The 128,161-nt window shown below is 39.6% G+C and overlaps 4 protein-coding genes across 6 annotated transcripts in view; 2 read left to right on the forward strand and 2 right to left on the reverse strand.

Annotated features, from left to right (window-relative positions):
* abce1 (ATP-binding cassette, sub-family E (OABP), member 1) overlaps positions 1-25,240 on the reverse strand; it is a 32,055-nt gene extending 6,815 nt beyond the window's left edge. The window contains exons 1-14 of one of the 3 annotated variants that reach the window (XM_056248764.1): positions 25,100-25,240; positions 18,863-19,030; positions 17,885-17,970; positions 14,605-14,702; positions 13,083-13,200; positions 12,810-12,947; positions 11,430-11,499; positions 10,838-10,934; positions 7,045-7,134; positions 5,961-6,082; positions 4,268-4,489; positions 3,002-3,061; positions 2,303-2,361; positions 2,058-2,168 (exon numbers count right to left, since the gene is read on the reverse strand). In XM_056248764.1, coding sequence (XP_056104739.1) covers positions 2,058-2,168; positions 2,303-2,361; positions 3,002-3,061; positions 4,268-4,489; positions 5,961-6,082; positions 7,045-7,134; positions 10,838-10,934; positions 11,430-11,499; positions 12,810-12,947; positions 13,083-13,200; positions 14,605-14,702; positions 17,885-17,970; positions 18,863-18,965 — 1,374 coding nt within the window. In that variant the 5' untranslated portion in view covers positions 18,966-19,030; positions 25,100-25,240. The remainder of the gene's footprint in view (positions 1-2,057; positions 2,169-2,302; positions 2,362-3,001; positions 3,062-4,267; positions 4,490-5,960; positions 6,083-7,044; positions 7,135-10,837; positions 10,935-11,429; positions 11,500-12,809; positions 12,948-13,082; positions 13,201-14,604; positions 14,703-17,884; positions 17,971-18,862; positions 19,031-25,099) is intronic. The other 2 variants (XM_056248765.1, XM_056248766.1) reach the window with 2 other exon arrangements.
* Positions 25,241-25,302: 62 nt separating this feature from the next.
* anapc10 (anaphase promoting complex subunit 10) lies at positions 25,303-30,210 on the forward strand. Its single transcript, XM_056248773.1, has 5 exons — positions 25,303-25,430; positions 26,134-26,253; positions 26,343-26,433; positions 27,737-27,857; positions 29,840-30,210. Exons 2-5 carry the CDS (start codon positions 26,139-26,141, stop codon positions 30,068-30,070), a joined length of 558 nt encoding a protein of 185 aa, XP_056104748.1. The 5' UTR covers positions 25,303-25,430; positions 26,134-26,138; the 3' UTR covers positions 30,071-30,210.
* Positions 30,211-60,843: 30,633 nt separating this feature from the next.
* LOC130083739 (E3 ubiquitin-protein ligase TRIM21-like) lies at positions 60,844-108,648 on the forward strand. The gene is made up of 10 exons (XM_056248747.1): positions 60,844-61,386; positions 62,431-62,542; positions 62,728-62,781; positions 72,535-72,861; positions 75,678-75,838; positions 77,280-77,354; positions 77,468-77,680; positions 78,568-78,715; positions 107,961-107,987; positions 108,110-108,648. The coding sequence occupies exons 1-10, from the start codon at positions 60,844-60,846 to the stop codon at positions 108,646-108,648; spliced, it is 2,199 nt and encodes a 732-aa protein (XP_056104722.1).
* Positions 108,649-118,285: 9,637 nt separating this feature from the next.
* LOC130083740 (aquaporin-11-like) lies at positions 118,286-120,591 on the reverse strand. The gene is made up of 3 exons (XM_056248748.1): positions 119,955-120,591; positions 119,514-119,630; positions 118,286-118,542 (listed from the first exon to the last, which is right to left on the reverse strand). The coding sequence occupies exons 1-3, from the start codon at positions 120,550-120,552 to the stop codon at positions 118,286-118,288; spliced, it is 972 nt and encodes a 323-aa protein (XP_056104723.1). The 5' UTR covers positions 120,553-120,591.
* Positions 120,592-128,161: the final 7,570 nt, after the last annotated feature.

The raw sequence follows: 128,161 nt of genomic DNA on the forward strand, positions 1-128,161 counted from the left end.
AGCTTTTAGATATGTCTAAGTCAAAGTGTCATCTAAAATTTAAGACCTTTCATAAGTAAAAATAAGACTTTATAAGACTTTTTATGGTCTTAAATTTTAAAAATCTAATTTAAGACTTTTTAAGACTTTTTAAGGATCCGCGGGAACCCTGTCCACACAGCAACAGAGAGGGCTCGGCTGAGCGAAAAACACTTAACTGCATCACTATTTTTGTTGAATAGATTTTTGTACCTTAACTGGGTTCCGGAGGCAGTTTATAACTTTCGGGAAGCGATTGACGCGGCGCGGGACTAGATCTGATGGCCGAGCGCGGGCGCGGGCGGTAATGCACTCACTCTGTGTGTGCGGGTTGCGGGAGAATAAAACGATTCGCGGGACTCCCGCAAACTAGAAATATCTATGAATAAAACATATAAAGACTAATAGATTTGTATTCATCTGTTGCAGAAAAGTAACAAGAACAACTAAAACAAAATAGAAACGATTTACAGGCCAGAGTTTCTATTCATAACATGTTTGCAGCGTTGAGCGATGTAGCCAATCACAGACATATGTGTTGATTTCTGGAACGCAATGGCCAATCAGAAGCATTTAAGATAGACTCCCCTCACCGCTCAAAACGGACTTTTTGTTCAGTGCTGAATTATGTATGCTGGTACATCCTCTAATTATAAGTTAACAAACAAAGTGTGGATATTATGAAAGATTCATTGATAATAACAGAGATGTGTGAGATCGCGATGAACTGTCAGCTTTTTAGGGATTATTAAGGGAGCGCACTTTGAGCGCATTCAGTCATGCCAGACCATGCACGCAGTAGCTGCTTGCTTTTATGTTAAATTAACAGTGGTTTGTGTGTTAATGCTTTAATAAAAAATAATTTATCATAGGGTAGGGTCAGGTTTTGTTTACATCCATTTTATTTATTGTTTTTGATATTTATTCAAGTGCTTTTTTTGTTAACAGAGACTGAGAGTCCATTGCTTTTATTGTTTTTGGTTGTTTTGTTCATTTATTGTGGATATTTAAAATGTTTTCCATTTTCAGTGTTAAATAGTCTTTAGAAATAAAAGTTTTTTGATCTTTGAAAAGGTGTAGGCCTACCTGCATTATTATGCCATTATCATTATTTTAGATGTAAATGGTCTCAGAACGACAATATTCTTTCTTGGTCCTCCACCAGCCAAAAAAACTTGCTCAAGTTCTGTGTGGAAGCATTTTATTATATCATATTGTTATTATCTTTTCAATGACGTTCCTTGTTACATGTTCATTGCTGGATTTATGGAAAAACATCAACCAATTTTGCATATCCATAATTATTATAATGGATATAATTAAAGAATACTAAGTATTCTTAGTATAAATATATAATGTAAGTCTTACACTATAACGTAAATTAGAAGTGTAACGCAAAAAAAAGTATTTTTACGCCTATTTGGAATTTTACTCGAATACAAATACAAATACCGGCTGCTTTGCACACCCCTAATATATATATAAATATGCACAACAAAACCACATAAGATTACTAACAATTAAAATATACATTTAAATTGTATATATATATATATATATATATATATACACACACACACATATACACACACACACATCCTCACATAAAAAAAAAATATATATAAATAATAATTTCCCAACATATACATTGTCAGTTATTTTTATAATTTTGTTGCTTTGAATAAAAACTACACAATGGACTCAAAAAAAAAAAGAAAAAAAAAAATCGAACAAAAATTGTAATCCAAATTGAAAATTTTCTTTTTAGCAATATTGTTATGTGCTTTTGTTGTGTGTGTGCACATATATACATACACACACACACGTCAATCTTTGGGTAGACTGAAACTCGAGTCGATTGAGTTTTCTAGACCAGCTAGGTAGACGCGCTACTTCAGATCGTTTAGGTTGTTGCTCCAAGCAACTTAAAAGTAAACATTAAATACATGTACATACAGGATACTTCGAATATATCAAAGAATGCAAAGTGGCGATACAATATTTTGGCTGCATCCTGAATAATAAGCTGGTTTACTCACGTCTTGGTCGATGATGCTTTCGATCTGCATGGGCTTCATGACGTCAGTGACGAACTGAGGGTGTGTGTACGCGTCTCTGATCTTATCGTGCAGCAGGGCTCGCACGCTGCCCTGAAACACACACACACACACACACACACACACACACACACACACACACACACACACACACACACACAGAGAGTGAGGATTCCTGCAGTTTGACCGATAGTTTACAGCCCAACACTCACAATGTTCAAACTCACTTTAAATTTGGGGCTGATCTTCTGTGGTTTGTAGCTGACGTTCAGGATGGGCACATCACCTGAGAAACACAACACACACTCTCACACCACTAAAAGGCATCTAAAAATGTGTGTTTGCATGTATAAATCAGCCTGTTTGTGTGTCGATTTGATATTCCTGTGGGATGAAAATTCCCAAATGTCCCAAAAAAGAAAAAGTAATCATATATACATGTGTATTTAAGCTACATTAGACTCTAATAATTATTATTTGCATTAATAATAGAATTTAAAAAAAATCGTTGACGCCACGACAGATGCTCTGGCTATTTTAATGGCAAGTAACAGAAATACTATAAAATGAAACTTTAAACACTATATAAGGCTTTTAAAAACAATTTGCTTTGAATAAAAACTCTAAAATGTAATTCTGTTAAAAAATTATTAAAAAAGAAAAGTTAGCGAAATAATTTCACAATAGACCTTAAACCAGCAGAGTTTAAAAATATGTTTAAGAGATGCTGGACTGATATTCAAGATTCATTTTTCCTAAAATATTTTGAAACTAAATTGGATTAACTTGATTTAAAAAATATATATATATAATACAATCTAGTACAAATATTAAAAACCAATAAAATAAATTTAGTAAAAAAAAAAGGTTTAAAATGAATAATCTCATTTCCGATGAGCTGAAATATGCTGAATATTAATGTTCACCTCCGGCATCTGGTTTGAGTCCTCCTGCAAGCATTCTGATGAACGTGGTTTTCCCAGTTCCTGAAACAGGAAAAACTTGTTTAGTGGAAAATAATGCAATCACAATAATCACGTCCTTTAAAGGTGCTCTACGCAGGATTCAATAATAATAATAATAAAGTATTGATTTGTGTGTGTTTGTGTCTCCAGAGCCTGTATTTTGCTAAATGAATAAATGTAAATGTATTTTGGGATGTCTCTGGGATGCAACCTTTGGCTAGCGGGTGTGTCCTGCTAAAGATGGCTAAAGTCATGTAAATTCTTTCATATACACAAAAAAGGGTATTTATGCATGATAAACAATTAGGACTGTCACGATTCCAATTTCCCCGCGTCGAGTAACCAGCAAAATACACACATTTCACAGACGAGAATCCATGAACCGCATTATTAGAGCGTTTTCTAAGGCTGCACGATGTATTAAAACCATTTAAAAACCATACATGGTGAGTTCACAAATGCGGCGATTTAATTAATTAAATATATGACCTGTGTTTAATATACAGGTGAAACTCGAAAAATTTGAATATTGTGCAAAAGTTCATGTATTTCAGTACTTCAAACTAAAAGGTGAAACTAATATATTTAGTATATATAACTATATTCATATGCATTATTATAGGCCTCAGAGGGCCGACATTTCTCTATTTCAAATTCTTTTTTTATTGATTTCATGTAATATTCTAATTTTCTGAGATTTTGAATTTGTGGTTTTCATAAGCTGTAAGACATAATCATCAAAATTATAACTTTTGCACGATATTCAAATTTTTCTAAAATAATTGATAAACTAAAATTGTACATGTGTTCAATTAATAATTACATAAATATTATCTAAATTTTACAAAATTATTAATTCTAAATAAGTGTTACTAAAAGCCAGACGATTTTGTCTTTAAAAATCACTTGCCGTGTAGTGACGTTTAATTTGGAGTAGAAACATGTGGAGTGACTTTATCCGTTGCTCACAGCTGATTGGTCCAATTTCGGTTTGAGATCTCTGGAACATCACCTGACCCAGACCAGGTTACTATGGCGATGAACACGGCTAAAAGCCAAACCACTTTCATGGTGCCTAAAACCCATGGCTAGCGCAAACTAAACTGAAACATAGCTTGCTAGCAACTTAACCGGCTTCATGGTACCGGCCCCAGGCGAGCGCTTCTGAATGTTGTTTACTAACAGTGACTGAAAATCCTGCATAGTTGCACAGACGTCTCCTCTCACCGTTCTCTCCGAGCATGACCATGATCTCGGAGTCGGTGAACTCTCCTTCAGTGATGGTGAGCGAGAACTCTCCCATGCACTTCTTCATGTTGGGATACTGGTAACGGCACATCTTCTTCACCTCCTCCTCAGCCGCCGTCTCAGCCACCTTGAACACCAGAGACGTCTCTCTAAAGCGCAGGTTCTCCGTCGGCACGAAGCCATCCAGGAAAATATTGATTCCTGAAATTAAAAGAAGAGGAGAATATTATAGCAGGGTTCCCACTAGGGCTGGGTATTGACACAAATTTCACGATTCGATGCAATATTGATTATGTTGGATATCAGGTACAATACATGGCAAATTTTCTCAAGGAAAACAAGTCTCTTAACTAATGCTGTAAACTATGGGAGTCAGTTGTAGCCAATAGGCTTCATTAGCCTACTATAATATTGGCAATTATATACTGATTTGTATACAAACACTTAAATTACACTATTTTTATATATAGACATTTAAATGGTGGCTGTCATAAAAACTTGCCAGATTATTTCAAACATGGACGTAAATAGAAATCTGAGACTTTTTTCATATCAATAGTAACAAAGCACAAAGATTATTGCGATTTATTGGATGGGATGAGCGCTACAATGCTCCATTCATTCATCAACTGAAAACAGGATGACTAGCCTAATCGATTCTTGGGATTTAAGAATCGATATCGGTTCGTAAAAATGAGAATCGATTAAAATCGAGAAATCGATATTTTTTTACCCAGCCCTAGTTCCCACACTTCGCTTAACTTCAAATTCAAGGACCTTTCAAGGACTTTTCAGGTCCAATACCCTCAAATTCAAGGACTTATTGTGGGGACACATTTCCAGTGAGAGCAAGGCTACATCACGTTACCTTTTAAGATACATTGTTACAGTTTTGCGCGTGTGAACGCCATGGCAACGTACAACACAAAGTACCTCACGCGGGAAACACTTGACGCAACGCGTAAATGCGCGTAACTAACGTAAATCAAGCTAGCTAGTATGCACAGGCAGCAAAGTGTTGACAAAATAACACATTAGTGGACTGGAGGGAATAATATTCTTGCACAAAATAAATTCAAGCACTGTCAAGGACCTGTATTTATTTTCAAAAACATTTTTTTTTTTTTTCACAAAATTAAGCATTTCAAGGACCCGTGGGAACCCGTTATAGTCAAAATATAAAATTTCCTATAATTTATGACACAACTCGCATAATTCACCTGCTATATTGGCAAATGTACACGATTTTTCATATCAACAGAAAAATAACCTGCTTCTCTCGAGACTACCTGTTTCAGAGAACAGTTACTGATATGCTAAAGCCCACCCACACAATGATTTGATTGGTTACAAGGTTGTTTGTGACGTCAGAAACACCAGCGATTTCAAACCGTGTTTTTGAGACTGTCTTTGGTTCACTGCAGTTTTAAGCAGAAAATACTCAGCAATGCTGTCGACTTATGCTTTAAGACAAACCATGTGCAAATTCATATTAATAACACCACATAGACGTATAAACAACATTAAAAGCTTGATTTTCACCACAGGGGGACTTTAGGACTTTAATAACCTCAAATTTGATAAAACTAAATGTAAGACTTTAAAGAGCCACAGGGACCCTTTCAAAACACACACACCTGAGCATCACATGCATGTTTCGAGAGGCTCGTACCTTCTCGCACGCTGAAGGGCATGGTCACCACACCATAAGCGCTGGGAACGCCATACAGACAGCAGATGAAGTCCGACAGGTAATCCAACACACTCAAGTCGTGCTCCACCACAATGATGTACCTACACAGACAGAGCAATGTGAGGTTCAGGGTTTAGTAAAGAGAGGAACTATGATTGTGCTTCCTCAACATTAAAGGATTAGTTCACTTCAGAATAAAAATTTCCTGATAATTTACTCTCCCCCACGTCATCCAAGATGTTCATGTCTTTCTTCAGTCAAACAGAAATTAAGGTTTTTGAGGAAAACATTCCAGGATGTTTCTCCATATAATGGACTTCAATGGGGTCCAACGGGTCGAAGGTCCAGATGTGAGTTTCAGTGCAGCTTCAAAGTCTCGATACGATCCAGCCGAGGAATAAGAGTCTGATCTAGACAAACCATCCGCCATTTTATACACAAAATAAACATTTATATACTTTTTAACCACTAATGCTCATCTTGCGCTAGCTGTGATGCGCCACACATTATGTAATCACGTTGAAAGGTCAAGTGGGACATAGGCGGAAGAACAGACCTAGTGTTTACAAAGCGAAAGTCAAACGCCCTTTACAAATAAATAAATAAATGAGGTAAAACAACAATTTCGGGCGAATTTTAAAGTTAAAGGAGAAAATGAGATTGAGTTTTTCGCCCTATCCTACATTTTGAACCGGAACACGCGTGACCTTTGACTGTGATTACGTGCAAGACGAGCATTACCGGTAGTTGTTAAAAAGTATATACATGTTTTTTTTTTTTTTGTAAATGGCCGCTGGTTTGTCTAGATCAGACTCTTATTCCTCGGCTGGATCGTATCGAGACTTTGAAGCTGCACTGAAACTCACATCTGGACCTTCGACCCGTTGGACCCCATTGAAGTCACTATATGGAGAAACATCCTGGAGTGTTTTCCTCAAAAACCTTCATTTCTGTTTGACTGAAGAAAGAAAGACATGAACATCTTGGATGACGCGGGGTTGAGTAAATGATCAGGAAATTGTAATTCTGAAGTGAACTTCTCTTCTAAAGGACTGAGACTCACCGGTCTGGAGAAATAAGGGAGCGGATCGTGATGGCGGCTCTCAGCCTCTGTTTCACATCTAGATAACTGGACGGCTCGTCGAACATGAAACTACAGGGAGAGAAGACACATTAATACCAGTGTTATTGTTAACCAAAACTATTAAAATGTGTTTTCATTGATTGAAATAAAGGTGAAAAAAGAATACGATATTTAATGAAAAACTTGAACTTAAAAATGCTGCCTTTGCAACTACCTGAAAATATAACAATTATAATTTTTTTTTTTTTTTTAATCTAATAAAACTGGCATAACAGCACAAAACAAAATTACTAAAACTGATTACTAAAATGAAAATTTAATATATAAAAATCATAGCCAATTTAAAATATTACAACAATATATATGTCAGCATTAAACGTATCTTTTTAAGTGTATAGCACAGCAGTGTTATTTAAATATTTATATTCCATTATAGTTTTATTAATTTGATTTAATTTAATATATTTTCAGTTTTCATTTTAGCAATTTTGTCATTTATTTGTTTTTAATTTCACTATTTAGGTTTGTTTTATTTATATTTCAGTTTTAGTTCATTTATTTCCAGTTAGTAAAACTTATGTCAGTTAGTTTCCAATTTTCATTTTGTTTTTAATCTAACATTTATATTCTATATCATGTCGGTTTTATTTTTAAAATAACAAATGTTCTTAAAGGGGTGGTTGATTATGATTTCACTTTTCTAACTTTAGTTAAAGGTGCCTTGTGTAAAAAAATCAATTCAAAATCCACATATTCCATACCAGATGGGGGCAGTATACCTCCAGAAAGTTGGCCTACTCTAGTCTGTTTTTTAGTTTCGGGTTGTTAATCTTCTAAAACCGTCAAACCGTCCGCTTTGTCCCGCCAAAGCCTATTTTGATCGGTGAGTGATGTAGAATATAATGACTGCTGTGCTTGACAGGGCTTATAACGAGCAGAGAGAGAGAGAGAGCGCCCCGGCCGCGCGCGCGCACTCTCACGTCTTCAAACAACACGAGCGCAGTCCTCCTGCTCTCTCTCTCCCTCGCGCATACTAATCAAATCAATTGACACGATCGTAAGACCGCAGTTAATTTGGAGATTTTTAGAGATTAGAGACTTAATGAACAACATCTCAACACTAAATTATAAAGGCCGGTCTCATATAGACGCGATTGACATCAGGTTCAAGTACGCCCACAAGCCGTGCGAGTTATTCGTGTATTGGAGTTTGGCTGGTGGTTATGTTGCCCGCATACCGCCTCCCATGGCCGAAACTGGTATTACGACACCAGTCGGGCCGGGGCTAGTAATTTAGCATGCTAATTCAGGTTTATATCTCGGCAGCACTATAACTTGTCATTTTTTTAATGACATCATTGCATTTATTTCTTCTCATTCTTTTGATACCAGGGTTCCTGCACACTTTTGAAAGTCAAATTTAAGGCTTTTTAAGACCTTTTTAAGACCTGAAGAAATCAAAATTAATACCGTACATTAGGGCTGTGCAGTATTGACAAAAATATATCTTGATATTTTCAACGTTTTGTTGATAATAATTAGATGATATTTTACTGATTGTGTTTTTGTGCTGGTGCCATGGCTGGTTTAGGTCTGTTGTTGACAGCTGACTCACGAAGATATTAATGTTTTTCATATTCTATGCAGTGGTCAGTTCACAGCAGTGACAGAAATTAATATTTTAATTAAGGGGCAATATTTGCCACCTTAAATTGATTTTTTCAGGGGCATTTTCACCTATATATGGAAATTTTTTCTAAACTTATTTAGAGTTATGCATCACCTTTAATGTCAAATACTATCATTCAAATTAAATTATACAGTAATTATACAATAATACTTAATTATATAATAATCATACAGTACCACTGTTACAGTCAAATTAAATCATTTAATCAAAATCCATCTTTGCAGTGCAGAGGTGACAGAAGCGGCATCAGAAGTGGCATTAATTTATTTACACTCCATTTACAACTGCATAAATAAAGCTATGAGATATATATTTTTAAATCAATATTCAATATTTAAATATGAAAGGATTTCTAATTTTAACATTTTATTTAAAAAGTACTTTAAATATGAAACCGCAGCGGCAAATCACTGTCTTAATAAGTGAGTTGAGGGAGTCATTCATTCAACCGATTCGTTCAAACGGCTGATTCATTCGGGAAAGAAGCAAGTGATTCGTTCAAACGGCTGATTCATTCGGGAAAGAAGCAAGTGATTCGTTCAAAACGCGGATTTCAGTAAAGAAATCATCGCTGTGTTGCATTGAGACTCTGCTACGGTTTCATTTTGAAATTATAGTCGGCGAAATAAAGGGAAAACAAACAATATTGACAATATTGTGTCTAAAAAGTAACTCAATGTTAACTTATTGTTAATTTAACTGTTGTATAACATAAATATCACACTTGGAATTGTGCACGGGAAAACGGCACTCTTTCTGATGTGATATTCTAATATAAGAACATAATATGATATAAATATAAGACAAAAACTAACTTGGGGACATAACAGTTACACTGCACACATCACGCAGTGAAAGCACGAGAGACAAATGCGATGTCAGCTCGCAGTGCCTCGTACATTGTTAAAACAATGATTACAATATCATAAAAGACAATACACATCGCACACCATACGCACATAAAGAATGAACTTACAACTGAACTGACATTTACCACCTCTCTTCTCCTTCTCTCCTCTCGCGTGCAGGAGACAGTTATGCTGCCGCGACTCGCGAGTGACGCGAAATGTCACGTGAACTAGCAAATCCACAAAGATAGAATAATAAATAAATAAAAATACGTACGCTAATTAGATGGTTTTAATTTGGAAAGCTTTTAGATATGTCTAAGTCAAAGTGTCATCTAAAATTTAAGACCTTTCATAAGTAAAAATAAGACTTTTTATGGCCTTTAATTTTAAAAATCTAATTTAAGACTTTTTAAGGATCCGCGGGAACCCTGGATACGTGTAGCTCATTTGTTGGATATTTTTACCTCAATTTTTACATATGGCACCTTTAATGTTTCTGTTTGAGCATAAACAACATCTGCAAAGTTTCGTTATTGTCTCTTTTTATCATTGCTGTTTATTAAACTGTTTATAAAAATGAGTGTATCTTACAAACTAATTTATGTAAACAGTTCAAATCAATTGTGTGTAGTTTTAAAGTGTTTATGCAAGTTTTTTACATTGACAAGTTTGAGGTTGACATTTGTGATATTTCTGTATTTAATAAAATATGTAGAAAAAAAAAACGATTTTAAGACTGAATTGTTCTATGGCAGGTCATAAAGGGTTAAGGACTATAACAAACGGCTAGTAGGGACTACACGAGATTCCTCCGTTTATGTAAAATTTACATAACCCCCACCCCCAGGAACACGATTTATAGACAGAAAATGCTAATCAATGACTAGAAGATGGTTAGTTGATGAATTTATGGAGTTAACCATTTAGAAACGTTCTACATGTTGTCACTTCTTGAGTCTCTTCATCTTTGTCAGACTCCGGTTTGAACAAAAGGCTAAAAGTTTTAAGGTAATCGGATCGAATTTAAATTTGCATTTAAAGGGACACACAAAAACAGCGCGTTTTTTCTCACCCTCAAAAAGTGACAATTAACATGCATTTTAAGCTAAAACTTTACGTACACACTCAGGGGACAGAAGAGACTTATTTTACATCTTGTGAAAAGGGCATTAGACCACCCCTTTAATGGCTTTAGTTAAGGATAATAACCCTGCAGCACAGAGGGACTCACATATCAGCTCTCTGAATGCACACGACTGCGCAGGCGAACCTCTGCAGCTCTCCTCCTGAAAGGTCCTCCACATTACGTTCACGCAAGTGCAACAGATCTGACCAATCAGGGAACAGAACAATCAGTCACATGATGCAACAAAACTATTATAACATTCAGTTACATTTCTAAATATATAAATAATACCAGAGAATTTAGATATACCGCAGGGCACTCATATTACTATGAATGGGAGAAAAAGCGAAGCGTTTATGGTGGAATAAGTCCCGGCTTTTAAATAAATGAGCCAATCGACGTTAGAAGCTCCGGTTGCTATAAAAACAGTCAGTGTTTTGAGTCCGTGCTTATGACTGAACATGTTTTACATTTTCTTTGTAATCATTTGAGTGTTTAGAAACAATTTATGAGACAGTTGTTGGTCATTTCATTGGTGATTTCAAATATGAAGCTTTGGAGAATTTGATGTTTCCTCAGGATCTGCACTTGCATGACTGAAAAAGCTGCCCGAGAAGCGTTTCAAAGATGGCCGCCGAGTGAAATGTCATGCTTGACTTTGATAATACTGCACATAAACAAAAGCATGTGTACATACCCAGCTGTCCACACACCAGCTCCTCTGTCTTTGTGTCATCCTTCCTGCTTAGGATGGCGCCTACTGACCCCTACAGGACAAACAGAGAATCACAACACTATCAAGTCAAACACTAAAATGACCTCATATTTACATCAGCTTCAATGTATCAGCTGACATATATCCATTTTTAATGTTATCATTATCAACCCAATGAGAAATTTTGTCCGATATATATATATTAAAGCCGATAAATAATGGATTATTTCCTTTATCTGAGACATTTCAGATGTGACTGTACGGCATGATGGTTTTGAATTGCTTGAAATATGATTGGAATCACTTTATATTATAATAAAAATGTTGCTGTAAAAGAATGTTGTGAATGCTTTGTGTGCTCGTGTTTCAGCACATGGTTAACAGGAAGAGCACATCCAGAACGGAGTTAAACGTGCGGGTGTGAGTAGAATGTAAATGAGTAAATGTGTAGAACATGGAGAACGTGCTTTCTCCGTGGTAGGTCCCAAACTTTGTGATTCCATGTGAGGTCAGATCCATCGATTACAACTTTTAAGTCTTATTTAAAAACGTATTTATTTTCTTTAGCTTCTGAATAAAGTATGTCTGTTTTGCTGTATGACTTTCATGTTATTATTATGTAAAGCACTTTGAGGCAACGTCTGTTGTTTAAAAAATGTGCTATATAAATAAAGTTGCTTGCTTGCTAAACATTCATGACTATAAGTTTGCTTGTGCATTCGCATTCCTTTTGTTTTGTGCAATAACAAGTTGTAATATTATGTTTATTTTGTGTATATATCGGCTTTCTCTCATATAGGATTCGCTTGATTAAGAATGAATGCGTTTGTTTTTGTAATCAGGCTCTGAAAAATTACATAATTTTGATTTAGATTTATCGGCCAATATATCGGCGATCTTCTTTCAAAATTAAAGAATTATCGGTTATCGGCCAAAATTTTCATATCGGCGCATCCCTATCAGCTTCCTTTCATACCGACCGGGGTTATCATCATTAACTAAAACATTAATCACATTTCTGTTAACTGAAATAAAATAAAAATATTACTTGAAAAACTTAAACTAAACGAAAACTAGAAATGTTGCATTTGAGTTTAAGTTGAAGCAATAAAATGTTTAATTGGAAGTTTTTAAAAACTAAAACTGAAATAAAATAAATTAAACCTAAATAGAAATAGAAATATATATATATATATATATATATATTAAAACGAATAAAATGACAAAGGCACAACGAAATTACAAAAAAAGTAAACTAAAATTAACATGAAAACCAAACATATAAAAATAAAATGCTAATTCAAAATATTAATAAAACTATAACAACCCTAAAATAAAATCTAAAATCAGACTGATACTGACCTTAACGGTTTTGGGGATCTGATCAACATACTGCGGCTTTACGATGGCCTTCAGGTCGTCTTCCAGGATCTTAGTGAAGTAGTTCTGCAACTCGGAGCCGCGGAAATACGCCAGGATCTCCTGCCAGTCAGGGGGAGCCTAAAACACACACACACACACACACACACACACATGAAACAAGCGCATCTCAAACATGAAGATACACACATGCACACAGACATGTGAACTAGGATCAGATCTGGATTGTGTTTGTGAGTGCGTTGAGAAACTCACATCAAATCTCCCCAGGTTTGGTTTCTGTTTTCCCGCCAGGATTTTGAGAGCAGTGGATTTCCCGATACCGTTAGTACCCACAAGCCCCAGCACCTCACCTGGACGAGGGGTGGGCAGCCTGACAAACACGAACACTCATGTTAGGGCTGTCAAATAAAAATTAGAATTTTTGGTGTGTCGAGAGGGGCACGAGCAGGGCCTGAAGTTAACTCTTTTGGCCACCAGCCACTGTGGCAGGTGGATATCAAAATTCACCTGCCACAGAGACTTTTTACCAGCCTTTTTTTTTTTTTTTTGCCTCATAGCCTAAAGGTGAAAAACGGGAATTTTACAATATTGTTCTTTAACTTGTACACATTTAAGTGCTGTCAAGTTATTAACGAAATCAATATAAGTAATAATAACTCTTAGATTTTTTAAAAATATACATTTTTAAAAAATCTTTTTATTCATTGATTTTGACACACACACGCACAACAGATCTATAGACCTACCGCAGCCCGTATGTAAACAAATCACCAGCGGCTGTGTTGATGGATGATTTAGTCACGTAGACAGCTAGGTCCTGACAGCTTTTAGTTACAGCGTTCAGGAACCGTTAAGCAGAACTAAATTAATAGTATTACTGGTAAAGTTACCGGGTACCGGACCGGTTCCCAACTCCCAACATGTACTACAGTTGCACACGCACACATCTGTGCAACTGTCATTGTTCTGGAGCCTACGTCAGGGTTACATTATCTCATCCCATCTCACCAACAGTTTAATACTCGCACATCCAAACGAAGTCAGAAAAGGGGCTCATCTTCTTTCTGATCGCATAAACGTTACGAAACAACAGTCGCTGTCATAAATCAGCCGCTCACGAAGCTTGCCGTTGTCGCCAATTGACCACTTTGTATTAAAATGTCTTCTTTTACTTTTCTTTGACTCATCCTCATCTTTTTGTTGGTTGTTTGTTTCAGCTGGCCTTTTTACCCCAGTAATGTGCCGCCACATTATAGCTAAGGTCCAACGCAATGAAAATGAAAACGTAAAAAAAAAAAAACCCTAATGAATCACTCAATTCTCATTGGCTACCTGCCAATGTGGCAGGTAGATTGAGTGTTACCCGCCAATAGCAAAATTCACCTGCATTTGGCAGGTGGTCGGGTGTTAATTTCAGGCCCTGGGCACGAGACACGATGATGACGTAACTGACACTGTTTGTTTTTGTTAGCTTATCCAGTACAGCACGGTTCGGCTGCGTTGTTAATTTGAAAAATGACGGGAAAAGGCGGAAACTCTCTCAGTTGGTGGCAAAAATCGTGCAAAGACATACTTGTGGGCATAGGAGACAATACCGTACTTTTTGTAACTAAGAATTACCTTTAGAATTCGAATATAATTCAAATTTTGCTAAAATTTAAAAAAGAAATTCGAATTTAGCTTTTCAGCCATTTTGACAGCCCTGACTCAGATTAAATGCACAACACACTGAATCGTGATTAAGGTATGACTCGGGCGAGATGCGTGTTCGTACCTGTGCAGCTTGAAGGAATTAGCACAGTATCTGTGTGTGGTTTCCTTCTCCAGGTTGCTTGGCAGGTTCACGATGGAAAGAGCACCAAACGGACATTTCTTAAAAACAAAATAATTAAAATCAGATTAAATGCATGATAACTTAGGGTTACGACCATTAGTAAGGTATACAGTAATTATTGAGCATTTGACAACTTGTTTTTGCATTTTTAACCCTATAAAGCATACATACATACATTTCTGAGGCCTTTAAATGATCAAAAGCTTGCTGTAAAACCGGATGCACACAATCACATGCCTTCTGTCGTCTGATTGATAGTTTAAGTAAAAGTCGTTCAGTATAATAGCATAAACGTCCACCTTCAGCTCATGTCTTTATGCTGCGAAGTCTTATAAAGTAAACATAAGAATCACTTTTATATTGTTGGTAATATTTTAAGAGGAACACTTACTGGACCGAAGCAGCTTAGTTTTACTTGATGATCCAGACATAATTTATATGCGAGTATCACATATGATTTGAGGAAGGTTTATTTGTTCATCTCTTAATCATCATTATATGTTTAACAATACAGAGCTATGATCATAAAACTAAGCTTTTTTAAATATCATCTTACTAAGACATGTAACTGCCAGATATTGAGTGATGACTAATATTTATATGCATTTTATGTCAGTAGTCTGCTTAACAGATAAAGATCTCATTATAAGAAATATCAAAATACTTTTTTCATATATTTTTACTCAGTTTAGGCCTCTGAATAACTCATTATATCACACTATATGATCCATAAAAGCCTGATATATAAAATATTACACAACAAATATTTTTTTTAAGATTTTGTCTAAAGGTTCAATAAACTGTTCCCCTTCAAAAACATTGCAATTTTCTGACTATCATTTCCCAGACAGAGATCAAGCCTAGTCCGAGACTAAAATGGCCTTTTAAAGCAGATTAACAAAAATCTGCATTCTCTGTCATGGTTTTAAAAAGTCCTAGACTTAGTCTAGTCCAGAGCTTAATAAGATGATTATGTGGAGGAAGACTAGAGCTACTCCAGGACTCAAACTGAAGCTTAAATTAAACCCACCAGGAGATTAATTTTGTTGTTTTCTTTATAGTCCAGGTGTTTGTGTGTTTCAGAAAGCCATGACTAACCCTGCGTCTCAATGTCCATACTATCCATCCTAAATCATATGTGAGATTAGAGTAAGTGTGTCCCAAAGCATAGTATGTTGAAAAGAGGAAGTTTCCAGATGGTCCGATGGATTTTTGAAGTGTGGATCCGTGCTCACTATAAAGGCTAATATTGCCCACAACCCATTGCACTTTGGAGGAGGAACTACAAACATGAGTAAAAAGTGTTAAAAAAAAACTACAAAACATGGTGGATATGCGCGACCGACGGTAAGAGGTTCAGATAAAGGTTTGAGTAACTACTCAAAGTTTAACCTGATAAAAAATATATTTGAAGAGTTCAGATGCAAAAGCCATTTGAAATTTTCTTCTAGAATGATAATTTTTATCAAGCTTGTATATTTAAGTTCAGTAATTTCACTTAAATGACAATTAATAGGTAATCTTCATTCCCATTTAAGTGAAATTACTGAACTTAAATATACAAGCTTGATAAAAATGATCATTCTAGAAGAAAATTTCAAATGGCACTTAGAGGCTTTTGCATCTGAGGCCGTATTCACAAAGAATTTTAAGGCTAAAAGTAGCTCCTAACTGGCGAATTTAGGAGCAACTCCTAAAAATAATGGGCGTGTCACTCCTAAATTTAGGACTCCTAATTTTTTTCACTAAGAGTAATTCACGAAGCATTTTAGCCCTAAAAGTAGCACCTAAGTCTGGGACAGCTTAAAAGAAGTCGAGAGGACTCCTAACTCACTAAGACCTATTCACAAAGGATTGTAGCGCACACCACCGCCTCTCGCAGTCGTCCGGGGTCCGCGACACAAGCGGGAATGCTGCATTGATCTGCAAAAAAATCCTCTCCCATGTCTCACGCTTAGTTTTGCTTGATATCCCAGTGCCGAATTTCACTTTTATTATGTTTTTTTTTTTTTTTTAGCACCAACTCGGCCAGCAGCAGTTACTGACCCTGCGTCCAGTTGGGCTTTCTTTTACGTTTTGGCGACTTCATAATCCACTGTCATTCAACTATTACATTACTTCAATAAGAGCAACATTTCCTTGCTTTAAGTAGTCCATTTAGGCTAATAGGATGTCAATTAACCAAGCAAGTGTTAATGCAAGTGTTGTTTTTCATTATTAGGCAAGTGGAGGTTTTCATTAGGGTATTAGGCTACCTTGATTTAATTTATTTTAATTCACGACTTTTCTCTCTCTCTGCCTTTTTAGAATTACACTTCACTGGGGCCTGCACAAACATGTCATTATATATGCATTTCGATGACATTACTATTATTATTTAGTGTAGGACACAGACATATTTAGATGTCGTAATTCCATGATTTGTTGCGTCTGTGTTATGATCCGCATGATGGCCCTGTCATCTAACAACCAATCACCGTGATCATTGCGAGGAAGCTCGTGCATGAGAAGTGACGTCATCCATAGCAACGAAGACTCACTCTTAGTTTAGGAGTTGTCATTTTTCCTTACTAAGAGTAGGTCTGAAAGGCGCTGTGAATAACTTTTAAAAGAAAACTCCTAGCTAAAATATTTTAGTGCGATTTAGGAGTACTCCTAGTGGTAAGATAAAATTCTTTGTGAATACGGCCCCTGAACTCTTCATTTATTTAATGTTATCCGAGTTATATTTCATCTGCAAAACAATGTGGACTTTTATAAAGATCCGTTCGGCCATTAACTTTTAAATGCATCAATATGCATTAATATGAGGAGAGTCTCGTCATGAAAGACCCGCGACTGCAGATCAACTCGCGCTGCATTTCTCTCTGATTCGGTAGGAAATTAAATTAAACGTGGAGGATTTTAAGTGTGGCAAGATGATTGACAGGCCAGTTTACGTGTCAGGATGACAGAGAGCAACCGTTAAAGACACAATTGTATGACGTGATCGTATGTCCCAAAGCTTGCCTACTCTTCTGCTACACACTCAAAGGGATCTGCTTTTTCTTCACAAAAAGAGTACATACTTTTAGGGTGTAGTTTAAGTAGGCGAATTGAGACGCAGCAATAGCTATTCAAGATTAAGGCCTTCATTTTAAACCCTATCTGGGAAACCTCATGCTTTACAGGGTTAAGCTATAGTGAAATGCTCGAGGGATGCGATGGGTCCTTCAAATACCTTGATACAGATTCCACACCCGATGCAGAGAGACTCTGAGATCCAGACGATTTTACTCTGAGGCGAGACCTCAATACACAGCTTCCCTGAGAACACACACAAGTACTTCAGGACTTCAGATGAGGCCAACTCTGAATCAACATGCACCAATGCTACATTTTCTCTAAATGTCATAATCATTTGTTAACAAACAAATATTCATTACTTCAACGTAGGGCTGCACAATATATATCGAAATTATCGAAATATCGCAAATGTATATATCGCGATATGCATAATAACTGGGGTTATGAAGAGAGATTCACTCACTGCTGTTTGCTGAATAACTTTTGTAGCTTTAATACGAATCAGGATATATTTAATTCAAACAGTGAAAACTAAGTGTTTTATTTTTAGATTTGATTATTCAGTTTCTGTTGTTAAATAACTCTGATGTAGGATAACCTGAACCCCGTGTTTTACACTGATCACGTCTTATGTGACAGTAAAACACTGCTGTTCACTTTCAGAAGCTGTAGGGATGTTTTCTTGTCACCAAAAGAATGTGAAACACGTATGTAGGATACATAATTTTAAATATATTTTAAAGATCATTTAAGTTTATTTTACACACTTTAAGCATCATTGTATCGCATATCGAATATTGCATTATTTAATGAGTTATCGCATTTTTCTTCAATATCGTGCAGCCCTACTTCAATGAGCTCATTGTTTCTCCCTTAAATTATTACATTGTTTAAATTATTACATTTTAAGACAACTGAGATTTGTATATGTACATATTTCTGAAATGCATAACATTTCCTCTGATAACAGATCACTCCAAATTGTAACGTGGACTCATGCATTTTCCGTAAAGCTGCTTTGAAACGATGTGTATTGTGAAAAACGCTATACAAATAAATGTGAATTGAATTGAGAACACATCAATAACGCACAAAGCCTTAAATTAAAGCGAATTGGGCGTGCGATTCTTACCCATGCGCACCACCGGACAGCTCTTCTTGCACTCCTGACGGCATTTCTTGGGCTTGCACTTGTCGTGGTTTACAATAGCAATTCTGGTGTTCTTGTCGGCCATTTGGCTGGTTCGATGTCGCACACCGGCGACGCAGATCTACAGGAAAACAGGAGGCCTAGACCTCACTAGAAAGAGAGAGAGATATGAGCTGCGTACGAAACAAAATTAATGTTTATGCTATAGGCCTATACTATATGCACTATAAAACTCTACTATACATTAGAGCCCGACCGATATATCGGCGGGCCGATATTATCGGCCGATTTTAGGCATTTTCCTAACTATCGGTATCGGCATTTATAATGGCCGATAAATGAATATTTAAAAAAATGCGGGTGCGGTGATTCATGTAAGGGTGGCGCTGCCAATAAAGCATCTAAAAGCTGTCACAAGAACTGGCAAAAGTAATGATTATGAATACAACAAATATAGCAAGGAGACATTTTAATTGTTTATTAATAAACAAGCGTTTTCAGTCAGTGTCAGCCAAAGATGAAGTTGACGATGCTGACTCGCGATCTTCAGTGAACGCGTGCCAGAGAGAAATGCACATTTCGATTACATGAGTCTGTCTGTCTTTCGTTTTGAATTGTTCTGTTTAAAAGTAGACATTTCAATATAGATATATTTCAATTCTCAGGTCTATACGCTGAGTTTCGGTTCATGAGACGACTCAGACGAGCTCCAGTTCACCCGCAGGCGCCTCTATGTCGAGATTATCTATCGTCATATTTACTTCTTATAAAATAAATCCAGGCAAATGGTTGATGAAACATTGATTAAAATTAAGATACAATTAATACAAAACGAAATTCACTTTGAAACGAAAGGTTTTGTGCTTTCTGTTTGATGTCTATGTGAAAGTTTCAAAGCATATTTTAGTGCCGCTTTCAGAGCGCTCACGTCCGTAGTGCTGAACTGTCGCGTCTGTAACATTGTTTTTTCCTCATAAATGCGAACACGAAAAATAAAATAAAACGAATATTTTATGTAGCCTGTGGAGACTGAGAGCCAACCCTTCTTCATCCGGTGGCTAGTAGCCTACTTGTGATTTGCGCAGTGTAATTCACAGAATTGATTTCTCTGCTACAACCCTCTGTCACGTATTGTGTGAGCTTGTGACTATTGCAAGCGCGCAGCTGAGAAGTCCTGATTATATTGTTTGCTATATTTAGGCCTACTTCTTATTTATTAAGGTAATTGGTTGATGAAACATTGATTAAAATGCGTGGCGCGAGCGATCTCCGACAGTAAACTGATTCTGCTTTGTCTAGGGTAAACAGCTGTTGCGACGCGAGCAGTAACGGCCGCGTCCGGTGTGTAGACACCGTGTTAAAGCTCATTCTGCCTAACGCTACGTTACAACATCAAGCAATATTCCAAAAATGTATATAATTATAACACTTTATATAGGGCCATTTTGCATTAAGAGTAGCCTAGTTTCACGTTTAGTATATTTTGGTTACTAATTATTTAAAATAGTATAAAAGTACTGTACATATGTAATTAAAAACGTTTTCATTATGATATTATTAATTTTACTTTCGTAAAAAAGATCTGAGTTCTTCCTCCACTGGTAGAGTTTAGAGGAATTAAGAGTAAAAATAGAAGATAATAAGGTTTTGTCAGTGACACTTTTTATATATTTATTGATAGGGTTAGGAAGATTTATGACTAAATTAAAAGACAAAGTCGTTAGTGAAGATTATGCAACAGTATTTAGAATTTAATATAATATAACATGCAATGCAAACTAGTTTGGTTACAGCTCAGCTGTATAATTCTCATTCTATCATTCCCCCTGCCTCCATTACATATCTGTGTCACACAAGTGTTTGATCACCACATTTGAGTGATCATTGCAAAACGTGTTTATAAAATATATTTATACTGTTTATAGCTACTGTGTAAAGTACCCATCAAAAATTTGTACACACCAATAGGAAAGTGTTCAAACTTTTGACTTATACTGTACTATAATACACATAAATAATATTGCTACTGTATTATAATATCAGGGCTCAACATAAAAAAAAATCCCCACTGGCCCCCAGGGCCAGTAGATCAGAGTTTTACTGGCCCCTTCTATATTTTTACTGGCCCTGAAAGAAATAGAATGAAAAGCACTTTTCCATTAAACTGTATTTATTGTATACATTAGGATTAATTTTTCTTGGCCCCTCACAATGACAGTAAACTAATTATTACATGACATGAGTGATGAGTTACATAGGCTATATTTTCACTTCAAAATGGCGAAATTAGACAAAAGTATATTAGTTTGCCTGATTATTTTTGTCATACGTTTAACATTTATGACCTAAAAAACTGTCAATGAAGAAAAAATGAAGAACACGCTGAATCTGATTATAACAAGACTGAAGCGAACACAAATTTGTGTAGCTTACACTTAATCACACATTTTTAGGGGGGCTAGGCAGAAGTTTAGGGGGGAATTTGATTACACTATTTTTAGATAGCCCGTCGGCACTCGGCAGGCCGGTTATGCATTTTGCATTTTGGTCGGCTTTTATTGTAAATTTCCGGCAAACAAAACAGTACATGCCCTCATCGCCTTTCTCCACCCAGGTGTGCTGCATTTTCCATGACACTAGGAATTAGGACTGGGCGATATGGCCAAAAAATCATATCTCGGTATTTTTTGGTTAAATGGCGATATACGATATATATCTCTGTACTTTCTACGTTTTTCTATTTGGATAAAGAAAATCTGTATTTATTTAAAAAAAAAATATTTCACATCCTGCTTAATGATATCCAAACAATGTTGATATTGAAGGATATGGAAACAAATATAGTGAATGTAATGTAGGCTATGCAATATATTACGTGCAAAAAGGTGGTTAAAATCACATTACATTCTAACATTACAATCTAAAAACAAAAATAATGCTTTTGTTTTTAAAATGACTAAGGCTAAACTAAAAATAAAATAAAAACAAAAGCACAACTAATTATATTAGCCTGCATTTGATTACCCCGTTATAATGCTCACTTTCATAAAAACATAGGCCTACTTGTATGGTTTAAAATTCCACATATGGCACATTTATTGTCTCCAACAACAAATATTTTAGCAATATGTATCTTTTAGTCAGAATTATTGCGCTACTCTTCTATTGTGCTCGTCTGTTAGGCGCACGTGCTCGCGGCGGCGCTCATTCACGGAAGCTTGAATATTAGGGGAGATTCACTTGCAGAAGCTCGTCCTCTCCTGACAGTGAAATGGACATATTTGTTTGACTTTCTAACATTTACAGATGGAGAATATACCTCTAAAAATGTAAGTTAAGCACTGAGGAAAGCACCACGTCTCAAACGCATTAAACAGCGCAAGTATTTATCTGTCAGTCAGCTACAGTATCTGTCAGAGCATCTGACAGGGCAAACTGCTTTAAACTTGTTAACTATATCTTACCAGTTATTTTGAAGTGCTTAATATAAGCTTGTGTCATGTTTAGGACAAATTGTACTATGTTGTTTCACTGCAGGAGCTCACACTGCGTACTCCGCTATTTTTTCAGATGTGCTCGTATCAAACTACTGTATCGATATAAACAGTATTGCCTCATTCCATATCGTTTAAAAAAAAAATCGATATATTGTACATTCTCGATTTACCGCCCAGCCCTAAAGGAATGTCCTCTTTCTCGTATCAGCCTCGTAGTTCTTTGACATTTTAACACGTTATTACCTGAAGTAACATTGACACTCTTCGCGCCACTGTATGTTTGCTGTTTGTTTTGCTGATGGCCATTCACTGGCCCGCACGGGCCAGTGACTGGCCAATCAACTAGCCCGACATACTCTTTTACTGGCCCCGGGCCATCGGGCCATTGCTTATGTCGAGCCCTGAATATACACATAAATAATATCGGCCGATATATCGGTATCGGGCTTTTTTTACTCCCTAATATCGGTATCGGCCCCCAAAAATCCATATCCGTCGGGCTCTACTATACATTCAAAAGAAACTGTTTATAGAGGGTATGCATTGAGTGGTGGCATTTGTTTTCAGCGTGAATGCCACGAAAAACACATAAAACACATCTAAAATGGGAAAGAGCTTTGAGATTGACTGAACAACTAGATTTGACAAGAAATCTGAGGTATATTTTACATTTTTACAGATTTTTATGAAATCTACAGAACAGAGACGCAAATCGATCGCTGCGATTCACAGAAACAACTGGATCCGGGCAGAGAAAGCTGGATTTGCAGTTAATATTTTGTGTCAATATGCTGAATTTAGGGCTAAAATCATACCCTAGTCCAGCCTTTAGTTTAAACTGATTGTTTTACTTGCGTTTTCCCTACTTAACCCAGTCACACAGCAGCTCTTTAATAAGCATTTCCAAATTCATAGCACTCATAAAAGTTCCCAGATGGCCTACTACTTCCAGTGAGATTGTGACGTGTGCATACGATGGACTCTTTACTGTCCCATGATGCACCGGGAGAGGATTTATCAATGGCAGTGAAGCGACGCTGGGAGGTCATGGGATAATGACAACATGGCGAATGTAGTACATCCGGATTACATTGACTCATACTATATATAATGTACATTAGCAGTTGCAAAATAGCCTAATTAGCCTACTATTGACAATAAGTACAATAAGTACCTACTCAAGAGAGTATGCAATTTCGGACGCAACCAGAGATTAACACCAACAAAACACTTTTCACCAGGGAGTAATTAGGGGTGCACAATATCAAAATTAGACGAGTATCAATGCAACTGAACGCAATCCAATTACAAATTAACAGAGGACTTTAAAGGGATAGTTCACCCAAAAATGTAATATTCTGTCATTAATTACTCACCCTCATGTCGTTCCAAACCAATTTCGGTACACAAATTAAGATATTTATGGCACACAATACGATTGATTTTTGGCGCACAAAAAGTATTCTCGTCGCTTCATAAAATTAATGTCGAATCACTGTAGTCACATGGACTATTTTAACTATGTCTTTCCTACCTTTCTGGACATTCAAAGTGTTAATTAAATAGCTGTCAATGGAGCAATTTGAATCTGAGCCATCGGATTTCATCAAAAAATATCTTAACTTGTGTTGCAAGGATGAACGAAGGTCTTACGGGTTTGGGACGACATGAGATTGAGGAATTAATGACAGAATATTCCATTTTTAGGTGAAGTATCCCTTTAAGAAACCACCTAGAACACCCTTGCAACCCGGCACTATTAAAACCAGTTTATCACTTGTTAACAGGCATGAACTCATGCAAAGATCAGATTTAACGGACACCAGCTGTTACACTCCCAACAAAATGCTTTCCTGAAGGCAGCCGTGTAAAACGAGATAAGTCTGGCGAGCAAAACCTGGTCTGATGTGGTGGTTTCATGAGTCAGAGACAGAAAGATGGATGGATGGATAGATGGACAGCTCAAATTCAGGATGAATGAAGTTGCTGAGCTGCCATTTTTACAGTGCAGAGCTGGCATCACGTGACAGCTCGTTTAAACATGCATAGACTGCACTGTCATCCTATTGAACACATATAATATTAGTAATTTGATAATTAATGAGTCATTTATCAGATGCAGTGACTCACTCTGCACTTGTTAAGCTGGAATAACCTGAGGTTTATCGTCTTGGACAAGGACACGCTTGTCATAGTTTATGAATCCATTGATGGGACTCGAACCTGCGATGGTTAAATTACCAGACCAGATCATTGATTAATGGTTAGTACACCGCAGCACCCTTTGAATCCGAGCCGATCGGACTAGTACACTCCATAACCGATGTTATATACAAACATTACATTCAGATCTACGTTTAAAACGGCTATATTGTGCACGTGCACGCGCTCATCGTGACTCTTAGTCTCACACACTTGTGGGAATAACGACCGATGACGCAAGACTTTCCCTCAGAGAATTCCCTGCTTTATTTTACCCCCAAAACACTAGATTATGTGACATGGTCTTTCTAAAACGTCTGCTTAGTTGTTTTCCACTTTGTTCAGAATGACTTTCATTAAATATTCGTTGAAACCGGGGATATTTTAATGAAAGAAGAAAAGGCCTCGCGCATAGGGCGGCATGCGCACAGACACAGCTGGTGCGTTTTTTTGTCTGTCTTTCAAACTACCTATGAATCTGCATTTAATTATTAGAAAATGTCAATAAAACGCTGCTCACCTCCCGCTGATGGGAACAACGCAGTATAACGCGTTAATAAGCGTTGAGTTTCTTCTTTACTGTGTGAAGAGACGACCAGCGCGTGCTGCTACGGCGCGCACGAGACAACACCGGTAGCAAAGATGGCGCCAGAGCGCGCGACGCTAAAGGGACGCGACACGATCCAAGAACCGTGACGTGATCAGAGTGCGCCAATGCCGGGCAAATGCGAACAGTGCGTGGATGTTTACGATTATATTTTACCTTTTTTTAAAGAAACTATTCCTAGACGTGCGTTAGTTGTGGAGACAGATGTAAGAAGACACAGTGGTGGGAGTGTTTTTTAGTGCCGGTGAGTAACTGTGGCTTTGTTTTGATGTTAAGATTAAAGGTAGATATTTTTAATTAAACAACCGTGTGTTATTGGAAAACTCAGATAGGTTTTTTACTTTGTAAATGTGTTTATTAAGTATATTAAGTATATTTGTCATTGGCACTATGATATATATAGTATATCATACAGTTGAATATTACATATTATTATAAGACGCTATGTAGTTAAAATTATGTTCTGGAACAAACACACACACACACACCTATATATATATATGTAATGGAAAAAAAACATTGTATTGCCATAGTTTTAGTGTTTTGGACATGGAGCATTTACATTTTTTTTAAGTGAAAACTACAAATTAATCTCAATATTAGTTGATGTTGTGGAACACACACACACACACACACATATATATATATATAATGAAATAATATTTTTAAAAATTATCGGAAAAAATAAAATTGTATTACCATAGTTTTAGTTTTTTGGACATGGAGCATTTTTATTCTTTTAATATTAAGTGAAAACTACAAATTAATGTCAATATTACTAATAAAATGTGTATGTAAAGCAATTGCAAATTGCATTGTTTAGGGTTAGTGTTAGGTTAGGGCTACTCCACATTGCACTATTATTATTATTTAATAAATGTTTTTATGCTGTCTGTAAGTGTTTTTTAATTCCATCCCATCTGTCTGTCCTCTTTTTCTTTCCTCAGTAACCATGGCAACCGCCACTAAAACCCCCCCAGGTGCCGACCCGAAGCAGCTGGAGCGCACCGGGACTGTCCGAGAGATCGGGTCACAAGCCGTGTGGTCGCTGTCCTCGTGCAAGCCAGGTGTGTGTGTATATTAAATATGATCTGTTTTTGATCATTGCACACCTGTGTTTAGTTTTTCATTTGAATCATTCCCTTTCTGTGTGAAGGCTTCGGAGTCGACCAGTTGAGGGATGATAATCTGGAGACGTACTGGCAGTCCGATGGCTCTCAGCCGCATCTAGTGAACATTCAGTTCAGGTAGAGCCACAAAACAGCCCCTGTATGATTTATCTATTGAGTTATTAATAGATAAATCTGCCATTATTTAGACATTTTGAGACTATTGTTTACAGCTAATAAATGTGTTTGTGTGATTGACTGGTTGACATAAATGCAAGTCAGTTACGAAACAAACACCTAATTAATTACACGATGTGGGGATTAATTCATCTTATTAATCACAATTTTCAAATCAAATGTGGCTGAGAAATGAATCCCAAAATATCCTTAAGTCCTTATTGTGTTAAATGCGAAAAGCTTTTATAGACAACATTACAAAAAGTAGCTTTAGAAAGAAATATTTAATTTTATTCAACAGAGTTTATTACACAAACTTTCAGGCTACAACAGCCACGAGGGTGATTTAATTATGACAGAATTTTAATTTATGGGTGAACTTTACCTTTAATGTTTTTTTTATTAATATGGAAACTGTTATTTTTTTTTTATGGAGTGATACTCTAAATAAGAAACTAAAACTGCCAGTAGGTGGCGCTAAATGCCTAAAGTCATCGAGGCATTCATTCATTCATTGTCCAAATAAAACAGGAAGAGAAAAACTTATACAGATTTTATTACATATACATTATTGGCTCCATCATGCAGTGAGTTGTTTCTCAACTTCATGTTAGTCAGCAATCAACACACACACACACACACATATATTCCTTTTAACCTTGAAATAAGGACTGGAAAAGTGGAAAATTATTTATTATAGATCAAAGAAAAATCATTTAGGTTTATTTTGTAAATATATTTCTAGTTAAGCTCCTAAATATTGAGGTGATTACTTAGTGTGTGTCTATAAGCACAATGTGAATGAAATCATTAAAAAAAAAAAAAAAACTTATCCAGTAATAATATAACTGTAAAGGTTATGGTACCTAAGATTTGGGAAAGCACTGTAATCATTTAATCTCTCGTTGGATATTATTACATTTTGTTATATCAAATAAAAGCATTATGTCTAATCACAGAAAAAAAATCAAACAATCTTTACATTCTCTGCTCAAATTATGTCTCATATTGGATTGAAATTTCAATGCTTTGCTGATTTGTTCATTAAATATAATTTAAAACAAGTCTGTATTGGAAACAGTGACAGACACTTTAAAAAGTTCTGACCTGAGATCAGTGCATACGTTGTGATGTTTAGAAAACCGTAAACTGGAACGTTTTAAAGTGCGCATTCATGTTTTATGATAAATATTATAATATATATTTGGGTTTGTGACTGCTTACATGTTCTAGACACTGAAAGGCTGTGATTGTGTCCTGTTAGGAGGAAGACCACTGTGAAGATGCTGTGCATTTATGCGGATTATAAATCTGATGAAAGCTACACTCCCAGCAAGATCTCGGTCAGAGTGGGAAACAACTTCCACAACCTGCAGGAGATCCGGGTGAGAGACGCAGATCACGAGCACAACTGACTCCAGAATAACCACACTAGTGCTTTCTTCAATAGTTGCTTCCGGAAGTAAAAACTACATTCATTTCTCCACAGGGAAATCGATTTTTAACGATAATTTATACAGGTGAAACTAAAAAAATTAGATATATCGTGCTAAAGTTATCATTTTGATGGCTTACAGCTTATGAAAACCCCAAATTCAAAATCTCAGAAAATTAGAATATTACATGAAATCAATTAAAAAAAGGATTTTAAATACAGAAGTGTCGGCCCTCTGAAAAGTATAATCATGCATATGTATATAGTTATATATACTAAATATATTAGTGTCACCTTTTAATTTGATTTACTGAAAACATGAACTTTTGCACGATATTTAATTTTTTTGAGTTTCACCTGTAGACTTTAAAAGAGACAGCCTTACTGTGAGCTACGAGGTTGTTAATCAAAAGTATTTTACTGCTATGGAATTTTAAAACATTTTAAAAGGTAATTGCGACAATTTTTTCTCACAATCGCGAGATTTAAAGTCAGAATTGCGTGAAATAAAGACGCAAATGTGTGTTATAAAGTCAGAATGGCAAGATATAAACTCACAATTCTGACTATATCACGCAATTGCAAATTTATATCTCATTATTGCGTGATGTATAGTCACAATTGTGTAATAAAGTCAGAATTGAGAGATATAAACCTGAAATTCTGGGGGGAAAAGTACTTTACATCATGCAATTCTGACTTTATATCTGACAATCTCACAATTCTGACTTTATATCTCACAATTCTGACTTTATAACACACAATTGCGACTTTACATCACACAATAATGAGATATAAAGTCAGAATTGCGAGATGTAAATTTGAAATTGTGAGAAAAAAAGTCAAATTGTGAGATAAAAAGTCACAATTACTCTTTTTTTTATTATTATTCTGTGCCGGAAACAAGCTTCCATAGACTGCATTATTTCGATTTAGTTTTAAAATAATCGTGTTTAAAAGCAGAATTCACTAAAATTCCACTGTTCTAAACTGTGGAAAAACTACATTACCCATAATGCTGCTGTACAGAAATCGCTATCAATCGAAAAGACAAAACAACCACTCTAATGAAACACTGTGAATTCTCTACGCTCTCAAAAAACATATTTGAATATGACAGCTTTAAATATAGTGTTTTATATACATAATCAACATGTTTTTAATGAGTAGGTTTATATTTCTCCATATTTTGTCATTAGAATACGCTGTTCGCAATGCTTCATGGGATTGTAGTTCTTTCCCTCAGTAAAGCAGTTAAGTTCACAGTCTTGTTACTTTGTATTTTTGTCAGATTTTCAAAACCTTTTTCGCTTCTAATCAAAGTTTACAATGTTATGATTCACCTCGAGGCTGGTTGGCTTGGTTTATGACTTATAATGCATAAACGAAGATTTTTTTAAAAGCCCTATATGGGAGAAATGAATGGCAACTGCGCTGTAAAGGTATACGAGCATTAATGCACTCTATAGATGAACTTCACACAGTTACACAGCTGATTTACTGCTGAAATTAAATTAGTCTCATATTTAATTAAGTTTGCATCATTGATTCTGTTATTTTTTCTGTTAATCAGCTACTTTGAAACATTCTGTATTGTAAAGCACTATAAAAATAAAGGTGACTTGATGTTATAGCCTTAATCTATAAGCTCAAATACTTGATTGTGATTGGTCGTTTGTGGCATTCTATGGTACATTATTTGTATGTAATGATGTTAAACGGTATAATTGACTTTTTTTTCTCTCTCAGGCAAGTGAGAATCACTCTGTGGTCTCGTTGTTCTTGCATAATAAACGTATTCATCATAACTTAAATCAATCTTTCGTGTTCATTTATGTATTTATTTGCTAAAAACCATGTCTAAACAATCAGAATAATGTGCATTTTCACAAAATAAACCCTTGATTGTAACACGAGTGTGTGTGTGAGCAGCAGCTGGAGATGGTGGAGCCCAGCGGTTGGATTCACATCCCTCTGTTGGATCTAGTAAACAATCCCATCAGAACCTTCATGATCCAGATCGCCGTGTTGGCAAACCACCAGAACGGACGAGACACACACATGCGGCAGATCAAAGTCTACACGCCCGTGGAGGAGAGCTCCATCGGCAAGTTCCCACGATGCACCACTGTAGACTTCATGATGTACCGCACCATCAGATGACCCGAGGTGCCTTCCCATAAGACTCAGTTCTAGAATTAAATGTTTTCAGTTGTTTTAAAATGTGCCGGAGGTGTGTTTTGTAAAGAGAAGAGTTCAAAGTTCAGTTTATGTACATGCAAATAAATAAGAAATAAATGTTTGTTTGAAATAAAGAAAGCAGCCTGTATTTCTTGACGCTGTGTAAGACTGGAAGAACCGGAAGAGAGGGCTACTCTCTGATACCCCTTTTCCACCAAAAACGAACTGGTTCGGAACTGGTGCTGGTTCAAATTTGGTTCGGAGTTGGTTCAAATTGCGAACCTGCTCAGAACCTGTTTGTTTTTCCACTGACTAGAGCGCCCAGCGAACGACGTCGTTACGTCACTGTGTACGTCGCCATACATCTTAGCTAGAAACGCTTGCAAGTACAACATTACTTTGGGATTATCTCTAACTCGTGAACCAAGAAGGCTTTAAAAACAATTGAAATATGTAAGTCTTTTAATCTTTTCCTTTGATATGTAATCTTTTCTGATTAGTTATGTACTCCTGTCTTGTGTCTTTTTTGTCTTTCCATTTATTTGTTCTATATTGTGACTGTTTTCTCCTTTGCTTACACAACGTTTTCAATAAAAAAATAAATAAAAAAAAACTAGAAACGCTTGCGCCAACTTCAAGCTTAACAATTACAATGCATGGCGGACTACATCGTGTTTCTGCAAATGTTTCTCCTGGCTTTGCGATCCTATATTATGTCAGAAAATATGTTATCTAAACCCGCCCCCAGCCCCCGAGGTAAGCATGACGTGGTAAAAGAACGGTTCTAGTCCAGCAAAGAGTTGGTGCCGCTTTGGAACCAGTTTTCCTGGCCGAGAACCGGTTCTTTGGCTGTCGAAACAGGCACCGGCTCCGAACCGGCTCTCAAAATGCGTTGGTGGAAAAGGGGTATGAGAAAACAAAGGAAATTAACATTTGAACTCTTGCTATATTACCATCCCCATTCGAGACACGATCACACTTAAGTTGATCACCTCCCAATTTACACATCATTCCCTTCACCCATCCTGACCTGAATTCACCCAAAAATCTGTATGGTTTAATATGTCAATTTATCATTTATCAGAGTATTATACATGTTTGGGATCATTTTAAATGTCTCAGTGCGACTGGTACAAAGGTCTCATTCCCACAGAAGTAAACCAGAAAGGTCATAGGGTGTGGAGAGTTTCGAGATATCTTGTTAACTGTGGGTGTGCCCTCATGTAAATCAGCTTCTGTCCCCAGTAAGTCTGGGATGGTGATTAATGCAAATTCCCACTGTGAAGTTGAACTCATGTTTACATTTGAAAAAAGGTTTCTGCCTTGGTCTGAGTATTTAGGGAGATACTGAAGAAGGCTTGGCACGATTTGTAACTCAAATTAGCCTGTGATGCCTAGTGTATGCAGGCACTCTTCATCATATATTTATAATGTCAGGTTCGCATCTTCTCTCTTTATTCCAGAGCATTTGATGATTTGTATTTATTATCTTTGAACTGATTATGAAATTGGCATGATACATTTACCTGACATAATAAATTGTTACATTTGATTTTATTCTGACTGACTCTGAAATTGTTTTCCCAAGTAATAATAATAATAATAATAATACATTTTATTTATAAGTAGATTAAACTGATTCGTATGTTACCGCAAGTTTTGCGTCAGACTAGTGACGACTAATACTTTGGCGCTAATTCAAGTGTACGTGTTTTGCAAAGACAAGAGGTGAATTTCCGTGTAGGGCAGCAAATGCTGCTTGATCAGCCTAAATCTGGGTGTGTCTTACCTCTGTTTTAATTTAATGTTACTTTAGATAAGTGTACGTGGGAAACCACGGCATGGCCAATCCAAAGTCAGCAAGGGATCGAGGCCTTTTCTGTACCTCAGATCAGCCCGTGAGGTTGAGAGTCCCGAGACTTTCAGCCTCATGTAGACTATTTCTTAATGTCGGGTTTGCATCTCATGTTATTGTATTGATTATCTTTGAACTGATTATGAAATTGGCATAATACATTTACCTGACATAATAAATTGTAAACATTTGATTTTATTCTAACGGACTTTGTTATTATTTTCATTAAAGAATTAAAAATAATAGTCAAACATTCGCTCACATTTAATGATGCACAGATATCATTAAAACCTTTTCATTTATGGAGCCAGATGAAATAATGAGTTAATACATGAGAAAATGTATTGCATTTAATCAAAAATCCCTTTGCCACGCGGAAAGACAGTAACACGCAGAGACTTTCCCTGCTAATCGAATGCCGCCATTGGATCGATTTAGACGGCCTTACAATATTATATTGTTATATTATAATGATATATTCTGTGCAGGCAATTAACTTACTTCGCTGTAAATAGAAAAGTCTAGCCGCCATGTTTCTCACTGACACGCCCCCAACTCTTCGTCTTCTTCTTCAAATGTATTGTTTGGGGTGTGGAGCTTCAATGCGGATTTACGCTTATATAAAAAAAGAAATATATATATATTATTGTTTGATCTTAAATTCTATCAAATAGACCTGTTTTTTTTAGGTACCTCATGAGAACTGGCCATGCTGATGGTTTTAATGTAGAAAAAGAAAGTAAACCCTCCACTGATAAATGTGTATATCCTAATTCTTTGACGTTTTCTAACAGTTTGAATCTCTCTGTGCTGTATGCTTCACACTCAAGCAATACATGTTCTACAGTCTCTCTTTTGTCACAATTTATGCATATCCTGTTGCGTGTTTCCCTATGCAAATTTCTCTAAAGTAATGGAGAAAGTAGTATACAATAGACTCAGTGATTATCTTGATAAACTGGATATTCTTGTCCCCTCTCAATACGGTTTCAGAAAAAAGAGCACAACATGTATGGCAATACTCGACCTAATAGAACAAATTAATGACTTTGACCCCATTGAGTTTGATATCTTATTGCACAAATTGCATCACTATCGTATCAGATGTCTAGCACTTGAATGGTTCAGAAGTTATCTATATGAGGGGGAACAGTATGTCTATGTCGATGATCATAACTCTACTTGAAAGCCCATAATATTTGGGGTCAACCAAGGCCTCCATTTTGGGGCCACTCTTATTCATTATATAAATTATTTTATAAATTCCTCTAAAATTACAGGTGGTAATTTAAAAACACTGCTCACTGCCTGATTAAAATGAATGTGCAGGTGATAAAAAGAGTGCATTCCACTAAATTTCTGGGGTCCTCATTGACGACTCTCTTAACTTTAAATGTCATATTGACCATCTTGTAAACAAACTATCAAAGTATGTTGGCTTGTTCTATAAGATCAGACATTTCCTTCCTCTGTCTGCCCTTCTCATGTTGTACAAAACTCTCTTTGAACCACATCTTAACTACTGTAATGTGATAATATGCCAGACTCTGTCCTGGTCAGAGGTAAATTCCCCCACCCGCCCTCTATTCTATCGCTTTGAGTTATTCAGTTATTAAGACTAGCTGAGCTAAATGAATATCATAATGCCTGCCTTATGTTTCAAATTGTAAATAGGCTGAACTCTAGATTGAGTAGTCTTGTTCCTATCTCCAGCACACATACCAAACGAGAATCAAACCACTTATATTAGGAAAATGTCACCGACATGTGTGCGCCAGTTTGAGTGTTGTCTGTAGGGGCCGCAGATCTGGAACGGGATTGATGATGGCCTCAAGGTGTTGCCCTCTACTTCAACTTCAAAAGACATCAGCATTTCATATTAACCTATATCTAATATAAAACTGTTTTCTCATGGATTACTGGGATGGATGTATTGTTATGTATGTTCTGGTGCGCTTTGCGTGCATTTACTCATCATCTGGTTACAGGTGGTAACTGTGTATACCTTGTCTGTACCACTATCCTTTCATAAACCATGGGCCCCCACCTATAAGCTTTCTTAGCTTCTTTGGGAGACCCATTCACTATACCCAATTGATTCTGTACCCCTAACTGTATCATTGTAATCATGTTTGAAGTGGTATTGTGAATAAACTTAAACTGAGATTGTGATTGAGACCTGTATGTCCAATTCTTAGACTCTTGTGATCACCGTTTCTCCCCTTCGCTTCCTAGGGCTACCCTGCCTCCTGTCCTTGTAGTCACTTGCTTCTGTACTTTATATAAAAAAACGACCTTTGGTCTCCTTTTCCCATTGTCCTTGCCATAACTTTTTCACTTCTGTTTTAATGACAATTTTCATTTACATTTTATTCCGCTCCCAACTCGTAAAGATCAGGGCCTAAAGAGCTTCCCACTGGTATTTACGAGTACGACTTTGTGTTGACGTTCATGTGCGTTCAACTCTTATATACGATTTTTACGACATGACTTGAACGCACAATAAAGATGTGAGTTAAGAGGTTTTTTTTTTTTTAAAGCTGAAAAAAAAAAGTGTTTTAGAGGGGCGGAAGAATCACCCAATCACTGATTGTTCTGCAGTGACTGACACTTCGATGAGCCAATAGCAGCAGCGCATTCAGGTCGCGCCCGCGGCTCTGTCAGCGTGAGCAACAGACGAGAGAGAGAGCGAGTCAGACGAAGCGATCTCCAGAAACTCTCCGCATTAAACGAGTGATTAGATAGAAAAGTGACTAAATTTATAGAAAGGGTTGGATTTTTGAGTGGACGCGATACCTTGGAGAAGCTGTCGTCGGAGTGAGATGCAGATCAAAGCGCTGCTGATGCACTTCCTTGTTTAAACACACATTATTGTCTTGACTTGGTGAGTCATATTTCAAATATCAATTTGATGTTATGCAAGAGAAGTGTTGTAAACTCGGCAGCGAACTGATATGAGTGTGATATTAGTGTGTTTGCATAGGCTGCGTGCACAGCGCACAAGTCAGAGCTAATTTGCGACGTGGGGGACTCTCTTTCAGCTCAAGTCTGCCCAGTGTTGGCAAATATTTTCAATGGAAAGTATAGTAGGGAGGTTAAGCCCAAAAAATAGGCCTTTGACTTCAAGTCATGATGCAAAGGTCTCCTTTGGTATGGAAGTACCTTAGGGTCATACAAATAAATTTATCCCAAGACACAAGTGAGATCACACTTTGTATCAGAAATAAACATGTTTTTTCAAAAATGCCCGCCAATGCGCCGAAAATACTCTAGAGCCCATATCTTTGCTTCTGTTATCGCTATAATGACAAATTTGGTGTCAAAGTGTACATTTTTGGGGTCAAGGAATCCAATAAAATTGGTTTCAAGTTTAAAAAAATATTAATTTTCCCCATACCATGACAATTGGGGGTAAATATGCACATTTCACAAAAAAATTGTCATCAGAGTGACTTTACTTATCTTTTCGTTCAAAAACTTTAATTTTGTATTTAAGCAGTGCAGCTACTTCTGTACAATACATTTGTCCTAAGTAGCATGAGATTTCGACCAGTCAGGAGTAGCCTATAGCATATCAGTTCCTGCAACAACACATCCCATCTGCACCAGGAGCTGTGACAGCTGTTGAAGGTCAGAGGTGACAGGTTAACACTTTGAGGTTCGTATGACTTTCTCATTAAATAGAAAACTGTTTTTAATGTTAGATAACTAATAAATAGCTAGCTAGTTGACTATGGAAAAAAAACCTTAGAGGGAAAACCTCTTTTCTCGAGAATACTGAAGCCAAAAATTATCCTTATAATTTGTATTAATTTAAAACACACTTGCTGCAGCTAGCAGACCTAGGCGAGGCAGCTCGCGCGCCTATTGGATGCTATGCGGCAACTGCTGCAACCTATCGAGGCACTGCTCGTGACATAAGCACCAATGAGTGGGCGTGTGGGCGAATGGGCGTGGCTTATGCCTATATAAGCCAGAGCTCGATAAGATGCTCCTTGGTTTTCATCGACTGAAGCGAAACCAGATGGTAGCACAAGCACGGCAGGGTTACGCAACACTCATTCCCTCTTCTAGAGAGAACCGAGGTTACGTTAGTAACCGTGACGTTCTCTTACGAGAGTACTCTCGTGTTGCGTAAGCTAGCTTACGCTACGGGAATCCAATTTAAAACGCTGTGCGTGCTAAATCTACCACAACACTGACCCAAGGGCGAGCGCCCTGAGTTCATATGATATGGGGATATAAAAAGCCGACATTGGGAATGGATGTATAAGCCAGTGAGATAGCGTCCACTATCCACCTGGAAAGGCTATGTTTCGAGGCAGCTAGACCTTTAGATCGGCCACCAAACGAAACAAATAGCTGTCCTGACCGTCTGAAAGCAGCCGAACGTTCCACGTAAATTCTAAGGGCCCTAACCAGGCAAAGGAGATTCACGTCAGACTCACTGTCAGATCCGAAGAGAGAATGTCAGATTGAAGAGGCGGTGGTACCAGTACCAGTCGGTCGTCTTCCAAGGTTTCAGAGCTGCGACGCATTTCTGATTGACCCTGAGGCGAAACAGATCGGAGGCCCAAGCTTGAGCCACCACTGCAGTGGGCGCATGCGCAGCAGACCCAGCTGGAGTACTGATGATGATGAGGCCATAAGGCCCAGCATTTTCTGAAATCTCTTGAGCGGGACTATAGTGCTGCAATGTTCAGTATGCGCTCTGGCGATAGTCGCGCTGTCATTGACAGCGAGTTCAGCTCTGTGCCCAGAAAGGATATTTCCTGGCTGGGGGACATCGAGCTCTTCGCCCAATTGACTGTGAGACTAAGATTCTCGAGGTGTTCGAGTAATATGGTCCTGTGTTCTATGAGCTCTGAATGAGATCGAGCTAGAATCAGCCGATCGTCCAAATAGTTCAAAGCTCGCATGCCCTGAAGTTTCAGGGGCGCGAGAGCCGCGTCCATGCACATCATAATATACAGGATGCCAGGGACAGGCCGAACGGTAGGACTGTGTATTGATATGCCTGGCCCTCGAAGGCGAATCTCAAAAATCGCCTGTGACGAGAGAATGTCAGACTCGCTGTCAGATCCACAGAGACTTGTGCTCTGAAAGGAGTGGCAAGTACTTTGGGGACATAATCATGTCTTGGTTTGAGGATGACCTTGGAGTCATTAGGCCCAAACTCAAGGCACGACGCGCAAACAGAAAGTGCGTGTAAGTCACCCACCCGCTTGACTGAGGCGATAGCCACCAGAAAGGCGGTTTTCAATGAGAGATACTTAAGGTCCACAGACTGTAGAGGTTCGAAAGGGGCACCCTTCATGGCCTCCAGGACCAAGGAAAGGTCCGAGGGGGGGGCGAGGAGGGTTCATCCTTCTAGCTCCCCTGAGGAAGCGGACTACAAGGTCGTTCCTACCCAGTGACTGGCCATGCGAATGTTTGACAAACGCAGCAATAGCCGCCACATATACCTTGAGCATGGATGGGGATCTACCCTTATCCAAGAGCTCCTGTAGGAAGGAGAGAACCTCCAACACCCCACAATATTGTGGATCCAGGTTGCGAGCTGAGCACCAACCTGAGAACACTGACCACTTGGAAGCATAAGGCCGTCTAGTAGAGGGCGCTCTAGCTTGCGTAATCGTGTTTAACACTCCGTCGGGGAGACTGACGGGTACCCGTTGATGGCCCACACATGCAGAGCCCAAAGCTCGGGTCGTGGGTGCCAAATCGTACCCCCGGCCTGTGAGAGGAGATCTCTCCTCAACGGGACAGGCCACGGAGGCAAGCTCTGAAGCTGCATCAGCTCCGGAAACCAAACTTTGTTCGGCCAGAACGGAGCTACTAGAAGTACACAGGAACCGTTCTCCCTTATAGGCTTGATTACCTGTGGTAACAGCATGATCGGAGGGAAAGCATAGAGAGGGCGGCTGGGCCAATGATGGGCGGCCCAGCCGCCAGTGATGGGCTGGGCCAGTGATGGGCGCTGAACCCATACAAGGATGCGTTCTGCCAGTGCATGAAGGTTCCGTGATCTCAGACTGCCCTGGCGATTTATGTAGGAAACCACTGACATGTTGTCCGTGCGGACAAGGACATGGTGGCCCTTTAGAAGGGGAAGGAAGAACCGCAAGGCGTTCTCGACCACCTTCATCTCTAGACAGTTTATGTGCAAGCCCTTTTCTTGGCTTGACCACAGGCCAAAAGTCGGTCTGCCCTCATAGAGGGCGCCCCAGCCCGAATTGGAGGCGTCTGTCGAAACCACTATCAGTTTAGAGATTACTCCCAGGTTTACACCTGTCTGATACCAGTCGACCGCCTTCCAGGGCTCCAGAGCTGTGACACAGTTCTTAGTTACCTTGAGACGTAAACGACCGGATGCCCATGCTCGACGCAGGACCCACGTCTTCAGCCAGTGCTGTAAAGGGCGCATGCGAAGCAGACCTAAACGAAGAAATTATTAAGTTGTGAATGGACTGTGTGTTTGGCATGCGTTTTTTAATAAAAAAATTGCATACTTCACCTCCAATTGTCATGTTAAGGACAACATTATTGTTTTTTAGTCTTGGAACCTATTTTATTGGACTCCTTGACCACAAAAATGTACCCGTTGATACCAAATGTGTCATTATAGCTATAACAGAAGCAAAGATATGGGCCTCTCAAGTATGGTCGGTGGCCATTTTTTAAAAATGTGCGTATATAAGATACAAAATGTGATCTCACTTGTGTCTTAGGATAAATTTATTTCTATGGCCCTAAGGTACTTCCATACCAAAGGGGACCTTTGCATCATGACTTGAAGTCAAAAGTCACTTAACCTCCCTACTAGTAGTTAGCCTGCTCGAAAAGTAGCTAAATGTCGCCAGATGACGTCATGCGTCATTAGCATATTAATGACGTCATCGCGTCGTATTTGCATTCTGCCTAATTTGTTGGTACTGTAGCCTACTTCAGTTTATAATAACGGTTATCTCCCCTAAACCGTGCTTATACTGTTTTTATATAAGTATATAGCCGAATGTCCAGTAAAACGGTTCTCAATTACATATTTTCTGTTAGACAACGAAACGGAACGGAACTTGCTAACGTTACATGTTAACCAGCAGTTACTTCCACAGCACTGACAAATTTCCAGATTTGTAACCTCGACGTCGTTGGAAAAAATCACTATACATGTAAGTTGAAGACAGCATATCTGCTGTGATATTATCAGTTATATTTACATGTACATTGATAACTCATAGAGATTCCACAGAATGTGTTTCTTATTCTCTCACAGCGCAGACCTATAAGTTACAACAATGATATTCAGTTCCAGTTAGAGACGTTAAGGATAATCTGCCCCTAGAAGGTAAACCTTAGGTTGAATTAATTACATATATTTACAAACGAACCATGTGCATATTTACAAAAAAAAAAAAAAAGAAAGAAACTGCACATTTACAAATTATGTGCAGATGTACAAAAGCAAAAGCAAACCTGAGCACATTTACAAGCAAACTGTGTTTATATTTACTAAAACAAACCTGTGCACATTTACAAATCAACTGTCTATTTTACAAAAAAAATCTTGGCACATTTACAAATTATGTGCATATATGTACAAACAAACTGTGTGTATATTTACAAAAAAAAACTGCAGTTACAAACTAACTATGTGCATATTTACACAACAATTCTCACAATTCAGTCAATCTAATCTTATTTTATACTAATCTGATAATTTAAACGAACCACACATTTATATGTTATAATTTGGCAGACACGAGTGCCACAATTATGTACATAGACAATGGAAAATATTTGTACATTTTTTTACAACTTTTCTTTGATTCATTCCATATCACATCATTAGAATGTTGAGACAGAATTCATCTTCATCCACAAGATCCACACCCTCAGTGCTCTCCTCCTGTGGGGTGGTATTGGATGCAGAGGATGAGCTAGAACCTGGACAGGACTTAAAAGAATAAGCAGCTGAAGTTCCCAGTGCTTGAAGTGGGGGGAAAAAGGTGCCGGTACTCTCTTGCATTGGCAAATCATGACATTTTAGATTTCTACAGTGAAAAACAAAACTTGGAAATATTGCTGGTACAACAACAATTTATTGTTATTTATTAAAGGGCATATTGCAGGTTAGAGGACCCAACGAGTCAATGTATAGAAAAACAATGTAGTAATTAGATTTTCTTTAAAATATACTCATAAATACGTTACATTGTCTTCTGGAGTCGTTTTTGTGAGAGAATTTAACTTCCGCATCTGAAAATGGGCGTGACGGGCGTGATGTAACGGGCGGGAGAGCGGTCGATTCAAACCATTCAAACAACAGGAAAACAATGGATCGCAATGACATTTCGGACTTACTCGTATGACAGACCACGGATGACAGCCTTACAATTATGAGCCTGCTATGCTGCCGAGAGAGCAGGGACCGGCCAGGATTAATGTTAGACAGAACAACGGTCAGAGGAGAAACACATTATTGCAAAAGTATTATTATAAAAAAAACTTGTGTGGAGTGAGTGTGCGCAGCCGCAGTTTATTGCATCACTTAATCGCGCATATTTTTGATTAGCCTAGCTGTCAGATACTGAGTAAACATTAAAAGAACAGGCCTATTCAATCTTCCCTGGATGTTTTTTTAACGAAGAAATTAAATAATAGCAATCAGGAGAATGGAAGCAGCAATAAAAAAATGAGGACTAGTGCTGTCGGCAAAACATTATACCACTGCAATAAAAACTGCACTGCAACAAAAAGGTAAGGCATATGTGTTTTTATATTTAATGCCGTTCACTGTGAGTTTTAATTAATAGTGTAAGAGTTAATAGTGCATCGTTCATTCTGTTTGGTAAAATGTGAGGTGTATATCGTTCGGTAATGTCGTTGTTCTACATGCACAGAGGGGAATGCCATATTTGAAACGCCGCCACGGCAGGTGTCGTGGTGAGAGACCACTGCTAACTTATAGATATAGCCTATAAACGTTCGTTAACGATATACATTGTGCTCACAATATTGTACAGATTATTACCATCGTATATCATTTAATAGCAAAGCTATTATTGGTCATCTAGGAGTATTGGAATTTACCAATAACAGAATAAACTATAAGCTTTGATCAGGCGCGTATGTCATGCTCATTAATATCCGTCCAGACTAACGTTACGTGATATAACTTAGCGTTTTCTCATCGAGAGACAGATAGATATTTTTATTCCTGATATACACGTTTTTGTTCCTCCGATCTGGTGTACGCTACACACGATCGCATTTTTCGAAGCCGATGCAGAAGAGAAATCCTGTCTCTACAGCTGCACTAACCGCACACAGGCACGAAAGATATACAGCACCGTCCCTTTACCATGACGATGATAAATTAAAATACAAAAACTACCGAAAACACTGATTCACGACCGCTCTTACTGACTTTTTTTTTTTAATTCGATGCCACAAGAACAAGAGGTTTTACATAATCACAATATCACATTAACATTAGCTGCCAGGAAATAAAAAATACAAAAAAAGTTTTACATAAAATCCTTTGCTTTCAAAGCATTACATGTTTTCATTGCTTTTTTGTTTTTAGTTTGTTCCAAAAGATGTACTGTGAAGTCATTTATAAAATGTGAAAAAAGCCCAATTCTTTTTATGTAGGCCCTATATGGTATTTTCCTAATAAAACAAATAACTGTATTATATGTTGTTCTTTACATTCCAAATTGTCATTCTGAGTATAAAAAAGCAAATTTACCCGCTCGTACTGAATACAAACCTATCTGCGCTGCTGAGGCTCCCTCCCTCTGGTGACGTAATATGACGCGATGTTGAAAAAAAAAAAAACGTTTTTTACGAGCAGTCAAAGAAATGCTCACTTTATCTACTAAATTTGTGCCCTTATGTCGTTTTAAAACATTTTAAATCCTGCATTACCTTTTCATATGGTATTTTCTTACAAGGTTATATATTAATTTAGATTTTTTTTTAACCTGCAATATGCTCTTTAACAACACAAACGTGCGTGTGTGCGCGCATTTATTTACAAAGGAACATTCTCTTTTTAGAAGTTGGTCATTAATAAACTTGATTCTTGAAGTTTGTTAAGATGAGAGGTATACAACAATTGCATGTAAATGGTAAACAACAAAAACAACCTAGTAAACAGCTCTGATATTGTCTTTTCAGTCATATGTTTACAAGACAGCAAACATTAAAAAAAAGTAAACTCGGGTTTGATTTGGGCATGTACTTGTCTGTGTCTATTACATAAACTAAAAGAAAGCTTATATTCTGACAAGTTTGCTCGTTTCATTTATTAATAAAACATATAGGGCCCTATCTTGCACCCGGCGCAAATGACTTTGTACACTGACGCATGTATCATTCCTATTTTGCACCCGCGCAAAGCGGACTTTTCCCTCCACAGACGCACGCCGGTTAACTAAGAAATACACTTGCGCTCCCCGGGGCGGTTCAGCGCAAAGAGGAGGCGTGTTCCGGCGCAAACTTTCCATCATGCTATTTTGCTGTTCTATAAAACAATTGCGCCACTGACCAGAAAAAACCTAGTCTAAAGTCAGTGGCGCGTTGCGCGTTGTTCATTATGCTATTTTAAGGGCGCATGCTTGGCCATAATCAATGTAGCGTGTGCACAACGCGCATACACTTTGATTCTCTCATCTAAGCAGCAGTTTTCATTTTAGCAAATCATACATTATTACGATAGATAGATAGATAGATAGATAGATAGATAGATAGATAGATAGATAGATAGATAGATAGATAGATAGATAGATAGATAGACAATTTATTATAAAAGCATACATGTAGCTTACACATTTACCCAAATTATCATACGCCTGTTTAACAGAAGTTAATTTGGGTGGGTTTCTCCATCCCCAATGTCACTTCTCTGTGTTTTACGGCCCTGACGAGAACGTTGCTCTCCTCGGCTGTGAACCGCTCCTGGCGCGCGCCTGGCAAATCCGCCGTTATAATAGGAATCCGCTTTAGAACAAGCGCGCCTGCTCTTAAAGGGAATGTGAGATGACGCTCTGATTGGTTTATTTCACGTTACGCCCAAACCACACCTATGAATAATGAAGCTACTTCAGACCAACCCCTTTTAGATTTGCGCCTGGCGCAAGAGTAATTTATCCCGCCGGGAAAATAGCAACAGCGCCGGGATCCGCCCACAAAGTTACTTGAGCTTTGCGCTTTGACACTTGCGTTTCAGATCGTTAAAATAGGGCCCATAGTTTTACCCAAACTGAATAATTAAGACAAGTTTAAATGGCTAAATCTTGTATAAATATTTTTGAGTCTTCATTTTCTTTTCTGACGTAGCCTACTCCAGTTCTTTGTTAAACCACACTAGACATGCAAATTCTGTGCATTTTGGGCACTTTTTGTGTGAAATCATATTTATTTTCTTAATCCAAAGTGTGCTTTGCTTTCACTTTAAATGTCGTGAGTAGCACAACAATAGATCGGCGCCGAACCCCCGCTTCACTGCTTCTCACGCGACGCTCCTCCTCGCGGTGTGAATGCACTCATTGATTAACATGCAAGCCGAAAAAAAATATGCGCTGCTCACGCGTGCGGTGGCCGTGATCAGCTCCGGTAGCCGTTTCGCAGTCGTAACGTGCCGCAGATGTGTGCAGTGTAAATAAGGGGTTAAACGGCTGTCACGCTTTTTCTGTCAGTAGAGTACCGGCTACATGCGAGAAGTAGCGGTACGCAAGAAAAAGTGCAGGTACGCTTAAGAGTAAAATGTAGAAGTGCCGGTACTGCGTACCGGTGAGTACCGCCCCACTTCGAGCACTGGAAGTTCCAAAGAGCTGCAGCACTTTATCAGGCAGTTTGTGCTCATAGCATGCTTCTCCAGCCAACCTCAACCCATATCGGATGTAGAGAATAGAGCTGAGGGTCTGCAGGGACATGCGGTTCCTCAGCTTGTTTTTAACAACACTCATTTGACTGAACAGCCTTTCTACCTCAGCGTTTGAGTGTGGGAGGGAGAGGACAGAAACTGCAGCAGAAGCCAGGTCTTCAAATGGGTTTATGCCTGCTGAATCTCTGTACTTTTTAACTTCGGCCCAGAATGCCAATGTGTTTGTTGTTTCCTCCCATTTCTTAAGGTGAATAGACCTCCACTGATTGATAATTGTATCAGTTGTGTCCGAGCAATATCCTAAAAGATTTGCAAATTTTACCATGTCTGTCAGGCTCTTGGTGCAGTTTAGTGTCTCCCCCACATTGAACAAAGACATGTGCTGCAGTATCTCCAAATTATCTGGGAGCCTCGCTCTCAGTTCATTTGCTAAGGAGATGGTGTAGCTCACACATCTCCTTCGAACACAGTCCTCGTCCTCTGGAGAGAGGTTTAGCTGTGTTGCCTTGGACTCAAATATATAGCCAAGGTATGGCTTGGGAGAAATGTGGCCATCTATTGAGTCTTTTAGGACATCAATTTTTGCCATTGGGTTAATGACCCTGCTGCAAACAGACTCTATTAGCCTCATTAAACAGTCAAGCAGCTTAAGCGGATCTGATCGTTCCCCCTCAAAAGCCTTAACAGCGGACTGCACCTCACTAATAATAGATTTAAAAAAAGTGAGATACAGTAGGTTCTGTGGGTCACTGTACATGGAATGTAGAACATCTGCCATGTAACGGTGTTCACTTGACATGGTAAGGCTGAAATGCAATTTTAGCTCCTCCCACTGATCCAGGATTCTGGACACAGCAGGCTCTATGGAAAGCCAGCGTGTGGCACAGACCTTTGTTATCAGCAAAGGCTTCTCCCCACAGTTTATTGTCTGATAGACAGCCTTGTATGCCTCTCTGCGCTTTGGAGAAATAGAGAACCAATTATATGTTTCTCTAACAAGAAATTCCACACTACGTGGAAGAGTGTTTTTGGAGGCAGAGCTTACAGCTAACTGCAGTGAATGACACACACAGCGGATAAGGACAAGATGTTGTAAGCCTTCCTCCTCCCTAAGGATTTGTACACTCCTGTCATTACAGATGCGTTATCTGTGCCAATGCCAAGCAAGTTCTCCTTCTTGAGGCCACACTTCCCAAGAAAAGCTAGAACTGCTCTGGCTATTGATCTAGCATCCCCTCCCTCCAGCTCAACAAGGCCTAGGTAGGTGGCCACCACATTTGCTTTCTCCTCACTAAAATATCGAATCACGATTCCGAGGTATTTAGAGACACTTACATCTGTGCTCTTATCAAGGAGGAGGTTGTATTTGGAGTCCCCAATATCAGCCACCAGTCTTTGAATAAAATATGGGGCCAACACACCATTTATCATTTCTGTACACTTGGTACGGTGCATCCGAAAATGTTGGGCTGCAGTAGAATCAGAAAAAGCAGCTTTGCATGCCTTACCAATGTGGTCACAGGAAAGAATGGAACAATGCTCTGCAATCGCCATTACCATGGTTGCCTCTGCATGTTTGCAAGAGTCTGCATTTTTAGGAGCAAATGTTAAAGTTTTTTGCTTGGATTGATTGAAGGGCTTGGACTTTTCAGTGGGCTTTTGAGTTGAGGCATGCTTTTTAATATCGGACAACTTGGCACAGAATTCTGTCTTGCAGTACAGACAGTCAGCCCTTGTGTCATTGCTCACATAGGGCTTCAGCCACCCCTTAAATTCAGGCATTAACTCCCATTCTTTCCTGTACTTTTGTAAATATACCTTAGAGTGTGACATGTTTGCTATTTAAAATGTTTGTAATGTTCTAGCTGTGTGTATGTGTATTTATATTTGCTTGTGTATATATCCGCCTTTTATATTTATATTTATATTATGTTCATATGTTTTATAAAGTTGAATTTATATTGTGTGTATATGCGTTTTTGCATGTGTATAAGAGTTTGAGGGGAAAAAACGGTCAAATTAAATGTTTTGAATTAAAACAAAGGAGAAGGCAGCTGATATGTGATCACTGATTGGTTCCTGCTTACACAGCGTGCACATGCACAGCTCATTTATGTCTAAGTCCGCTGGCGTGCAGTCAACGGAATGTGCTGCTCCTCTCAGCCGCTCACTGACTGAACAGAGCAGACGCAGAGAGATGTGGCAGCAGCGGGGAAGTAAGACCTCACGCTTGCAGTACTGGCGATATTTGGAATTTGGAAAGTTGCTAAGGTTTGGCCAAAAAGTCGCTAGATTTGTCGCTAGTCTCTTTTTTGAAAAAATGTCGCTCAAGGGGTCTGAAAAGTCGCTAAGTTGGCAACAATGAGTCTGCCTCACAATCTTTTTGAAAAATACAACTTAAATGGGCGTGGCAGGGCAAGGCAGGAGAGGAAGAGGGGGGCGAGCAACTGTAGTCTATCAGTGGCCCATGCCGACTCTCAATAAAAATCAGGGGTGAAACGTGAAGACATACAAGGTTTTTATGTTTTTAAAGTCCAATGAAATACACTAACCGCCTGTTTATCCTTTCAAAAGTAACTGAATGCCATTGCTACACATTTTAGATTAACACTTTGACGCGTACGATCTCACCGGTGTGATTATTAGATTGTTCAGTGCATCAGTAGCCTGGGAAAACCCAGACAACTTCCGGCAAATTTAGATTTGCTCTGCAAGTAAGTGTGGCAAAGAGCTCATTCAAGCCCAATTTTAATCCGTCGAAATCGAGGCACCAATCAGAAACGTTGGGGTGGGCTTTACACGATGACGACAGTCACCTAGTACACATAAGTACTAGGAAAACAATGCTTATAGTTTGTAAAATAAACACTTAAAGGGTTAGGCTAGTTCACCCAAAAATTAATATTCTGTCAGTAATTACTCACCCTCATGTTGTTCCAACCCCGTAAGACTTTCGTTTATCTTTGGAACACAAATTAAGATATTTTTGATTAAATCTGAGAGCTGGATCACTCCTCCATAGGCTTCTAAGGGATTGAAACTTGCCAGCCCAGAAAGTTAGAAAAAACAATGTTTAAAGGGTAACTTAACCCTAAAACAACTTTTTTTAGTTAATGATCTGTAAAACTGGGGCTTTATTAGTGCTGTTCATTGATTCAAGTAATTTTTTTTGACATTTGGGTATAAAGTGTTTTAATTCTACAATATATGGTGTAAAAACGTTTGAGTGCTGCCCTCTTCAGGTTGAACGGTGGCTACTGCAGTTGAATTTTCCTATTGGAAGTTGTGGTGCCCTGTAGAGCCCTGCGCGGGACTGTTTTCTTCTTCCCGCTCCCGCCTGCGCCTGCCGAATTTCTGACCATTACCGCCCGCTCCCTCAACGTATGTGTTACACTCCCACGATATGCATGTTCACTCCCGCCCGCACCCGCAAAATTCTGAGAATTTATTCCCGCACAATAATAGAGATGGATTGATTTTGCGTCTTCTCCCGTCCCGCAGGGAAAAAAACACGTATTTGCTATTACTAAAGAGATTCATGGGGTTGTTTGTTTCGTTTCCCTGGCCTGCATGTATTCTGGCGCACTGATCAGGAAGATGAATAGTAGCCTGGCTATCGCTTATACACCGAACGCGAATTTAAATATTTGCGCGAGTAGATTACATACAAAGTCAATGCAAAGACGCGAATAGATGCATCATTCGCGCCGGGCGTCGCAAATGACGCGAATTGGGCGATACGTTTGCCGCGAACGTCTTCCGCGCAAGTTGGAAATTTTAACTCGAGTGAATGTTCAAGCGTCTAACTAGACGCGTATTTGACGCTCTATTCGCGTTCGGTGTGAACACACCAGGCTACCGCGCATTTTTTTTTAGCCGCCCATTCCCGCCCACAGCAAAGTTCAAACCGCCTGCTCCCGTGAGATTTGCGTTGGGTCCCGTGGGACCCGGCGGGACTCAATCCCAATGCAGCCCTCTAGTGCCCTGTGACGTAAGAGGATACCAGCTCACCAGCCCTTGCCTACAGAGAGACGCCCCTCCTCCGCTGGGCTCTGCCCACTTTTCAGTATTTTTCAAATATTGCCATTGTGGGGAGTCAGGCTCTGAACAGGGGTTTAGTTACCCTTTAAAATAGTCCAAGTGACTATAGTGGCTCAACCATAAGTTAATCAAGCGACGAGAATACTTTTTGTGCACTAAAAACACCACAAAATAACGACTTTATTCAACTATTCATTTTCTTCTCTGTGGGCCTCTGAGTGAGTTTATGTAGTGTTGCAGCATAGCGCTTCTGTGTTGTACGTCTGTGAGCCTCCTTGGAAGCTGGCCTGAATATAGAACGTAGTTAGGCCTCCTCTCTTTTAAAATCATCCTGTTGAGGCCTTTATTCTTTAGAAGCTCCGCCCTATGACAATATTCCCTTAAAGGTGATCTTAGAAATACCAAGCTCTTGAGCTTTGTCTGTCTGGGTTTTGTAGCTAGGGCTCTGGCCGTAGAGAGTTAGTCACGATGCTGGTGTGCACCTTAGGGATGGGGACTCCTGAGTCTTAACTTTATGTCAGCCAATAATGCCCTCATCCCTTCAGCATGGGTATTTGTTCCCCATTGGCAGTGCGAGTTCCCATTGGAAAAGTAATGGTTTAGGTTATGTATGTAACCATGGTTCCTTGAGAAGGGGAACGAGACACTGCGTCTCTTTTCCATGCTTCAGGTATTCCTGCACGTCTCCTTCAGACAAGTATATGACATATTCTACAGGTGCCGTTTTATACTTAGTCTCATCAGTAGTGGCGTAATAGGCGTCGCAGGAGAGAAAATGGTAAGTCATGTAGTGATGTTACAGCTCCACCTATTCAAAACATATTTCAACGAGGTTGAACGAGGTGAAATATGGTAACATTCACAACAAGCACATGGAAAAATGTCACACATGGAAAGATTATAGGGTACATCAAAAAAAAAAATACCCGCATATATGAACAGAAAACACTCTACAAATCAATCCGTGTCTACTGTGAGCAATCCTTTTCATACAGTGTCAAACATTTGATATGAAAAGGCATATTTATTAACTTTTAGCGTGTAGCTACAACAGAAATGACTCGCCCACAGCAGTTTTCTCTAGCTCTGCTGCCGCCTGCACAGCCAATAGGAACCGCGATCTGCGGGATTTATTAACTTAACGAACTATATTTATCTCGTTACACATGTGCTGACATAGCAGACAAATGTCATGAAAAGATAAAACATTAAAGAAACTTGAATAATCTTGTAAGCCCGTTTATGGTCCAAATGGGGGTTTCCGCCAGAACTGGTGAAAGTCTCTGCGTGTTACTGTCTTTCCGCGTGGCAAAGTAATTTAATTCCATTTAAGCTTTTATCTGACATTTTATCACAACCTCAAATTTAAGTTAGATTGCCAATTGGTTATTGGTCAATTATATAATAGTTTAGCTATACTTTTGATTGTTCTATTGAACTCTTTACTATATTTTACCCGTTCATATTAGGAAGCTATGTCGCTCAGAGGTCCTCAGTCACGCCGTGTTTAACGTGGGTCTCACGATCACAATCTCGCCAGCTTTGGTCACCAAACAGAGGTAATTGCTATAAACCTGAGATCAGTCGGATTCACACTTACACAATCAAAGATACTTTGGTATAGCCCCTGTATAGGGTATCAGCTCAGATGAGGGGAATGTATAATTAATAATCAATAATTCACAATCAATAATTAATCATACAGGATATGAGACATTTTCACCAACCAATTTAAATCGCCCAAAAAGGGAATATATAGTCCATGTATCTGCATTCATAAATATAGATAATTAACCACGACGAATCATAATTAATTATGAATATATACAATATACAGACAGGCTATATATTAATAACATATACATTTTCAGAATAACCTTTAATAGAAAACTATTACTCTTTATCAATTCTCAAGAAGGGTTTTTCTTAGGCCCAATCCCAATTCTACCCCTTACCCCTTCGCCTTCCCCTACCCCTAACCCTTCCCCTTGACCCTTGAAACAGAGTGGCAAGGCGTAGGGGTGAAAATATTCCCCTAAGAAATGGGACACCACTACGCCTCCGTTAGACGTCATTATAAGTCGTCGCTAGCGCCCACGTCACAGGAGATGCGCCGATGTTTATCACAACTTCCAAGATGCCGTCGACAGCTGCAGTCATCTCAGTCGCGTGGGTTACCGCTATTTTCTTGCAATTGTCTTGTGAAGTTCGGAGAAAACAACGGAGACGACGATATCTTCGACGCCTAAGTTTGCTGGTGGTTCAGTTTGTGGTATGTATGATGGCTGCAAGACGTTTGGTTGCAATTTTAACGAAAAGTTAGTTAACCACAACTCTGTAAGAAGCTCTAAGTTACATGTAAAATGGTGTTGTATAAATAAATTGGAGGTACAGACCTATGTTTTTATCAATTTATTTATTTATTTACTGTGTTAAATGTTTACAGGGTTTATACGACTCGATAACCACTTAATCGTACGTGATAGCCTATTGCTATAACATTATTTGTTGTGTTTAGGACGGCCGGTGAGTTTAATTTAAATTTAATAGACAAAAATACAAGCAAGGGTTTTAAACTCTAGTTCTTAAAGAAAATCCCGAGCTTCCCACTCCTATTTACTATATGGCGTTAATTTGCCTTCAGCTCGTAAATACGATCTTTACGAGATGACTTGAATGGACCAATAGCTTGTTTGCTTTGTTCGGGGAAGAGGAGACGTACAATGTAGTGAAAGTGTTTCCAATGCAGAATAATGATGTGAATTCTTTTTTCAGGCTGGTCGTCCAGTAACGTACGGTAGGTTAAACCATAAAGTGCCCATCTTGCGGTTGTGGTTTGATGTGGAGCTGAAGCTGAAGCAGGATTTCCGCCTGAGCAGAAGAGCAATGAATGCTTTGCAGAGGACCTTGCAAAGAGAACAGGACCATGGCTGGGGTCATCAGCTGGAAACTTTAATATATGTTTACTGGCTGGCTCATAATAATAATAATAATAATACATTTTATTTCACCGTACAGAAATGCAAGACATTAAAAGCAGCAAAGACAAAACAATAGAACATTAAAACAAGATAAAAGCAAAATTTAAATCACATGTGGTAGGCAGTTTTAAACAGATGCGTTTTGAGTTGTGATTTAAAATGAGAGAATGAATCGATGTTTCTAAGGTGAGGTGGTAAAGAGTTCCAGAGGCGGGGGGCAGAGCGGCTGAATGCTCTGCTCCCCATAGTGGTGAGACGAGCAGGGGGGACAGACAGGCGTATGGAGGAAGAGGATCTAAGGGAGCGGGTGGAAGTTGGACCGTGCAGGAGATCAGATAGGTATGAAGGGGCAAGGTTGTGGATGGCCTTGAATGTGAACAGAAGGATTTTGAATTGGATACGGGACAGGACCCGGAGCCAGTGAAGCTGTTGGAGAACAGGAGTGATGTGGTGGATGGAGGGTGTTCGGGTTATGATGCGGGCAGCTGAATTCTGGACCAGTTGAAGTTTATGAAGGTATTTGTGAGGAAGTCCGAGAAGCAGAGAGTTGCAATAGTCCAAACGGGAGGTGACTAGACTGTGAACAAGAATGGCGGCAGTGTGGGGGGTAAGGGAGGGGCGAAGGCGATTGATATTACGTAGATGGAAATAGGCAGATCGGGTAATGTTATTGATATGGGACTGAAAAGATAAAGTGCCGTCGAGGATGACTCCCAGACTCTTAACCTGGGGGGAGGGTGAGACGGAGGAATTGTCAATAATGAGAGAAAAGCTGTCAGTTTTGGATAAAGTGGGTTTACTTCCAATGAGAAGGATCTCAGTTTTATCACTGTTTAATTTGAGGAAATTATTTGTAAACCAGGTTTTTATTTGCGAGACACAGTCAGTGAGTGAGGTAGGGGAGAGAGAGGACGATGGCTTGGTCGAGAGGTAGAGCTGGGTGTCATCGGCATAGCAGTGGAATTGAATATTAAATTTGCGGAAGATATTGCCCAGGGGAAGGAGATAAATGATGAAAAGTAAGGGCCCCAGGACAGAGCCCTGGGGCACACCTGAAGTGACAGGGGAGGGAGAGGATTTTAACCCTCTGGGGACGGATTGGGCGGTACCGCCCAAAATGGCATACTTTTACAAATGTGTAATTATCTTAAAAACTATTAATGATAGAGAGCTGCGGTCTTTTTTACCGTCTTCCTCGGATTCCGCTGAAAACAGTGATACCCGGCTTTGTAAATATACACACTTCCTTGTTGCGCAATACCACTATGTAAAAGGCCAATGAAATCGATGTTGTTTGGCAGATTCCGCGAACAACAACCAATTGAAAAATTGCCGCTGGAGAAATATTTTTCTTCCCAATCAGAGGAAGGTTACCATGACGTTTCTAGCAAATCAGAGGACTCTGTAGCTTTGCAAGGAATATGACGCAATCAGCGTTGAATGGAGAGAAGGAGAGAGAGCGAATGGAGGCTTATGGAGCGGATTATCAGAGATTTATATATGAGAGAGAGAGAGACAGAACAATTATAATACATATATTTATATACACATACATACAATTATAGCATTATTTATTGTTTTAGCACTTTTATGATGGCAAGCAGTAAACGATTTACGGTGGAACAAGCTCTGGAACAATTACTGGAGAGTGACGAGGAGAAAGCATTGCTTAGAAAATTCTAAGCATTCCTAAGAAAAACGCCTGGGACTATTTGTAAATAAAGTTACATTTTTCATTGTTCTTTACACATTTTATTTAACAATTACACATGTCTGTCAAGCAAAGGCTTTGACAAATATATTTTTTGTTCAAAAACTGTTCACTATTGTTGTGTGATTTGTGATTTTCAGAAATAAATGAGAAAAATCTCATTTTCGTTTTTGAAATTCTCTAGTTTATAGTACATTTTTCACTCATACTTCCTTTATAAACACATTACATGCATGCTTATGTTAGCTTAGGGTCTTCTGAATCCATAGATACCAAACACATAGTGATCCATCTCCATTACATATGGTTTATAAGCCCAAATGTAAAAATAGAGAAAACGGACCAAAAAGGGCTTAGTCCCCAGAGGGTTAAAGACTTAAGTTGAATGAACTGAGTACGGCCAGAAAGATAGGATGTGAGCCAGTCTAACGGAGTGTGAGTGATGCCAATAGAGGATAACCGGTTGAGGAGAACAGAGTGACAGATGGTATCAAAGGCGGCACTCAGGTCAAGGAGGATGAGAATGGTAAGTAGTCCAGAATCAGCTGCCACGAGGAGGTCATTGGTGATTTTAATAAGTGCTGTTTCAGTGCTATGAAGGGGACGGAAGCCAGACTGGAACTGTTCATACAGGTTATTATCCGAGAGATGAAGATGGAGTTGAGAGGCAACTGTTTTCTCAAGAATTTAGGAAATGAATGGTAAATTGGATACAGGACGGAAGTTATTTAAGTTAGAGGGGTCTGCGCCAAGTTTTTTCAAAATTGGGGTAATGGCGGCTGTTTTGAATGATGAAGGGACAGTTCCAGTGGTGAGAGAGGAATGAATGAAAGCAGAGATGACGGGGAACCAGGGAGGGAAGGCAGGCTTTAACAAGTTGTGAGGGAATGGGATCAAGTTGACAGGTGGAAGGCTTCGATTTTCTGATGAGTTCTATAATTTCTGAGGTAGTGGGAAGCTGGAAGGAGGAGAATGGATGTATGAATGGGTGAGAGTCGGCAGAGGTACTGAAGTGAGGAGTAGATCCAAGGTGCTGGTGGATGTTTTTAATTTTTTCAGTGAAAAATGAAATGAGAGAGTTGCAGAAAGATGTTGTGTACAGGTGAGGGGGGAGAAAGTCCTTGGGTTGGGTGATATTGTTAAAGGAGAACTCCGGCGCAAAATGAACCTTTGGTCTAATTACACATTGTTACCTAGTCGACCGTTATCTGAGATTTGTTTTCATGATTATCGAATGTAAATAGTTTTATCTCTAAAAACAGTTTAGCCTATAAAGCTAGTATAACGCTAGTATATTGGGCATAGTGTAATGACAAATAAAAATCGCTTGTTAATACCACTAACAAGGCTGAAAATAGCCCCACACTAACACGGTAGCATAATGAGGGTCCCTACCTTCAAACCGAAGCATTGAGAACTTGGTAAGTGTACAGACAGTTTAATAAGAAGATATTTTAAACATACAGTCAACTTCGCGAATACAGGCAGGAGCCATCTTTGAAATACAGCCTTTACCAGTCGATCTACGAACGCCGATCCAAGCCTGCTGTTCGCGCTCACCTTATCACAACTTATAGCTCGTTCACATCTCACCAGCGCACTTGGATCGGCGTTCGTAGATCGACTGGTAAAGGCTGTATTTCAAAGATGGCTCCTGCCTGTATTCGCGAAGTTGACTGTATGTTTAAAATATCTTCTTATTAAACTGTCTGGACACTGATAAAGTTCTCAATGCTTCGGTTTGAAGGTAGGGACCCTCATTATGCTACCGTGTTAGTGTGGGGCTATTTTCAGCCTTGTTAGTGGTATTCACAAGCGATTTTTATTTGTCATTACACTATGCCCAATATACTAGCATTATACTAGCTTTATAGGCTAAACTGTTTTTAGAGATAAAACTATTTACATTCGATAATCATGAAAACAAATCTCAGATAACGGTTGACTAGGTAACAATGTGTAATTAGACCAAAGGTTCATTTTGCGCCGGAGTTCTCCTTTAAGTAGGGAGAACAATGACTTGGAGTTTCCTTTATTTTCAGTGAATAGTAGTGGGTTTTGGTGTTAGAAATAGAATCCTTGTAACAAAAGATGTGGTTATTGTACATTTCTTTGTGAATAGTGAGACCAGTTTTCTTGTAGAGACGTTCAAGTTGCCGAACCAAGTGTGAACCAGGGGGCGGAGACGGAAAAGGAAACAGATCTATTTTTTAACGGAGCAAGGGAATTAAGAATGTTAAGGAGTCCAGTGTTGTAATGAGAGACCAGAGCATCGGGGGTTGATAGGTTGTGAGTATCAGGAAAACAGAAGGAGTGAATACTTGAAGTGAGAGTGGCAAGATTAATGTTCTTTATATTCTGAAATGAAATAAGACGGGATATTTTAGAAAAGGAGAGAGTGAGTTTCAATGTAAATGAGAGGAGAAAATAGTCAGATATGGGGAGTTCAACGGCTGTAAGGTCAGAAGGGTGTGTGTTGGGAAAGTAGTAAATTGTTGGCATCCAAAACTTTCTAAGCAGGAGGTGAAGTCTTTAGTAAGAGGCAGATTGACATTGTCCATGTGGATATTAAAATCGCCCAGCAGTAACATATTTGGTGAGAGGGAAGATAAGTGAGTGAGAAAAGCAGTAAAATCATTTAAAAATTCACTCTTTAGTTTAGGAGGGCGGTAAACAGTTGCAATTATGGTTGGGGTGGGACCAGATAACTTGCAGACAGCAGATTCGAATGTGCTCTAGACAGGTGCAGACACCGGCGAGATTTTCCACTTCTCGCGATACATTATCGCGATACCCCCCCCCCTCGGCCGGAGCCGCGGGGTTTACAGATGTAAACAAACCCACTAGGAGTGGATTCATTGAGCTGGGAAAAGTCGTTGGGCTGTTGCCATGTCTCGGTTAAACAGAGAAAGTCTAGCTTACGGTCGGAGATGAGGTCCTGGATGAGATGTCCCTTGCCTGTCAATGAGCGGATGTTGAGCAGAGCGAAGTTGAGTGTGGTGTTGTCACAGCTGGTGGTGGTGCTAGCCGACCGCGCTAGGCGGGCTAACACGCTGTGGTCGACAGCCCAGTTGTTGATGCGTGGTGGGCGACGAGAGCTGGACCATATAGTCTTTATAACTGTAGAGCTGTTGTGTTGAAAATTCCGGCGGGACCCTCGGTGGATATATCTCGGACGAGGCTGGAACGCGATGTTCGGATGAAGATGGAGAGCCTCAGGCGCAGGTCCAGGCAGGTGAGGGCGCAGCCGGAGCAGGTCGGCGGCCGAAAACTGAAGTTAACCCGTCACTAGCAGGTGAGCAGGCAGTAGAAAGAGCCAAACACAGACAAACAAGATGTATGTCCTAGCGGCCCACATTATAGACACAAGATGTGGCTCAGACCAGAACGGTGGGTTAACTGTGAAGGCTCAGACAACAGTAGTGCAGTAAAATCCAAAAAAAAGTTATGAAGCCATAAGATGAGTCCGAAAGTTAAAAGATACAAGTTTTACCGGCGAGCAGCGGCAGCAGGTTGCGCCAGCGTTCACTCGCACTCGATTATTGGACTTCATGGACTATCATATCGAGTAGTGTCCAGTGTTTTCAATGTGCCGAAAGCAACAGTCCATCGTGTAATCCACAGAGTGGCACAAAACATATGGGTAAACCTGAAGAAAGCCATCTCTTTCCCACAAGCAGAGGAGCTGCAGGCAGTGGGGCAAGGATTTGTCCAACTATCCAGAACTCCTGCATTTAACAACGTTATTGGTGCAATAGATGGCACCCACATCAGGATCAAACCCCCATGGCGGCACCAAATAGATTATTTAAACTACAAGGGCTTTTATTCCATCAACATGCAAGCAATATGTGATTCCAGTGGACGATTCCTAGATGTATTTATTGGCTATACAGGGTCAGTTCACGACACACGCATACTGAAAAACAGATAATTTTATAGGGCACAACGTTATCCCCCTACAGTGTACATTATTCTAGGTGATGGGGGCTATCCCTGTTTAGACACCCCACTCTGCTTGATCACACCCTACAAAGAGCCAGTGATTGGAGAAGTCCAGGGGCGCTTCAATTACTACCAGTCCAGGGCCCGCAGCATAATTGAAAGGGCTTTTGGTATCATGAAAACAAGGTGGAGGTCTACACTTTTCAGAGCCTTGGAAGTCAAACCAACATTTGCACCCCAGGTCATTGCTTCCTGTGCCTTTTTGCACAATGTGTGTTTGGACAACGGGGACATGCTCGAGCCAGATGACGACATTTCAAGGGAACATTTCGACTTTCAACCTGCCTGTGAAGCCATGGCATTCAACGAAACATCTGGGAATGCTACAAGGGACAGACTGGCTGCCCTAGTTTCAGGCATTATGCAAGCCCTATGAGGATGACCCAGATGTGTATATAAATGTTTGTGTGTGTGTGTGTGTATATATATATATATATATATAGGCTAATAACTTCTATATGTGTATTGTATTAACCTATGTATGTGGTTAATACAATACACAGATAAAAGTTATTAGCCTATATATATATATACACAAAGTTCTTTATCTGTATGTTATTTGCAATATGTGTGTATAATAACTTTTATCTGTGCATGTTATTAACCTATATATATATTTTTATATATTAGTTCTTACAAAAAAGTATGTTAGTTGCAATAAAATGTTTTCAAACATATTGCATGGTGAATTATGTATCTGTTTCAGGTATTTTACTGTTTTGGTACTGTTATTGATGCCCAGAAACACCTTTTTTAAGAAACATTTTTATTTTATTATTAGAAATATATATAGAAATAGATAATACAGATGAATACAGAACAGCATATAAAACAAAAATATTGTGCAAAATTGAACAGCATATAAAACATTTGTGCAAAATTGAACCGACTATAAAACAAAAACATTTGTGCAAAATTGAACGGCATATAAAACATTTGTGCAAAATTGAACGGCATATAAAACATTTGTGCAAAATTGAACAGACTATAAAACAAAAACATTTGTGCAAAATTGAACGGCATATAAAACAAAAAACATTTGTGCAAAATTGAACAGCACATGAAAGACAACTACATTTTGTCTATCAATTTTTCAAAGAGACAAGAAACTCTCAGTCTTGGCCTCACTCTCCTTGTGGCGTTTCTGCTCCTCACGGGACTCCTCAATTAAAAATTCTAAAATTGGATTAGTTTGCCGCTTTCTTTTCCTGGGTGAAGGAGTTAACGGGCTTGGTGTGGCCATGGAGGATGCTGCACTGGGAGAGGCTGTGGCTCCTGTATTTGGCAAAGGTGAGGAGGCTCCTATGGTGTTGGATGCAGTACTGGGCTCAACAATCTCCTAGGAGAATGAGACAATACAGAAGTAATTACAATACAGAAATGGGTAATATTTCATCAGAAGTATATCAACAATTAAAACCTTACCATGAGGATTGTTACTGGATCCTCATCATTGAATGATGCAACAACCACAGGAGGGTCCACTGAAGGCCTGGGACCCAGCACCTCGTGCATATCCTCATAGTACTGCCACGTAGCAGCTTTTGCTTCTCCTGCATCTATCCCTGAACCAGTTTTAGGTATTTTTAGGTCCTAGAGGGAGATAATATTCATAATTATAATACTTATAATTATATAATCCTCATAATTACTCCTTTCATTTCACTACATGTTTTACATTAGTAATTAAATGAAAGTGACAAATACATATTGTAAGAAATGACAGCTTCTCCTGCTAAAATGAGTGTGTTCATTTAACAAGGATAAATATAAACATGTTGAGAAAATAAATGACTAGTATTGAGATTGTGAAAGATTTTCATAACACCACGTTCCTTACCTTATATTCTCTCTTCAGATTCTCCCACTTCTTGGCTGCTTGTTGGCCGTTCAGCTTTCCTTCCAACCCCATTTCTTTTGGCAGAAGCTTCCACAGCACAAACAGAATGAGTAACAAGGCATAAGTTAGATAATTAAACGGTATATGTACAGGTACAAACGCAATGAAATGCAATAAGAAGTATATGTGTTAAATAAACAAATTTAGGCCTATAAATAGTGTGTGGTGCAAATTATATCTAACGAGTCAGACGCAAGCACAGTAACGTTTAACAGATTACTCACTCCCAAAGTTGTTTTGCCCTGTATTTGGACTTCAGAAAACGTTGCTCATTTTCAGCTCGAAAGCGAATGATCCTCCGTGTTTCCTCAGGTGTCCCTGTTTGATAAAGACCATACAAGACTGGTTGATCTGATCATGTTGCAAAGAGCGCGAAACTGTAAGCACTGTTGTCGTGTTCACATATAAGTTAAACAAAAGAAAACAATGCGTTCATAGTAGATGTATGGTAAAATATAAGCCAATTCCCTTCAGCAATTACATTCACCAGTTGTCAGACATGAAAATATGTTGCGGTACTATCGTTAGCAAACTATAGTAATTTTAGCGATTTTTTTTACAAACGTTTCTGTGAAGAAACTGACCGTAAAATATGAACACAATATTGAATGTAACATAAAGCAAATCATTATTTGTCGTTAAAATACTTAATTAAAGGCAAAAATACTTACATTTATGAGTCTCCTTCTTCGCTTGGGCAGCCATTTTGCATCTGTACCCGGTGTATACAGTGACACTTCTCATACCCCTTCGTTTGAAGTGTGGTACCGAAAAATCTTCGTTTGAAGGGCTATGTGGCCCTTCCCCCTAGCCCTCCCCCTCCAACCAAAAGAGAATTGGGACAGCCCTACCCCTTCACGTGCACGTGCAAAACGGAGGGGAAGGGGAAAGTGAAGGGGTAAGTTGTAGAATTGGGATTGGCCCTTAGTATCACTCTCGAGAAAGGCTATTCTTCTTGTTATGTAGAATATCTTTCTGTTCTATAAGATTACTAATCGAAGCACTTAACAATATCAGCTTGTAGCTTAAGATCACACATTAAAGAGGCTTTGTTCAATGAGCAGTAGACAGAGACAATCAAGCGTATAATGGGGTTTTAATAAAATGAACTATAACATACAGCTACATTTAACAATGAATCAATTTCTCATTAATGCAATTATCTAATCAACCAATCACATGGCAGTTGCTTCAATGCATTTAGGGGTGTGGTCCTGGTCAAGACAATCTCCTGAACTCCAAACTGAATGTCAGAATGGAAAAGAAAGGTGATTTAAGCAATTTTGAGCGTGGCATGGTTGTTGGTGCCAGACGGGCTGGTCTGAGTATTTCACAATCTGCTCAGTTACTGGGATTTTCACGCACAACCATTTCTAGGGTTTACAAAGAATGGTGTGAAAAGGGAAAAACAGCCAGTATGCGGCAGTCCTATGGGCGAAAATGCCTTGTTGATGCTAGAGGTCAGAGGAGAATGGGCCGACTGATTCAAGCTGATAGAAGAGCAACTTTGACTGAAATAACCACTCGTTACAACCGAGGTATGCAGCAAAGCATTTGTGAAGCCACAACACGCACAACCTTGAGGCGGATGGGCTACAACAGCAGAAGACCCCACCGGGTACCACTCATCTCCACTACAAATAGGAAAAAGAGGCTACAATTTGCAAGAGCTCACCAAAATTGGACAGTTGAAGACTGGAAAAATGTTGCCTGGTCTGATGAGTCTCGATTTCTGTTGAGACATTCAGATGGTAGAGTCAGAATTTGGCGTAAACAGAATGAGAACATGGATCCATCATGCCTTGTTACCACTGTGCAGGCTGGTGATGGTGGTGTAATGATGTGGGGGATGTTTTCTTGGCACACTTTAGGCCCCTTAGTGCCAATTGGGCATCGTTTAAATGCCACGGCCTACCTGAGCATTGTTTCTGACCATGTCCATCCCTTTATGGCCACCATGTACCCATCCTCTGATGGCTACTTCCAGCAGGATAATGCACCATGTCACAAAGCTTGAATCATTTCAAATTGGTTTCTTGAACATGACAATGAGTTCACTGTACTAAAATGGCCCCCACAGTCACCAGATCTCAACCCAATAGAGCTTTGGGATGTGGTGGAACGGGAGCTTCGTGCCCTGGATGTGCATCCCACAAATCTCCATCAACTGCAAGATGCTATCCTATCAACATGGGCCAACATTTCTAAAGAATGCTTTCAGCACCTTGTTGAATCAATGCCACATAGAACTAAGGCAGTTCTGAAGGTGAAAGGGGGTCAAACACAGTATTAGTATGGTGTTCCTAATAATCCTTTAGGTGAGTGTATGTGACAACTGGACAGAGAGAGATTGGCAGCTCAACTTCAGAATGAGAAGAACCACCTTCAATCATCTCTGTGAGAGTCTTCGTCAAAGGCTGACTCGACAGGATACAAGATACCGCCTGGCAGTGCCGGTGGAGTTGCGTGTGGCGATATGCTTGTGGAGGCTGGCCACCAATCTTGAGCTCCGATCTATCTCTCACCTCTTTGGTGTGGGAATGTCAAGTGCCCCTGCCATCAACGACATCATAAAGCCACAATACCTACACATACCATCAGCTGCAGAAGTCAGAGAAATAGTCAGAGGATTCAGTGACAGGTGGGGGTTTCCACAGTGTGCAGGAGTTGTGGATGGCACTCATATTTGCATCATGGCACCACCTCACAACCCAGCTGACTACTACAACCGCAAAGGCTTCTATTCAGTAATCCTGCAAGGTGTTGTGGACCAAAATATGAAGTTTTGGGATGTCAACATCAGCTGGTCTGGGAGGGTTCATGACGCCCGCGTCTCAAACTCGTCTCTTTATGAACGAGGGCAGAATGCAACACTATTGGCAGGATGGCAAGAAACCATTCAGGGTGTGCAGGTACCTCTTGTGATACTAGGAGATGCCGTGTATCCACTGCTACCATGGCTAATGAAGCCATACCCGGAGGGCAGAGGGATAACACCGGAACAATCTGTTTTCAATCACCGCTTGAGTCAAGCCAGAATGACTGTGGAGAGGGCTTTTGGACGCTTGAAAGGAAGATGGAGGTGCCTACTAAAGCGATGTGATTGTCATGTCACCTTAATCAGTGACTTCATCTCTGCCTGCTGTGTCCTTCACAATTTTTGTGAGAGTCACAATGAAGAATACATTGGCAATGAAGATGAAAATTATGATGCAAGACCAGACCCTGCAGACTGTGTCATTGCTGGTGACAGTGGGGCAAATATTAGGAATGCATTATGTGCTCATTGTTCAAATATGTAGGTATGGACATTGGTTTGGCACTTGCAGCCTTCGCATTGCATTATTGCCTAAAGAAACACAATTTGTATTGCCTGTTATGTTCTGCAACCAACGACAGTAAATGTATAATTGTTTTACTAAAGTTTATTGCTGAAAATAGTTGTGTTGATTTTGTGTTGATCTTGTTCTGTTTATAATTACATCACACTTCAGTATGTAAGAGAGAGATGACACACTGTTAAATTTGGTCAACATTTATTATAGAGAAATAAAATGTTGAACACTTTAAGGAATAAACTTTAGCACATATTGCAGACTCAAACAACAGAGCTGAATAGGCATTAACTAGGATAATATGGCTCTTTTGCTGCTTGCAACACACTTTCTGCATAACTTTTTTTCTTTTTCAACTCCAAACAGACATGGCCATATAAAATATAACTCAATACAGCTATACCATATAGGTCAAATAAAAAGTAAAACCCAAACATAAATAAAGCATACAAATTAAAAGTGCTTGGTGCTGTTCAGTAAAACGAATTAGCATGCATACCTGAAAATAAAAAACGTACAACTAAAAAAAAATCTGCTTCTCCTCGCTTGGTTCACCACTATCATTTTGATACAGGGCGCTTGGGGTCAGATCAAAGGGGTTTGTGGGTTGGGCCTGCATAGTTGGTAGGTGTGGAGACCGCTGTGCAACCCAGTCACCAGGAGCTGGAGGTGGTGGATGGTATTGAGGATTTTGGGGAGCACAGGATGCTGAATGGTGTAGAGCTTGGTTTTGGTGAGACATGCTTTGCATTAAGGTCTGCATCAAATTCCTGAACACAGTATTTGTGGCTGCATGCTCCTCCTGCAGCATCCTGAAGCGCCTCTCCTCAGTCTCCTGCTGCATTTTCCTCCACTTTTCCAGAGTGGCATTCTCCCTCTCCTGTCTCCTGTCTCCTGCGTGTTGAACTCATCCTGCAGCCTCTTGTACTCCTGAATTCTTCCAGCATCATTGGCCCTCCTCTTTCTGCTATGGTAAGGAGTTGCAGTGTTTGGGCTAGCTTCCTCTTCGTGGCTGGCATTTCCTCCTGTAAAATTATACCTAGTTATGTTAAATAAAAATTGTATGCACACGTATGATACCAGCCTACTGGTCTGGCACTAATCTAACGTTACAATAGAATACAAGCCATCTTGATGAACATTTCATTCATTGTTTTCAACATTTTATTAGTGTTTTTTAGCTACTGAGTTAATAAAACAATCTTTGTCAAAGAATAGACTTGTTTGTTCATATCTGAACGTTTGTTTAATTTCAAGACCTGTGGTGAATTATCCATTGTTGCTTTTACATATACAAAGCTGGGAGAATTAAATGATATTCAAAGTCACATTACACGCTTTTAACATTAAATAAAGCACATAAAACAGTACCAGAGATTATCGTGGCACAGTTTGCTATTCCAGCCGCGACGTCGCAGAAAAATAGAAACCGTTTCCAAAATAGAATCGTTGCGTGTCGCCGTCGCGGCTAGTTAGGACAAACACTCTGATTAACATGGAAAAGATACCTTGACTCACCAGTTTCGGAAGTGTTTACTGTAGTATTGCACTCATCAGTAGCACTTGAAGTTGAAGCTGATGGGGAAGACTCCACCACCTTAATGGGTAAGCTTGTTGGGCGAGTGCCCAGATTGCTATCCAGGTCGTCATAAAAAGGACATGTGTCCTTCGCATTTGTCGATGCACCACTTTTTTAATGGCATCACGCGCCTTTGTATATTGCTGCCGCAGTTTCTTTATCTTCAGGTGGCATTGCTCTCCCGTCCTATCATACCCTCTCTCTCTCTCATCCTCTCCGAAAATATTTGAAAAGTGTCTGCATTTTTGAGGCGATAGGAATTCTTTTGAAGCTCACGGTTCTAGTTTGAGTGTTTGTTTTAATTCACACCCGCCACAAAAGTGTCAATAGGAGCAATTAGATGCAGCCTCTCTGGCGCTAGACCTGTGAGTTACTGGACAAAAGTCAATGGTTAAATGTTTTTTTTCAAATGTTCGAATGAGTGAGTCATGTGAGACTGTCCAGATACGCTACACCCCCTTTATTGCATACACTTGAAATTAAAGTAACGTTTACTTCAGTAGAGGTATGGCCACTACTACAGATATAAGCCGACCAACTTTACTTCTCTTATTATAGCTTTGCAGACTGATCTCATGAAATGGCGTATGTATGACACGCCAATTCGTATTTCCATTTTTGGCGTGCTATCAACACGCATAATCGCTTTTCAGCGTGTTTATCAACGCCTTGACTTAACGTTATATTACTGTATATATAAATATATGACCTACCCCAACCCCGTCCCTAAACCTACCCGTCACTGGGGTTAATACCATTTATGAGTCTTCTCCTACCATCCTAGGAAAAAAAATATTGCTTGTAAGACTGGAAAACTGGAAACTGGGTGAAGAGATAGACCACTGGTCTATGAGACAAAGGACCTTGGCAAATTAACATTTGAACTCTCTCACACACACACTTCTTCCCCGCATCCCCCACTCTCGCAGTGACACATAAAAACTCACATAAGAATATCTATGGTTTGATGTGAATGATTATCATTGAGTATTATGTTTGGTATCATTTGAAATGTCTCAAGAATGAGTGGTACAAATGTCTCATTCCCAAAGTATAAAACAAAAGGTAATAAGATTTTTTAGAAGTTTAGAGAAACTGGCACACAAAGAAAGGTGGACAAATGGCCTTTCTCCCCTACCCCCAAAATAAGGTGTAACCTGAATGCAAATTACCATTGAAAAGAAGTTCTGGCTATTTAATGGAATGCAGCCAGGGTAGTGGCTCTTTCTGTATCTCAGATAGCCCGTGGACGCTGAGTCGCCGAGACTCAGCATTCATGTATTTCATGTCGGGTAAAAGATTTTCCTCTTTGTTCTAGAACATTTGATGATTTGCATTGATTATCTTTCAATTGATTATGGAATTATTATAATACATTTACCTGACATAATAAATTGTTATATTTGATTATTCTAACAGACTTTGACTTTATTTTCATTGGAGTTAAAACGAATAGTCAAACATTAACGTATATTTAATGATGCACAGATATCATTGAAAAACACTTTCATTTTATGGAGTCAGATGAAACGAGTTAATACATAAGATAATGTATTGCATTTAATTAAAAATCCCTTTGCCATTGGAAGAGACGGAACGCGTTGAAACCTTCACCTCTAATCGATACCGCCATTGGATCGAATTAGACGGACTTACATGCTCCACAGATGTAAATATAAATTTTTCTTCGTTTCGCTCGTACATTTAACAGCGTACACATACACGCGGAATCACTCGGACATTTAATGGCGTAGACATACACGCAAAACATGACGGTTCATTTCGGCGTGGACATACACGCGGATAGCTCAAAATGCGTATAGATAACACACCACTCGACTTGAAAGTGGCGTGTATGTTTACGCAAAGTCATGATGTCATGTTGAGCTTTGGATCATTGGCCATGCCGTGGTTTCCCACGTACACTTATCTAAAGTAACATTAAATTAAAACAGAGGTAAGACACACCCAGATTTAGGCTGGTCAAGCAGCATTTGCTGCCCTACACGGAAATTCACCTCTTGTCTTTGCAAAACATGTACACTTGAATTAGCGCCAAAGTATTAGTCGTCACTAGTCTGACGCAAAACTTGCGGTAACATGCGAATCAGTTTAATCTACTTGGGAAAACAATTTAAGAGTCAGTCAGAATAAAATCAAATGTTTACAATTTATTATGTCAGGTAAATGTATCATGCCAATTTCATAATCAGTTCAAAGATAATTGAAAACATACAAAACATCAAATGCTCTGGAATAAAGAGAGAAGATGCGAACCTGACATTATAAAAACATGATGAAGAGTGCCTGCATACACTAGGCATCACAGGCTAATTTGAGTTACAAATCGTGCCAAGCCTTCTTCAGTATCGCCCTAAATACTCAGACCAAGGCAGAAACCTCTTTTCAAATGTAAACATGAGTTCAACTTCACAGTGGGAATTTGCATTAATCACCATCCTGGACTTACTGGGGACAGAAGCTGATTTACATGAGGGCACACCCACAGTTAACAAGATATCTCGAAACTCTCCACACCTTATGACCTTTCTGGTTTACTTCTGTGGGAATGAGACCTTTGTACCAGTCGCACTGAGACATTTCAAATGATCCCAAACATGTATAATACTCTGATAAATGATAAATTGACATATTAAACCATATAGATTTTTGGGTGAATTCAGGTCAGGATGGGTGAAGGGAATGATGTGTAAATTGGGAGGTGATACACTCAAGCGTGATCGTGTCTCGAATGGGGATGGTAATATAGCAAGAGTTCAAATGTTAATTTCTTTTGTTTTCTCGGAGCGTAGCCCTCTCTTCCGGTTTCTCCAGTCTTGCAATCTGATAACTATAAGAATAGCTGCCAAGTAAACTTATGAAATATTTGTGTGCTCACTTTTTTGTTGTTGCATGCCTTCATTTATTTTTTTTACCTTTTCACAAGACCTAAAAAATTATCAGAAGATTTCACTGTGAAACATGTTTAGTGTGTCGTTTCTATCAAGCTGCAGTTGTGTAAACTGTGATAAATTGATATTCTATAAGTTTCTTGCACTGTTTACACACTCAGCAGGGATAAATTACAACCTGTTCCATATTTATGATTATGGGCGGAGCTATATGACATCACTGCAGATGAGTAAGTAAAACTAAACCGATGAACAGGAAGCTTCACCAAACGGCAGCATTTCATTTCAGAAGAGGACTGCGACTGACTGAGGCAGCAGCAAAACTGTCATGTCACAAAAAAGGCCACATCCCACCACTGGTGAAGAGAAAGGAAAAAAGAAGAAACATGAGGAAGAAAAAACACAAGATAAAGGTATGTTGAAAAATTGAATGTTAACTAAATTAGGTTATGTTGCAAGCTAACTTTAGTTGGCTAGTTAATTAACAGCCTAGGTAGAATATCTAGGTACAACTCAACAGACATTCACATCACATGTAAGGACAGCTGTAGAGTTACACTCATGGGACACTGCACTTATTTGCAATCAATTTCATTCACTCGCTTTTTCTGAGCATGTACACTCAAAGGCGTTAAAGTGGTTAACTTTTTAGTGCATGCACCACATGTGGGTATGTGGGTGCGTGTACTTTTCCATACTCTTTTTACGGATGCGCTCTAACAGGTGTGGTGAAGAGATGAGGTTCCACCTTTTATTGTAATGGATTTAGTGCCTGGTTACAAATCAGACAAAATTACTTTATTATGTTAGTCTTTTAAACTACATTATAACGACCATTAATGTTTTTTAACTTGTATGTTTCATATACTAGTATGTAACTGAAGCTATAGATTGTGAAATTAAACGTTTCTCGTTCTTAGTGTTTTATTATTTAGCTTACATGTACAATTCAATTACTATACAAAAGTTGTGTGTCCTGTAAAAAACGCTATACAAATAAATATATTACTTGATGGCAGAAAACTGCTAGATTTCCTGCTTAAAATGTTTTTACAAACTGCTTTTATCTTATCTTGTACATAGTAGGGGGATTTAGCATGCTACATAAAGCTACCACATAAAGCTAAAACTGCTTACATTAGCTACAACAAGTTATCACGAGAACAGCCTTAGATCAGGCATATTACTGGGCTCCTAAGGTGGGACTCATCACTTCACCACACCTGCAATGTGTTCCAGAAAAGCAAAAGAGCAGAGGTGGAGAGTAACTCATTACAATACTTGAGTAAAAAAATTATAATAATTGTATAATAATTATAATAATTAAAAAGTATAATTAATTGTGGTACTTTTACTTGAGTTGAAAAAATGAAGTTTTAAAAGGATTCTATGAAGGTAAATCAGTAGCTAAACTTGAGAGCACGTAGATGTGAATTTGAGAACTTGTACAATATATATTCGTACTTGTATGTGAACATTTACACTCACAGCTCCAATGTGAAAACCTGTAAAATAAAAATCTGAAGTTGAATGTTGAGATTTGCACTCGCAGATAATAGTCACAAACCTGTATTCTGAATCTGAAGCTGCAGACAAGCAGTCACAAATGTGTCAAATGCCATTCACAGAAATACAATGACAGTCACAAACATGTAAAATATATTTGCACTTCTTCTAACATTCAAATTCGCAGTACAACCTCAAATTGGCACTTGCAACTTCTCAAATCTGTCACTGCAAGTTCAAATTTCACGCCTTGACTTTTGCTACTCTTTTCGCGATATATGAGGTGCACAACTGATTTGTGCACTTGTAACTCAGTGGCGGTGAGAGCGAAAGGGGGGCGGGAGCGGGGGTGTTCGAAGGAGTCGTTTTATTGGTTGGCGCCTAGCCAATGAAATGGGACTTCTATTGTACGCGATGATGTCACGAAACCCGCCTCCTCGTGGATGTTCTGAAACGCTAACATGTCTTAATGCATGATTAGACTAATTTAAAAGACATTTAAATGATATTATCAAACTTATTAAACACAATAATGCATACTACAGAAAAGCAGATGAGCACAGAATATGACGAAAGAAAGCAAATTTGTGTTCAGTGCAAATAAACCAGCTGCCTGTGTTTTATTAATAATGTATAACGATTTTTTTATATATATATATATATATAAATGTTGGTCCATTAAGCCTCATTAAGCGTTTTCTTGGTTTTCTATGAGAGGAAAATGCTTAACGTACAATTAAACGAGTTGCGTTCATTTTCTGCTCTATTGCTTTTCTGTATGCTTTATTTATGGTGTTTCCTGAGTTTGGTCTTTTAATACCACTGTCTTAAGTTAACGTGTTGCGTTCATATTCTGTGCTCATCTGCTTTTCTGTAGTATGCATTATTGTGTTTACTAAGTTTGATAATATCATTTATGTCTTTTAAATCAGTCTAATGCATTAAGACATGTTAGCGTTTCAGAACATCCACGAGGAGGCGGGTTTCGTGACATCATCGCGTACAATAGAAGTCCCATTTCATTGGCTAGGCGCCAACCAATAAAACGACTCCTTCGAACACCCCCGCTCCCGCCCCCCTTCCGCTCTCACCGCCACTGAGTTACAAGTGCACAAATCAGTTTTGCACCTCATATATCGCGAAAAGAGTAGCAAAAGTCAAGGCGCGAAATTTGAACTTGCAGTGACAGATTTGAGAAGTTGCAAGTGCCAATTTGAGGTTGTACTGCGAATTTGAATGTTAGAAGAAGTGCAAATATATTTTACATGTTTGTGACTGTCATTGTATTTCTGTGAATGGCATTTGACACATTTGTGACTGCTTGTCTGCAGCTTCAAATTCAGAATACAGGTTTGTGACTATAGTCTGCGAGTGCAAATCTCAGCGTTCAAGTTCAGATTTTTATTTTACAGGTTTTCACATCGGAGCTGTGAGTGTAAATGTTCGCGTACACGTACGAATATTTATTGTACAAGTTCTCAAATTCACATATACGTGCTCTCGAGTTTAGCTACTGATTTACCTTCATAGTATTCAACCTAGCTACATTTATTTTTCACCAAAAGTACAAAGTATTTTGAGTGGCGTAGACAGAGCAACAGGGCGAGTTGACATTTGACAGACTCGTTTCAAACTGCTGCGGTGGAGCCCTGCGTTTCAGGCAATAACAGACAGATCTGACTCTGGCGCAAAACCAATCTCAATTTCCAGTTAAGCTGAGGGGCGGGGGCGTTCAACTTGACAGTCAATGGCGCTCGCGTTTTGAATCAGTATCGCTAGCGGTTCAATATTTTAGTGTTTAGTGAGTAAGCTATGCTCATATTCTGATTTTAAATGAGCCTCCAAATAAAATTCTGCTTTGGGCCCCATAAAGGCTTGGGCTGCCCATGCCTTTTTATGTTGTATTTTATATATAAAAATTGAATTTCATGATTTTATAAAATTGTGTTGTAAAAAACGGTTACATTTGCTGTACTGTGGCACATTTAGTTTCTGTATTTAGATTCTTCTTCTGCAGCCCAATAGATGTAACTGCCGCCATCTGAAGCACATGTGCTGCGTCCCAATTCTCATACTATCCATCCTAAATAGTATTCGAAAATAGAATTAGTACGTCCCAAATCGTAGTATGTTGAAATGAGTGTCCCAAAGAGACCCGGATGGTCTACTATATCCGGTCAGAATCCGAAGTGCAGATCGATGCACACTCTAACGGCTGATATTGCCCACAACCCATCGCGCGTTGGACGAGGATTCGATTACAACTACAAATACAAGTGAAAAGTGTTTAAAAAAAAAAAAACGACACACATGGAGGACCCGCGCGAGTCCGGCGGTTGTGTAGAGAGGTTTAGATAAAGGGGTTTGAGTGATTATCAGTATCTAACCTGACGAAAATGTATTTATTCAATGTTGTCTACATTATATTGCATCTGCAGCAGCATTGTGAACTTTTGTAAAGATACGTTTAGCAGATAAGGAACTCCCGCACACTATCGTAACTAGGCATGTGCCGGTATCAAATTTTCATGCTGCGGTTAATTGATTGAGCTTTTATCACGGTATATGGTATTATCACGGTATTTTAATTGCTCAAGAGAAACAGATGGATTGTGGGTATCTAAAAAAACAACAACTTGCATCACAATGTGTAATTGTGATTTTCAAAACATATAACAGAATTTTATTAAGTTTAGTGACAACATGTTACAATGACTGGTAGGCTGTTTTGTATTATTCAATTCAATTCTTGGATTTGATTTCAATCTTAATTCAATATTGACTCATTTGGATAAATATTAGGTAGGCTACAGTCTACATTTAAATTGTTCTCAAGAAAAAAAAATATCTCACATAATGCTGTAAACATACAGAGAGAAATTAAATATAATGGGGTTTTCATTATAATACCAATTATGTAATGACAAGTAAACATATAATAAATATGTAATATAGTGCACATATTTAGCAAAATACTCCTCGCTATTTTTTTCTAGTCAACTAATGTGCTGGTCATTAAATGGCTTTCCTGAGGTAAATGTAACGTTCTGTGACATAACTGTTCTCCTGCAGTTTTATTGACCTCTTTCCGTGTTTGGAAAACACTGATTGATCGATATTATGTATGAGGCACATACATTTCGGTAAGTTGTACTGTATCTTTAAATAAAAAGTAACAGATGATCGGTTTACTTGAACTGAGGCGCAGCGATCTGTCACAATGGACAGAACCTAAGAGCTGATTTTTATTATTTTTTTCATATCAAAAGTAACCTGCGCTTTCTAGTCTGTCGGTGTCAGTGTCCTCTTTGCTCCGCGATTTTTCTCTGTGTCAGAGCGTGTGAAAAGTGTCAATTGCGTAAAGCGCCTTTCAGACAGGTCGCGGAATGCGCGGCGCTGGCCGCTGGGTTCAACGTTGCCCTTCAGATACAACGCGATTTGCTATTTTGCAAATAAAAAGTTTAACTATTTTGAACTTTGACCCCGGCGTGCTTTGGTCGGCGCAGCAACAAAACGTCCCCGCGCATATTCCGTGTCCTGTCTGAAAGCTGAATGCGTGAGAGTTGGCAGCCCTGCGGGGGATAAATCGTCGGCAGCGTTCCTCCTTCCGCCATGCTTCTACTCCATATGAGGATTGTTTACATTAGACTAGAGTGTGCACTGCCGCCGCATGCACACAGTGCTTATACATGTGGGGATTGTTTACATCAGAGTGCGCACGTGTTTTGCGCAGCATATGCAGTGTTTAAGCGGTTGATGGAAAATAAGCTAATGCACGTTCTAAAAGTCTAAATTCGAATCTATTATTTTTCACGGTATTTTGAAGTGCCCGCGATAACAATATCGTGCATATTCATTACCGCGATTTATCGCATTACCGAATACCGCCACATGTCTAATCGTAACTTGCAATTTAAAATGAATGTTTATTAACACACAACGTTTCGGTCACACGACCTCATGAAGAGATGAAGGTCGTGTGACCGAAACGTTGTGTGTTAATAAACATTCATTTTAAATTGCAAGTTACGATAGTGTGTGGGAGTTCCTTATCTGCTAAAACGACTAACTTGTTTGGTCCTATTATCCGACGCACCTATCACCTGCAGGTGTGCGATGGAGTTTGTTCAGTAAAGATACGTTTAGCCATTAACTTTTAAATGCATCATTACATTCAAATTGCAAACACATGAGGAGAGTCTCCACATGAAAGACCCATGACTGGCAGATGATCTAGCTCTCCGAAACGGTAGGAAATTAAATTCGATTGAATGGAGGATTTTAACTGTGACGAGATGATTGACAGGGCAGTTTACGGTGACAGGATGCATGCTACAAATTGTCCGTTAAAGATGACTAAGTAGTATGTCCCAAAGCTTGCCTACTCTTTTGCTACACTCTTCACAAAAAGAGTACATACTTTTAGGGTGTAGTATAAGTAGGCGAATTGGGACGCAGCAATGGTCTCAGACTGGCAGTTAGAGGCGGAGCTTTTTAGCGCGACTTAAATGCAGTCGGCCCCGCCCATTTCGGTTGGCTGAAAAGCCATTTGTCTGTGCAAAGCACAGCCGTGAACCAATCAGGCTTCAGTATTCTGAGAAAACAAAGTTTCCCCATACGCATACCCCGTCTGACGCAATGCGAGTGAACCGTATCGAAAGGGAACTATTAATATAAAAGTTGCTCTATTCAGCAATATAGATGTTATATTGTCATTTGTTTTGTCAGCCGTGGCGTCCTCCAGTGATCCTCCAGTGTTCTGTGACATCTGTGATGAAAGAAAGCAGAAAGCTGTGAAGACCTGCCTGACGTGTCAAAGCTCTTACTGTGACTCTCATCTGGAGCCTCATCACAGAGTCCCGCGTCTAAAGAAACACACACTGATCAACGCTGTGGAAAATTTGGAGGATTATATATGCCAGAAACATGCGAGACCTCTGGAGATGTTCTGTAGAGATGATCAGACGTGTGTTTGTCTGTCCTGCACTGAAGGAGAACACAGGACTCACAACACTGTTCCTATAGAGGAGGAGAGTCGAAAGAAGAAGGTAAAGAGTTAAAAGCTAAACACTTAGTTATGTTTTTTACATAACGTTAACTCGTCAACAAAAATTTAAGCAATCTCAACTTAGTTGAGTTATACGATGTAACTTTTTTTTTAAGTCAGTTTAATATAATTTAATTTGAAGGGACTTGTACAGCGATTTGAATATACTAAAAAATTTAGTCAGCAATGTAACTTTACAGTTACATTTACAGTGTAGTAACAATAAAATTATGCACTTTTGGGGGATTTTAAGTAATTTAGTAAATTTCTCTATTTCACTATCATTTTTATTAAAAAAATACTTAAATTTTTGGAACTTAACTACAGTATAAATCTGCACTTCTATAAATTTAAACGCATTGCTGCCATCTGGTGAAAAAAGAACATCAGGACTTCATGTCAGGTTATGTTATGGCAATAATGGCCAGTAGATAGCTGAAGTGTTTTATTCAGCTATATCTGCTGTGAAAGAATTCTAGATTTCATTCTTAATAATTTGGATGTTTATTTGGTCTTTATCTAACTATTATTTGTCAATCCGACAAATATCTTCTGTGAAAGTCTCAGGACCGATTTTTTTTTTGTCTAATCATTGCATTCGGTCTGATACGATGTCCTACCTGCCTGTCAACATATGTATTTCCATACCTCCCCACACCCTGCTCATGCAGACCTCACACATCATCAGTGTGTTCTGTAAGACTGTCCAGAGTTGTAGACACTTAGGCTGTGTTCGAAATCGCCCCTAATACCCTCATTCACTATTTCCGACATTACTCCTTTCATAAAGTCCACTTGAAGGAGTGAATGAAAACAAGTGAGTGAATTTGGTCACTGAGTGCAACGGAAGGGCTGTTGCTTTTGCATAGTTTGTGCTGGCTGTTTAGTAATAATTTAAAACTTCGCAAACTGGCAGCTCTAGTAAGATGAAAAGATTTATCTTGAACTCTGTCATGGACACTAGCATGTATAAACCTTAATTAAACAGTTTAATTATCAGGTAAAAAGGAACTTATACCTGTTTGATATTACGCTGTTGCCACATTGGACCAGCGGTTTGGAAAATGGATGGATGATTCTTCTGAAGAGACGCACAGGATTTCATTCAGCGCAATTGTCACAGTGCATTATTGGTATTCTCTAGCCGTTGAGTGTACATTACTCACACTCAGGGCTGGACTGGCCATCGGGCATACCGGGCATTTGCCCGATGGGCCGACGTGCTTTGTGGGCCGATACATCTCATACTTAATTTTTTTTTTTTTTGTCTGAACGGCCCATAAAACTCGTACATCGGCGGCCCATTGCGTTTAGTTTTGTTTAATTGGCGGCTCTGGGATCTTTGTGCCGCTGTAATGCATTGGACAAAAAAGTCAGCGTAGGTTTTTCTTTTTCTCACAGACCGGCGCATGATGAAACGCGTAGATCAGCGGCCCATTGGTTATTTTCTTGATTGACACTGGGCTGGTCCAATCACATCTTTAAACTCCTCCCCCTTTGAGCTCTGAGTGAGCGAGCAGTGTGTATCTGTCAAAATAGTCAGAGCGATGGAGAAGAAACGCAAGGAATGTGCAGTGAAATAGCGTGAAAAAAGAAACTTCAAAGGCCCTTCAAGTGTCTGATGAGGATAGTGAGGAGGATAAAGGAGAGAAATAAGTGAGTGCAGAGAACTGTGGTAAGCAGAACTAGGCTACTGTCACAACACTTAGGCTATGTAGGAACCCACTACCCAGTTACGCATTATTTACACATCTGCATATTTGACGATTACGCATTTTATTTGAATTGTAATAAGACGAGTTTGTAAACCATGTTTTTCTTCAAAATAAAAGCTTGATGCCGTTTCCGTCAAAATAAAAGATCATGTGCTTATCTCTGTATAGAAATTAGTACGAAACTAATTATGAAAGTTGCTTTTATTTTTCAGTGCATTTGTTTTACAACATATGGCTATTACTGCCATGGGATTAATATTATAACTATTATTATGTTGTAGTGTAATGTAGACAGACACTATATCACAACTAAAAGAGTTTTGAATTTTTCTTTGTTCAATTTGCACTGAATATGGGTTGGAGCTCTTTATTTTTAACTCTCAAAGTGCACCAGATTGATGAATTTAACATTAAAAAGCACAAAATTTTCTTACGGGGGAGCATGCCCCCGAACCCCCCTAGAGGGACAGAGGTGCACTCACCACAGATTTCCCAAAATCCTGTGAGAAAAACCGGTATTGCTATCCCAGCTTATAGCTTTCTTTAGGATTCATCACTGTGGAGTAGTTCAACTTAGTAGTTATTTAATCGGTTAACTCTTACTCACTCCTATTCACTTATGGCATTAGTGGTTTTAATAGGAGTTGGTATACATATTCAAGGGCGTGCAAAGTTCGGTTGTGTTATATGGTGGACCAGTCTGGGCCAAAATGCCCGGGCCGATTTTTTGTCCCAGTCCAGCCCTGCTCACACTCGTTATTGCGGTGCATTTTGGGATTGAATAAATGCACTCGATAACGTCCACTATGGTTTTGGACACCACTACAAATGGGTGTCCCTTCAAATAGTGCCCAATTTAAGGGTATAGGGGGCGATTTCGGACACAGTCACAGAGCACTGCAAAGAAACCGTAGTCGCCTTTTAAAGTTCCTCCTGAACCAAAACAATGAGCTATGCTGTGTTCACACCATGTCATTGTCACAAACTGCTCCAAGACTTGGGTTGATGATCGAAATGCAGATTTATTGGTACAATCCAGAATCGTAATCCATATAACAGTCTTAGGGTCAAACCATAGAGCAAACGTATGATATAGTCCAAAATCTCAGGCAAACAAGGATATCAAGGACAATGGGCTGAAGAACATGGATACAGGCGCTCAGAAGCCGGTGGAGCCGGCAGAGCTGGTGACCACAACGACGAAGCAGAAGACCACCAGGACAGATCAGACTGGTCTGATGATCCCCATAGCGGATCAGCCAGAAAGTTGGTTAGGGTTGGCCTCTGGGGCCGTGTCAAAACAGGCAGAAATTTATTGTAAGTAATTGCCTCTGTGGCCATAACAGGCAGGACATTCAGGAGTAATGTCTGTGACAAAGCAAGCAGAGTCTTTGAATGTTCATAGGCGACCTCCATGGTCGGGACAGGACAGACAGAGAGCTAAGGGACAACCACTGTGGTTGTTTCCAGCCAAGCAGTGTATTCAGTGATGATCTCCGTGGTTGTTGTTTCTAGGCAGACAGGGTGTTCACAGGCGACCACTGTGGTCATAACAGCACAACCAGACAGTTTACAAACAGAAGGTGAAGCAGAGACTTCATCAGTGATCTCCTTGACAATAGCAGGAAATACCAAGAACAGTAGTCGCTGTCTCAGTTAAACTAGGTCAAGTTTCATTGCCTCCTGAGAAACGGAAGAAACGTACATGGCCCAGACATATAAAATAACCATCGCCGTAACTGGGAGTGCAATCAGCGGTAGGAAAACCTCTGAGACCCCTAGATTCGATACCATCGGATTCAGATGCACTGGACACAAAGATGATGTCAGGACCACTGAGATGCCAGCTGCTCATATCGACATCAACATTAGGTCCTCCAAACGGGAAGCCAATCTCAAATGCCTAAGACCTTCTTTGTAGCTTTAGGTGCAGCATCGATGACGGCTGAAGACTGGATTAGGGACCACCGGACTCGGAAGCGTGTGAGCACCGGACTTAGGATCATCAGACTTGCTGAATCAATTGGCCACCGGAGCTTGACACACTATCCCGCTCAAAATAGAAGTGTAACAGAAAACAAGACTACGCAAAGTGAGAATGAAAACACAGGGCTTAAAAAGGCAGACTTTTAACAAGGGTAATTACACACAGCTAAACAAAATCACTCAATCATGAGAACAGTCAAAGGATACTGGGATGTAAAGTTCATGGAAAAGCCCAGGCGTCAGCTGGCGGATGTTACAGTTGTAACCGTAATTAAGAGATGGCAACCCATGACGTTCTACCGGGAGCTGTTCACGTCCTCAGACTCAGAGTTATGCGTTTCTGTGTCAACACTATCAATGCTGAAATGAATCTTTGGCAGTTAGGTAGTACAATAAAGAGCTCTGTTAGTTGTTTGTTCATTAATATTGTAATGTTATCTGCTTTGAGACATAAGGTTATTTAACGCAGACTCTCTTCTGATGCCTTGGAGACACACTGGAAGGAGGATGCGATTTCATGCTTTCAAAGCTAGCTTGTTATTGCTAGCCTCTCTGAAATGGCCAACCCTACCTTTAAATTCCAACAAAAACATTTTTTTTTACTTTTAAGAATAAAAATGTTATCCTCAAAGACATTTACTAAAAGCCACAGGAATTGCGAATTCATTTGGTATTTTAATACGAATCATTTCAGAAGATGAAGTTATCTGTTTCGCTGTATGTAGACTGACGTTCCTCAGATGATCCAGGGCAGAACAAAGAAGATTCAAGACATCCAGCACTCAGTAGATCTGAAAAAGGTGAGTGGAGGTTAAACATTGTAAAATTGATAATGTATTATACATTTTCAATCGGCTTAATATGGGTTCATAATTAAATGGATAAAACTTAATAGATATTTATAATTTATCAGAAAAACATAGAGAAAAAGGAATCCTCCAATGTTGAGCTCTTCACTGATCTGATCCACTCCATTGAGAGATCCCGGTCTGATCTGCTGAAAATGATAGAGGAACAGCAGAGAGCAGCAGAGAAACAGGCTGAAGATCTCATTAAAGACCAGCAGCAGGAAATCACTGAGCTGAAACAGCTCTCACACACTGACGATCATCTCCATGTCATACAGGTCTGTCAACATCTGTCTCATCGGTCATCATGTACAATAATACAGGATAAACCCTTGGTTCACAAACCTGATGAGCTGCTTGACCATATTACTTGTAACAGTCTTTTAGAAATTGTACAATAGAAACTGAAACAGTAATTGTAGTATACTGAGTAATATTTTAGCCATTCCAGTTGTTACCGCTAGGGAGTGAATATGCTTGTGTTGTGTGGGAATTACCTGTTGCAGTAGAATGTTCTGTCCTGTTGGATAGTCAGGTCATGCTGGTGTAATCCTGTTAAATAAGCACAGTTATTAGTAAACCGACCCTCCTGCATTCCTCTCTCTTGTGTGGTTTTTTATACCAAGTTACCACAGTAATAAAGTCCAATTTGAGAAATGAGTTAACCCTTTAACGGACAAGGTGCACCACAGGATACATATTCTTTAGTCTCTAGTAGGAGAGAAACAATTTTTCATCCACTACTGTTGTCAATATCATAGTTGAGTCTGTTTAGAGTATGTGGGTCACATGACTTGGTTTAAATTTTCTGTGCTCGTTTTGTCAGTTTGACCTAAAGACAACCTGTCCACCCATAGTGTTGTACATGTTGGCTTTGTAGAAAGTAGACCTATATTAATCAATACAGTAGAAATCTCGTTCCAGGGCCGGGGCCCTTGGAGACGATCCTTATACAGGTCCTTCTCAAAAAATTAGCATATTGTGATAAAGTTCATTATTGTCCATAATGTAATGATAAAAATTAAACTTTCATATATTTTAGATTCTTTGCACACCAACTGAAATATTTCAGTTCTTTTATTGTTTTAATACTGATGATTTTGGCATACAGCTCATGAAAAACAAAGGCGTTTCAGAGAATTAACAGTCTTCTCTCCTGCTGTAGATGTGCTCATCCCTGGACAGTCGTCCACACACTAAGAACTGGACTGAGACCAGGATTGACTCTGATGTGAATGTGAACTACCTGTATAGAGCTCTGGCTGAACTGAACAAAACTAATCGGAAATTAAATGAAAAACTCAATCAAACTGGTATGTGAATATCAAAAACAGTAGATTTGTATCAGTAACTAAGAAAATATTTTTTCAAGGAATATTATGGGTTAAGTGGCGGCTGGTCAATAAAGGTTGCTAGGGCGCCGGCCTCCCTGAGCCACACACAAAACAATAATTATAATTATAAAATATAGCTGCAAGCAGCAATTATCGGGGCCAAGCGCAAAGAAGACAATAAGACATGCCAACATGGCTGGGAGTGTCAGACCAACTGCAGCAAGGAGAAATTGAAGACATTTAAAGATGATTTTAGGAAAATGGCAAAAAAATTATATACAGTAACTAAAGATATGATTTAATGGATTATCAAGACGCATACCGAGTTTTGTAAGGGTACACCAATGCATTCGTAAAGTGTTGCATTTAACATTATATATTAAAGATATTATATTGTAATTAATAGCAATGTCCTTGTTTTGTTCTATTATAGCGCCACCGAATTTTTTATGTGTTCTCAGAGTGAGCCCATACGTGTGTGTGTGTGTGTGTGTGTGTGTGTGTCAAATTTGGTGGAAATTTCTCATTTTGTTTTGAAGTTATAGACATTTATATAAGAAATAACCCATGGGCGACTTTGATTGGATTTTTTTGCCAATTACTATCAAAATTTTGACATTTGGGCATCAGCATAGTCAACGACCTGTTTCCAAACTCCCTACGGTGGTTTCATCTCGACCGGTCTAACGGCTTCGTAGATATTGGCAAATGTTTTTTAAGCGCAAATTTACAACTTTGTACTAACCATAAGGCAAAACCTAGAATGTTTGGTATCGTTACACTCGGCAAGGATTCAGGATTATAGGAGACGACTCCCATGAAAATAAGTCAACCGAATTCAAAGTTTTAGGCATGCAAGTAATTTTTTCCACCACTAGGTGTCACTGGTCTGAACCTTCTCGGACTCTTTCAGAGCATCGTGCCGATGACCCATACCAAGTTGTGTAATGATACGTTCATGCGTTCATTAAATACAGCATTTTAGTACAATATTCAAAATGACCGAAATGGAAAAATCAGCATTACGCCCTATTAGAACATGAAACCGTTTTTTGACCTTGGATGTATGTAAACCTGTTGAAGGAGACTCCAGAACGTCTCGGTTACGTATGTAACCCTCGTTCCCTGAAGGAGGGAACGGAGACGTAGTCGACGTGTCGACTGATTGGGATAACGCTTAGAGAGACCGTCATCTTCGAGTACTATTAAAACGAGCCAATGAAATTGGCGTGCGTGAAATGCATTACACACTCCGCCCCCGCGCCGCGGGTATAAATACGGAAGTGGATGCACGCACTAGATGTTTTTCGCTGAGGAGCCGAGCGTAACTCTGAGTCAGCGGTGGTCCAGCAATAGTGGCTACGGGACTACGTCTCCGTTCCCTCCTTCAGGGAACGAGGGTTATATACGTAACCGAGACGTTTCCTTTCAGTCGTTCACGATCGACGTAGTCGACGTGTCGACTGATTGGGATCCCAATAAAAACGCCATCTAGTGCTGCCACCTTCCAGCGCCTAGACAAAAGCCTCCAGATCCCCCCGGAATAGGCGGGGAAAGGACAGGGCTTAGGGCAGGGAAGTCACTGCTGTTCCTACAGGACCACTGGGAAAGCGTTCCCTGAACATGGAAGGAAGGGACGCTGCGGAAGCCACATCCTGCCCGAAGGGAGGTAACATGTGGAGAATACACATATGAACTGGGTGGATGACCGGGCAGTACAACATATGGAATTTCACTGGGTGGGTCACTATTGGGTGGCTCCAGCCTAACAGGGGGAGACTCAACCGAACAGTGACGGCAGAGCAGGCTCTGCCAAGGGAAGACACGGGCTCGCCGCAGGGAGCCGTACCATGGAAGAATACACATATGGGATCGCCGTAGGGATCACAGCATATGGACCCAGCCTAACACAGGTTCCACCAGTGCATACGAGTGATAGGCCTAGCTTCAGACATTCCGCTATGTCCATTGCCGAAGGGTATGGAGGAACTCGACAGGGTTCGGCTAAAAAGGGGAACTCAACTGGAGCAAGAATTGCGCACGTATCCAGTCCATAGGAGGGGAATGGCTCAGCAAGCCGACACAACGAACCGGGCTTACAGTGAACTGGCTTCAAGTGAAGGGAGCCCACGGGAAGCAGAGGTTCGACTAAGGTGTCGCCCAGCCCTCAACTCTAGAATATCTGTCAGCGAAGCACTCTGTGTCAACGCCTAAGTGGGAGCACACACTCATTAAAGAGGAGCTCACCACCTAAGTGGACATGAGCATCTCAGGACTTTCACCAAGATGAAGGCATTTGCGCCAACCTCGCTTGGAAACAGCCTTCCCTCTCTGCTGATTTCCTTAACAGATAAGAGCTGAACTGAGGTCCTATGGCTTGCGTTCTGTGCACGTAACCCCGCAATAAAGCGGACGAAAAGAGAAAGCCAGGGCTGGGTCTGCCTCCTCCAGGCAGCGCTTGCAGGCTCACCACCTGGTCCTTTTAAGGGAGAGGTAGGAATCTTGGGCACATATCCAGGCCGGGGTCTCAGCTAGTGAGAGTTAGCCGGCCCGAATTCCAGGCACAATTCGTTGACCGAAAGCGAGCAAGTCCCTACCCTCTGGAGGAGACCATACGAGCAGGAGAACTGTAAAAAACAGAATTTTTAACTCACTGCCTGGAGTGGCTCAGGGGCGGTCTCTGATTGCAATAGCACCAGAGACAGGCCCAAGAGGTTAAAGAGGGGCGCAGGGATGACCCTTGCTCCCTCAGGAACCTGACGATCAGGACGTGCTTCCCATACTTCTGCATATGATGTTTGTATCATATTGAGGATGAAGGAACAGCCTACTCCAACCCAACTTGCAGGAAAGAGAGCACTGAAATGACCGAACGCTCTCAGGATCTCCTCACGGAGAGAAGACTCATTCAACGAATAGGTTCCACTTCTAACTAGCGAAGCACAACTGCCTTATCTTAAGGGGGTACTTGTGAAGTGATGGTCACTACCACATATCCTTGTGATAGCGACCTGAACCTCCCCGTCCAGTTCTTTGAACGCGGGTGCCATCATGACCCGTCCCTGAATGTATTCAGGGGAAGTCAGGAAGGCTGTCGAGGGAACTAGATCTGGTTGGGCCAAAAAAAGGGGCAACTATCAAGACCTGTTCCACTCCTGACTTAGCACAGTAGGTGCAAGCGACATGCACACACAAGACAGGAGCACTGCCCAACACTAGATGTGATAATTCACTGAGCTTCAGGAGCATTTCTGCTCAACACCTGAGTGTGATGAACATCACTGAACTTGAGCAGCGCCAAGCGATAATGAAATCGCATAGCCGCTTTCTTAGAAGGCTCACTGGGGAACGCATTTCTGCTGGGCCCCGGGGTCAGCTGAAAGCCAGTGTCTATCCAAGGGATGTCCGCTCAGACAGAAACACAACTGGCAGAGGGACGAGTCCGGAGGGGCAACAGATGCGGCCCCGAAGTGGTCCCTGCCCAGCTGGACCGCCAGGGGATTGGAGTCTCCACTCTTCCTGGCCATAGCTGTTGTGAGGCTCATTGGCGGCACGATTGAGCAGGCTGGAAAAATTTTATAGTGGAATGAAGCGACCTCAGAAGCTCCTGACTCCAAGGAGGAGGTGACGGGCGAGTTGTGACATGCGAGGGAAGCTTAGCGCAACGGTCGCGATGTAGTCCTTTCAGACCAGTACCAGCTCGCTGAGCAGCGGTGGCTCAAAGCGAGGTGAACTGCCAACTCGAGGTAACGAATACCAATGCAGTCGGAGGTCGCCCAGGCCTCCGTTAAAGCATGCCCTTTGTACATGGCCCCTCAGTCGGTGTTAGTGGACCTGAAGGTCTGAACACGGGCTGAGAGTTTGGCGGCAGGCCGGGGTGATCTTTTATCACCCAGGGCGTGCCACTCTGCCACGGTCACCTCGGGACTCGATCATAAAACTAGTGCTGAAGCGGTCTTCATATGGAGGAAACCAAGCGGCTGCGTCTGCCATATGCCGCAGGAGCCTCTAAAATTTTTAGTGGAACCCTTTCTCACTTCTAGCACTAGCCTAACACACTCTTCTTGAAGAGACGTGTTGGACCGAGTCCTTCTCCTGAACTGAAACTGAACTCCTCTCCGAAATGAATCGCAAGCCGAGTCTGCTGGAAGTTTCGGGGCCAGCTGGAGTGGTAGGAAGCATCTTCAGGCTTACACACACCGTGCCAGGGGCCAGGGAACCACAGACGTACCCGAGGTGGGGCAGCGAGGTGGAGGACAGGGACCCGGCTCGGAAGGCCCGGAGGCGGCCCGAAGCAGGGTCTAAGTGTGTTGTATAACACTTACCTGTCTCCACGAGACGGCCAGGGATGCGTGAGAAGACGGATGACCGAGTCCTCGAACCGCACCCAGCTGCCGTGCTGGCGAACAAGAGGGGGCTGAGGGGTGCAAGGCTTTCAGGGTCGCACACCGCCAGACTCGCCCTCTTGGAACCCAGGAACAAAGGAATTCGCTCTTTCTTTGGAGTGTGGGTACCGCTTGCTCCGCTTCTTTTGGGAGCAGCGGAGGAACAGACACACACACAAACAAAGACTCCACCCGGCCCTCACCCGGGGGGAGGGAGTGGATTGTTGACGAACTCCCAGAGCATCCTCCTCCATCCCTGAGCCTGGCTGGAGGCTGCTGCGGAGGCCCAGTGAGAGAGGCGGCAGGGGAATGCCCTCGGAGACGAGCAGGCGGAGGAACTGCCACTGGCGGCGGGGTGGAGGCAGCAGCGGGCCACCGGGGCAGGATGTGCCGGATGGCCTCCGTCTGCACTTGGGCGACAGAGAACTGTTGGACACAGTTCTCCGCCGTGTCGCCGACCAGCCCAACCTGGGAAATTGGGGAGATCAGGAACCGAACCTTGTCCGCATCCGCCATATCAACCAGGCTGAGCCAACGATGGCGCTCCTGGACCACTAAGGTGGACACCGCCAGACCGATCGCGCATGCCACGACACTCGTGCCCGGAGGGCGAGGTCAGATGTAGTGCGATGCTCACCTATGAGCGCACGGTCTTGGCTACCCTTGTGCATGTCCATGGGAGCCCTGGCCTGACAGACCTGTAGCAGCGCCATGGCACGCAAGAGGAGGCGGCTTGCCCACAGGCTCTGTAAGTTCTGCCCGTAGGAACGAACGAGAACCCACAGGCCTTAGGGGGGAGACGAGGATCCCCCCAAAAGGTAGCGGCCGCCGGACACAGGTGCATCTGTGTCGCGACAGACCGCTCCACTGGAGGGATAACCTCGCAACCCTTCACCGCTCCTCCATCAAGGGTAGTGAGGGGGAAAAGCTATTCAGGCAGTTTCTGGCAGAGAAAGGTGCCATCCACAACCTGGTAAGCTCTCCATGCACTTCGGGAAATAAAGGCACTGGGGCGGCGAGCTGAGAACCAGCGCAGACCGCCCCTAGATACCAATCCTCCAACCAAGACTGGACGGGACACGGTGGAGGGTTCCACTCGAGCCCGGCAGCCTCGGTGGCCCGTTTCAGCATAGCTGACCTTTCTGGATCTGGCTCGTGCAAAGTTAAACTCCCAGAGGGAGACAACACAGCCGAGTCGTCATCTCCAGAGGTCAGCTCAGCCTCCGGTGCTGCTATCGACATCTTATCCTCTGGGGGAAACGGCTGATCGGTCCATTACAGAGGGACCAGCACGTTCAACAGGAATTCCATCGGCTACAGTGTGATGGAGGAGTGAGGAGCCCACAGGGAATGGTTACCGGGCGAGATCAGTAGTAAATATGATACACCACCTGTCAAAATGATTGATTGACAGGTGGGCGTGTCTATCCTTTGATCTTCCTCCGCCCCTTCCGGTTCCTCCCCTTCCTGTCCCGCCCCTTGTCCTGCCCCTTCCGGTTACCTTTGACCTAGTTCCGCCCCTTCCTGTTAAACTTTCTGTCAAAATGATGGATGGCGACCTTTGATCTAGTTCCGCCCCTTGTGGTTACAGCTTCTGTCAAAATGATGAATTGTTTGAAGTTTGTTTGATCTAGTTCCACCCCTTCCTGTTAAACTTTCTGTCAAAATGATGGGTGATGACAGTTTGTTTAATCGTTTGAAGTTAGTTTGAGATGTATTGGCCTTTGATGTTACAGTTACAAAGTGATGTGATAGTTATTTTTTCAGCGCATCCCCTCGCTATGCCTAAGCTTATCATAGCAGGTGTGTGTGTGTGTGTGTGAGAAAGTGATAAGAAAAAACTGTAAAAGTTTATCAGTCACAAGTATTCTGTTCTTTAAAAGAATATAAAATAAAATCTCACACAAAACGTTTAAATAAAATGAAGCCACAAAAAATTGCAAACAGTTAAAAATGTATGAATGACCTTGCACTGTCTCAAAAAACATAGGGAGCGTGTGTGTGTGTGTGTGTGTGTTTGTGTGTGTGTGTGTGTCAAAGCAGGAATTCCCCTCCCTCCGCATTGCTGGAAGTTTTATCTCACACAGAACTTGAAAAAGCATGTTGTTCATTTAAATTTAAATGAAATGGTTATAAAATTTACATTTAGTCATTCGCAAATATTTGACACTGACTCAAGTTGAAAAACCATGCTGTTCAATTAAAAGTATATAAATTAAACAAAAATAAAATCATCTTACTGTTTCACCATGGTTGAAAAAAACCCACAAGTGTTTTCCCTTGAAGTCTTTTCTCTCCGTCACACCAGCGTGTGGCTGGGCTGGTATCTGTTTTTGTGACACGTTCCTGAGCCCATTGAGAAATATCTTACACAACAGTTGAAAAGCATTGTGTTCCTTTAAAAGTGTATAAATTAAAATATGTAAATAGTTTACTAATTTAACTAAAGTTGAAAAGCAATTTGTTCATTTAGAATCTTACTAAATTACTGAAGTTGAAAAGCATTCTGTTCATTTAAAATAAATATTTTACAAATTTACTGTACCAATTATGTTAGATTTAGATAAAAATAAAATCATCTTACATTTTCACCAGGGTTGAAGTAGCTCCTATCACATAGATGTCCATATTGACCATTTAAAGTTGAAAAGAACCCAGAGTATTTCTCTCTTTCTCTCTCTCTCACACCAGCGTTTGACAGGTGTGTTCAGTGATCAGAATGAGACTGTGAATGTTTTGCTAAATTTATTTCATAGTGTATAAGCATTAAAAGTTTGAAATAGATCTTTTTAAAAATATGATTTTAATTAAATTCATAAAAAACAAATATGCTATAACGATGGTCTCTGGGGAAAACTTGACTATATTTTTTGTTTTTATTTATCAGGGTGCATGTAAAGAACTTTGAAATTTGCGGCTCTCACAAGTTATCTCACACATTGTGTGAAATGTTTAATAATTCCTCAAGTAGTATCTGTGAGAAAATCCCCACATAGGCCTATCTGAAGTGAGAGAGCAACAATGAAGACTTTTAGAATCTGTGATGCCTCAGGCCGAGCCCCATTGATAGCCTGCTTATAAGCTCCTTCCGATCACCAGCACAGCTTCAGAGAAATACGTTACTTTACAATAATGTTAGCTTCAGGATATAGGGTGACAGAGCAGATGAGGCTCTGTGCATCATGTAATGTTAGTCTGCTAACGCCTTTCCAGAGCCAAAGTTTTGTTCGTACTAAATTTATTTCAAAGCATAATCGTAAAAGTTTGAATATGATCTTTTAAAAATGAAAAGATTGTTTAAATTAAATCTTTACAGTTTTAATACATTCATGTCTTTTAGAAGATTACTGTAATGATTTTGTTTAACGGTGACCTAAAGTATAATTGTTATTAATATAGCCATAATGATTTTTGTACTGCAAACGCATATTCTACCCCGTACACCTAAACACGACCATCACAGAAAACTGCATTTTTACATTGTTTTTTACATACTGAAAATCCCCACATAGGCCTATCTGTTGCACTGGTTCCATAAAATCAAATAAAGTATATAACTCTATGTATAATGACAAATGTATTCAAACAATTTAACCTTAGTTTTAGCTAAATTAATATATATAAATATAAAATATAAAAACTCCTTACATTTTCATAGAACTGAAGAAGTAGTAGAAACTAGATGTATGCAATGATAAAAAACAAAAACAAATAGTTTAAGATGTCATAAACAAAAACCCTCCCAGATCCTTCAGGGATAAACTACAGGGTGAGATGAAGCTTCACACCCTCACAGAGACGAGAGGAGTGACAGGCCAGATGAGGGGCACAATTATGTCACAGCGTATGCAATGCTAGTCTGCTTTTCAGAGGTTTATTCATATTAAACTCGTTTAAAAGCATAATCTTACAATTTTAAATGAGATCTTTTAAAATTAAAAGACCGTTTAAATCAAATCTGTAAAGTTTTATTAAAATCGTATCTTCTACTTCTGTATGATATAAATTATTTTCATACAAGGTATTATTTTTACTAAACATCGTTTGTTCAAAAAATAAAAAATGTTATAAATCAAGAACTGTGCTTTGGCGTCTTAGATCTTATTTCAAACAGTATTTTTGTCCATGCGACATGAAACATGTTGTCACAATGTTTTTGTTGTTTTAAAAGAAATCCCAGGACTCTACATTGCTCTTATTTAGATTAAGTTGTATCATTTAGAAAATCACCACACATGTTCAGAGACGCGATGTGCCTCTGTGGTCCATGACGCTGCATAAGTAAAGTTTGTGTTGAGCGAATATTTAATTTTACTCGTCTTAATTCAAAGCATGATCTTACGGTAGCTATGATCTATTGTACGTATAAGATCATTTTTACTTTTCTTGTATCTCCCAAACTATCCTTATTCATTGTGGAAACACACAGGGTGAACCCCTTTACTGAGAGTATACTATCGGTTATCTACTCAAAATATATTTAGAATTTTAAAATGTTAGCCTTTGTTGATGCGACAGGCCACATGAACAGACTTTGGAGAGAGCTGATGATACTATGGCGAGAAGCATGCCCTTTGACCTCCTCGATTTTCTAGGCTTTTTGTCAAATACCCTACAACTTAGTCCTTAATGGTACGCTGTGTAGGAATTTCTCCCATCTAGCGGGGAAATTGTATTTTGCATTCAAACGCATAGTGCTCTCTAGCGTCTCACTTTTTCAAATACATGTTGCAACTACGGTAACCGCTATGTGCCAAGAACCTACGACATGTCGTCCAATTGCACTTCATCGAGTTTAACTATACACGTTCTACCGTTATGTTGCCTATATAATGAATTACACAACCACGGAATGAAAAAGCTTTCAATTTAGACCATAACACTGACTTAACTGTCGAGGAGAAAGCAGGACTTCAGTGTCCCTTTCAAAGTCTTTCTCCTTCATTAGCTCTATCCACCTGAGAAAAGCCATCCCCGATATTTACCCTCGTTTTGAATTTGCCGGTCGCATTTCCTTTTAGATTAAATTTTTAAGCTTTATCATGGCTACGAGGATTGCATTATGAAGTGCCGTGCAATCTTTCAAATTTGCCGGGGGAGTGACAAGCGCCTCTCACTGACCTCCTTGTGTCCGTTTCAGATGGTTTCAGTCAGCCGGCTCTGAATGAAAACGTGTTGTAGAAACGCGTTGAGGTAGCCTAGTGCTTTTTGTCCCTCTCTGCTATTATAGTTTTTCAAGATGGCGGAACGATATGGAAGCCTCCATGGAGTTACCCGTCAGAACATCGGCAGAGCTAATTTTACATCAATGAGGTCATATTTATGAATAAAGCCTTTTAATATTTTATTATATTTAATTCCTCTTAAAACCAAAGATTAAGTTTAATGACACTAGTTTGCAACGTTCCCCCCAAAATCAAATACTCTATACGATTTGTATTACACTTTTCAAAGGGTAATCTTACTTTAAAGGTGCCCTAGAATGTTTTTTTATTATTTTTTTATAATGTTTCCTGGGTTACCCTTATAATGTTAGTATGTTTTTTAGATAAAAAATAATTATAATTTAGAAATAAATGGCATTTTTCCTAGCCTGCTTTTAGCCTCTGATTTGAACACTCTGTTTGAAGGGGCGTGTCTGCTGTGGGATTCAGTGTAACCGCGGCCACTGCTGTGATTGGCTGACATGCTTGCATATGAAAAAGCAACGCATTACATGTGAAACTCTCTCCCGAATACTTTTACTACTGCTATTATACGTTTTTACCATAACAGCTATCGAGATTAACGAATCGTGAGATGTTTTTAAAGTATTTAGATCTATTCCCATCACATAAAATGTTGCCGTGATGAGCATTGAACAGATGAGTGTGTTGATCGCGAGAATGAAGATCTTATCATTGCAAAGCAGTTTCTGCACTCTCTCTGCTTTCACCAATGCAAACACGATGATGTAAATACACGCTCAGTCGCATTAGAGTCGGATTCTTGTTTAAATTGAACATTGTTATTGTTCAATTTAACAATAATAATTCCTCACGAGATTCAAGCATCACATCCAGAATTTTTTTGAGGATTACGCCCATGTTTTTAACCTGTTAAGCTTCAAGCCCATTTTTGAAAAATCCCCAGATATGGCATTCCCAAACTGAAACAGATACAGTTCATGAACCCTTTGTACTAAAAGCACAAGTAAGATCTCATTTGAAAGCTGACACCTGGAAGTTTATTGTAAATGTAGAATTAATTATTATCATAATGAAAAAAATAGTTATAAATAGCTTCAAAGTTTTGTAAAGTTATTATACATTTATTTTTATGAAACATCTTCATGAAAATAAAATTGAAGTTGGCATTGTAGCAATCTAGAAATGCACTGCAGCTAAAGCCACATGTCTGGCCATGTTATATTTAAAATTTGAAGATGATAAGTCTAAAACTCTGTATTTAGTTCAATGTTTTTCAAGATCATGTCATATGACTTTATTTTGATTAGACTGGTGTTTATTGTTTTCTTATAAGCATCTATTCAGTCTATTGCCTCTATTGTTTTGTGATGCAAAAACGAGCCCCATTCAGTCTCAGTCTCCCCTGCACATATTCACACCTCTCCAGCCAGTTTATTGCTCTAAATATGCTTTTCTTTTGTCTGCATTATAATCACTAACGACTAGCAATTCACACTGTTTCAATCCCTCATTTATTTTATAAAAGTTCTCACTTCACAGTGAAACTGTATCAAATGCCCTTTTTGAAAAACGAAACATTTCAGTAAGCATTCTTATTTAGAAAAAAATCATAAAAATTACACCGAAGTAAGGTAGCAGGTGCTCAGTACTAGCTAGCATGTTAGCTTAGCACACCATCAATACACGACAATTTATGAGAATAAAACTATGTTTGTTCTCCAAACTTACTTTATAGCGCAAGTCGAGTGTTTTAAATAACTTTCTGTAATCTGATTTGGCTTCAGATAAAAAAATCAGATAGAAAATATATTATTTTATTGTATTCTGCACAATTTGAAAGTCTATCTCGATTAGCATTACATTATACATATAATCAATTATTATGAAAATACCTGACATGACTCGAAGAACACAGGTAAATCAAATATCATTGCAATCATGTTTATTGTCTTCAAAACATCTTTATCTGCACTTTACAGCGATCTCGGATAGCTTTGTTGTGGCAGGACTTCCTGAATGTCACATGATTATGGCTCTTCTTCATGTGATCCATATATTATGGACTTCTGTTCAAACAGCGCCCTCACTTTCAGGATGAATTGATAACACAGTACAGAGTATACAGCGCTCAAAATGATTACATCGACGCATTTGGGTATAAATTCAATAAATATTATTCCTGTCTATAGAAGTCTAATGTAAAGCTATGAGAATCTATCAATATTTCTCCAAATCTGCACATGTTTGAGCTAAAAGCCCTGAGGGACGTTGTTTTGTCAAGCGCTGTCATGACGATCGCACGGGAGTTTTTTTCTGAATGAGACCGGCTGAGGCTCATAATTCATATTAAAGGTAACGACTCATTTTTTAATTTCATAACTCCTGACACAAATTAAGACATAACTGTCACTATAAGTTTCTCAGAATACAATAGTGGTCAAATACTGAATCTTGAGTCTTATATCTTTTTAATGATGTATAGTTTGTCAAGGTATAACATTAAATCTGATAGTATATTTGAACTAAATAAATAAAAAAACGCTTCAGTGCGCCGACGCTCTGGAGACGGTTAAGAGGTTAAACGGCAAAGAACCGATGGGCGTAATCCTCAGAAAAGTTCTGGATGTGATGCTTGAATCTCGTGAGGAATTCGAAGTCGACGACCTACTCTGTATGTGTACGTTTGTAACAGATCTCTGTGTGTCACTGTTGTCAAAAAATGTAAAAACAGATATTGATGAAATAGTTGAATGTCTGGTCAGCTATGCCCTAGAGCAAAACATGATTGCGTGCCGCGTCCCAGAGCTGCAACATCACCCGCGAGCCATCGAACTCCCGTCTCTGTTTGACCCAGTGTCTTTTAAAGCACCATAATCTGGTTCAGGTGTAAAGCCACGCCTCCCGGCAATCAGCCTATAACTCAGGGACAAAACACACGAGCACTCACTGCACAAACACTCATTGAACCGTCACAAACTTTAGTGCATTGAGTTTAAATTAAAACGCGATATCAATATCGCGTAAAACACGTCATTACCGATTTGAGGGTTGTTTAATAATTATCAAGCACAAGCTGATTAAAGTGTTTCTTCAAACAAAGCGACAAAAGTAATTTTCTGATCAATCATCGTAGCTACACAGAAGCACTGTGTTTTGTTGTATCCCCAGATTTTGAGGGTCACTTAGAGAAAGATGTCTTTGTATTTTTAAAAACATAGATAGATCTACATAGTTGTTTTACACGAAAAAAATATTTCAGAGATCCTTGTGCGATATTCTATATTCGCATTCGCATAAAGGGTTAAAAATATACATTTAAGAGATATTTAAAAACTAGGATGGTATAATAATATAATGTGGTTTAAACCATCATTTTATTAAATCAAGCCGATTCATGCAAATACTGTCGTATATGAAAAAAGAGAAGGCCTAGAGTTCACTAACATTACAGCTAACCGTAGGAAACGGATATCCATGGGGTGAGAGTGTAAAGAAAACATCGTACAAAATACGAAAAGTGTTACGATAGTGTTGTTAAAAATGAAACCGTGGTAAACAATTTAAGAACACTAGCGGTTCAATAACAATGTTAAATTTAAACAAGAATCCGACTCTAATGCGACTGAGCGTGTTTCACATATAATTTATATAACAATTGATATTTACAATATGTTAAAACATTTTTGACGATGAGGCCAAAAAACTGCTTACTTTTCATAAAAAGAAGAACGATTATTAAGACATAAAACACAATGCCTGTTTTCTGGATCAGGCCTAAAAGACTCCTGACTAAAACTCTAGTGTCAAAGTATCGGTGTAGACGGAATAAAAAATGAATCATCCCGCCTTTCAACGGTAATTCATTAGCTTAACCGTTGTTTAGCGACATACACAACATAACAATGTATCTATGACTGTGCTGTGAAATGGGCAATAGTTAGACGAGTTTGAAGTATAATAGTTTTATAGGTAACAGAAAAACAGCAATACTCATCTTTCATGTCATTTTAAGTTTAAACACCGAACTTTGTTTAACAGTCTTAATGAATAGGTCTCTCTCAGTGCAATAGTCATATGTGATTCTGTTGTAATAGTTTACGTGTAAAACAGCATGCGCTTGCTTTTCGTGTTAATAGTTACTTATAAGTAACTTAAGTAATACTTGCTTATATTAACAGCATGTTAATACTTTGTGTGATTCCACATCGTAGATAGAGGGAAAGTTTGCAATTTAGTCAAACATTCTCAAACAGAAATACTTCAGAGTACAAACACTTAAATTATTAATGGTAATTTATTCCTATAAACAATGAATGTTGACGGCTCTCAAAGAAAAGTCTTCACCTAAAACAGACACACATTCAAAATGTGAACCAGTGTCGTCTGCTATCTGAATAGTAATAAAACCATCATTTGTGAACTTTTGTATATTTATTATTATTATAAACGGTGCTTTTCTTAGTGATTTGGTCTTTTTGAATTCATGTATAAAGATTATGTTTTAAAGTTAGACCATAGTCTTTACAAGAGTGTGGAACTTTGTACCACTACGGTGTGACCAAAATATGTTGGCGTGTAAAAATACATCCAAACATTTAAGCACAACTATTTACACGCATACTAAGCAGAATAATATCTAACTGTAGCTTGTGAACATTCCATTATCTGTTTATTTGGGGTTAGAGAACAATTTTTGGAAAAAAAATTGTGCTGGATGTAAAAAATAAAATAAAGGTATTAGTTAATAACAAAAACTTTAAATCAGCACGAAGCCCTATAATTAATAAATAAAATATAATTACGGTTTGACAATGACTTCCATAATATTTTCTTTTAGTAAAAAGCTATGCCCGAATCACCCAACACAAAGTTTTGCGTTTGTGGGTGAGACCGAGCAAAGATTACACTTTCTCAAACATTGCATGTTTGCACTATGCCTGAAACTTAGTAATCGACATGCATTTCTGTAGGTTTGTCAAAAGAAAAATCATCTGGTTTAGTTGCATTTTAAAACACTACTTTTCTTAAAAAAAATTGTGTCAGACGTAATTGGTAGCATGATTATCTTGTTTCATCTTGTATTAAGTACATATTTATCAGGCTGATATTTGTAGAAAGTAAATTTTTAAAACAAAAAGAACCGGTTAATGGCCTTGTGTCAGAACACAACATGTATGAAGATATGTTTGTTTTTTATTCTAACTTTAAAAGCTAGATTAATCTTTGAAAAGGTTAATACAGTATTTGATTTTTGGCGGAAAATCTGAAAAACCACCTTACGTATGATTGATTGATTGATTGAACTCTATTGTCCAGTCTGTTTTCACAGAGCGGAAATTTTTCTTTGACACTGTAACATAAGACACATCACATATCAACAACACAAATACAAAAAATAATATAGTTAAACACTGTAAAAAAGAAAAATTAAAAACTATTAGCAGTCGCTCTATTGTTTCAATTAAAACACTGTACGATTTAAGATAATCACTGCCATAGGAAGAAACGATCTTTTGTAGAGATTTTTTCTAGCCAAGGGAATTTTTAGTCTACGTCTGAGTTGAACTGTTTGGTGTTTTGCAGCACATATTTCTTTTGCAAAAAACTTTGCATCAGACATATCATATATCATATTTGTTACTTTATGCTTGCTAGGAAATGAACTGAAATTGAACCTTTGTATAAATAAGAAAAGTATATTTTAAAAGAAGATTAAAGGAAAAAAGTACCAATTAATGACATTGTGTCAGAACACAGCAAACATGAAGAAGTGCTTTTACATTTTTGTTCAAACTTTAAAGTAAGATTACCCTTTGAAAAGTGTAATACAAATCGTATAGAGTATTTGATTTTGGGGGGAACGTTGCAAACTAGTGTCATTAAACTTAATCTTTGGTTTTAAGGGGAATTAAATATAATAAAATATTAAAAGGCTTTATTCATAAATATGACCTCTTTGATGTAAAATTAGCTCTGCCGATGTTCTGACGGGTAAGTCCATGGAGGCTTCCATATCGTTCCGCCATCTTGAAAAACTATAATAGCAGAGAGGGACAAAAAGCACTAGGCTACCTCAACGCGTTTCTACAACACGTTTTCATTCAGAGCCGGCTGACTGAAACCATCTGAAACGGACACAAGGAGGTCAGTGAGAGGCGCTTGTCACTCCCCCGGCAAATTTGAAAGATTGCACGGCACTTCATAATGCAATCCTCGTAGCCATGATAAAGCTTAAAAATTTAATCTAAAAGGAAACGCGACCGGCAAATTCAAAACGAGGGTAAATATCGGGGATGGCTTTTCTCAGGTGGATAGAGCTAATGAAGGAGAAAGACTTTGAAAGGGACACTGAAGTCCTGCTTTCTCATCGACAGTTAAGTCAGTGTTATGTTCTAAATTACAAGCTTTTTCATTCCGTGGTTGTGTAATTCATTATATAGGCAACATAACGGTAGAACGTGTATAGTTAAACTTGATGAAGTGCAATTGGACGACATGTCGTAGCTTCTTGGCACATAGCGGTTACCGTAGTTGCAAAATGTATTTGAAAAAGTGAGACGCTAGAGAGCACTATGCGTTTGAATGCAAAATACAATTTCCCCGCTAGATGGGAGAAATTCCTACACAGCATACCATTAAGGACTAAGTTGTAGGGTATTTGACAAAAAGCCTAGAAAATCGAGGAGGTCAAAGGGCATGCTTCCCGCCATAGTATCATCAGCTCTCTCCATAGTCTGTTCATGTGGCCTGTCGCATCAACAAAGGCTAACATTTTAAAATTCTAAATATATTTTGAGTAGATAACCGATAGTATACTCTCAGTAAAGGGGTTCACCCTGTGTGTTTCCACAATGAATAAGAATAGTTTGGGAGATACAAGAAAAGTAAAAATGATCTTATACGTACAATAGATCATAGCTACCGTAAGATCATGCTTTGAATTAAGACGAGTAAAATTAAATATTCGCTTAACACAAACTTTACTTATGTAGCGTCATGGACCACAGAGGCACATCGCGTCTCTGAACATGTGTGGTGATTTTCTAAATGATACAACTTAATCTAAATAAGAGCAATGTAGAGTCCTGGGATTTCTTTTAAAACAACAAAAACATTGTGACAACATGTTTCATGTCGCATGGACAAAAATACTGTTTGAAATAAGATCTAAGACGCCAAAGCACAGTTCTTGATTCATAACATTTTTTATTTTTTGAACAAACGATGTTTAGTAAAAATAATACCTTGTATGAAAATCATTTATATCATACAGAAGTAGAAGATACGATTTTAATAAAACTTTACAGATTTGATTTAAACGGTCTTTTAATTTTAAAAGATCTCATTTAAAATTGTAAGATTATGCTTTTAAACGAGTTTAATATGAATAAACCTCTGAAAAGCAGACTAGCATTGCATACGCTGCGACATAATTGTGACCCTCATCTGGCCTGTCACTCCTCTCGTCTCTGTGAGGGTGTGAAGCTTCATCTCACCCTGTAGTTTATCCCTGAAAGATCTGGGAGGGTTTTTGTTTATGACATCTTAAACTATTTGTTTTTGTTTTTTATCATTGCATATATCTAGTTTCTACTACTTCTTCAGTTCTATGAAAATGTAAGGAGTTTTTATATTTTATATTTATATATATATTAATTTAGCTAAAACTAAGGTTAAATTGTTTGAATACATTTGTCATTATACATTGAGTTATATACTTTATTTGATTTTATGGAACCAGTGCAACAGATAGGCCTATGTGGGAATTTTCAGTATGTAAAAAACAATGTAAAAATGCAGTTTTCTGTGATGGTCGTGTTTAGGTGTACGGGGTAGAATATGCTGTTGCAGTACAAAAATCATTATGGCTATATTAATAACAATTATACTTTAGGTCACCGTTAAACAAAATCATTACAGTAAACTTCTAAAAAACATGAATGTATTAAAACGGTAAAGATTTAATTTAAACAATCTTTTCATTTTTAAAAGATCATATTTAAACTTTTACGATTATGCTTTGAAATAAATTTAGTACAAACAAAACTTTGGCTCTGGAAAGGTGTTAGCAGACTAACATTACATGATGCACAGAGCCTCATCTTGTCATAATAATCCAATGACAACAGGAAGCAAATGCGAGTTTACACTTTTAATGATGACACAGTCACAAACAGACAGGAACAGTACAAGCCGATGGTGGTGGGTGGCGCAGGGACTTCGATGGTCAGACTAGTGAAAGTGCCGTGATGAGATGATGGTGAGAAGACAATCCACAAGGTGACGAAATCCAACAGAACGACGAACAACGGGAACACCGGGCAGGAACACGAAGACTGGAAACACCAACACCGACAACATCGAACAACGATCTGACAAAGATGAGAACACAACGGTGAGCATATAAAGCGTGGTGAGAGTGTCTGCAGCTGGTGATGTAATGATGATCAGCTGGAGCGGATTAGTTAATGACATACATTCACGCCCACTACACACGTGCACTCATACAACAACATAAACACGAGACTAGAAGGGACAGAGAATATGTCTACCGTGACACATCTGCTCTGTCACCCTATATCCTGAAGCTAACATTATTGTAAAGTAACGTATTTCTCTGAAGATGTGCTGGTGATCGGAAGGAGCTTATAAGCAGGCTATCAATGGGGCTCGGCCTGAGGCATCACAGATTCTAAAAGTCTTCATTGTTGCTCTCTCACTTCAGATAGGCCTATGTGGGGATTTTCTCACAGATACTACTTGAGGAATTATTAAACATTTCACACAATGTGTGAGATAACTTGTGAGAGCCGCAAATTTCAAAGTTCTTTACATGCACCCTGATAAATAAAAACAAAAAATATAGTCAAGTTTTCCCCAGAGACCATCGATATAGCATATTTGTTTTTTATGAATTTAATTAAAATCATATTTTTAAAAAGATCCATTTCAAACTTTTAATGCTTATACACTATGAAATAAATTTAGCAAAACATTCACAGTCTCATTCTGATCACTGAACACACCTGTCAAACGCTGGTGTGAGAGAGAGAGAAAGAGAGAAATACTCTGGGTTCTTTTCAACTTTAAATGGTCAATATGGACATCTATGTGATAGGAGCTACTTCAACCCTGGTGAAAATGTAAGATGATTTTATTTTTATCTAAATCTAACATAATTGGTACAGTAAATTTGTAAAATATTTATTTTAAATGAACAGAATGCTTTTCAACTTCAGTAATTTAGTAAGATTTTAAATGAACAAATTGCTTTTCAACTTTAGTTAAATTAGTAAACTATTTATATATTTAAATGTATACACTTTTAAAGGAACACAATGCTTTTCAACTGTTGTGTAAGATATTTCTCAATGGGCTCAGGAACGTGTCACAAAAACAGATACCAGCCCAGCCACACGCTGGTGTGACGGAGAGAAAAGACTTCAAGGGAAAACACTTGTGGGTTTTTTCAACCATGGTGAAACATAAGATGATTTTATTTTTGTTTAATTTATATACTTTTAATTGAACAGCATGGTTTTTCAACTTGAGTCAGTGTCAAATATTTGCGAATGACTAAATGTAAATTTTATAACCATTTCATTTAAATTTAAATGAACAACATGCTTTTTCAACTTCTGTGTGAGATAAAACTTCCAGCAATGCGGAGGGAGGGGAATTCCTGCTTTGACACACACACACACACACACACACACACGCTCCCTATGTTTTTTGAGACAGTGCAAGGTCATTCATACATTTTTAACTGTTTGCAATTTTTTGTGGCTTCATTTTATTTAAACTTTTTGTGTGAGATTTTATTTTATATTCTTTTAAAGAACAGAATACTTGTGACTAATAAACTTTTACAGTTTTTTCTTATCACTTTCTCACACACACACACACACCTGCTATGATAAGCTTAGGCATAGCGAGGGGATGCGCTGAAAAAATAACTATCACATCACTTTGTAACTGTAACATCAAAGGCCAATACATCTCAAACTAACTTCAAACGATTAAACAAACTGTCATCATCCATCATTTTGGTCAGAAAGTTTAAGAGGAAGGGGTGGAACTAGATCAAACAAACTTCAAACAATTCATCATTTTGACAGAAGCTGTAACCACAAGGGGCGGAACTAGATCAAAGGTCGGCATCCATCATTTTGACAGAAAGTTTAACAGGAAGGGGTGGAACTAGGTCAAAGGTAACCGGAAGGGGAGGAACCGGAAGGGGCGGGGCAGGAAGGGGAGGAACCGGAAGGGCGGGGGAAGATCAAAGGATAGACACGCCCACCTGTCAATCAATCTTTTGACAGGTGGTGTATCATATTTACTACTGAGATCTCCATCACTATCCTCCGTTCACCCATCCCACACGGCACCCGGGCATGGTGGGGCATGGTAATGGGGACTCGCGCTTCGCGGACGAAGGTGAGTCTCGATCTCAACACCGCAACAGTCATATTCCCGCAATGGGAACATGTACCGCCCACAAAAGCTGCTTCAGCGTGCTGGAAGCCCAAACACGTGATGCAACAATTGTGACCGAGAGGAAAAGGGAACGACCGCATCCAGAAACGCACAGGTGGAATGACATCTTTTCAAAAAAAAAATATATAATTTTTGTTTTTTTTTTTGTGAAAAAGATGCAAACGCACCCGTGTTGCTCTTTCAGGAAATAGGACCCGTCACCAGTGCCGGAGCACACAGGGGAATGACCGCGGCAACACTGAACAGTGAACTGAAACAGTGAAGCACTCACTTTTCTGCCCTCTAACCAGCCGTCAACACAAAGCTTTAGAAATTTGAAGCTGTAAACAGCAGCTGAGAGATCAAAGCTCGCGATCACCGCTGCACTCGCGCTGTAGAACCACCAGCACTGGGAGAGTTTTCCAGAAGAACACCGACACACTCGCTCGCAGGGACGGACTGGGACTAAAAAACGGCCCTGGACTTTGACTAGGCCCGGCCCAAAGAAATCGGCGCGCGGAAACTCGACAACAATAACGCCTGCCGTCTGGCATGAGTGTCACATGACTTCAATTGTGGCTCATGATACTACCATCCAAATTATAGCTAACAGCATATTATACAATCTATTCCATGCTGTCTTAAAATGAATTTATTACTTAATAATCTTAATTAATTTATGCAGTAATTAATCTTAGCTACTGCACAAATAATAATACCACATCTAAATGAAAATAGGCTAGGCCCTACACCATTACAAATGTAACTTCTGTATTAAAAATCTTCAAAGTTTGTAAGCATTAACTGTAACGTTACCAACATTTTTAAAAGTAAAAGCACAACATATTTCTTAATATTAGCTACTGCATTTTACAGCTAAAATGTTTAAGTTTAGCTGTTTTAACTACTGTAATCATTAAAAATGTAGCAAGCTGAATATCACTTCCCAGGGTTCTCAAGTCTCACGCATTGGCCGTGAGACACACGCAATTCAACCAGTTCACACGCTCACACGCCACACCGTGTATTTCTCACGCTGAAAAGGCAATGCCAACCAAGTTGTCATGCAAGCTTTACGTTGTATACGAGGCGCAGGCACACAAAGATAAGTTTCCTGCCGCCAGCGCGTCCGCATCTCGGCCAGATTGCGTTCGTTATAGGCAACTTATAGACGCGCGAAGTCCGCGAACACACACGGAAGTTCGGCCACCGCGACATCGCGCGAACACACGTCGTGATGGAGAAAGTAAGTTGGAAGAAAGCTCGCCTAACATTTTTAGACTAGAAGTTCTAGAACATTTAATATATAGCCCATCGTATACATTATTGATGCAGTCAAAAACTCTACAACTGCTTTGCAACCAGGCCAAAAGCTTTGGCTCAGTTTGGCTAAGGAAATGGTATGGGAAGGAATGAAGATGTATTTCTTCAGTTTATTTTAAATTCTATATTATACTGTATTAATAGTATTTCTAGTTAGGCTACATTAAGGCTAAAGCAGAGTGCTCTTGGTAATATTGTATATCCTGTCAAAACATACATTAGCCTAATCATTGCCATTGCATTTGTATTTTTCAAAGATGTCAGGGAAAAATGCAGAAATATTTGTTTTTCCAAACATTTTGGAGCAATTTGTTATATATTTGTAGCCTAATTTTGAAATATAACATTAAAGAGTAGGCCTATATTTGATGTGATGAATTGCTCTGTCATTTATCAGATTTACCAATTGTTATAATTTACATTTTTGCTGGTTAATTATGAACAATGGGTAAAATTGGGGGCGGGGCTAGGCGGGGGCGGGGCTCCATTTAGGCTCCTCCCCTAACCGCATGTGATCTCACTCCAAGCTTTTGATAAAACTTGAGAACCCTGACTTCCTAACATCATCCCTAGCAAGTAACTTGCAAATTAATTTCTGATTAATTCGGTTCGGGAGTAGTAAAGATAAAAGCCAGCCCGCACTGGTTGGGTCCTTGTATGCGCTTCGTGAGGCACACACACACACTAGCACACACACGCAAGGTCTCTAGCTCGCTCCCTCTCTCTGCCGTGCGCGCGCTACGCATGCGCGCTCTTCCTCGCTCTAGATTCCGGGAGATTTTAACTAATTTGCGGGCATCAGGGAGCCGCTATTAATATGCGGGAGACTCCCGGAACTTCCGTGAGACTTGGTATGTCTGTGACTGCGTGTGTGGCGGGTGGTGGGCCGGCCCGCCGGCCGTCCTGGAGTACCGGCCGTTCTGTGATTCTCCAGATCACACAGATGGCCAGTCCGCCCCTGCTCGCTCGTTGTAAACAACAGCACTCTTCAGAGACATCAAAGACGATCGGCTCCGAAGTGAAAGACATCTAGTGCGTGTATCCACTTCCGTATTCATACCCACGGCGCGGGGGCGGAGTGTGTAATGCATTTCACACACGCCAATTTCATTGGCTCGTTTTAATAGTACTCGAAGATGACGGTCTCTCTAAGCGTGATCCCAATCAGTCGACACGTCGACTACGTCGAACGTGAACGACTGAAAGGGAACAACTTAGGAGACTTTAAAATAGCATAATATGGGCACTTACAAATACTCAATGTTTGTTCAATAGACCTCCATTATAAGTATATTTACTGTAACCACATTCTGCATTTTATTTTAAAAACTGAGGGACGAGCGACATTTACATGCTATTGATGCTGACAGTAGAGAGAAACTCACTGTTAACTTGAAATTATTGCTATAAATAATTTGTCATTATATTGTTACGTCCTGGAGACGTATTATATTAAAAGTGTTTTTGATGTGTAATTTACTTTGTTAAATTGTTGTGTTTGTTGTGCCCTGTCAGTCTCTCCCTCACTCTGATTGCCTTGCAGCCAATTAACCACACCTGAGGCTCGTAAGGAGAGTTGCAGAGCTACACTATAAGAGAGCAGAGTGAACACTTCTTGAGGAGGTTCACTTCTCCCCTGCACCAGACTTGTGTGTTGCTAAGTGTGAAACTGGTGTGTTGTCCCTGTGTGGTACAGTTGAGCTTGTTTTTGGTGTGCTTTGTGTGATCAAGCAATCTCTTTTTTTCTTCTTCTTTATAACTTTGTTTGGTAACTAAAAGGTATTGTATAGCAACTTTTTGTTTGTTTTGGAAAGCAGTAGGGAGATTGAGTCACCACCTTTTTCTTTTTATATATTAATCCTTGTTTTTGGTTAGTCAGGGAGTGGAGGGAAGCATATGTTGTTTATTTATTTTCTTTTACCTGTGTAGGGCATTTAGTTTTCCTTCAAATAGTAAGCTTCCTCTTTTGTTTGTTGTTTTGGTCTGACCTTCTCCTGAAGATTGAAAGCTTCCATTTTCTTTGTTTAAATGCAATAAATCATTTTACGTTTGCATCAAGTGTTGGCTCACATTTCTGGGGCAGAGGACTGAAGGGAACCCTCCACGTTTACGTTCTTTTCTATTTATTTAAGTTTGTTACCCTCTCCCAACCCTAGACTGGGAGTAGATCGTAACAAGTGGGGGCTCGTCCGTCCGTTAATTGGCTGCTGGTAAGTACTCTCTTCTCTCAACATTTGACTGTTTTTGACTGTAGGTGCGGAGGAAAGTGTTGTGGCCATTTGAATAATGGAGTTTGATTTTACTGGGTTTACTCTTTCTCCTACTGTTGAAGCGTTTAATCGCTGTAAGAAAAAGGATCTAGTGTTGATAGCTGATTTCTTTAATGTTTCTGTAAAAAAAGACGTCACTAAACAAGTACTAAAGGATAACTTGTATGAGAAATTAGTAGAGGATGGTATTTTGCCTAGAGAGAGTGATGAGAGCACTGAGGTTAAATCATTGGAAGCGGAGGGGGAGAATCTCAACTATGAGTCGGCTATGTCTCAGGATCCAAACATTGTTTTGAAGTTAAAGGAGTTGGAACTTGAAATTAAAAAACAGGAATGTGAGGCAGAAGTTATAAAGCTTCGTGTAGTGGAGAGGCAGGCTGACCGAGATGTCCAAATCCGTAGATTGGATCTAGAATCACAGCGCCTGGCTAGAAACCCAATACCACTTCCACGTACTAGGCCCCCATCAGTCGCATCACCCTTAACGACTGGTGGTAGTACCGTCACAGAGGATTTTTCTCATGCACCCCCTAGCGACTATTTCGATGTCAGTAAGTATATAAGACTTGTACCTCCATTTAGAGAGACCGAAGTCGATTCGTACTTTGTCGCATTTGAGCGCGTCGCTAGTAAATTGAGGTGGCCAAAAGATATGTGGGCTTTATTACTCCAGTGTAGTCTAACCGGAAAAGCTCAAGAAGTTTGTTCGGCTCTGCCAATTGAAAGCTCTCTGGACTATGATATTGTCAAGGCTGCAGTACTGCGAGCGTACGAACTGGTCCCTGAGGCCTACCGACAGAAGTTTCGTGCTCATTCAAAAACAGTCAAACAAACGTATGTTGAGTTTGTAAGAGAAAAGAGAGTTCTTTTTGAAAAGTGGTGTTTTTCTAGCAAGGTTACATCCTTAGAGGAATTACAGGAATTAATCTTGCTAGAGGAATTTAAAAATTGTCTTCCGACAAATATCGTAATGCACTTAAATGAACAAAAAGTGGTCTCATTGGCTAGTGCTGCGGTCTTGGCAGATGAGTTTGTGCTGACACACAGAAATGTGTTCTCAGCCCACGCATCTGCCCGGTCTCCATTTGTGAATGTGGAAAGCTCACCAGTACCGCGTGCAGGACATTCATTTAAAAGTGACTCTGCATCTAAATTTGTGCGTAAACCTACAAACAGTGATGATAGGCGAGTTTGTTTTTTTTGCCTTGATCCAAACCATTTGATTGCGGATTGTAAGGCTTGGAAACAAAAGAGCGCGGTTTCCAAACCCCGAAACGTGGCACTTGTGCACACCATGTGTAATGACAGCTCTCTTAGTGGAGAGAGTTATCATCCTTTCTTATTTGAAGGCACAGTTTCCCTATCTCCTGATTCTGGTTTTAAAACTGTAACAATTTTGCGTGACACAGGTGCAGCTCAATCCTTTATATCCGAGAGTATATTGCCTTTCTCTGCTGACTCTTTTACGGGTAATGACGTGCTGATTCGTGGAATTGAAATGCACTGTGTGAATGTGCCACTTCATACTGCGTATCTAAGGTCGAGCATTGTCAGTGGTGTGGTCAGTTTAGCAGTGCGTCCACAGTTGCCTGTTGAGGGTGTTGATCTGATTCTAGGGAATGACCTTGCGGGTGGCACAGTTTTTCCTAGACCAGTTGTGTCATATAAACCGAGTGCAATACAGAAATCTGATCTGGCCGAGAATTTCCCGTCCGTTTTTCCTGCCTGCGCAGTTACCCGTGCCCAGTCCAAGAAATTTGAGGAGGTGGTGGATATCTCAGACTCATTTTTGATTAATGAGCCTGGCTCTGTAGAGTGTGTCTTGTCTGTTACTCCAGACCCTGACCGTGACGTAGCTATCCATAGAAGATTAAACTCTGAGACCCCTCCAAAGACAGGAAGAGAATACTTAGCTACAGCACAAAAAGCAGATCCTTCCCTAGCCAAGTGTATAGCGGCTGCAGATGGTACTTCACATGTGCCTAATTCGGGTGTAGCTTTCTTTTGGGAACGTGGATTGTTAATGCGTAGGTGGAAACCCCAGCAAGAAGATTTAGGCTGGCAGGCAGTACAGCAGATTGTCTTGCCTGTTGATTATCGGCAACAAGTCTTAAAACTTGCCCATGAAAATGCTTTGTCTGGACATGTCGGTGTTACGAAAACCTACCATCGAATTACTAGGTTTTTCTTTTGGCCTGGTCTTAAGTCAGCAGTGTCCAGATTTTGTAAGTCGTGTCATACTTGTCAGCTCGCAGGAAAACCCAACCAGAAGATCCCTCCTGCACCTCTCTTTCCTATTCCAGTTGTAAGTGACCCATTTGATCGCTTAATTGTTGACTGTGTTGGACCGTTGCCCAAAGCTAAGTCAGGACATCAATACATTCTGACCATTATGTGTGCTGCGACTCGCTTCCCAGAGGCTGTTCCTTTACGCACGTTAAAAGCTAAGGTAGTGATAAAAGAACTACTCAAGTTTTGTACTACTTTTGGATTACCAAAAGTAGTTCAAAGTGACCAAGGGTCAAACTTCACTTCCAAGGTTTTTAAACAGGCATTAGAAACCCTTGGAATATGCCATCAAACTTCTACGGCATATCACCCTGAGTCGCAAGGTGCACTTGAGCGCTTCCACCAAACCCTTAAAACAATGCTACGACGATATTGTGTGGAAACCGGGAAAGACTGGGTTGAGGGTCTTCCTTTTCTGATGTTTGCAGTAAGAGAATCTGTGCAGGAGTCCCTTGGTTTTAGCCCTGCTGAGCTGGTGTTTGGCCACACAGTGCGTGGCCCTCTAAAACTGTTAAGTGAACAGCTGCTGAATCCAAGTTCCATAGCTTTGCCTGTTGATGACTATGTCACTTCTATTCGTGAGAAACTCCACAAGGCCCAAACTCTTGCAAAGCTTCATCTGTCTACAGCACAGTCTAAGATGAAGGCTTATTTTGACAAAAAGTCAGTGAAAAGAGATTTTAGTCCTGGTGATCGTGTCATGGTTCTACTTCCCACACCTGGTTCTATTTTACATGCAAAGTTCTCTGGTCCATACCTGGTTGAAAGGAAGTTAAATGAGTCAAACTTTCTGATTGCGACCCCAGACCGCAAATGTAAAAGCCGTGTTTGTCATGTAAACAGGCTAAAACCCTATGTGAACAGGGCTAATTGTGACTTGACAGTAGAGCAAACTGCGGTTCAACCAGTGGTGTCCTCTGTTGCCGCAGTAGGTGTAATGGCGAATTACTCATTAGAGGAAGATGGTTTAATGTGTAGAGATGTACCAATTTCCTCTACCAGGTTAAATAATTCTGCTATAATGAAAGATTTTCCACACTTTCTTTCTCATCTGACTAATGAACAATCTTGTGGTTTAATTGAATTACTGCGTGCCTTCCCTACCTTGTTCAGTGACGTGCCAGGTAGAACTACTGTGTGTGTTCATGACATTGATGTTGGTGATTCTGTCCCCATAAAACAACATCCTTACAGGGCAAATCCTAGAAAACGTGAGATCATGCAGACAGAGGTTGAGTATATGCTGCGCTATGGGCTGGCCGTCCCCAGCCAGAGCCCTTGGAGCTCCCCCTGTTTACTTGTCCCAAAACCTGACAACACCTTTCGCTTTTGCACTGATTATCGGAAGGTCAACAAAGTAACAAAACCTGACTCTTTCCCTCTTCCAAGGATGGAAGATTGTGTAGATAGAGTTGGATTAGCAAACTTTGTCACAAAACTAGATCTGTTAAAAGGTTATTGGCAAGTGCCCCTCAGCCAACGTGCTTCTGAGATTTCAGCGTTTGTCACGCCTGACCGCTTCCTACAATACCAGGTTCTAGCTTTTGGAATGCGAAACGCTCCCGCTACGTTCCAGCGTATGATGTATCAAGTACTCTCAGATGTGACTAACTGTGAGATATATCTGGATGATATTGTGGTGTATTCGGATAACTGGACAGATCATGTGAAAACACTCGAGAAAGTGTTCAAACGCCTAACTGCTGCTTCCTTGACTCTAAATCTTGCCAAATGTGAGTTTGCGAAAGGAGTTGTTACCTACTTGGGTAAACAAGTAGGTCAGGGAATGGTTAAACCTGTTGATGCTAAAATTGCAGCCATTCTTGAGTTCCCTGTACCCTGTAATAGACGAGAGTTGAGACGCTTCCTCGGAATGAGTGGGTATTATCGAGGTTTCTGTCCCAATTTTTCTGCCATAGCCTCTCCTCTTACAGACCTCCTTAGTACAAACCGAAGATTCTTATGGAGCAATGACTGTCAACTTGCCTTTGATGCTGCCAAAGATCTCCTCTGTCATGCTCCTGTTCTGTCAGCCCCAAACTTCAAAATGCCTTTCAGTCTGCAGGTGGATGCAAGTGCTAAAGGAGCTGGTGCAGTTTTGCTTCAAGAGGATGAGTGCCATATTGAACATCCTGTCTCTTACTTTTCTAAAAAGTTCTCCAAGACTCAGCAAAACTATAGTGTAATCGAAAAGGAAGCTCTATCCTTGTTGTTGGCTCTTCAACATTTTGATGTATACTTGGGGAGTAGCTCTAAGCCTATTGTTGTATACACTGATCATAACCCTTTGGTTTTCCTTTCCCGTATGTCAGGTTCCAACCAGCGACTATTACGGTGGTCTCTCACTGTCCAAGGATATGATCTGGACATCCGACACAAGAAAGGCACTGAAAATGTTATGGCTGATGCTCTCTCTAGAGTTTAAAGGGTTACAGTTTTCTTTGAACCTTGTACCTTTCTTAAATAAGAATGTGGTAAGGGTGTATATATTTGACTACAAACTCTAGTTTGTATTCTTGGTGGTGGAGGTGTTACGTCCTGGAGACGTATTATATTAAAAGTGTTTTTGATGTGTAATTTACTTTGTTAAATTGTTGTGTTTGTTGTGCCCTGTCAGTCTCTCCCTCACTCTGATTGCCTTGCAGCCAATTAACCACACCTGAGGCTCGTAAGGAGAGTTGCAGAGCTACACTATAAGAGAGCAGAGTGAACACTTCTTGAGGAGGTTCACTTCTCCCCTGCACCAGACTTGTGTGTTGCTAAGTGTGAAACTGGTGTGTTGTCCCTGTGTGGTACAGTTGAGCTTGTTTTTGGTGTGCTTTGTGTGATCAAGCAATCTCTTTTTTTCTTCTTCTTTATAACTTTGTTTGGTAACTAAAAGGTATTGTATAGCAACTTTTTGTTTGTTTTGGAAAGCAGTAGGGAGATTGAGTCACCACCTTTTTCTTTTTATATATTAATCCTTGTTTTTGGTTAGTCAGGGAGTGGAGGGAAGCATATGTTGTTTATTTATTTTCTTTTACCTGTGTAGGGCATTTAGTTTTCCTTCAAATAGTAAGCTTCCTCTTTTGTTTGTTGTTTTGGTCTGACCTTCTCCTGAAGATTGAAAGCTTCCATTTTCTTTGTTTAAATGCAATAAATCATTTTACGTTTGCATCAAGTGTTGGCTCACATTTCTGGGGCAGAGGACTGAAGGGAACCCTCCACGTTTACGTTCTTTTCTATTTATTTAAGTTTGTTACCCTCTCCCAACCCTAGACTGGGAGTAGATCGTAACAATATGTATCCACAGGGTTGAAGTTTGTGCAGAAGTTTGCAGGTACAGTGTGATTGACACCGTTTTCTTCAATACATTTACAATACTTTGTTAATCTGTATTATATACGGTACATCTGAAAATGTTTGTTCTGAGGTTGATTGATAATATCTGATCTCTCTCAGTGGATGTGACTCTGGATCCTGATACAGCGAATCCATCCCTCATCCTGTCTGATGATGGAAAACAAGTCAGTCGTGGAGACGTTAAGCAGGACGTCCCAGAAAACCCAAAGAGATTTAATGTGGGTTTTCGTGTTCTGGCAAAGCAGGGATTCAGTTCAGGGAGATTTTACTATGAGGTGCAGGTGAAGGGAAAGACTGTGTGGGATTTAGGAGTGGTCAGAGAATCCATTATCAGGAAGGGGAGGATCATACTAAAACCTGAGGAGGGACTCTGGGTTCTGTGTCTGACTGATGAGAATCAATATACAGTTCATGATAATCCAGCAGTTAATTTCCCTCTGAGAGTGAGACCTGAGAAGGTTGGTGTGTTTGTGGATTATGAGGAGGGTCTGGTCTCTTTTTATAACGTCAAGTTCAGATCTCATATCTACTCTTTCACTGGTCAGACTTTCACAGAGAAACTCTATCCAGTGTTTAACCCAGGCCGTAATGATGAAGGTAAAAACTCAAGACCACTGATTATCACACCGTTAAAATAAGAAAACAAAAAAACAAATCTGATAAGATTGCTGTTTTATATATATATAAAAATAATTTGCACAAACCGCAATCAAGAATTTCTTTCTTACAATATGTGATAGTCAAAATGTGTACAAGTGCAACAAAATAAAACTATATTTATGCCCTTGAAAATCAGTCACAAACAAAACATCCACTTTAATGAAATGTTACATTTGTGAGTTATGTTGTGTGATTTTTTTTTTTTTTAACAGTTACCTTAAAATGGCCAGCTTATAACGAGTCTATATTTTCGAATCAACACAATTATATGTTTGCTTCTGCTTTTCAAATCCATGACATTGTAAGGGTGGTTTTCCTACAGGGTTTCAGGCTGCAGGTCTGCCGAATGACTAAAGAAACATTATCAGCAAGATAGTAGAAAACTGTACATTTTCGGTCTAACCACTGACTGCAACTTGTACCAACGACGTAAATAAGCGCAGTTACAATAGCTAAATATGTTGGAGAGCGTTGCTATTGTGTGATGATAATGTATTGCTATAGGTAGCACTTCAAAGTCAAAACCAAATTTAGTTAACACATTATTTGTAATTGAAAGGGTTTAGTGACAATGTGGTTATGGTTACACTTAAAATTGTTACAAAATAGAATTATTAGATGATAAAACTTATACCATTAATCGTACCCAGTATATATGTAAAATGTTACCTGAGGGATAGATAGATGGGGAGAGAAGGAGAGAGAGAGTGGCTTTAGAAAAGAGTCGAGGAAAAAAGCCAGAAAATAAAAGAGCCAGAGCAACTGTTACAATCTTCGTTTATCTCTTCCTTGACCACGTGACTGTAACCAAAAAAGTGAGACATTCAAACTGACCAATCAGATAATTACAACTACCCCCGCCATACTAAAAGTGTGACAATTAGAAGACACCGGTTGTCCACCTATTTTGGCTTACAGGCCTTGATCCAGAGCCGGCCCGAGCCTTTTGGGGGCCCTAAGCAGAATTTGATTTGGGGGCCCCTGCTTGACGATTATTGACACAAATATCACGCAATAATGATACATTATAAATGAATATAGTGAGGTTATGTATTAATACAAAATAAATACTTAATAAAAAATAGATAGCCTACTTAAATAAAAAAGTTTTAACTTTTACTTTACTTTTACTAACGCTTTGAAACTTCTTAAAACAAACTCAAAACATATCAAATAAATTATTTGCTAAAATAATGACAAAACTGAGAAATCAGAAACATAATAAGAGCAAGGGTTCAACAATGACAATTATTGTTGCAAACTGTAAAAATATTATTATTTCTCAACTGTCTTAATACAGTGTAACTTTTTTTATTATTATTGTAACAGACCTTGTTGGATTGTACACATGACAGAATCCAACAAAGTCTGTTACTATAATACCGGTAATGATGTACTGGCGCTCGTTGTATATGTGTGTATGCAATGTATTTTTCCCCTCTGGGCTTGCCGTAGATAGGAATGGGTCAATTGCTGCACAAAACATACCGTAAATAATCATGCAAATATAGTTTTATCTGGCTCTTTTTATCCTCCTCTGTCCTTTTCTTCTTTCTATTTTCGGCATCAGAGGGATACGTCCTTTTTTGTGACATGGCTTAACATTACCATGACTATGCGCAGTTGCACACGAATTGTCTATGCACGCGCGAGGTGTAGTGTCTAGATTATGCGCATGACTTAAACGCTGGCAGACACAGCAGCAGTTGTAGGCAGGTATATTGATCATGAAATCAGAATTTTCTTGTCTCGAATTATTCATTCATTCATTAATTTATGTCACTTGTTTAAGTCATCTAAAAAATATATTTTTCGATTTGTTCGACTCGGTTGGGGGGCCCCCTGGTGGCTAGGGTTCGCTTATGCCTCGGGCCGGCCCTGCCTTGATCACTATCAGCATCTCTGCCTTTAGGAATTACAAACAGAAAAAGAGAGGTTGAAACAGTAAAAGCAAATGTCTTTGTTCATTTTCAAATATCTTTGATTATTTTCAACCCTACAACATTTTACATAATATGATTTAATATTATGTTGTGAAATTCTACATAATATACTAAATTTCCAAACATGAAACATGTTATTTTGTATTGTAATGGAAAATTTTGATTTTAATTTATCTTCAGTAGATATTGCAAAGGAATGTCACATGTTTTTATAATTTGTAGTGTGGTTTGGGAACGGGGAATATATGCCAGTGAACTGGAAATTTATGTATGTTTGTATACCTGTGAACGTGCAGAGTGAGACGGGATGGGGATAGCTGAAGAGGGACCTTCTGACCTTTACGGAAGAGGATTAGGGCCAAGCAATAATAAAAAATAAAACCAACTCGAGATTAAAGTCATTATAATGTGAAATTAAACTTGTTAAATTTCGAGAGAAAAAAAGTCGAAATACAATCTTGAGAATAAACTCATTAAATATCGAGAATAAAGTCGTTGTGTTTCGAGAGAAAAAACTTGTTAAATTTCGAGAGAAAAGTCTAAATAATCGTGAGAATAAACTCATTAAATATCGAGAATAAACACAACGACTTTATTCTCGAAATTTAATGAGTTTATTCTCGAAATTTAATGAGTTTATTCTCAAGATTGTATTTTGACTTTTTTTTTTTTTTGAAATTTAACGAGTTTAATTTCGCATTATAATGACTTTAATCTCGAGATGGTTTTTTTTTTTTTTTATTGCTTGGCCCTAATCCTCTTCCGTAGACTTTAGAGGTCAGGATGTATCTAAATTTGTTGGTCCCAGTGTCAGAAGTAGTGATGAATAGGAGCATGTGCAAAAGTGTGCCCAAGTTAGTGGAAAACTACTAGGAAAATCAACAGCCGAAGCAGATCTGGGTAAAGAATATAAAAGGTGTCGCACAGCTCCTCCTCCTGGTCTTACACTCTGCAGGCACTGAATGTCTGTATGACTGTCTGACCTTCTCTTGCAAGGGAATAAATGACTTTAAAAGACTATTTGATTCAGAGTGTCTCTTACGCAGTGATGATGGTTTAATCAGCCCAGTCTCATCCCAAGACGTCATATGACTGACGCTTTTGACCATACGTCAACATCCGACGTTTTAGGGTACCCTTTAACGTCAGTTAGATGCAGTGCTTTAAGTGGCCCAAAAGAGGTGGCGGTACTCTATTATTATTTATTTATTTATTTATTTTTTGTTGACTCCCCTCCTCCCCTGAGGTAACAACAACTATATTGAAGGGGTTTTATATAAACAGCCGTCAACAGACGACCTTATAAAAAATAATAAATCCTTTTATTAGTTTGTGGATTTGCTTTAGAAAGAGCTACTGAACATAAAATGTGCAAAATGGTATTGAAAAAAATACCTTTAGAAAGAGCTACAGTAGAAAGAGCTACTGAACATAAATAAAATGTACAGAATGTGGATATGAATCCAACTGGAAAAACTTGTGAAAAGATATATTTTGATTAGTCAAATAGCATATAGTGAAGCTCTATAGCCATCTAGTGGTTAAAGTGATTTTTATTTTATTTTAAAACTGCATTTTCCAAAAAATGGCCAAAAATCTTACATTAAACCATGTAAAATTATCCATTTTATCTCCATGAATGAAAGTTAGAAATCTGGGTCTTTTATAAAGTGAATTTGACATAAAATGCTGTTTTTTTTTGTAAAAAGCCTATTTAAATAAATATTTATTTATTTATAGAAATTTAAAAGATATCATAAATCCTCCCAAAACTACACAAATGTTGAGTAAAAACATTAATAAACAGAGTAAAATTACATTTGTAAAAAAAAAAAAAAAATTATTCTGTTACAAAATTAAATGTTATTGTCTGGGGTATAGAGCATCACAGTCCCGCCCACAGCCCGAGAGAGCTTCGGTGCCGGAAGTAAATTTCCCATTCATTTCTCCCATTGACGTTTTGGAAAAACCGTATCTAAAGAGTTTTAGAGCATGTCTGAGGATAGCCAGCTACGGCTGAACTCATAAGCATACAACATATCATTTCGAGTGAAAAAACGAAGAGAAAATCCAAATAAAATCAAAGGTACAAGACTGTGTACATATTTTCATTTCCGAGCGAAGGAACTACTCATCTCATAAACCACCGCGCCTCACTGAAGTCGACTGAAGCCACAACCGCGAAAGAGCCTTTTGAGCGACTTCCAAATCTGACGACGGCCACGCGAACTTATGTGCAGGGAAACTCCTTTTCTGATTTAATGAAGCTTATATGTAAAACACATTGAGCATCTGGCTCGCTCATAGCCTGTACTGCGGCAACTGCACATCCAATGGCGCGGGCGCCTCTGACGTGCGACCAATGAGCTAGCCCTACGTCATTACACGATCTTCAGTCTTCACGGACCTTCGCGGGGTTTAACCTGGGTTTAACCTGACAGTACACGGCACGCACTGTGATGCTCTATTTGTATTTTAACCGAGCAGCTAACACTGACAGCGGCAAAAGCGACGCATGCGCTTTTCACTTGTAAAACTCAAGGGTGTATGGGTAATGTAGTCTCTGCTCTCGGTGGGACGAATTAGGAGGCGTGCATTGTGAAGGGAGCTCTGAAAAGCGGCAGCGCAGCCAAAGGATTAAAACAGATGTGCAAATGAGTGTACCGGTACGCTAAAAGCACGTTCTGGGCGCACGGAGAGGTGGCGGTACGCTCAAGAGCTATATTTGGAAGTGGCGGTACTGAGTACCGGCGCGTACCGGCCCACTTAAAGCACTGGTTAGATGACGCTATCTAATCCTAACCCTACCCCAGACCTAAACCTACCCGCGTCATCTAACTGACGCTAAAGGTAAAGCGTCAGTTAGATGACGCCCTAGGATCGTCATCTAACTGACGTTAAAGGGTACCCTAAAACGTTGGATGTTGACGTATGGTCAAAAGCGTCAGTCATATGACGTCTTGGGATGTGTGTTAGTTTAATAGAAAGTGCTATCAAAGTGTCGCCGCGCACCAAAGCGATTGAGGGCACGCACTGAGACGAGAGAGGTATGTATCAACTCGTCTTAGTTAAGGGAATAACCTAGTTTAATATGAAAAAACTGTGTTAAAGTTATATGAAATATGAAAAAACTGTGTTAAAGTTAAAGTTAAAGTTCCTTTAAGTGCTTCTATATAGATGGAAAATGTGCCACTTCCGAGCACTTGTACTAAACCTTTGATCTTTCCCAATAACAATTTTTTCAATATTTACAGGTGCGCCACTACATTATACATTCTTTTACTGAGTTTCAGCAGCTGCCTCAGGATCATTATCTTTTGGGTCAACCCCCTATAGCCAAACAGTTAGTGACACGGTTTGTTTCCTTGTTTGTATCTAATGATTCAGTGTCTTCAGATCACCTCAAAGTAGCATAGGAATGATACTGGAATTAATATCTCAAACGAGATTTGGGAAGAAGGACTGAAGCGAATTCATGCCTGTTCTATTAATGCAAGATTACAAATTATTCACTTTAAAGTGTTGCATAGGTTACCCTATACCAAATCTAAACTCAATAAAATGTACCCTTCAGTTTCCCTGTTATGCAATAGATGCCAGACTCTGATGGGACGCATACTTTTTGGTTTTGCCCTGAGATTTCTGAGTTTTGGAAGAATACTTTTTCTGTGGTACTCAAACGTTTTTGGAGAAGATATCAGTCCAGATTTTGAGTTAGCTTTTGGATGTTCTGACCCTATATTAGCATTGACACATTCTCAGCATCAACTGTCTCTTATGTTTGGTATGGTGGTGGCTAAAAGGGTGATCTTGATGAAGTGGAAGTCCGCTCTACCACCCAGCTTTCATAATTTGCTGGCTGAAATGGTTGCTGCCCTCAAGCTCGAGAGGATTCGTTTTTCTTAAATTGATGCTTCTAAAAAATGTGATAAAATCTGGGGCCCCTTCCTTAGGTATCTTTTTTAAGTTGAAATGTGTTTGGGCACATGTAAGATGGATAACTTCACTCTTTCACTCCATTGTTAATGTTTTGTTTAAGTTTGATTAAGTATGGCTTTAAGGTGTATATTTTTCACTGGTTAGTGCGGGTTGGGGTGTGGGGGTCTTTTTCCTCTTTGTTTGTTTATTTTTTTTCAGTGTACACAATTGCAGCTTGATAGAAACGACACAAGCTAAACAGGTTTTACAGTGAATGAAAGCATGTTAAAAAAGTCTGTACATTAACAAGCACATCTCATATTTATAACTATGTGATTATATATTAACTAATGATCTGTTAAGCATTATATGTTTGTTAATGATTTATTGATGAAAGTTAATTAAATGTGTTACCAAAAAAGCATCTTGCTAGTGTACTAGACTAACTGGGACTTGTCAAATGACTTACAAAATGTTGCCCTTTTGTTGGTTTGATTGCTTCTATTGTTCTCCTCATTTGTAAGTCACTTGGGATAAAAGCGTCTGCTAAATGATCAAATGTAAAGGCTTATGCTCAGATAATGATTTCTCTTCTTTTTGCTTTCACTGTACTTGTGGACTTCATATAGCTTAATCTTTCCTCCTTTTAAACCCTTGTTCACATACATTCACTTGTGTAATCAATTAGACAACAGATTACAAACGACAGATCACAGCAGACAGTTTTGTGTGATATACACATACAAAGTACCCACATTTATTTTCTACAAAAGCCATCAATTCAAACCTCTGCAAGAATATAACAGACCCTGAGTTGATGTCAAATACCTGTGCCTTCTGAGGTCTCAGAATCCGCAACACTGGTTTTTAACATTTTCTTCGCAACTGATCTGGAGTGCGTTTCCCGTACAACGACGTAACTCGATGCTTCACTACTATAGTATGATGCATCGTTGAAGAAATCAGCTAGCTCGTCACGACTGTTTCCTGAAACCATATTGTCGCAAAGTGGTCATTCAACCACGTTGGTTTATAACGTCACGCACGTGGTGGAGTAATAACTTATTTTAATGAATCTGTTTGAGATCGAATTAATGCTAGATGTCATAAATTGATATAAATTTATTGCGTTTTCCGAAAGCATCATTAGCCAACTTTGGTCGCAAGTTCTGTCATTATCAGCAGTTCAAGGAGTCGGTGTTTCCCGAAACCATCGTAACAACGAACATTCGCAAACGCATCGACATCACAGTTTACTCCAGAGCGGCTATATACATAAATGAACCAAATTAATAACTTTTTTAAAACATCACTGAACTTCAAAAGACAACTGAAAACTCATCTCTTCCGTGAGCACTTAACAAATAAAAAATAAATTCTTTCCTTTTCCTTTAAATCCTCGCTTGTCTGGCTTATGCTTCTCTAAGCAATGCCTGAACTTTGTATTTTGAGCACTTCTTGCTTTGTTTTTGCCTCTTCATGATGACTTGCTTGGTTTAGTCCTTAGTTCGCTTTGGATAAAAGCGTCTGCTAAATGTGTTATGAAGATGCAAGGAGATGAACCCAAATGAAGACAGTGTACAATGAACACAAGGTTTATTGGTACAAAAACAGGAAAACAAAACCCACGAGGGGGCGAAACACGGACGGGACAAGGAATCTTAGGCTGACAAGACTAAACTATGACTGCACAATAAACAAACAATACTTCTAATAAATACTCACAATGACAAGACTTTCCACAAGGTACTCACAGGTATGATTAGCAATGAACCGACACAGGACAGCAAACACAAGGGGATTAAGTAGGGAGACTAATGATAACATAACAGGTGACACAGGTAAAGCAATAATGACAAAACGAGGATAACAAGGGGGCAGGGTTAAGTAACGAGACAACACAAGCACATGGCCCAAACACAAGGCCATGTGCTTGCACACAAAACACGGATCTGTCATGATCCTTCCTCAAGACTAAAGAAAATCAAGGACACAAGGGCAGAATCATGACAGAGAGGGAATGCTGCAGCAGGCTGCGGAGCTGGAACGGGGTCATAGAACTCCACAGTAGAACCAGAGCTCCTCACATCAGACACGGAAGTAGTGCTTCTCATATCTGATTTGGTATTAGCGTTTTCTGCAACCAACTCAGGAACAGCAATCCGTGCAGCCGACTCAGGAACAGCACTCTCTGACGCTGACTCGGGAACAGCACTCTCAGACAGTGAGAGTTTGGAATTAGATGACTTGACAGGGACGTCAAGGATCTTGACAAGACGGGAAAAGTACTCTGACAGGGTTCTTGCAGTAATGACGACCGGCATCTCTTGATTAGCTGAAACTGAGCGCAAAACAGCCTCAGCAGCTGAATCGGCCGCTTCCCTCTCTGCAGCACTCACGACTGCAAGCTCGGGAACAGCCCTTACTGCTGCAGATTCTGGAGCCACGCCCTCAGCAGCCGATTCAGGAACAGTACTTTCGGTTGCAGCGGGCTCAGGGACAGTGCCATCCGTAGCAGGCTCTGGGACAGCGCTTGCAGACACAGGGGATGACAAAGGACAAGAGACTCCCCTCCTCCTCCTCCTCTTCTTTCTAGGTCGCGGAGCAGAAGCCTCTGCCAGGTTCGCAGCCTGTTGGGGAAGTTCAATAGGATCCGTTACAGGTAGCAAAAGAGCAGCCTCAGGAAGGATTGACTCCGTAGCGGAGGACTCCGTAGCGGACTACCACGAGAGACGTCTTCCCCGTTTACCGCATAGACTAATGGACGGAGATGACGCCTCAGGAGTCGAAGCGGCGGGATCACGGGCAGCTTGGCAGATGATGAGCCCGGGGGTGCCTGTGACTCTCCCCAAGATAAGCAATCCACCATATCGTGAACGAACGGCAAACCAGCTTCTCCCGTTCAGCCAGGGGTGGAGGAGAGTTGAGACCTGCAATGAGGTAGCAGTTAGGAGAACATCAGGCAGGAAAAACCTCCTCTCGTTCGCAACCCGGGCATACTCCCTCATAGCTCTCCCTGGGAGGGAATCGGGAGTTTGCCCCTCTTCGAGTCAGCGATGGTCCTGTGCCACCAATCTATAAGGTCATGCTATCGTGCCGTTCGTTCACGATATGGTGTTATCCTCGTTACTCGTTTGGCTCTCAACGAAGGCGGTCGCATTTTCTTCCCCTCCTCTCCCTCACCTCCCCTGCTTTGCTCCTCTCGTCTCTTCTAGTCTACTGCTTGTACTTTTTGAGAGACTCTCTCCGCACTGCTCTCCAAACTAAGAAATTATGGATTTGATCAACTGGTCTCTCAACGCAATTGACACCATCTTCTCGACGAGAAGCTTGGGTTCGGGGGAAGCTGACTGCCCTGCCGGAACGTTCGCAGCTGGATACACGATGGACGCATGGGAGAAGTGGCGGGTCGTGTGTCTGGCGGCTCTTTCCGTGGAGGACATTGAAGATATCTACCTATTCGGAACCATGATAACAGGTTTTCCGCTGATTGGATTAGGTATTGCCCTGGTTTATCGAGAAATTAAGAAGTCGTCGACAGCTGTCCAAAGCTCCACAAGGCTGCCCGTCATGATTGAAGCGGTGGGCAGAGCTGTCAGCACTCAGACTGTGACTATGAACCACTATATGGATAACATCATGGAGAAGCTCACAGCTTTGCAAAGGCAAATGGATCGTTTCGGAGACCAAAATGGACCAGGAGCTGTGTAAATCGGAATGCGGCTACTCGTCCCAAGACCAAACAATCCCAATCTTATCTGCTTTCGGCCCCCCTCATCCAGCACTGGCCTTGGCCAAGGCTGCTGTTGGAACAACAACTCCCCCGGAAGAGCACTGCAGCGAGACGCTCTTGCGTTCCTTCCCCGACTCCCCACAGACACCTGCTGATTGTTGACTCTGTCTGGGACATGATCAGGGTTGTCTCCATGGCAACTTGCTGTGTATCGCTATGACAATCCTGCGGACTTGAGGCACCTAGATTATGAAGCCAGGCGCAGCGACTCTCCAGGCCTACACATACACGAACTTTTACATATATATACAGATATGCAATCACCCACCCACCCCCCCAGCGCCGAAATGGCTGCAGGACCGGATTGCTGCCTGCCTGTACTGGGTTACCTCCACCCCCCACTCCCCTCCCCTGTTGCAAGTCTTGTGTGTTCATGTTGTAGAGTGTACTGATTGTGCTAATGTTGCTGAGGTGTTTTTTACTGTTCCCAAACTGTACTCCTCACAGGAGCATAGTCTGGGGGTTGCCTTTTTTCTCCTCACCTCTCCTCATGTTATGCTGTATTTTCTTCCTCAATGCTCTGTCTTCCTGTCCTGTCTACCCCCTTGTCATATTGTATGTATGTCTGTATGGACAGGTTGATGGCTAATTTCGCTGGTACTTGTGACTAGTGACAATAAAGCTATATATGACATATTATTACATAGGAGGACATTCTGTCTGCTGGGTTCGACTTTGGTCGGTTCATTCTGTTATGACGATGCAAGGAGATGAACCCAAATGAAGACAGTGTACAATGAACACAAGGTTTATTGGTACAAAAACAGGAAAACAAAACCCACGAGGGGGGCGAAACATTTGTTACAGTATTTTTTAATCTTTGTTAAATGTTAGTTAATAAAAATACAGTTGTTCATTGTTTGTTCGTGTTAGTTTAGAGTGCATAAACTAATGTTAACAAATACATCCTTTGATTTTAATAACATATTAGTAAATGTTAAAATTATTATTATTAACTAAGATTAATAAATACTGAAGAAGTATGTTCATTTAGTTCATGTTAACTAAGGTAGTTAACTAATGAACCTTATTGTAAAGTGTTACACATTTTATTGTTTTGTCTTATTATGTGTTATTACTTGTGAAGTGTTTGACAGGATACTTTTTTCTACCAAATCACAACAATATATATTTTTTTATGGATCAGGCCTTTAAAGGTCAAAGTATGTAATGTTGTAATCATGCTCACCTAATATTGGTCCCATCCAGTACACAAAACCATACTCTGCGAAAGTGTTTCCAGGACAGTGGAACAGTATTGAGAATGCCAGTGCTGGGTTGAACACAGCTCCGGTGAGATGTCCACCTTTAAAACACACAGTAGCTTCCTGAACACAGTTGCACTGCAATTATAGCATATGAATGTTACTGAAATATCAATAGACAAGATCTGCATGCTTTAAAGAACAGACAGACAGACAGACAGACAGATAGATAGATAGATAGATAGATAGATAGATAGATAGATAGATAGATAGATAGATAGATAGATAGATAGATAGATAGATAGATAGATAGATAGATAGATAGATAACTTTGATTTGACAATAAAAACACTGTCTGGTGGTCCTGAATAGTTATTATATTTGAACCATGGTACTATCGTGGAATTTTAGATTAGTGCACACACCTGCATAGACTAACATGGTGATGACAGCGGCTATTGCATGAACCTGATATTTCTCCTCCACTTTGTCCTGGTTGGACAGCGCAGAGTGGAATACAAACGCGCAGCTCAGCTCCACCGCGGCGGCCTGCAGCAGAGGGACATGAATGGGGCTGTTCGTGCATTTAAAGTCCATCAGTGTGTGCAGTTCATGCAGGTCAGAGAGCGCCAGTGACCACAGGCGAGGCATCACTAGCCGTGCCACCACAGCCGCGAGCATCTGGCATGAAATCTGTGCCAATGCGCGTCTGCGCGTGAGAGTCCCGCGGGAGAGCAGCTCCAGAGAGCCGGTGGGGCTACAGATCGCACCGTGGAAAGAAAGCATGTGGATCACCGAGATGAGGTACGTGAGGGTAAGTCCGATCTGCGGCTCCAGTCCGCCCACTTCCGCGAGCAGCACTAACTCGTGCGTGCACGCGCACAACTGAAAAGTGGAAATAAACTCCAGCACATAGGTGATCCAGTTACGATTTGGGAATAAATATGAAGCTGTCCTTCTCGCCACCTCGCTAAAAACTACAATTCCCACCAGTAAGGACAGAGAGACGGCGAGATTGGCCATCTCTGGCAGCTTCGTCCGGCCTCGCAACGAATAATCCTGCAAAACTCCTGTCAGGCAACTTTAAAGCGGTTCCACCTTTGCGCAATTTACCCCGCCTACTACAATTCAATCTGTGCAGGTACAATGGCAAAATACCTGACTCATGATGAACAGGGCTGGACTGGGACAAAAAATCGGCCCTGGCACTATGACCACCATAAACACAAGCGATCTTTGCACGTCCTTGAATATGTATAGCCTATTCCTTAAAATCACTAATGCGATGTAATGAGTTGATACATAGTTACAATTTAACTATAGCCTCCACAGTGATGAATCCTAACTATCTATAAACTGCATTGGTATACAGGTGAAACTCGAAAAATTTGAATATTGTGCAAAAGTTCATGTATTTCAGTAATTCAAATTAAAAGGTGAAACTAATATATTTACTATATATAACTATATACATATGCATGATTATACTTTTCAGAAGGCTGACATTTTTTGTATTTAAAATCCTTTTTTTAAATTGATTTCCTGTAATATTCTAATTTTCTGAGATTTTGAATTTGTGGTTTTCATAAGCTGTAAGCTATGATCATCAATAGGCTATTATAACTTTTGCACGATATTCTAATTTTTCGAGTTTCACCTGTACCAGTGTTTCCCACAGGATCATTCGTAAATCTGTGGTGAGTGGACCTCTTTCCCTCTACGGGGGTTCGGGGGCATGCTCCCCCATAAGAAAATTTTGTGCTTTTTAATGTTAAATTCATTAAAATGGTGCACTTTGAGATTTCAAAATTAAGAGCTCCAACCCATATTCAGTGTGCAAATTGAACAAAGGAAACCTCAAAACTCTTCTAGTTGTGATAAAGTGTCTGTCTACATTACACGACTACATAATAATAGTTATAATATTAATCCCATGACAGTAATAGCCATATATTGTAAAACAAATGCACTGGAAAAATAAAAGAAACTTTCATAATTAGTTTTGTACTAATTTCTATACTTGAAAGAGATAAACGCATATCTTTGTCGGAAACTGCATTGAGCTTCTATTTTGGCGGAACACATGGTTTCCTTTGGTTGAAGTTTGGTTATTTAAGAAATTTATAGCACCCTCCATATCCCTCCTCGTCTCCTCTCTCCTCTGTCCTCCATCCTATGACCCGGAAACCGATCGAGCTCAGCCATCTTGAAGGACATCTAATTTCTCTAATTGCACCGCGAGGAGTCGAGGATCGAGGATGAGGTTTCCTGAGGAGCTATGAGTGAGGATGCACAGGTGTATCCTATGCGGAAGTGTTTTATCGACTAAACTGATGCACACATAAATTCTCCTCCCCCTTCACATCGGTCACAATCATTTGAATTTATACTTTACCTTTGCAGTTTATATAAACCACACATCTCACATATTTCAACAGTGTCTCTTGCTTTATTATTATTTATTACTAATTTCTTAAATAACCAAACTTCAACAACATAAGGGCAGATCCTTTGAGCGCAGCCGATGGCGCTGTGAAGTGACGCTCAAGTGATCAAGTATTCCAATGTATAAAAAAACTTTCATTCGATTCCTCCGTCCTCATTTTATTTCCTTGCAGCCTTCCCTCGCGTCCTACAGGGGGTGGAGCTGAGACGCGAGGAAAGGAAGCGAGGATGCACAAATAAGAATTGAGAAGTGTTCTGAAGTAGCCTAGTTCTGTTTACCGCAGTTCTCTTTTTTTGTTTTGTTTTTTAAGTATGAGATGTATCGGCCCAAAAAGCACGTCGGCCCACCGGGGAAAGTGCCCGGTCTGCCCGATGGCCAGTCCACCCCTGTCATAACTGCACATCTCCTGTGAATACAGAGGCTTTCTGTAAGCCTCCTTGGTAAGCCGTCCTGCTTAGGATTCAGGACACTTTAGGAGTCGTCTTGGTAAGGTCTTCGTCCTCATAGCTCAGCTAGGCATGCTAGATTGCTAAGGCTCTCTGAAACCCAGGCTCCCAGTAAAGCGTTCAAGTCCTCCTGAGTTCGTATTTATGAGGTGGGAAGTCATGTTTACGACGTCATGTGCGTTCAAGTCATTTTCGTCGGAGTAAGATGGCGGAGTACTTTCTCTTAATTACAGTTTTTTTCAATCGCTAACAAGCGCTTACCCATACTTCAGATACTTTTTCTAAACTCTTAACACAGACTCACACCTACAAAACACAATTGGCCAAATGGTTAATTTTCTTCTCAAAAACACATTTTGTTAAATATATACTAACTCTTCATTTCAAAATAGAACACATCTTTCTCTGCACACACTAACTTTACCAAAACACTGGAAATCTGTCTCAAAGTGAAATTATTCTGTCAAAGAATAACACTTGTTTTCACTTCACACGGTACATGCAGTCAATCAAAGTACACCAGGTTTCAAAATACTGGCTATTGTTGACATTACAAAAACTACATAGACTTTGATGTTTCAGTTTTACAGGTATTTGCATGCAAAACATGCAATCCAACCTTTTTACACTAAATTTCTTGGTTGGGAACTGTATGTCCACATGTACAGTAACGTTCACATTCAAAAGCATTCTAGTAAAAAGCAAATCAGTTTTTCACTTTACTGTTTACAACAGGAGGTACAGTAGAAACACGGTATGAAAGAACAGAAAAAGGTTTACAGTATTGCTTACAAAAAAGCACAAAATTACTGTATCTAATCTCGCGATCTTCAGGGTTAGGCCACATGTTTTCATCAAATATTGCACTTCTGCATCTCTCACTGCACCTCTCACTGCACCTCTCACTGCACCTCTCACTGCACCTCTCACTGCATCTCTCACTGCACCTCTCACTGCACCTCTCACTGCACCTCTCACTGCATCTCTCACTGCATCTCTCACTGCACCTCTCACTGCATCTCTCACTGCATCTCTCACTGCATCTCTCACCGCACCTCTCACTGCATCTCTCACTGCATCTCTCACTGCATCTCTCACTGCACCTCTCACTGCATCTCTCACTGCATCTCTCACTGCATCTCTCACCGCACCTCTCACTGCATCTCTCACTGCACCTCTCACTGCATCTCTCACTGCACCTCTCACTGCACCTCTCACTGCACCTCTCACTGCATCTCTCACTGCACCTCTCACTGCACCTCTCACTGCACCTCTCACTGCATCTCTCACTGCACCTCTCACTGCATCTCTCACTGCATCTCTCACTGCACCTCTCACTGCATCTCTCACTGCACCTCTCACTGCACCTCTCACTGCATCTCTCACTGCACCTCTCACTGCATCTCTCACTGCACCTCTCACTGCACCTCTCACTGCACCTCTCACTGCATCTCTCACTGCATCTCTCACTGCACCTCTCACTGCATCTCTCACTGCACCTCTCACTGCATCTCTCACTGCACCTCTCACTGCACCTCTCACTGCACCTCTCACTGCACCTCTCACTGCATCTCTCACTGCATCTCTCACTGCTCCTGCTATTCTCCCTGGGCCCCTTGCTCTTACTCTTCCTCGTCCAGACATTACAGTGTTTGTCTTTTTCTGTTTCTGTTTCCAAAAACATCACTCCTCAAAGTCCTAATTTTACTGTATAAGTGTCAATGTAATAGAAAAAAAAAAGGGTAATTTTGGGTTGGCCCAATTTACCCAACATAAATAAGCTGTGGGTCAATTACAGTTTTTCAGAATTGCCAAAACACTAAACCCCATTCTCTGAACCAAATTCTCATAAGCCTAAACCAATTTGTCAGATAAATCACCCTTTCTGTAAAACATTTAACAAGTTCAGGTAGTTAAAGTAACAACAGGTAGTTTTTTGCTCTCGGGCTCCCCCTACAGTTGGGAAACAGTATTGTCCTCTACTACGGTCGTAAACTCTGTCATCCTACATGCACGTGCAATTGTTGACAACCAGGATAGCCCTGAACACTGTAGGAGGAGGTCACATGCAGGTGTTCTGCTTGCGTCGCGTGTGAAATGTCTTCATCCCAGGTACAGTGGCATATATTTCAGCATGTCATATGAATATAATTTCATGGGTTTTATTTTTTTTCTAACGACAAATGATCGCGATGCTCACGTTTACAAGCCAGCGTCATTATAGTAGCCTAGTCTATTGGTTACCGTTTTACTGGATCTATATGATACTTCAATGCAATGTTTGAGTGGTTGATAATAACCGTATATCGTCAATATTATAATATCAAGCTACCATAAATGAATCTGCAAATTTTACAAATCGATTTGCATTATAGCTTGAGGCAAGACAAATAAACAAATATCACAGACATGTTAGGTATCCTAAAATATGATTTTATTAATGATCTTCCTCCTTTCTTTGTACATGTTGAGTAGACTACACTTTTTAGGTCAAACATTTGCTATTTGCATTTCATCGATTGCAAAGTTCAAATCAGAACGAGAATACTAGCGATAGCTAACCATAAAAAACTAGAATATCGTTTACTAGCTACCAGATTGATAATTCGCTACTACTCTAGCGAATTAGAGAGGTTAGAGAGAGGCATTCTTTTTTCGATGGGGGGTTCGATGCTCCCTGCACACGCAAGGTCTCTCGCTCGCTTTCTCTCTCTGCCGTCCGCGCGCGTTGGAGCACAGTCTCTGTCTCGCGTGCGCGCTCGCTCTAGATTCCGGGAGATTTGAACTAATTTGCGGTATAACTTGTCGATCACGAGTGGCTCAACAGGTAGATCTATAGATAAACTCATCTTTCAGGCATTTGACCGACCGGGTTGACAATTTAGCGTGAGAAACCGAGGGTGTGGCGTACGTGTGAGTGTGTGAAACCAATCAAATGCGGGTGTCTCACGGCCAATGCGTGAGTTGGCAGCTCTGCAATGTTGATCCTCGTTCTGCCTTTAACGCGATCACTTTCTCTTTTTCTCTTTTTGCTTTGCTCCGATAAAACCTTTGCTTTCTTGTTTTTCTGTGCTGCTTCGGCCATGACTATAACATTTGGCTCGCAAGTCCGATTTTAAGGAAGTGGGGGTGGTGGTGGAAGTGACGTATATGCCGTAAAGCAGTCGAATTTTGTAGTTCTCTTTGTTCGCCGGTTACTACCCGAAACCCGAAGTTTAAAAGTATGATTAAAAACGCTACAGACCCCGCCAGGCTATGGCAGACGTGTCATTCAACCTATTGTAAGTCGATATACCATCACAAGAGACTTGGAAATATATTATGAAGGTTGAAAAGTTACCTGTTGTTACTTTAAGCCTCATTAAGTGTTTTCTTGGTTTTCTATGAGAGGAAAGTGTTTAACGTACAATTAAACGAGTTGCGTTCATATTGCTTTTCTGTATGCTTTATTTATGGTGTTTGCTAAGTTTGGTCTTTTAATTCCACTGTCTTAATTTAACGTGTTGCGTTCATATTCTGTGCTCATCTGCTTTTCTGTAGTATGCATTATTAGTAAGGTGTTTACTAAGTTTGATAATATCATTAATTTCTTTTAAATCAGTCTAATGGATTAAGCCATGTTAGCGTTTCAGAACATCCACGAGGAGGCGGGTTTCATGACATCATCGCGTACAATAGAAGTCCCATTTCATTGGCTAGGCGGCAACCAATAAAACGGCTCCTTCGAACACCCCCACTCCCGCCCCCTCTCTCTCTCCACTACTGAGTTACAAGTGCACAAATCAGTTTTGCACCTCATATATCGTGAAAAGTGTAGCAAAAGTCAAGGCGCGAAATTTGAACTTGCAGTGACAGATTTGAGAAGTTGTAAGTGCCAATTTGAATGTTAGAAGAAGTGCAAATTTGTATTACACGTTTGTGTCTGTCGTTGTATCTTTGTGAATGGCATTTTACACATTTGTGACTGCTTGTCTGCAGCTTCAAATTCAGAATACAGGTTTGTGACTATTGTCTGCGAGTGCAAATCTCAGCGTTCAAGTTCAGATTTTTATTTTACAGGTTTTCACATCGGAGCTGTGAGTGTAAATGTTCACATACAAGTACGAATATTTATTGCACAAGTTCTCAAATTCACATCTACGTGCTCTCGAGTATTGCTACTCTTTTACCTTCATAAACGTCTGTCAAACATTCAGGTTTAAAACAACTTGAGAGTGAGTAAATGATGACAGAATTTAAATTTTTGGGTGACCTATCCCTTTAATGTTAATAAATGTATTATTGTTATCTTGTTACAGGTCCATCTGATCTGTTAATTTTATGTCACTTTTTAAGTATCAAATATAATGTGTGTTTTGTACATTAAGATTTATTTTTTATACAAGTAGATACTGTTTAGCTTAAGTTAGCCTAATTTATTTGTAGTTGATTGTTCTGCACTTTTACATGTTGCAATTTGTTTTTTACTAAAAGCAGGTTAATGGGTTAACTTGTTTACTGTAAATGCATTGTCATCTAGTTTATTTAGCTACTTTTCAGTACATTTACATTTACATTTACATTTATTCATTTAGCAGACGCTTTTATCCAAAGCGACTTACAAATGAGAACAATAGAAGCAGTTAAACTAACAGTAGGACAAGAATACGTAAGTGCTATAACCCCTCTCAGTTTAATTTTAGTGCAGGTTTTTTTTTTTTTTTTTTTTTTTTTTTTTTATAAGAATAGAAGAAAAGAGAAAGTGTTAATTCTACTGAATCAAGTGCTGCCGAAAAAGATATGTCTTCAGCAGTTTCTTGAAAGTGGCTACTGACTCAGAAGCTCTGGTTGAGTTAGGCAGATCATTCCACCAACAGGGAACAGCCATGGTAAAGGTCCGAGAAAGAGATTTTGTGCCTCTTTGAGATGGTACCACAAGACGACATTCGCTAGCAGAGCGCAGGTTTCTGGATGGCACATAAGTCTGAAGTAATGAGTTTAGGTAAGAGGGAGCAGTGCCAGTGGTTGTTCTGTAGGCAAACGTCAGTGCCTTGAATTTAATGCGAGCGGCAACTGGCAACCAGTGCAATTGTGTGAGGAGAGGAGTGACGTGTGCTCTCTTCGGCTCATTGAAGACTACTCTGGCTGCAGCATTCTGGATCAATTGTAGAGGTTTGACAGAGCAAGCTGGACACCACATTAACTCATTTAATCCCACTGGTAACAATTGTGACCACAGTTTGTTTCTCACATATTTTAGTGTGGTATAAAAAGCAACTCTTTTTATAAAGCACATGTTCATTTATCATGCAAATTTAAGATGTCTAGATGAGCAGGTCTAACATGATTAGGTAATTTGGTCATGTGACCACACATTTATTTCCTGGTATTTACATCTTAACACAGTGATGACGTCAAAGCTCAGAAATGACAGGCAAGTTTTCTAAGTAAATTTTTTAATAGATCATACATTTTTGCACACATCATCATGAAAGAGTTACCTATACATATTGAAATTACATTAATACATGGTCTATTCTGTTGTCAGACTACAGATAAACTAAGACAGTTACAGTTGTGACCAGTAGCACGGGGAGTCTTTGTCCCCTACAGTATAGTCATTCTGTTATTCTTGTGAACTCTCTCAGACTGACATTAAAGGAGAACTCCGGCGCAAAATGAACCTTTGGTCTAATAAAACATTGGTACCTAGTCAACCGTTCTCTGAAATTTGTTTTCTTGATAATCGAATGTAAAGAGT

The sequence above is a fragment of the Rhinichthys klamathensis genome, unplaced genomic scaffold, assembly GCF_029890125.1.
Source record: "Rhinichthys klamathensis goyatoka isolate OS25496 unplaced genomic scaffold, OSU_Roscu_1.1 h1tg000058l_1, whole genome shotgun sequence".
In the NCBI taxonomy this organism is placed as follows: Eukaryota; Metazoa; Chordata; class Actinopteri; order Cypriniformes; family Leuciscidae; genus Rhinichthys; species Rhinichthys klamathensis.

Excerpts from the sequence above, each read along its gene's own strand:
- anapc10 (XM_056248773.1), top strand. The coding sequence starts at position 26,139 with ATGGCAACCGCCACTAAAACCCCCCCAGGTGCCGACCCGAAGCAGCTG. Across the intron at positions 26,254-26,342 it reads GCTGTCCTCGTGCAAGCCAG|GCTTCGGAGTCGACCAGTTG; the intron begins GTGTGTGTGTAT and ends TTCTGTGTGAAG. Across the intron at positions 26,434-27,736 it reads CTAGTGAACATTCAGTTCAG|GAGGAAGACCACTGTGAAGA; the intron begins GTAGAGCCACAA and ends GTGTCCTGTTAG.
- LOC130083739 (XM_056248747.1), top strand. The coding sequence starts at position 60,844 with ATGAGAAGAACCACCTTCAATCATCTCTGTGAGAGTCTTCGTCAAAGG. Across the intron at positions 62,782-72,534 it reads GCCCTCCTCTTTCTGCTATG|CCGTGGCGTCCTCCAGTGAT; the intron begins GTAAGGAGTTGC and ends TTGTTTTGTCAG. Across the intron at positions 72,862-75,677 it reads TCGAAAGAAGAAGGTAAAGA|GCAAACAAGGATATCAAGGA; the intron begins GTTAAAAGCTAA and ends CCAAAATCTCAG.
- LOC130083740 (XM_056248748.1), bottom strand. The coding sequence starts at position 120,552 with ATGGCCAATCTCGCCGTCTCTCTGTCCTTACTGGTGGGAATTGTAGTT. Across the intron at positions 119,631-119,954 it reads CACCATGTTAGTCTATGCAG|GTGGACATCTCACCGGAGCT; the intron begins GTGTGTGCACTA and ends TGTGTTTTAAAG. Across the intron at positions 118,543-119,513 it reads CTGGATGGGACCAATATTAG|GCCTGGAGAGTCGCTGCGCC; the intron begins GTGAGCATGATT and ends GTGTATGTGTAG.